The 144,179-nt window shown below is 39.1% G+C and overlaps 1 protein-coding gene across 1 annotated transcript; it reads right to left on the reverse strand.

Annotated features, from left to right (window-relative positions):
- Positions 1-67,445: 67,445 nt before the first annotated feature.
- On the reverse strand, positions 67,446-69,648 carry LOC149256962 (uncharacterized). The gene has a single exon (XM_089413323.1). The coding sequence runs from the start codon at positions 69,450-69,452 to the stop codon at positions 67,749-67,751; it is 1,704 nt and encodes a 567-aa protein (XP_089269449.1). The 5' UTR covers positions 69,453-69,648; the 3' UTR covers positions 67,446-67,748.
- Positions 69,649-144,179: the final 74,531 nt, after the last annotated feature.

Consider the following 144,179-nt stretch of genomic DNA (forward strand, 5'->3'; position numbering starts at 1 on the left):
CTATGGGCAGAAGAACGAAACACAACAATATACTTGCAGAACCAGAGTCCTCATAGAATACTTGGTATGATCACACCGGAGGAAGCTTTCTCTAGGAGGAAGCCTAATGTATCTCATTTCAGAATTTTTGGAGCTTCAATTTGAGTCATATCTTTCATAATTCGATGAGGACTTTTGTTTTGAATATATACAACTATCAATGATGCTTCTCCCCATAAGAACATTGGCAAATCTTGATCATGCATCATAGCCTTGATAGATTCTTCAATGGACCTGTTCTTTTGTTCTGCTACACTATTCTGTTGTGGATTATAGGGAACAATAAGCTCCCTCTTAATCCCAACATTCTTATAGAAAGCAACAAGTTCTTTTGAGGTGTACTCTCCTCCATTGTCAAATCTCAAAATCTTGATCTTCTTACCTGTCAAGTTCTCCACTTCAGCTTTGAATTCCTGAAATCTCATGAAGACTTCATCCTTGGTCTTCAAGAGATAGATCCATGTCTTACGAGAGAAGTCATCAATAAATGTCACATAGTACAATGAACCTCCAAGTGATCTCACAGGCATTGGACCACATACATCAGAGTGAATCAAATCTAAAACTTCTTTAGATCTATTGTCACTACTTGGAAATGGTTTCTTGATGTTCTTTCCAAGAGCAAAACCTTTACATACACCTTCATGATCTATCTGCAATTCAGGAACACCTAAAACTATTTGATTCAATTCAAGTAATGCTCTATAATGAAGGTGACCATATCTTCTATGCCATAGCTCACTTGGATTGATTTCATCATGCACTAGGACTTGAACTAGTTGACTCACAAGCCTATACAATATTTCTTCATGAATCCCAATAACCCTAGCACATCCATATTAGAGCCCTTGGACTATACAACTATTTAGCCATCCACAAAAGCTACTCTATCTCCTTTATCCTCTGAACATTAAATAGAGACTAGATTATTTTCATACCTAGTACATAGAGAACATAGTTGAGATGAACATTGTTACTAGATTCCAGCTCAATGGATGCCTTTCCAACTCCTTTGATTGCATAGTTGTGATTGTCTCCAAGCTCTACCCTTTAGGATAGCCTCTTTTCCCTCATGCTAGTAAGATTACATGATCTCTGGTTATATGTCTTGAAGCACCATTATCTACCAACCACATATCATCATCATCTGCAATAGAACCTGTTAGAGCAGAAAAGTAAAAGAAATCTTTGTCACCTTTAGGCTTCTTTGGATGTTCAAACTTCATCGTCAACATCGGCTGCAAAAGCGTGTTTTTTTCCCTTTCTCTTTTTGTTATTAGCCATCTCAGAGCAATCTCTTTTATAATGTCCAAATTTTTAACAACCATAACATTGAATCTAACATATCCTTCTTCTTTTGGGAAGGAGGTGATCTTCTTCCTGACTTCTTGTGTTGAAAGTCAAACTTCTTCTTTCCTTTGTTCTTGAAACGGGATGAAAATGCTTGAGAAGCTTCTTCCTTTTTGTCTCTTGATACAAGCCTTGATTCTTCTTGAGCACATGAAGTCCATAATTATTCAAATGAGAGAGCTTCCTTCAAGCTATTTATACTTGCTACAAATGCATCCCATGATCTAGGTATACCATTGAGTGTTGTAGTCACAAGTTCGTTCTCAGAAATAGTTTCTCCAGTTGCTTGAATTTGGTCTTTATTTATGAGATCCTTACAAAATATGAAGCCATGGTGTCATCATTCATCATCCTTACATCACGAAGCTCATTCTTCAAGGTCATGGCTTGACCAACATTCTTGATAGTAAATATATTAGTTAGGGCATCATACATCTTCTTGGAAGTATCAAGCTTTGCAATATAGAGGATTAGATGATCTCTTATGGAGCCCACAATAAGGCTCATGGCAGTGATGTCATCCTCCTTAAACTTCTCCTTTCATGCAGTATTTGTTGGTTCTACAACCGTCCATATCACAATATCCAAATCCTTGTTCTTGGCAAGAATAAGATCAATTCTAAGTTTCCAAGCTCTGAAGTTTGAGGCTCCTTCCAAATTTCTCTCAGATTTCAAAGAAGAAGCGATCAACGCAAATCAACAAGAAAGACTTCAACAATAGTTATCTCAATGTAGGGTTTCTTCAAAGATTATCTCAATGTTCCTTCCTTCACCAAAGCTCTGATTTCATGTTGATTTTCTAAGTGCAATAGACACTAGCACAATATTTCTAAAAAACTTATAATTATTTTTTATGTTGATCTTCTTTTATTAAATTATTCCAATATATCATTCAATAATTATACTTCAGAAATTCAACCATACAAGAACAGTAGAGATCATAATGCACAAAGAGAAGAAAAGATTTACCCTAGGAAAACGCACTAAGGGGAAAACCCAACAACCTTTTCAATAAAAAAAATCTTTCGTTCAACAAGAGACACACCTAGACCTATGGTCAAACCTGCTCAACCCATCCAACCCAACTCTCCCAACCTGATCTAGCACTTTGCTATGCTTGATCTGACCCAGAATTTCAGTCATCCTACAACTGCAAAAATCCCAAAATTTCAGCCCCCAGTAACTGCCCAGAAATTTTAGGCCCTGCAACAAAAACTGCCCAGAAATATGAGAACTCTGGAGAGAGAGAGAGAGAGAGAGAGAGACTATCCACACGTGCGAGCTTGAGAAAGAGAGAAAGAGATCAAATTCATCCTTCTTTTCGTCCCCCTTGTCATTTTTTTATCTTTGGTAGGATGCCCAAAAAATGTCTTCTTGAGAGAGTGCAAACTGGTCGTGAGAGAATGAGGTCAAGCTGCCTTTGTATAGTGATCTACTGGGTCGAATGGGTGTGTCCTTTGCCCAGGCCGACTTGAATTGGAGGGAGGTTTACTTGAGAAACTTGGAGCCAAATTTTCAATTTCAAAAGTCCAAATGGGGCTTGACTCAAAATATAATTTTCTTTTGACTCTAGTATTCAAAATATTGTTAAATAATGAATCCGTATAGGTGAGAATAGTTTAAATAGAGGAGGAATGACCTGTTATAGAGTTTTATGAACCCAACGTTTCGGACAACCAAGTGAGTCCATCATCAGGGGATGCGTCAATAGATATTCTAAAGATATTAATAATGTATCCATGAGCTATATTTTAGGGTATATATATATAGGTTATGAAAGAATTAACTTAAGAAATTAGGTTGGCCATTATCCAATTAGTTTGTTAATGTTCAGATTTTTATTTTTATTTATTTATTTAATTTATTAATTATTTATTATTTAATTAATTTGTTTGATTAATTAATTATTTTGATTGATTAATTAAGTTGTTTAATTAATTAATTAATTTGTTTAATTAATTAAATAATCTGTTTAATTAATTCCCTAATTAATTAATTAATTGCTTAATTGTTTAATTAATTTGTTTAATTAATTCCCTATAATTTTATATATAATTCCTATTGTTAATTTCTACTTGTTTTAATTTGAGTTATCACTGCTTAATTTAAATTCATATGTTACTATAATATTATAATTAATAAATTATGATTTAAGTTTATTTTAATATTATCAAATGATTAGTTATGAAATAACCAATTATTTATTTATATGATTATATTTGTTTTTGTTATATTGTTTAACGAGGATGTTAGATAATGTTTCCTTCTTGTTTTGATTTATATTTTATTAATTTTTTTGATTCAAAATATGCTTTACAATAATCAATATAAATACATCAAGTGGCCAAATATACATTATGAACACTGACCATAGTTACAAAATTCAACACTACCCTCAATGGTATATAGCTCTAAAGCTCTAACTGCTTGTTCGCCCTTATTTGTGTTGAAATTTGGGTACAAGAGGACAAGTGGTTCCCCAAGGCTTTGATCTTTGGCCTAGGGAAAAGTGTCCAAATTTATTTTTTACTTTTCTCCTAAAGTAACTTTATAAGTGGTAAAGCCAATTTAATTTAAAAGTGACTTTATAAGTGGTAAAGTTACATTCTAATTTAAAAGTGACTTTCTAAATGGTAAAGGTACATTCTAATTTAAAGGTGACCCTATTAAAGTGAATGAAGAATTAGAAAGTGAAAAAGGGACTATGGAAATAAAAGGCTAAGTGGGTCTTTATTTAAGTGGGTGAGTTAAAAAATAGAAAATGAGAATTAAATGCACATTTATCCTCATCCCTAGATCTAAATGAATCTCAACCATTAGATCTTAAGATAACCCAAAAGGTCATTTAGAGAATAAAAGGAGAAGAGAAAAGGAAAAGATCAATTCATTCTTTCATGAGCATTTGAGAGAAAGAGAAAAGAGAGCAATGAGAAAATTTCTGAGCAGTGAGGAAGTGAAGGAAAGCAACAAGAAAACATTTCAGCAAATTTGGGCAGCAGCATTTATTGGCACGCATCCCAAGGAAAATCGTACAATAGGAGAAAGGCACAAAAATCGAGGAAGAGGGACAGCAAGTTCTAGGCACATTTTTCGAGGCTGGCCATACAGCATTTAATGTTGTTTTATTGCTGTAAAAATTTCTATTTTGGCTATTTGCTGATTGGCATGATTTTCAAGGTGGAGTTCAAGCACGAACATCGAGATAAGTTGTAATTTGTGGTTGCTGGAATTTTTACTGTGTATTTCAGTTTCTCTGTAAAAGCATTTTCAGAAATAAAGAAGAGCTCTCAAACTGGTTTTCCCCAAGAGTTGTAGGGGGTTTTTCGAGGGTCACATTGACTAAAAATCACTGTGTTATTTTCTGTGTGGTTGTCATAATTTTGCTGTGTTTTATTTCTGCAATTTCAGCTGTTGTGAAATCTCTAAATTTGTGTTTTCAGAAAAATATTACCATTTCCAAATTTTAGAATTTTTATCATGCTTGGATTTAAAACCAAATGCATGGAGTGATAAGGAAAGCTGATAACCAGAGTGGGGATTGAAATTTCTTCATGGTATCAGAGCTTGGTTGGCTGAGAAATGCAGTTTGGGACAGCAAAGTGAAAATTACAGCAAGCTGATTTTTACACAGAAAACAGAAACCTTTACCACAGATTTGAAAATTTCAGTTTGATAAGACAGTGAAACATGTCTTTGGGTTTGAGAGTTGAAGACAAGTTGGATGGGCAGAACAACTACAGTGCATGGAAGGAGAGAATCTAGAGCATCTTTGAGGAAGTAGAAGTCTGGGGCATTATGGTAAATACCACACAGAACCCAGTAGCAGTACCTGCTTACCCTGTACAGTTGGCAGAGTTAAAAAAAAAGAATATTAAGGCAAAAGATTGATTCTGGAACGAATCAAAGACCATGGCATTCCTCATGTGAGAGGAAAGACTTATGCACATGAGATGTGGACAGCCTTGACCAGTCTTTACCAGAGCTCAAATGAAAACATAAAAATGGTCCTAAAGGAGAAACTAAAGGCCATTAAAATGGCTACGATTGACAGTGCTACAACATACCTCACAAAGATCACTTCAGTGAGAGATGAGTTGGCAGCCGTAGGTGAGATCATTGCATCCACTGAGTTGGTGAGAATTGTTTCGAATGGTCTTCCCAAAACTTGGGAGAATTTTGTGGATGGCATTGTTGCACGGGAAAACCTTCCCGATTGGGAGAGGTTGTGGGATGATTGCATTCAAAATGAGATAAGAAATAACCATCTTGGGGCAGCCAAACAAGTGGAGGAGGATGACAATGTGGCATTGTTAGCAAGAGGCAAGAAGAGTAAAGCAAAGAAGCAAGCTTCCAACAGTGGAGGCAAAAGAAAAGGTAAAGGCAAGCAGCAAAATAAGGAGAATGACTATTCCAAAGTCAAATGTTGGAATTGTCAAAAGTTGGGACACTATGTTGTTGTGTGGCTGGAGAAGAAGAACAAGAAAGGGAAATACAAACCCATGGCAGCTTCTGCAGAGATAGACAGCTTCTCAGAGAGATTTGATCGGGAGTTTGGGTTCATAGCTTGTGAGGCCACTAGTGCAGGATCACCTGCCATACAGGTTCAGAGGGAGTGTGCCTTCCCCGCTACTAGAAAAGCATCTTCTAGCATTTGGTATGTTGACAGTGGTGCTTCCCGCCACATGACAAAAATCACTGATCCAAATTTAAACAAGAACACAACAAAATACAGAGATAACCATATACACAAAGATGCAGTGGATATAATACTTCACTTCATTAATGTAAAATAATGAAATATGCTTACAAACAGAAATGGAAAGAAACCGGCGAGGGCGGTGGTAGCTTATCTCTGAGAAGAGATGTGGCGGCTACATGCCTCTGAACTATGTTACAATGAGGCTCGAAGGCCTTATTCATTGTTGAGAAACAATGAAAAACCCTAAACATCCAAAAACCTAACCCTAGAAGATGAAACGCCAAATTGTGGGCCCCGTTTGGGTAAATTGGTACATCAACTTCCCGGGGTCATAACTTTGGCATACGATCTTCATTTGATGCGCACAGTATCTCATTAGGAAGATCTATCTGAGAACTACAACTTTGGGAAGAGCTGGACCCATGTTGCTCCCCGTTTTCCCAAAAAATGTCGCTTAGGGCCTCAAAACGGCTCTGGAAGTTCAGAACCCGAAAAACTGCTAAAAATAGTAAAATGTGCTACAATTAAGGAAACTTAAAAGCCGAAAGAAACAATGGTGGGGGTCCAAGTGGACTTGGCAGGTGGCCACCAATATCCACCTAGATCATTCCTTCCCCCTTAGGAAGCAATGGTCCCCATTGCGTTGAGTTCCTCCATGAGATGAGGAAACTTCTGCTGAACTTGGTCCCTAGTGAGCCACTTGCCCTGGTGAAGGAGTTGGTCTGCTTTGACAACTCGATACAATTGGATATTCTGTTGTCGAGTGTGCTTGATCTGTGTGTCCATGATCCGATCAATTGCAACTTGTTCCATGCAATCCGGATTTAACTCTGTGGGTGTGAGTTGTTCTGCAATGTCGGGTGTGTCTAGTAATGGTGGAAAGTATGGCCGAAGGCCGTCCACATTGAACATTGGGTGCAGGCCAAGGAATAGGGGAATGTTGAGCTCAAATGCATTGTCTCCCACAGCCTTGGTAATGGTGTAAGGACCATATCAGAGTCGTCTGAGTTTCCGATAGGCTCCGGTAAGGTGTTCCTTTTGCAAATGCAACCACACTTTGTCGCCCACCTGAAACTTGTGTGGCACCCGATGTTGATCATGTCACTGCTTGTACTTGGCATTTGATTTCTCCAGAATTCCATGCACCTGTTGGCGAATATGTTGGATGTGCTCAATGAATTTGATTGCCTTATCTGTTTTAGACTGGGTATGAGCCAAATCAGCGTGAGTAGCTGCAACTGGCATGGCCACATCAATGGGACATAGTGGCTAGAATCCCAAGCCCACCTGAAAAGGGTTGTGTCCAGTTGAGCTGTGGAGAGCCCGGTTGTAGCTGTGTTGAACATAGGGGAGGCTCTCGTCCCATGTGTGTGGATGCTTTGAGTTGTACATGCGCAGAATGTGTACGATCATCTTGTTGACAACCTCTGTCTGGCCATCAGTTTGAGGATGGAAGGCTGTCGACTTAGTGAGTTTGGTGTCGAGCATCGACCAGAGACTGGACCAAAATGTACTGAGGAAACTGTTGTCCCGATCTGAGATGATAAACTGTGGGATCCCAAAGTGTACCCACACTCGTTCAAAGAAGAGTTTAGCAGTGACTTCTGCTGTGATATTCTTCTTACAGGCGGCCATAATGGCCATCTTCGAGAACCTGTCGATGACCACAAAAACACAATCATTTCCATGCTTAATGGAAGGAAGACCTAACATGTAATCTATGGAAATGGATTCCCAAGGTCGACTAGGGATAGGAAGCGGGGTATAGAGGCCTTGCTTCTTGATGGTCGGTTTGGCAATGGTGCAGGCAGTGCATGATCTGATGTACTTCTCGACATCATGTCAAAGATTAGGCCAATAGAAATACTTCTGCAGTACTACCACCGTTTTCTCGACCCCGAAATGTCCAGCAGCCTGACTGTAGTGTGCTTCTCAAATCATCTTGGCATGCTCGCTTGAAGGAACACAAAGGTGACCCAGGTGGCATAACAGGGAATCCTGGAGGTGAAAGTCTAGAACATGCTGACCCTCCAAGAGTGTCTGGTATGTGTGGCCAAATCCTGGGTCGCTTTTGTAGAGAAGTGGCCAATCAGAAGTCTCATGCCCACAAGCGTTGATCACAGTGGTTAACGCCATGATCGGTGGTCGACTGAGGCAATATGCAACATTATTGGTGCTACCCTTCTTATACTTGATATTCAAATGGAATTGTTGCAGGTATGTGGACCACTTCTGATGGCGATCATTCTACAATTTCCCTTGGGTCTGTATGAACTGCAGGGGTCGGTGGTCTGTGTGGATGACCGTTTCCTTCCCCAAAATGTAATGCTTCCATTATTGGCAGGCCTACAGAATGGAATACATCTCTTTGTCATAAGTGGGATACTTCCAGACTATGTCTGAAAGTGTCTCACTGTGATATGCCACTGGATACCCGTGTTGAGTAAGGACTGCCCCAATAGCATAGTCAGAGGCATCTGTCTCGACCTCAAATGGTTGTTGCAAGTCTGGTAATGCGAGCATGGGTGTCGTGCAGAGGTGATCTTTCAACTCTGTGAATGCCCTCTGTTGAGATTCAGACCAAAATAATTTTTCTTTCACTCCTCCCTTGGTGACTTGACTCAAGGGCCAAGTGATATGAGAAAACCCCAACATGAACCTACGGTAGAAGTTGGCAAGACCTAGAAAGTTGTGGAGCTCTGTCAGAGTGGTTGGGGATGGCCAATCTCAAATGACTTGGATCTTGGATGGATCCACATGCACCCCCTGTTCATCAATAATGTATCCCAGATACTGAACCTGGTTCATGCCAAAAGTGCATTTCTTCAAATTGGAACATAACTTGTGTTGCCGCAGTGTTTGGAGAACCTGTCGAATGTGGTGGAGGTGCTCTTCCCATCTCTGGCTAAAGATCAGGATGTCATCCAAGTATACTAGTACAAATGAGTTGGTGAATGGCCGCAAGATGCCATCCATTAGCCTCATGAAGGTTGTAGGAGCATCTGTCAATCCGAAAGGCATCACCAACCATTTGAACAAGCCCTCCTTGGCTTTGAAGGCAATCTTCCACACATCGGAGGGTTCAATTGGTACCTGGTGATATTCTGACTTCAAATCGATCTTGCTGAAATATTTTGTCCCCTTTAGTTGGTCCAAGAAGTCATCAATCCGTGGGATCGGGTACCTATTACAGACAGTGATCTTGTTCAGTCCCCGATAGTCAATACAGTCTCTAAGTCCCATCCTTCTTCTGTACCAACATGATCGGGCTCCCACAGGGCGATGAACTTGGATGAATGTGACCTTTCTGCAGCAGTTCCTGAATCTGCCTCTTGATTTCATCATTCTCCAGAACGGAGCGCTGATAGATTGGTCCATTGGGCAGCGGCGCACCTGGGGTCAAATCGATGGAGTGCTTGACCTGATAGTGCAGAGGAACCCCTGTGGGGGAGGTGAAGATGTCCTCGTACTCCTCCACGACCTTGTCCATATATAGTTGTCGTGCGGAGGGGCCCTGTCTGGAGGTCGTGGCCACTGTCTTCTTCTTTTCTTGAGGGCGTATCATCAGGAAAACAAATTTCTCGGTTTTGGAAACGAGCTTACTTCCTTGTTTTGCAGTAATTAAAGAGATGGCGGTAGGCGGTGCTACCTCCGATAACCTGTACAACTTAGTTCCCAAAGTAACAATAACAGCACGGGGCCTTGATTCATACACAACATGTCACTTCCATAAGTATGGTTGTCCTAGTAATACATCACAAACTTCAAGGGGAGCAATGTCACACAATACCTCATCCATGAAGGGCTTGATGTTGTATGGAAGGCGACACTGCTAGCTCACGTGAAGATCCCGTCCTTGGTGAAGCCACCCGATGGTGTACAGTTGTGGATGTGCTATGGTTGGTAAGCCCAACCACTTCGCGACCTCTGCTGAAATGAGGCTATTTTGGCTCCCGTTGTCGATAATGAACTGTAGCAGGGAGCCCTTTACCCACATCTTGGAGTGGAAGAGATGCTCCTCCTCCTCTGGATCTTCGGGTTCCTCCTTCTGGATCTTCGTGGTGGCAACGGTGGCGTTGGGCTCCGCATCAATAATTTGCTTCCCTTTATCATTCCCCTTGTCGGGTTCTATCTCAGAGTCGGAACCTGCATCTGATTCTGAAACCTTTAGCTCATCAACCAGTGATTGCTTGGCCCGACACTCACTTGTGTTGTGAGTGGAGCTCTTATGGAACTCACACCACTTTCCCGTGTCCTTTTTCGTGTAGCGCTGTTCTTTGCTTGCAACTTTGGCGAGTTGTCTTGGGTTGCCCTGCCTTGGCTTTGTCCTTTGTTCTATGGTTTGGGGGCACCTTTCCCTTGCTTCGGATTCATAAACCAAAGTCTCGCTTCTTCTGTTTAAACTTTTGCTCGACCCTGACGGCATATCGGTATGCAATGCCGAGCGAGGAGATGTTTAGGAATTTTATTTCTTCCTGGATGTACTTGTGCAGGCAACCACGGTATTTGAGTACCAAATGCTGCTCCGAATACTTGATACCCAACTTTGTGCGAAGGGTATAGAAAATATTGGTGAACTCTGGCACGTCTTGGTCCCTTCCCTGCTGCAACGTGGTCCACTTTATGTATTGATCCTCATAGCTTCCGACAGGGTAGTACTACTCCTTGATGGCATCCCGGAATGAATTCCAAGTGGGTACGACCGAAAATAGTGAGCTTGTACTTTCATCCTTATGCTCGTAGTAGGTTTCCCACCAGTCCTTGACGTGGGAGGCTGCTTTGAGAAGAGCGAAAATAATCTTTTCCCCGCTGGAAAAATCATGAACAGAAAAATAACCCTCTAGCAGATTTAACCATTTATTGACGGCATCTATGTCTATCTGACCCTCAAAAATGGGGATTTCAAAATTAACTTGTACCTTAAACGGTGTGGCGTTTCTAGAGTAGCTGTTGGAAGGCGATGCATCGGCCCTAGGTAGCTGCTGAAGGATTTGGGCAAAGTTGTCCATCATCGCATTCCTTTGTCGCTCGAGGGCTTATTCAAGCAAGATTTTGATAGGATCTCCTACCACCTCGTCTTTCTTTTCATCCGTCATGGGAGGCCGTCGGGATTTGCGAGGCTGGTCTTGCAAAGGTTCGACCAGTTCAAGCCCTAACTCCTTATATTCCAACCTCATTGGGTACATGCAAATAAAAACAGAGAAAAAAAAGTAGACCGCTTTGATACCACTAATCCATATTTAAACAAGAACGCAAAAAAATACAGAGATAACCATATACACAAAGATGCAGTGGAAATAATACTTCATTTCATTAATGTAAAATATTGAAATATGCTTACAAACAGAAATGTAAAGAAACCAGCTAGGGCGATGGTAGCTTATCTCTGAGAAGAGATGTGGCGGCTACATGCCTCTGAACTGTGTTACAATGAGGCTCGAAGGCCTATTTATTGTTGAGAAACAATGGAAAACCCTAAACATCCAAAAACCTAACCCTAGAAGATGAAACGCCAAACCATGGGCCCCGTTTGGGTAAATTGGTACATCAACTTCCCGGTGTCGTAACTTTGGCATACGATCTTCGTTTAACACACACAGTATCTCGTTAGAAATACCTATCTGAGAACTACAACTTTGGGAAGGGAAACATCAGTTTATGGACCCATGTTGCTCCCCGTTTTCCCAAAAAACGTCGTTTAGGGCCTCAAAATGGCTCCGGAAGTTCAGGACCTGAAAAACTGCTAAAAATAGTAAACTCTACTACAATTAAGGAAACTAGAAAGCTGAAAGAAACAATGGTGGGGGTCCAAGTGGACTTGGTAGGTGGCCACCAATATCCACCTGGATCAGTCAGAGAGTACTTCTGAGAGCTTTCAAAGGGTGATACTGATATGGAGGTAGTACTTGGTGATGACAGCATTGTTAGAGCAGTCGGTGTGGGGACATTGACATTTGATAGGGGACCCAAACCTCCCTTGAAAGTGTCAGATGTTCTATATGTGCCTGGAATGAAGAAGAACCTGATATCCGTCTCAGCACTTGAGGATAGAGGGTGTGATGTGTTGTTCAGGAGAGGGCAAGTGCTTATATATCCTAGGGGAACTCCAGCTTCTTTAGCTAAAGTGATTGGTGTGTGCCATGCCAAGGTGTACAAGTTCTCATTCCAGCCCCTAATGGCATTGAGTAGCAGCACCTGAGACAACACTGACAGCAGATCTAGCAGTTCAGAGTTGTGTGAGATTTGGCACCGCAGGATGGGGCATATGTATCATGGGGCCTTGAGTACATTGTGGGATATCACCACTGGTGTGCCAGATTTCAGTTCTGGTCACCTTGATGTATGCAGAGGATGTGCTATGGGGAAGTTTGCCAGATCCCCTTTTCCTAGCAGTGACAACAGAGCGACCGGGATCCTTGACTTGATTCATACCGATGTGAGTGGTCGAATGTCTCATGTATCCTTGAGTGGCTATGAGTACTATGTTTTATTCATTGATGACCACTCCAGGAAGACCTGGATTTATTTCTTGAAGACTAAGAGTGAGATCTTCAAGTAGTTTCAAGAGTTCAAAGCTCTTGTGGAGACCTAGATAGGTAGGAAGATCAAGGTCCTCAGGTCGGACAATGGAGGGGAGTATAACCTTGGTGAGTTTGTTGATTTTTGTGCTGAGGCAGGCATTAGGAGGGAGTTCACAGTTCCATACTACCCTCAGCAGAATGGGGTTGCAGAGAGGAAGAACAGATCCATTGCAGGGGATGCCAAAGCCATGCTTCAAGATCAGGCGTTACTTTTATTTTTGTGGGTAGAGGCCTGCAACACTGTTGTGTACTTGCAGAATAGGAGTCCACATCGTGCCTTGGGGAATGTGACTCCAGAGGAGGCTTTTTCTAGGAAGAAGCCTGATGTTGGGCACTTTCATATCTTTGGGTGCCTTACATATTCCTATGTCCCCAAGGAGAACAGGACCAAGCTAGAGCCCACTGCAAACAAGGGCATCTTTGTGGGTTATAGTGATACCTCGAAAGCTTATTGGATTTATTTTCCTGCGCAGAGGAAAGTGGTTGTCAGGCGGGATGTGAAGTTCGAGGAGGAGAGAGATTTCAGGAGGTCACGGGAGTTAGAGTATCCAGACTCACTGTTGGCTAGTTGAATTGTTTATTGATTAAACAATCAAGTACCACATTAATTGTCAACCTGGGAAAGTCTTTTTATTCCAAAGGCTATCGCATAATGTATGTACTTAATCCTAAAAGCATTAAAAAGCTGTAGTATACGTAATCCTTACGCTAAGTTATCACAGTACTGATAAAATGAAAGTAATTAATTAAGATTACAAATCTGAAAAGCAAAATGATGGATGCTCTATTGGCGGAGGATCAGGACCCTATCCTCCAGGTGAGGACGTTCAGCACCTGCCCCTGTAACCAGATTGCTAACACACACTGCACTCTAATTCACTGGTGAAATATCCTTGCACAACTTCAAGCAATGAATGAAACAGAGTACTAGCAAAGCGGAAATACCAGAGGTAATGCTACAGAATCCAAACAGAGCACCAGCAGAAAGAAACTATCACACACTTACACACTTAACAGGAAAGTAAATGGGTGAATCTTGTGAGGAAGGTGGGCCCAGTCCCTCTCACAAGATTCCCCAGAACACAAAGGCTAGATTAAGTGCTCAGAACAATCTTCTATTCATCTGCCAAAAGATTCAAGTACAATAAAGTTTAGACTTGCTGATGTCTTTCAAAATCTCACTTATAGATCACACATTAACCCCCTTCTAATGTAGATGTCTCCTCTTTATAGAGGAGACATCTATTACAATAGATTATTACAGTTCATTCAGTTAACCCATTCTATCAAAAATAAGAATTACAGACCGTTGTTACAACAGTATAACAACATATTCTTTCTTAGGTTCTGGCTGTTACACAGCTGGTAACTGTCTTCGACCATCTTCTTGGGATCTTCGCATTCCTTTGCCGTTTCCCCATGCTGTTCCTGATTTAAGCAATGGTGACTGTGTTCTACCCGCTTTAGATAGCTGCAGATCGTGCCGCGTCAGCGTTCTTCAGATAGTTACCGGTTGTTATTCCCAGCTGTTGCAAAATAGCCTGCTTTAGATAGTTGTTGTTGCTGACTGTAGCAACTGCGTAGTTGCTGCTTCTGGTGTTGCAGCAACTACGTAATTGTTGTTTCTGGTGTTGCAGCAACTGCGCAGTTGCTGTTTCTGGTGTTACAAGAACTATAAATTATAATTCCTGCAGGCTTAAGACAATTACTTGGCAACTTAGTCAGCTTTTCAAAGATAAATATAAAGATACTCACGAATATGCAATGAACAATTAAACATATAGATATGCAGAAATTTACTTCGTACCTTGGGGTGATTAAGTCATTATGTAATCAAAGCTTACAACTTATGACTGAAAAGGATAATATTATGGCAAAAATATAAGGTCAAAATTGGTCAATTCTTAGTCCTAACATCCCCCCCAACTGAAGAGATTGCATGTCCCTATGCAATGCCTACTCTGAGTCTGAGTCGGAGTACTGGGATGAACAATGTAGATTACTGAGACAATAGTTATAGGAAGTGGCATCAAACTTCTTCTTGAATCCACAGGCAATCTGTATTTGCCTCCATGCTGCTGCTTCTTCCCTGTTAGATAATCCAAACTGTCCTTTGTATTGTTCACCAGATAGCCATAAAAGTGGAAATCTAAATCTGTAACCCATCCAATTTTCAGCACAGTGCTGCATGCAATTAACATAATGAGGTACCCTTGAGAGTGCTACCTGCAAATTAGGTGGATTGTAAGGATGATATTCCTGCCTCTCCTTGGGGCAGTTTTCCCAAAACAGTTTGTTTGCCTTGACAGCCAAGGATGCCTTAGTTTTTACATAATGCTGACAGTCTTTCAGGACCATTGCTTGCAGTTGCTTAACATGGTCCTTCATTTCAGGATCAGTTACCATTCTCAGGTGTTGTGCAATAAAGGTGGCTGCGTTCTGCGGTTCAGCTCTAATCCATAGAAGACAATTTTGTTCATTATGTTGAGCTGAAGCAAAGGCGTTCTGCCATGTAAGTTAATTAACTAAAAAGGAGATAAAGGCTCTTAGCTGTATGTCGCCAACTACAGGTATCATATTCATATTTCTTTCTTCGGACATGGCTTCATTATGGAGATAAAGCTCACATAACAAATTTTGATCATTTTTAGGTGCCTCTGCAAAGGTTTGCATAAACTGCTCTGATGTAACTACCTGATGAGGTCTACCTTCTTTGACAGCCTTTATCTGCAAAAATGTGAGTTTTTCCCTAAAAAATGTTGCATAATTAAAAGAGGGTTTCCTTGTAGCAAGTAGTCTTTGGAACAACTCAAACATCTGGGTCAATCTGGCTTTTAGCTCCTTGATCTCTTTGTACTGGGCTCTGCATTTCTCAAGTGCTTCCCAGTTCTTGTATGCATGACTAAACCAGATCCCTTTTTGCTGTTGGAATGCCTTGCCTTGTGACTGTTCATATTCTCTCCACCACTGTCCCTTTAATGCTTGAAAACTATCTGTTTCTGTGCATACATCACTAACAGAGGGAAGCTCTGTTTGTGTAAAGGCATCCCCAAGGATAATCTGCTCTGTAGGAGTAGGCTGGGATGATCCAACATCTTTTTCTTCGTTTCTGGCTAGTGTCTCTTGTTCCTGTTGTACTGATTCATTTTGTTCCATGGTGATTTGGGTGGGCCGGGGTGAGTCTGTGCCTTTTTCCTCATTTCCTTCTTCTTCTTCTCATTCCTTGGTAATTTGAATAGGTCTGGGTGAGTCCAATTTTTCTTCATTTCCTCCTGAAACTATTTCTTCTTCCTTCATAACAATTTGGGTAGGCCGGGGTGAGTCTATACCTTTTTCCTGATTTTCTTCTATTTCTTCCTCTCGTTCCATGACACTTTGAGTGGGTCGAGATGAGTCTGTGTTTTCTTCTGCATTTCCTGATTCTTGTGTAACTACTTCTTCCATAGCAATTTGGGTAGGCCGGGGTGAATCTGTATTCTCCTCTTTCTCATTCCTTGTTTCTTCCTGCATAGTTTCTGGGGAACTTGTTGGTTCTTGTGTGTCAGCAAGCCCTTCGGTTTGTTCTTGCGCAATCTCTGGAGAACTTACTGGTTCTTGTGTGTTAGTAAGCTCTTCTGTTCGGACCTGTGCAGTTTCTGGGGAACTTACTGGTTCTTGTGTGTCAGTAAGTTCTTCAGTTTGGTCTTGTGCAGTTTCTGGGGAACTTACTGGTTCTTTTGTGTCAGTAAGTTCTTCAGTTTGGTCTTGCATCTTCTCTGGAGAGCCTGTTGGTTCTTGTGTGACAACAGGTTCTTTTGTCTGCACTTCTTCTGGAGTACCTGTTGGTTCTTGTGTGACAACAGGTTCTTTTATTTCAGCAGAGGATTGTGGCATTTCCGTCTGTGTAACAGCAGCCTCTTTTGTTTCATCTACAACATCGGAGGCTTCCTTTATTGGTTTTGCCACTACCTTATATCCTGCCTGAGTGTATATTTCACCACAATTGGTACACACATATTCATTATCCTTACTTTTCTCTGCTGCAGACGCTACTCGTGCTAAAACATGCAGGCTGAATTCATTCTGATATGCTTCCTTAACCCTTATTATTTCCTCCTGATAGTCCTAAATCTGAGATTTCAGGAATTCAATTTCTTCCTGTAGGGCAGGTATGGTGGGCTGGTCCTGTGGAGCAGTAGATTCCAATGGAGGCAGAGGTTGTGTTTCATCATTTTGATCAGTATTCCCCACAGGTGGTTCTTGTGTGTCACCTGGGGTAGTGGTTGTTTCTTGTGTTGCAGCCACTTGGTCACTATTACCTTGGGTGTCGGCAGCTGGTTCTTGTGTGTCAGCTGCCTTAAAATATGATGTCACGAAGCTATGAACACTCTGCATCTCAGCTTCCGAGGGTGAGGGAGAGGAGTTTTGAGGACTGGTGGGAGTGCGGATCCTTATAGTGATGGGCGGTGAACTGGGGGAATTAGGAGATTTAGCTGCTACCGATGACCGAGTTCTTCGCTTTGGTAGAGAAGCAGGGAATTCAGGCATTTTTCTCTTTAGGCTAGCTTTCTTTAGGATGGGGACAGTAGCCGGAGTAGCAGGTGCCTTAGCTGAAACCCTAGTTCTCCTTCTTTTCGATGGGGTTTTCTTTTCCTGCTGCCTTTTTCGTTTAAGCAGGGTAATAGGGATATTGTCATCGGAGTCATCAGTAGAAATACCAAGTATGGGAATGGAGGGATTGGTTCTTTTGGGAGATGGGGTTGTTCTCGTGGTTATTTCTACTGCTACTTGTTCATTCTCAGCAACTTGCGGGGGTGTTTGCTGGAGTTGTTCGGGAATGTGCTCTGCTTGCTGAGGGTTTTCTAGAGGGATTTGTTCAGGCAGGTCCTCTGTTTGCTGAGGAATTTCTTCATCTTGTTGAGGTGTGTCCTCAGCTTGGTGAAGAATTTCCTCTTCTTGATGAGGAATTTCATGTTCCGGCTGTGGAATTTATGCCTCCTGATGGGGATTAATGGGGGGTGGAGGGTTATTTAGAGCGAGGGCTCTATTAATCAGCAATTGGGCTAAGCGGTGGTGTTTTAAGGAAAGAAGTGGATGCTTCGCTTTAACAGCATAACATGACATATTTTGGAGACAACCCAATAGATAATATGGCATGTTTATTAACTGACCATTTCTCAAATGATTTAACAGGACGAAGTCGTGCTGGTAAATTACCTGGTAGCGGCCTTCGCACGTCAGATATTGCTTGACAAATTTAGCGACTTTCGGCCACGGTTGAGGTAACGACCGAAGTGCTATGCCTCTGCCTTTGGGCTCTACCTGCTCGCCTGGTCGGAGAAAATCCTGCTGCGCATTAAGAATCAGGTGCTTTCTGCTGAACCACTGTGTGCCATTAGCTGGTAACCCGGTAACTTCGGCTATGATTTCCTCCATGACTGGAACTTGAACTCCCTGGACGACAGAGAATCCTTCTGTTAAATTGCATGCAAATTCAAGGACTTGCTGCTCGTCAAAGTCCGGAAGTCTCCTGAAGTACTCTATTCATCCCGCTTGCAAGAAAATTTGATAAATCTCCGGAAAGAGTTCAAGGACTTCTGTCGTGCCAGGCTCATGTGTAATGAGGGTTCCTCCCATAGCTGTTGTTTCAGTAAATTTCGTTGTTCAGAGCCGAGCTTCCAATTTCAGTTCAGAGTAAAACGTCGCAAATGGTAACATGCCGTGATAGGGTGGCTTTTACATATTACCGGGAGAGTTAAGGGTGGCGGTAGTTGGCGTAGTATGTCATTATGAGAGTTTCTTTGGTAATCCCCCCCTCCTACGTGTAAATGATATGATTGGAAGTACAATTATTTGATAGTCCTATCAACTTCTCCGCATTATCTATTATTTAATGTCCATACATAATCATGCGTACCTTCGTATTTTACCTTTTTGATTGCTGCGTCAAAAAGTCTTGTCTTGTCTTGTGCTGGATCATAATGATTACCACAGATCTAAAAGCATGGGAATACCGGTGATTTGTAATGATAATGACGGGAAGTGATAGTAGGGTGCTGTAATCATCACAAGAAGTGGTATATTTTATCAAAATTTGTTCCTTGGGGCTGAAGTGGTAAGACTGGTGTTTTCGTACGTGAGGGAATTTGCTGGGAAGGATATTCCTTGATCGGGAAGCGATGTTGTAGCACCGGGAATGGTGTTGCAGCAACAGAGAATGGTGTTGCAACAACGGGAGTGGTGTTGCAGCAACAGGGAATGGTGTTGCAGCAACGGGAGTGGTGTTGCAGCAACAGGGAAATGGTGTTGCAGCAACAAGGAAATGGTGTTGCAGCAACAGGAGTTCCGAGTCCGCAAAATAATTCCTTTGAAACTTTTGTTCTCAGCTACTTCCCAGGCTAAAATCTGCAAAATACTGAAATGTAATATCGCAATCCTTGGCAGGATTTATTAGTTTCTTAAAAAAAAGAATATCTAACCTAAAAAATTACATAAATAATAGAAACTCAAGTGCTTTGAGGGACAGCAAGTTCCCCTGGAAAAGAATATTGTTTTATTGCCATGCAAGTGGCTTTAAAATCTTCTTTGGAAACCGGCCGCTGATATAACCGAAGTCGATAGCCATTCACTAACAGTGGTGTTCTGCTTCCATCAATTGTTAAAAGTCTAACTGTTCCATTTGGAAAAACAGCATCCACTTCATACGGCCCTAACCACCTTGTTCTTAGCTTCCCTTGGAAATTCTCGAAACGGGAATCATAAAGTAAAGCCCAGTTACCTTTCTGGAACTGCTTTTGCTTGATGGTTCTGTCATGCCATCTGCTTCTTTGTTGCTGTATCATAGTTGTTTGATGGACGACATCCAGTCTTTTCTCATCCAATTCCTGAAGCTGCTGCAACCTGGCTGTCTATGCATCAGTTAAATCAAGGTTAACAGCTAAGGCAGTTCTTAAGGTTTTAATCTCAAACTCTACAGGGAAAATAACATTCTTTCCAAAAACTAATTCATAGGGTGAAAAGCCTGTTGTATTCCTCCAAGTGGTTTAATAAGCCCATAGAACCTCGGGCAACCTCTGAAACCAGTCCCTTCTATTCTCCTTTATCGTTTTTGTTAAGATGGCTTCTATGACCTTGTTGGTACTTTCCACCTGCCCATTTGCTTGGGGGTGGTACGGTGTAGTCATTTTGTGCTTGATATGATATTTTTGAAGCGTATTTTTGAAGCCATGAGAATTAAAAGGAGGTCCTCCATCAGTGACTAATTCTCTGGGTAGTCCAAATCTAACAAAGATTTCTTCAAATAAGAATGTTAGTACTGCTTCTTCATTAGCTTTAATGAGTGCTTTGGCTTCTACCCATTTAGTCATATAATCCGTGCATACTAATATGTACACTCTTTGATTAGATGGAGGATTAATGGGACCTATAAAATCTAATGCCCATTTCTCAAAAGGTTCAAGAGTTACCTGGGGATTAAGTGGCATTTCATCCCTATGGTTAGGCTGGCCCATTCTTTGACAGCTGTCACAAGCCTTCACATATTTTCTAGCATCTTTAAAAAGTGATGGCCAATAATAACCCATTCTAAGTACCTTGTGTGTTGTTCTTTTGTCTGCAAAATGTCCTCCACAAGGGCCATCGTGACAAGCTTTTAGTATATCATAAATCTCGTCTTCCCCAATGCATCTCCGGATTTCTTGATCTATTCCTACGTGGAATAGACACCCGCTTATCCAGCTGTACCTAGCACTTTGCTGAATGATCTTTCTTTTTTCCCTGTGTGATAGGTGTGATGGTAATTTTCCTGCAACTAGATAATTGGCAATGTCTGCATACCAAGGTGAGTGAGCAGATACTGCAAATAAATACTCATCAGGAAAAGAATCATCTACTGGAGCATTTTCATCAGTTTTTAAACGAGAAAGGAAATCAGCAACTACATTTTCTTTTCCTGGCCTATCTACGATTGTGATATCAAATTCTTGTAATAGTAATAACCATCTGGTGACTCGGGCATTTGTAACTGATTTATTCATTAAATACTTAATGGTCGAGTGATCAGTATGCACAAAAGTAGTGTAGCCAGTAATATAATGTCGAAATTTATTAATAGCATAAATAACTGCTAGAAATTCCTTCTCAGTGACTGTGTAATTTAGCTCAGCTGGTGTCATGTTCTTGCTAATAAAATAGATGGCATAGGGGAGACTGTTTTCTTCCTGACCCAGGACAGCTCCAATTGCTGTATCTGAGACATCAGAGGAGATATGAAAGGGTAATGCCCAATCAGGTCCTCTCAAAATGGGAGTTTCGGACAACTGATGTTTAAGTTTATTGAATGCATTTTCACAATCATCAGTCCACTTAAATTCAGCATTTTTCATTAACAACACAAATAGAGGAGAAACTATTTTGGAAAAATCCTTAATGAATCTTCTATAGTATCCGGCATGTCCTAAAAAGCTTCTTACATCAGTTTGTGTTTTGGGGATAGGAAGGTTCTGAATTACCTATATTTTAGCTGGATCAACTTGAATTCCTAAAAATGAAACAAAGTGACCCAATACAATACCTTGATTCATCATCATATGGCACTTTTCAGTGCTTAAAGCAAGGTGTGCTTCTATACACCGCTTAAGTACTTTTTCAAGATTCTGCAGTGCATCCTCAAAAGTCACTCCATAAGGGGTAAAGTCATCCATAAATATTTCTAATGAATCATTTAACATATCAGAAAAGATCCCTATCACCGCTCTTTGGAATGTTGCTGGAGCGTTACATAACCCAAATGGAAGTACTCTGTAAGCAAAGGTCCCCCATGGGCTAGTAAATGTGGTCTTGTCCTGGTCCTGGGGTGCAATCTTAATCTGATTATATCCACTAAACCCATCCAAGAATGAAAAGAATTTCTTACCTGCTAAATTATCCAATACCTGATCAATAAATGGTAAAGGGAAATGGTCTTTTTGGGTGGCTTTATTCAATGCTCTGTAATCCACACATACTCTCCATTTCCCATTTTTCTTGGGTACAATTACAAGTGGGGAAACCCACTCACTATCAGATATAGGGTATATAAATCCTGCATTCAAGAGTTTTTGAAGTTCCTCCTTCACAATTTCTCTTAGGTTGGGGTTCATTCTCCGCTGGGGTTGACAGACTGGCCGGGATCCCTCTTTAATATAGATACGGTGAGTGCATAATTCAGGGGAGATCCCTTTCATGTCTGTGTAGTCCCATGCAAATGCCTCTTTATTTTCTTGGACTAACTTTATTAATTGTTGTTTTTCATTATCAGTCAAGTCAGGATTTATATTTAATGTTTTGCCAGGCTCAATTTCAATTGTTGTACTTTTGAAAGGGTTGCCTACTGCTGTCTGAAATAAGTTTTCATCTTTCATGTTCTGCTGGGATTCAGATTCTAAGATTGCAGTGAAGTGATTATATGTTTCAGGGCTGACCGAAGAGGGTTCAGAAATAAAGCTGCTGATTAATTCATCTTCGGTGGAGTAACCCCCTAGAATCAACGGATGACCCCCCAACTTTGTTTTAGTTTGTAACACCACAAAGTCAACCGGGTAATTCCAGGATTCTACAGAGATTATAAGATCTTCAATGACCCCTTCAGGTTTAATCGTAGAACGGTCAGCCAACTCCAAGATAGTTGGAGTTTCCTTGATAAAGTTTTTTAACTGGAGCAATTGCGCTGTTTCGAGTGTCATAATATTTATTGCAGCTCCTAAATCTACTAGGACTTTAGAGATAAAGGTTTTTCCAACCTGGACTGTTACTGTACAGTGACCAGGGTCACCATACTTTACAGGATAATCTTTTTCGGTCATTAAAGCAGTTAATTCTCCCATCACATGAACTGTGAGGGGATCCTTAGCCTTCCTTCCTGGTTTTTTTATACAAATGTCTCTAATAGTTCTAGCATAAATAGGAACATCCCTTAATGCTTGCAATAATGGGATTTTAACATACAAATTCTGTAGCTCTCCTAAAAGGTTAAAGGTAGGTTGCTCAGGTGTTTTAGTGAGAGCCAGCCGTTCAGGGAATGGCGGATCTATTGTTTGATCATTATTATTAGGTGTTGATTCTGCTGTTTCAGCATTATTGTTAGCTGGTTTCTCTTTTCTAATTTCTTCTTTGTCAGAGTCAGTAATATCATCTATAATGGGTTCAACAATTCTCCCTGAGCGAAGATGAATATCATTACATTGCAGGGGAGAGACAGGCTGATTTTGAATGTCAATAACTTGCAGGGCTTTATTATTATTTGGATTGGGGTTAGGTTGCATAGGCAGCTGTGGTCTCATTGCCTGGTTATTTGGAGGAGTATTGGATGGTAAGGAAAGAGACTGTTGTTGTTGAGGAAATGGTATCTGTTGGGCTGCCCAGTTTGGATTCCATTGATTAAAATACAGTTGCTGGGGAGCCCAAGGATTCCATATAGTAGGATCAGGAAAAGGAAGATTTGGTTGCTGCATAAGTGGAAAATTCATTGTATTAAAGGGTGGGTACTGCATTTTGTTCATGGGTGGGTAGTTTGTTTGAAAAGGAGAGTTATTATTCCAACGACTGAATGTTGTGTTAGAGTTCATACCTTGTCTTTGTGGCCATTGCCTCCTCTGTGTCATCAAGTACACTGCTTCAGCCTCTTCTTCAGTTGACTGCAATGTTGCTTTGATTCTGGGCAGAGAGGGGCATTGCTGGGTTTCATGGTCCTTCTCGCATATTGTGCAGATAGGTATCTTATCCAGTGGGCATTCCCTGAGTGGGTGTTTTTCTCTGCATTTGGAACAGAAAATAGCTAGAGCAGCTTCTACTTCCGCATGTTTCTTCTTAACCTGCAGAGCATCAATTTGTGAAGCAAAAGAGCTTAACATCTCAGTTTTAAATTTTTCTAATAAATTACCTATTTCAGCCCTCGTTGCTCCTCCGCTTGCTGACTTCTGAACTCTTGAATATACATTATCTCTGCTTTTTGATCTGCCTACTGCTCCCCTTGAACATCTCATGCAGAGATTGATAATTTCATCAAAGGGTTCTTTGGAAATGTCCCCTTTTCCCAGCATGTTTAACATGTCCAGACAGTCATCTCGTACTCCTTTCAGCAATATAGTCTTCAGAATATCTTTACTCATATTAGGATGATCAGACTTCTGCAGATTATACTGTAGTCTTTCCACAAAATCTTCCAAATTCTCGTCCTCTTTCTGAACCATTTTAAACAATTCTTCCTTCCTTTCTCTCGTCCGACAGTAGTCTTGATACTTAGCCAGAAAGCTCTCTTTCATCTGATCCCAGGTAGTGATTGCCTGAGCTCCTAGGCTCATAAACCATCTTAACGCATTCCCTTTCAGTGTTGCTGGAAATAGTTTTAGTTTCTGATTAGCGCTCACATAATCATAACTCCTACATAGTATGTCGAATTCGAAGAGGAATTCATCCGGGTCTTCAGAGGATAACCCATGAAAGTTGGGTAATGTTGAGAGTGGAATGTTTTTCATGGGGGTTGTTCCTCTCGGAAGCTCTCCAATAGGGATTCCAAGGTAGAGAGCGAATTTTTCCCTCTTCCTTCTGTTCTGTTATCCTCCATTGGTCTTTTTCCTGAATCACTTGCTTTATCTTCTGTGTCTTCTGTTTCTTCAGGTTCTTCTACCAGTTCCTCGGTGTATTCTGGTACTTCCAGCTTCCTTTCAGGTCCTATTACTTCCTCCGTCTGTCGGTCTGTTTGTGAGGAATACTGGATCTGAGGTCTCCGGGAACTTGTCCTCTGTGATGTTTAAGCCTTCGAGATGATTTCGTCAATATAAGTTTTTCTTCCTCCTTTGCCGCCTGTGAAATTAGGTTTCTTGCGTCCTCTCATGCATCTGTTATTTTCACAAAGAAATCATTAATGCTTTCAGAAATCTTTAGTTGCCTTCCCCGGCAACGGCGCCAAAATGTTGGCTAGTTGAATTGTTTATTGATTAAACAATCAAGTACCACATTAATTGTCAACCTAGGAAAGTCTTTTTATTCCAAAGGCTACCGCGTACTGTATGTACTTAATACTAAAAGCATTAAAAAGTTGTAGTATACGTAATCCTTACGCTAAGTTATCACAGTACTGATAAAATGAAAGTAATTAATTAAGATTACAAATCTGAAAAGCAAAATGATGGATGTTCTGTTGGCAGAGGATCAGGACCCTATCCTCCAGGTGAGGACGTTCAACACCTGCCGCTGTAACCAGATTGCTGACACACACTGCACTCTAATTCACCGGTGAAATATCCTTGCACAACTTCAAGCAATGAATGAAACAGAGTACTAGCAAAGTGGAAATACCAGAGGTAATGCTACAGAATCCAAACAGAGTACCAGCAGAAAGAAACTATCACACACTTACACACTTAACAGGAAAGTAAATGGGTGAATCTTGTGAGGAAGGTGGGCCCAGTCCCTCTCACAAGATTCCCCAGAACACAAAGGCTAGATTAAGTGCTCAGAACAATCTTCTATTCATCTGCCAAAAGATTCAAGTACAATAAAGTTCAGACTTGCTGATGTCTTTCAAAATCTCACTTACAGATCACACATTAACCCCCCTTCTAATGTAGATGTCTCCTCTTTATAGAGGAGACATCTATTACAATAGATTATTACAGTTCATTCAGTTAACCCATTCTATCAAAAATAAGAATTACAGACCGCTATTACAACAGTATAACAACATATTCTTTCTTAGGTTCTGGTTGTTACACAGCTGGTAACTGTCTTCGACCGTCTTCTTGGGATCTTCGCATTCCTTTGCCGTTTCCCCATGCTGTTCCTGATTTAAGCAATGGTAACTGTGTTCTACCCGCTTTAGATAGCTGCAGATCATGCCGCGTCAGCGTTCTTCAGATAGTTGCCGGTTGTTATTCCCAGCTGTTGCAAAATAGCCTGCTTTAGATAGTTGTTGTTGCTGACTGTAGCAACTGCGTAGTCGCTGCTTCTGGTGTTGCAGCAACTGCGTAGTTGTTGTTTCTGGTGTTGCAGCAACTGCGTAGTTGTTGTTTCTGGTGTTACAGCAACTATAAAATATAATTCCTGCAGGCTTAAGACAATTACTTGAGAACTTAGTCAGCTTTTCAAAGATGAATATAAAGACTCACGAATATGCAATGAACAATTAAACATATAGATATGCGGAAAGTTACTTCGTACCTTGGGGTGATTAAGTCATTATGTAATCAAAGCTTACAACTTATGACTAAAAAGGATAATATTATGGCAAAAATATAAGGTCAAAATTGGTCAATTCTGAGTCCTAAAACTCACCTGACCCTCGGGACCAGTTGAGTCAGTCACAGGGATCCAGTGGTTAGGGATCAGGAGGTCACGGGAGTTAGAGTATCCAGACTCACCTGACCCTCGAGACCAGTTGAGTCAATCACAAGGATCCAGTGGTCAGGGATAAGGAGGTACATCGTTTACAGTGTCAGGTCCATCAATGAGCAGTGGATCTCAGAGTCAGGTGGGTGGTTCTTCGAGCAGCATGTAGGGCAGTCCACATAGCAGTTCACAGGGTAGTCCACTAATGGACAGTTTCGCACGGTACTTCAGCATCTATAGGCACAGATTCAGGCATGAGGTCAGTTGGCAGGCCTTTAGGAGTTCAGGCTTCTGATGATGATGAGGATTCTTTCACTCTGGTGGGAGAAATATGCTCAAGGAAGAGGAAGCCCAAGTGGCTTCAAGATACCTTGCATGAGGCCACATCAGTTGTTGGGCCAAAGAGACAGGTTAGAGAGAGTAAACCACCTGAGCAGTTTTGTAGTTACATGGCATTGGTAACAAGCATTGTTGACTCTGAGCCTTCTAGTTATGAGGAGGCAGCCAGCCAGCAGGTCTGGAGAGAGGCCATGATGGAGGAGTATTCTTCTATTATGAAGAACGATGTTTGGGAGGTAGTGCCGAGGCCTAAAGGTAAATCGGTTGTTACTTCCAGATGGCTCTACAAGATAAAGCATGTTGTAGATGGTAGCATCGAGAAGTTCAAGGCTCGATTTGTGGCGAGAGGGTTCTCACAGGTAGAGGGAGTTGATTATGAGGAGATCTTCACTCTTGTAGCTCAATATACATCTATTCGCTCCATTATATTGATTGCAGCAAAGATGGGTTGGAAGATCCACCAGATGGATGTGAAGATCGCATTCCTCAATGGCTTCATTCAGGAGGAGGTTTATATTGAGCAACCGCAGGGCTTTGAGGTGCATGGGAAGGAGTCCCATGTATGCAGATTGAAAAAGGCACTTTATGGCCTGAAGTAAGATCCTAGAGCTTGGTACTCGAGGATTGATACATACTTGCAGCAGTTGAGTTTCACAAAGAGTGAGGTTGATCCGAACCTATACTTCATTATGGTGGGTGAGGAGCCTCTCATTCTGGTGTTGTATGTTGATGACTTGATCATCACTGGTGCAGAGAAACTCATTGAGGGTTGCAAGAGAGATCTTGCTTCAGAGTTTGAAATGAAGGATATTGGCTTGATGCATTATTTTCTGGGATTGGAGGTGTGGCAGGAGGAGGGGCATTTCTTCCTGGGACAAGGGAAGTACATTGTGGATATTCTTAGCAGATTTCACATGGAGGATTGCAAACCCATGTCTACACCTATGATCACTAACTAGAAGAAGCTTCATGCTTCCGATTCCGAGTTGGTGGATCCTACTCTATATAGATAGTTGATTTGTTGTTTGATGTATTTGGTCAACACTCGACCAGATATATATTTTGCAGTTAAAATTATGAGTCAGTTCATGTGTGAGCCCAGGAGAATGCATTGGGTGGCTGCAAAACACATTCTTCGTTACTTGCAGGGGACAATAGATTTTGGTCTGGATTATAGACAGGGTGATGGAGTGAGACTGGCAGGGTACACAGATTCAGAATGGGTAGGTTGTGCTTCAGATAGGAAGAGTACTTCCGGGTGTTGTTTTGGGTTGGGTTTGGCAGTTGTGTCGTGGATCAGCGAGAAACAACAGTCAGTTGCATTGAGTTCACCTGAGGCAGAGTATATCGCTGCTAGTTGGGCTAGTTGTGAGGCCATATGGCTTCGCAAGATGTTGTTTGGTCTATTTGGCCAGGCACTAAGACCATCAGTAATTTATTGTGATAATCAAAGTTGCATAAAACTCACAGAGAATCCAGTTTTCATGACAGGTCAAAGCATAGAGATCAAGTATCACTTCATTAGAGACTATGTCCAAAAGGGAGTTGTCAAGCATGAGTACATTTCAACAAATGAGCAGGTAGCAAACATTTTCACCAAAGCCTTACCACGGGGCAAGCATGTATACTTCAGAGACAAGATGGGAGTGGTGAGGAACGCTTTCCTCGGTAAGAGGGAGTGTTAAAATTTGGGTACTAGAGGACAAGTCATTCCCTAAGGATTTGATCTTTGGCCTAGGGAAAAGTGTCCAAATTTATTTTTTACTTTTCTCCTAAAGTGACTTTATAAGTGGTAAAGTCAATTTATAGCTTCCTCCCCTCCCTCTTTTTATAGCTTGTTCTATCTTTCTTATAGGTTAGTTTCCCCTTGTTATCCCCTCTCTCCTTTGCCTTTGTTTTTTGATAAGTTGTTTATATAAATATTTTAATAGCATTTAGTTTATGCTATATACTAATAATTCAACTTAATTAATATAAGGAAAATAATTTCTTCAATATTGAAATCGTTCTATGAGAATATGTTTTTATTGATTTATTATTAAAATAATTAAACATTTTAACAATTAAATAAACAATTTAACAATTAAATATATTTAAAATTTAGATTATTAAAGATTTATTCTTACTATATAATACATAAATTAATTTATTTTAATATTTATATTTATATTTATAATAAAAATTAAAATAAATATAGAATATTTAATACCCCTTATGTATATTCATAGTTCCCATTTACTTTTAATTTAATATTAGTATAACTAATTATTAATTTAATAATTATTGAAATCCATAACTTTAACTTAATTTAGAATATAGTTTTGCCCCCTTTTCCCTAGGTCCATTTCAACTAGTCATTTCCTATTCTAATATAGCAGTTAGTTAATCAATATAGTCGTTGCCTGGTAAAAAATTATAGCTGTTGGATGTTCTGCTCTGACTATTTAACATGCAATCTAGATCTGATTCTTCAATTTGTCCTGACAATAAACCACATTGGTTGGTTCGAAACGTGTCGACAAATGAAATATCATGTTATTTACGCCGAAAAATCTCTCATAAAAGCAATTTAATTTAAAAGTGACTTTATAAGTGGTAAAGTTACATCCTAATTTAAAAGTGGCTTTATAAGTGGTAAAGTTACATTCTAATTTAAAGGTGACTTTATTAAAGTGAATGAAGAATTAGAAAGTGAAAAAGTGACTGTGGAAATAAAATGCTAAGTGGGTCTTTATTTAAGTGGGTGAGTTAAAAAATAGAAAGTGAGAATTAAATGCACATTTATTCTCATCCCTAGATCTAAATGAATCTCAGCCATTAGATCTTAGGGTAACCCAAAAGGTCATTTAGAGAATACAAGGAGAAGAGAAGAGAAAAAGATCAATTCATTCTTTCATGAGCATTTGAGAGAAAGAGAAGAGAGAGCAAGGAGAAAATTTATGAGCAATGAGGAAGTGAAGGAGAGCAGCAAGAAGACATTTCAGCAAATCTAGGCAGTAGCATTTATTGGCACGCATCCTAAGGAAAAACCGTACAGCAGGAGAAAAGCACAGAAATCGAGGAAGAGGGATAGCAAGTTCTGGGCACATTTTTCGAGGCTAGCCATACAACATTTAATGTTGTTTTATTGCTGTAAAAATTTCTGTTTTGGTTGTTTTTTTATTGGCACGATTTTCAAGGTTGGGTTCAAGCACGAAAATCGAGATAAGTTGTAATTTGTGGTTACTGGAATTTTTACTATGTATTTCAGTTTCTTTGTAAAAGCATTTTCAGAAATAAAGAAGAGCTCTCAAACTAGTTTTCCCCAAGAGTTGTAGAGAGTTTTTCCAGGGTTACATTGACCAAAATCACTGTGTTATTTTCTGTGTGTGGCTATCATAATTTTATTGTGTTTTATATCTGCAATTTCAGCAGTTGTGAAATCTCTAAATTTGTGTTTTTAGAAAAATATTATCATTTCCATATTTCAGAATTTTTATCATGCTTGGATTTAAAACTAAATGCATGGAGTGATAAGGAAAACTGATAACCGGAGTGGGGGTTGAAATTTCTTTAATTTGTAGCTACCTCTGCTTTCTTTATTTCAGTTGCATTAATTGCATCATGCATGTGAAAATTCAAGAAGCCCTGAATCACTAATGCAGCAATTGATTATATTTCTCCTACTGAATCAAGTTATTTATAGTATTATACAGTAAACATTGAAATAAATACCACGGCAGCCTTCACAACTTAAATAATATGCGGAAACAAGAATCTGAGCAAGAAAGAAATAACACACATAAGTGACACCGTTGTTTTTGGACCAATGTCCCTGGAAAAAACCCAATGTGGGAAACTGATGTAGCAGCTGAGGGTTTGTATTATTAAGAAATAATTTATGAGTACAATTCTTCGAATTCCCAAACTGGCAATCCTATACAAAGATCTAACTAGACAAAAAGTAGTGAGATGATCTCACCCTATCACTGGGAAATTTGGCACTGATCTGTGCTGGAGATGAGCCTCTGCGCTACCTCTACGCAGTACTGCTTCATACCCATGCAACCACTGCAAATAGCACTGTATTGCACCTCCTCTGATCCTTTGTTGACTGGAAAATTCGTCGTTTTGTCCTCCCGGTCTCACACCCCGGCTCCGCCACTTGATCCCAATTGTTCCTCAACAGAATTTCGAACTCCCAATGAAGCTTTTCACTACCACAGTGTAGCTATGCATGGCCCTGCATCAGCCTCCCTGGACGAGTCTCTGCACTCTCTACCTTGTACTCTTCGGGTAAGGAAAATTTCCTCCAGAAACTATCCCTTCCCCTCACTATAAGAAATCACCTCGATCACTTCTCCGGCAACTGTTGCGTTGCTCTCTTCAAAAATCGAACTCTTGATCTCTCACTCGATGTGTCTCCCAAATGCCCATCAAGCCTCTTCTTCTAATCTTCTCGTTGAGTAACCAATGGCCCAAATTAGATTTTGATCAATGGATCATATCATTTTGGCTTGATCCTCATCTTTTTCTAGAAGTTTCACCCTAAGTTTAATTAATAGCCTTGAATTATTTTAATTTCCTAAGTTTAGACTTAGGCATCCATTAAAAATAATTAATTATTTTAATAAAACCTTCTCAAGGTGGAATTTCCGAAAACGATTTCTGGGTCTTCTAAAATACATGTGTCCTAGCCTCCCTGCAAATGTTGAGGCTTAGAGCACATTTGATGCTACCAGAAATGAACACTCCCTCTTAGCGAGGAATGTGCTCTAGTAATGCAACCTGCTGAAGCATCACCCTTCTCTGTAACATCTCCCTCTGCTTTGTTGATGTCTGACATCACTGCTCACCAACTACTGCGCAACTGTTGCATTCATGTTGTTGTTGGCCCTACCACTACCAACACTCCATCTATACTGCAACCCTCTCCTATTGTTGTTGTTGTTGCAACAGCAACGGAAAAGCATCCAAAATACTAAACCAAAGGTGTTTAGTGTGATGCATCTGTTGCTGGAGTTTTAACTGCTGCTAGTCTCTGCGTTGTCATTGAAGCCACTACGTTGTTGCTGACTCTGCTTTGTACCAACAGCACTGTTGTCAATACTAGCTCTGCGCTGCTCAGGTTCTGGTGCTCCTAGCCACTATAACTATCACTCTGATACTCCTCTGCACCAACTGACCATGGTCCATCCTGCTACTTCTGATATGGGCTCCCATAGCAAGTTATTGATCCAAGAGGTGGACTCCTCAAGGATCCTGCCCATCTGTAGTTCTTTTGAACTACAGTACTAGATCACCCCACCTCTCCCCTGGAGGTATCTGGGCAATCATGGTGAACTCCTCTTCCTCTATCTTTGTGGTTGCAGCCTGCAGATCATGTTTCTCGTCCTTGTCCTTCTTCTTGAGAGAACACTGCAAAGCATAGTGACCAAATTCACCACACCGGAAACATTTGATCTTTGAGACATCTTTCTTCTTATTTTGTTGCTCCTACTGCCCCTTTAATGCAAGGGCTACATTCTCCTCCTCCTCCTTGGGCTTCGTCCCACTGTTGCTATTGCCATCAAGTTTTCACTTGACTAAGTCTCACCTCATCTCTTCCTGCTGAAGAGCGACCCACATTCCCTCCCAATCCGACAATCTCTCTCTGCCCGGAATACTCTGGAAAAATAATTATCATTCTTCTTATAGACTGAATTCAGGGCCAACCTCGCCATTTCTGTAGATTGAGGTGTTGATCCTATAGTTGCTAACTGATCTCGAACTTCCCGAAGCTTTGATAGGAACGAATCAATGTGTTTCTCTTTCTCCATCCTTGTTGATCTTAGCTTCTCCTCCAAGTACATATTATGTTGCTCGAAATATCCTTGATATAGTGTAGCCAAGACATCCCCCATCTCTTTGGTCGTCCCTTTGCCAACATTGTGACATACAACGTGATCCCTCACTCCATCGAGGATCAACACTTGGCCTTCGCCATCTCAACCTTGTACTTCTTGTGTGGATCTGCATCACCAAGTACAACTACCACACTATACACATACATCTTGAGATCATGCTCATCCAGAAGGCATGAGATTCTAGCCTTCCAAATCACATAGTTGGATGCTCCATCCAACCGATCTTGATCTCTCAGCCCGTTAGTTGCCATGTCTATCAACAAAATGTTGAACTACCTCCTTTCTCCTTTGTGTTGTTGCTAAGCTGGCCTACGTACTCCCTGTTGGAGTTAGTACATCTTCTCCTCCCTACTGCTACTCAGTAAATGAGAAATCAAATTCCCTGGCTGGGAATTCTCTGAGGAGAAAATTCCCTCAAGTTGTGTTTTTGTCCCTCTTCTAACGTTTTTTTGCCCCAGCAACTGCTACAAAAAATTGTGTCTCACTAGAAAACTGCTCTGTGCTGAATCTGTTGCTACGTTGCTCCCTCTATTGCTGACAAATCTCAATCTGGAAATCTTACCTCTCTGTCAACTCACGCAAAGAGAGATTTTCCTTGAGAATTTTTCCCTCCTGGCTTGGACTACGCAATCCCTCTAGGGATTCGATCTATTGCCTACGCAGCACTTCGATCTCCCTCCTCTTCAATGTTGGACTCTTCTGATCTGCTCTCTTGCTTCACCTGTGCTCTGATACCATGTGAAAATTCGAGAATCCTAAAATCACTACTGCAGCAACTGATTATATTTCTCCTATTGAATCAAGTTATTTACAGTGTTATACAGTAAACATCAAAATAAATACAAATGCAGCCTTCACAACTTAAATAATATGCGGAAACAAGATATGAACAAGAAAGAAATAACACACAAGTGACACCGTTGTTTTTGGACCAATGTCCCCGGAAAAACCCAACGTAGGAAAATCGATGCAACAACTGATGGTTTGTATTATTAAGCAGTAATTTCTGAGTACAATTATTCGGATGCCCAAACTAGTAATCCTATACAAAGATCTAACTAGACAAAAAGTAGTGAGATGATCTCACCCTGTCACTGGAAAATTCAGCGTTGATCTGCGTTGGAGATGAGCATTTGCGCAATACTGCGTCACACCCACACAGTCACTACATCACTGCCATTGGGATTGCACTTCACCTCCTCTGATCCTCTGTTGACTGGAAACTTCAGCGTTCTGTCCTCCCGGTCTCACACACCGGCTTCGGCACTTGATCCGGTTGTTCCTCAGCAAAATTTCGGACTCCCTCTTAATCTCTACACTACCGCAGCGTAGCTTTGTGTGGCCCTGCGTCATCCTCTTTGGACGTCTATCTGCCCTCTCTGCTTTGTACTCTCCAGATCAAGAATACTTCCTCTGGAAACTATCCTTGCCCCTCGTTGCAAGAAATCACCTCAATCAGTTCTCTGACAACTGTTGCATTGATCTCTTCAGAAATCAATCTCTTATCTCTCACTCGATGTGTCTTCCAAATGCCCATCAAGCCTCTTCTTATGATCTTCTCGCTGAGTAACCAACAGCCCAGATTAGATTATAACTAATGGCTCAATTCATTTTGGCATGATCCTCATCTTCTTCTAGAAGTTTCACCCTCAATTTAATTAATACCCTTTAATTATTTTAATTTCCTAAGTTTAGACTTAGGCATCCATTAAAAATAATTAATTATTTTAATAAAACCTTCTCCATGTGGAATTTCCCAAAACGATTTCTTGGTATTCTGGAATACATGTGCCCTAGCCTCCCTACAAATTTTTAGGTTTAGAGCACATCCGATGCTACCAGAAATCAACAATGCGTAGCTCTCATAATCTTTGGGCTAGATTCTTTACAAATCCTTGTTAGAATATTCCGACACATAGGAAATAGTTAAGTATAACTTGGTCTAGTGTAGAGTTAGGTAAAGTGTGTTTCTTTACTATGTACTTTTGTAACTTAAAAATCTGACGGTCACGATATGTAGTGATCTAACCGTTCATTCTCTCCTTCGTATTACCGACACTTGATCTATGGCTTAACACCCAATTGGTCCATGATCTCTATTTAAAGAGCATGGAGGGTCATTTGTAGGGTAACCGTTCATAAGAGAAGCTGATGTAAATTTTCGTTCTTTTATTAATAAATTGTCTGAAGTGGCCGCGTTGGCTCAAGCCGTGGACTGTTTTCCTCTTTGAGGGTTTTAACCATGTCAAGAATACTGGTGTATTGATCTGTGATCTATTTGTGAGCAGTGTACTTTGGTTTTCTGTCTGAGGAACTTACCCTGTAAATTCCTACATGGTATCAGAGCTATTTGAGGGCCGCATCTGTTGGTGATCCAAATCTGAATCTGGTAGAACTGCATCTCGCTGTCGTTTCCTATACCTACTATTTCTAACTGCTTTCGGGTCGAGATGACTGCTCTATTGTGTTAGGAGCATCTGTTCCAGTGAGGAACCCCTTTCGTTTCACGCAAAAAGGTTTTCGGTAGCCCTAGCTATGTCATTTTTAAGATTTGGAGGTATACAATGTTTATTTGCAGTTTTTAGTTATTTTCTCTCTGTTTATTTCAGTTTATTTAGCTCTCTGTTTTTTATTACCAAATCTATACTTTTCATATGCTCTTTGCCCCGTGACTCTGTGTGATCTGGACAAATCAAAAACAGAAAGGAAGGATTTTTCTCATGCGTATGCTCTTTTCTACTGCGCCTTAGTGTGATCTCGGACAATCAGAAACATTGAGGAAAATATTTAGTTTCCGGCTAAAGTTAACTTCAAGTTATAAGGTTTTTTTTTGTATGTCCATGTTGGGTTTTGTGTTTTTTGTTTTGTACGGAAAAAAGAGCTTTCTCAAGTAAGCACGCACCCCAAAGCTTCAGTGACTAAAAAAAAACCCCTTCCTCTTTTCCAAAAATTACTAACCTTTTAAACTAGCTCACTTGGTCCAAAGTTACTTTATGAGAATAGAGGTCTTAGGTTCAAGTCTTTCTTTTTGTTGAGTTACTTTTTCAAAAAGCACATGTAGCTTATGTTTTAAAGTTACTTTATGTAAAAGTGTTCTCACCCATTATAAAAAGTGAGTCACTTATAATTCTAAAGTCTCTTTATCTTTTATTTAAGTTACAATTTAATGGATAGCTCATAAAGTACAATTGTAAAAGTGACTTTCACTTATTTATAAAAGTGAGTCACATAATTTTGTTTTTAAAACTGAGCTAATTAGATTTATGTTTGGAAAGGGGGGAGATTTTTTTTAAATATAACATTATCATTTATTTTCGCATATTCACGCACTTCGTCAGCATCTTCAACAACTTTTATTCAAAAAACCATAACTTCTTCATCTGGAAGTCGTTTTCAGAGCCGTTTTTTTAATCAACCTAATTTTTCGAGATATTTCCATTGGAACACTTAGTTTCAACATCTATAGCTTCAGTTTCTGTTAAAATGGAAATTCCATGCCAAGTTATTCTTGACAGCACCAACTACTTCCAATGGTGGTCCTACATTGTGGATTTACTTAGAAGTAAATGTTTTTACAAAATAGCCTCAGGCCAAGAAACCAAACCTCAAGATGAAGATAAGGCAGCCAAATGGGAAAATACACAAGATCAAGCACGTGGGTTGATAGGGATGTCTATTTCTCTAGACCTTAGATTCCATATCGCAGAACTTGATACTCCTAATGAAGCAATGAAACAACTCACTAAAATTTTTGGAATTAAAAATGAAATTAGAGCCCATCAACTCGAAAATGAACTACTTACATTGGACCCCAATAATTTTTCTTCCATTGAAGATTCTTTGTCCAAGTTCAAGACCTTTAGACTTCTCTTGGAAGGTGTTAAGGTTAAGAAAGAAAATGGTAGCATTATCTATTCCATTCTTACTAAGTTGGGACCAGCCTACTCTGTGTTTGTTTCCACCTTCCATTCTATAATAGAAGCCGTCATTTTTCAAGGACAAGACTGCAAGTCCCCTTCCTTTGATGCCTTTTGTGATTATTTGATAAGAGAACAAGAAAAACTCCTACATCTTGGTCTTCTTAATCTTGGAAACTCTTCTAAGAAAGCCTCAACCGCTCAATAGCAACAAAATTCAAAGAATCCTAAGAAGTCGTATCCTAAAAAGAATGGTCCTAAACCAAACAAGGGTCCTAAGCAATTTCTATCTCAAAATGAAAAATCATTTCAAGAAAATCATAAGGTAAATAAAAACAAAGGGAAGAAGACTGATAGACATTGCCACTTTTGTAATCGAGATGGCCACTCAGAATCCAAATGCTTTAAGAAGATGGAAGCCTTGGAAGCATCAATGAAGAAGCATAACATCCATTTGGAGCACTCTTCAACTTCAACTTCATCTTCAGGAATAGCACTTTCTGCATGTGGTTGTCAAGCATCTCGGTCTGGTTATGCACTAAATGTATCTTCTTCTTCTCATTCTCATGAGTGGCTCATTGATTCTGGAGCTTCTTATCACATGGAAAAAAACAAAGCCATGTTTTATTCTTTAAATGATTGTAACACCAAAAATATATATTTGGTGATGATAGATCTCTTAGTGTTGTAGGGAATAGAACTGTTCATATCGACAATGGTAAATTTAATGATTTATTATGTGTTCCAATCTTATCCTGCAACCTTCTATCTGTATATCAGATAACTCATTCAGGTGAAGGTAAAATCGTTGAATTTTCACCTCACGATGTTGTAATTAAGGACCTAAGAGATCCTAGACAGATTTTAGCTACTGGCATTGTTGATTATTCTACAAGGTTGTATAAGTTTAACAACTTTGGGTCATCAAATCTTCCCTCGGTATTTGTTGCTCATAATGATAAATTGAACAAACTTTGGCATGAGCGATTTGGTCACTTAAACTATCGCTCCCTTCAGAATCTATGTAAAGAAAATATGGTGACAGGTCTTCTAATGGTATCTTGCAAGGATGGTGTTTGTTCTGGATGTGTACTCAGAAAACATCGGGATAGTTTTGAAAAATGTGCCTCTTGGCACGCCTCAACCCTTTTACAGCTTGTGCATAGTGATTTATGTGGTCCACTTCCAGTTGTTTCATTCTCTGGCTACAAGTATTTCTTAACTTTCATTGATGATTTCTCTAGACGCACTTGGGTATTCTTCTTTAAACTCGAGAGTGAAGTATTTAAAATGTTCTTGGCCTTTAATGCCTTTGTTGAAAAACAATCTGGACATCAAATTCTTAAGCTAAGATCTGATAATGGCGGAGAATATGTTAACAACAAATTCATCAACTTTTGCACTAAGAATGGAATTCAAATGCAACATATTGTTCCATATACTCCACAACAAAATGGTGTAGCTGAAAGGAAGAATTGCACCTTAAAGGAAATGGCTAATTGTATGGCTTCAATCTAAAGGACTTAGTCAAAAATTTTGGGCAGAAGCAATTAACTGTGCAAATTACATAATAAATCGCACTCCTACTAAGATTTTCAAGCTTATCACTCCAGAAGAAGCATGGAGCTCAATTAAACTAAATGTAAGTCACTTTCATGTTTTTGGAAGTGAAGCATGGGCCCATATTCCAGATGAGAAACATAAAGCTTTAGAACCTAAGAGTGGAAAAAGTATTTTTGTTGGATATTCTGAAAATGTCAAAGGATTAGATTTATTCCACTTAAGTCCAAAAATGTTATCATTAGAAGAGATGTAAAGTTTGCTGAAAATATATTGGCCTACGAGCCTAGTTCGGCGGATGTGCCACCTCTCTCTATCCCTTATACTTCTGAAAATATTTCTTCTTTATATGATAACAGCGAGGATGACAATCCTCCCCCACCTTCTCAGGATCCTCCTTCAGCTCCTCAGCTTCCAAAATGAGTCTGTGCTACTCAGGATGCAACAGGTGCTCTTGCTGGTGATCCTACAGATCAGCGACATACACGTTCTCAGTTCAATAGAGCCTCTTCTTTACGGGCTCAAGCTTCAATGAATTATGGACCTGACACCTTTGCAGAAGCTTCAGGCCATCCAGATTGGGACGCAGCTATGAATGAAGAATATCATTCATTATTGGCAAATGATACATGTGATCTTGTTCCTCTACCAAAGGGACAAAAACTTGTTAGATGCAAATGGGTTTACAGAACCAAGTATGGATTAGATGGAAAAGTTGATAAACATAAAGCTCGTCTTGTTGCTAAGGGTTTTTCACAAGTAGAAGGCATTGACTACAGTGAAGCCTTCTCCCCTGTTGCCAAAATGAACTCTATCCACCTTGTTCTTTCCCTTCCTACCTCTTTCAAATGGGAAGTCCATCATATGAATGTTAAATCTGCCTTCTTGCATGGGGACTTGCATGAAAAAATCTATATGGAACAACCTATTGGCTTTATACAAACAAACTCCAGCCTTGTATGTCGGCTTAAGAAATCCCTTTATGATCTCAAGCAAGCCCCTCGGGCTTGGTATGCCAAAATGGATAGCTTTCTTTTAGAAACTGGGTTTTCTAGGTGTCATTCTGACAATATTGTCTACACCAAGAAAGTGGGCAAGTCTCTTATCATTCTTGTTCTTTATGTTAATGATCTTATCCTTCTTGGTAGTGATCCCAACCTTATAAACCATGTGAAGTCCAGCCTTGAAAAGAAGTTTGAAATGACAGACTTAGGACACTTGCATTATTCTCTTGGTCTTCAAGTCTTGCAATCCAAGGAAGGTATTTCCCTTTCCAAATCCAAGTATGCCTGTGATCTTCTACGCCATTTTCACATGGAAGACTGTAAGCCAACTATTTCTCCCTTTCAGTCTGGAGCCAAACTTTCAGTCACTTGTACTTCCCGTGAAGTTGATGCTACCTTATACCGTCAACTTGTAGGAAAACTTTTGTATCTGACCCATACTCATCCTGACCTTTCCTTTGTTATTGGCCTTATTGCTCGGTTTATGCAAAACCCACATGAAAGTCATTGGAAAGCAACTAAAAGAATACTTCGTTATGTTCGAGGTACAGTTCAGTTTGGGATTCATTACAGTGCAGAAGGATCTCTTCTATTGGTTGGTTTCACTGATTCTGATTGGGCTGGTGACCCTGGTGATCGAAAGTCTACTGCAGGTTATGTTTTCACTCTTGGTTCAGGACCTATTACATGGGCTTGCAAGAAATAAAGTGTCATTTCTCTTTCTTCAGCAGAAGTAGAGTATCATGGTACCGTAGAAGCTAGTAAGGAAGCCATGTGGCTTCGTCAGATCCTATCAGAGTTTGGCTTTCAGCAGCAGCAACTGACTACAATTGGGTGTGATAATCAAAGTGCCATTCAACTATGCAAAGATTTAGTCCAACATCAGAGCAAAAAACACATTGAACTGCACATGCACTTCATCAGAAAGCTCATTCATGACCATGTTCTTGAAGTGAAATATTGTTCAACAGATGATCAAGTTGCAGACATCTTACATAGGCTCTCATAGAGGCGAAGTTTACTAAACTTCGATTTATGGTTGGAGTTCAGGAAGTTGTCACTAAGGGGGCAAAGGCTCTAACACCTCCTTCCTTCTCCTATTGTGTCATATTTGTACATCCTTCAATCCTATCTCAAGTTGTTCTTAAGGGTGGATGTTAGGATATTCCGACACATAGTTAATAGTTAAGTATAACTTGGTCTAGTGTAGAGTTAAATAAAGTGTGCTTCTATACTATGTACTTTTGTAACTTAAAAATTTGACGGTCACGATATGTAGTGATCCGACGGTTCATTCTCTCATCGGTATTACTGACACTTGATCCGTGGCTTAACACCCGATTGGTCCATGATCTCTATTTAAAGAGCATGGAGGGTCATTTGTAAGGTAACCGTTCATGAGAGAAGCTGATGTAAATTTTCATTATTTTATTAATAAATTTCCTAAAGTGGTCGTGTTGGCTCAGGTCGTGGACTGTTTCCCTCTTTGAGGGTTTTAACCACGTCAAGAATACTAGTGTATTGATCTGTGACCTGTTTGTCAACTGTGTCCTTTGGTGTTCTGTCTGAGGAACTTAATTTGCAATGTAGTTTTTGCTAGCTATCACCTATAGGTTCCCCATACTACCAAATTGGTCCAAAGCCTTTGGCATGTTTGCAATGGAAGTGAACAACTTCAAAATTCAGATGTAAGGCACAACAAACACAAGAAAATGACATTAAACCCCCACTAAAAAGAAATAACAGCCAACTGATTTAATAAATCAATTATCAATATTGGATCATTAGCAACTAAAAATGACAATAGGAGGGTCGAAAACAAATTGATTCAAATTGGCTGTCTCATTGCTTGGAAAAAAATAAAATCACTTACATTGTTTTATGGGCATGAAATTAGAGGCAAAATGTAGGCAACAAAATAGGCGAGCAAAGAGGCAAGCAAGCAAACAAAAACTATGAAAAATAAAACATTAAGAAAGTGGGGTTTAGATACATAACTGTCAATAGAAACTTCACCACAGTTTTGGCAAATGAAACTCACCCCTTGCAAAAAATCTTGATGGTGGATTGGTGATGGCTGCTTAGGGTGCCCACAAACCTTTTTCCAACAACTTGGAAAAAAAAATGAGAAAAAAGACAAATTAGACTATTTAATCCACCCTTCACACCAGGCTGACGATTTTTTCTATTTTTTCGGAGGAGGTCTTATTGGACGAGGGTCAAAAACTAACCTTCCTAGTAAAGTGAGAGAACAGATTTACACTCAAGGTCAGTGAATCATCCAGATCACCCCTTAACCCATATTGGAATGCCAACACATTAAGTAAAAGCATATGATTGCAAGATGGCTAAAGTACTTTCCTTGAAGAGGAATGTTGGATGGTGAGAGGAGTTGTCTGATGCAAATGGTGAAATATAGCATATCAACATGTATTAATCAATGTAGTGTTGCTGATTGGCTAGTTGTCCAAAGAAAGAGAAAATTTTCTCCTATGGGGTTACCCACTTTTTGGTGGGTGACATGCACTATTAATCTTTGGGAACAATATCCATGTTGACCACTACGTGTCAACGACCCATAGCAGTACACCCCCTTTTTTCGCAAAAGGGATAGCACTTGATCAACGTGTCCATGTCGTTCGACTATCATCATCAGTCTGATCATGTTATATTGTAAACCCTTTCTGCATGTGCAAATTGTAAATAATCTCAGCAAATCCATGTCATGTATATAATTGCCTAGGTAAACCTAATTTTCTAATAATGATCTACATTTCGGAATGTTTTTTGTCTCATCGATCCATGATCGACATACTTTTCCTTCAGCTTACCCCAAAGCCAGAATGGATTTTGTCGCCAGAATGTTAGGGGAGTCCTAGTGTGCTAGATCGACTCTATGTAAAAGTGATTTGGGAATAATCCTAACTATTTGGTTAGGTTATTTTATTACAAATTGCTTGATTTGCTAGATTATATTTGTGTCGCAAAACTGGGTAGTTTGTGAGGGTCTTGTTCAAATGGGTTTTCCCCCTTTAGATGTAAAAAATGTAAAAAATCATTATGTAAAATGTCTTGAAGGTTAGAAAAATAATTTATCCCCTCATAAGTCCTAGGTCTTAGGTAAATTTAAATTTTCCAGAGGTAAAATTCGGGGATCCTTTAAAAAATTAAATCTTAACTGGTCCAAGGACTAAGATTAGTTTATTATTTTGCTAAATTTTATGTCTGAGGTCCCTGGGTTAAGTCAAAGTCAAAGTTTTGAGGAAATAAATGCAAAATTTTAATTTTTGAATTTATTAAAATGCATTTAATTGAAAAATTCAAAATTTCCTCAATATTTAAAATTTCGATGGATGAGATTAAAAGAAATTTTGATCCTCATCAACAGTCAAGATCACTTTGACAAGGATCACTCGAACTAGCCATTGGGAAATTTATCTTTAAATAGAGGGTCAATTGTCAGTTGAGATCATTCGATCTTTGAGTCGTGTGTTAAGTGAAAGCTCTTTTGTAAACTTTTTTTTTTATGAGCAATAAAGAAAGACTTTGGGGTTAATTTCCACTGGTGTTACTCTTTGTGGAAATGTTGTAAGATGTGTTATTTTCATGAACAGATTTCATTTCAGCCATAGATGATAGCTTTATGAAGAGCGATTTAAGCACAGGTATCTTGTTTAATCACTGGGGTTTGAATGGTAATTTAGGTTCTGAATATAATGGCAGGTATTTCTATTAAATCTGAATTTTATTATCGTTTTCTTGCTCTATGTTAATAGTTGAATTGAGTTGTGCAGGAAATTTTGATTTTTTGGATCATCAGGGGTTCGGGGAAGTTTTCAGTTGGACCAGCCAGCTCCCGACTAGTATTTTCTAAAGAGCCCAGTTTGATTGAATTCCAGGTTTATCATAAGAAGTTTCATTTTTTATGCATGAAGGGTTTTTGGGCGAAGCATCTCTGTTTCAATTTAAAATTTACAAAAAAAATAATAAAAAAAAATGTGCTAAATTGATAGATCTAGCTTTTTAGACCCTCAGATTATCAGATCTGGGAGCGGAGTTGGACTCATACTCGCCAGAACTGGTAGATCTGCTACTCTTGTGCATAGATTTGTAATTTTTTTTATTTTTTTGACTTACGGTTTCTAGGGTTTCATCTTTTTTTTGGCATATATGGATTCTGGGTGTTTATGTTTCCAAGAACAGGTTTCAAATCTGAAGGTGAAATTCAATTTTGAAGCTAGATTTAGGCCCTTGAGGGTAAGATCTGGCCTCAGAACCAGCTCTTGCAGAGGCGTTATCTCTGTGGTTCAAGGATTTTAAAATATTTTAAGTTTGAAAACAATTTTACAGGGGTTTCAAGTAACAAATCTGAAGCATAAATGTGACATTTTGATCAATGTTTTCTGGAAAAAAAAAAATTGGGTTCTCTCTGTCTGCATTTTTTTTCAACAGAAAAAATTTGGAAGTATTTTCACTGCTTGTCCAAATCCTCATCGTTCCATCGTTGACCTGCAACTCTCTCAGCTCTCATCCCTCACGACTCTTTCAACCTGCAGCATACAACTGCTTTCAAACCCTCGCCTTTCGCTGCTGTTGTATACCCATTCCTGCATTTTTTTCCCTTGTTGTCCAGGCATGGCCCCTCATATCTGTTTTCTATCATTCCCGTAGCCCCCTCAATTTTCCGTCAACACAGCCATCCCTACAACTCTCCCATCAAACCATCTCCCTGCTGCCATACTTGCTCCATATGCAGCCCCGTCTCCTGCGATAAACCCTCACTCAGTCGAGTCCTCTAACCCGCAGCCACGATCCTCCCCATCGCACTCCCCACGCTGGCCATCTGCGTGCAGCTCTCCACTCCTCCTTCCTTACCCACAGATCTGCCCTCTCTTTGCACCTTTTCCCTTCCTCACTGTTGTCTATCCTCTAGCCATCCGCGTCCCCCTCTACTCCATATGCAGTCTTCTCTCGTGAGATGCTCTCCTTCGCTATCCAAGCCATCGTCTAACCTGCAGCTGCCCAAAAAAAAAGGCAAATACATTCAAATTTAATTTTTTATGCCGATAGTCTATTTATTTTGGTCTGTATGTTAGTTTAGGGTTTAGGTTTAGTTATAATTTTTTATTTAATTTAGCTTATGTATAAATGTTTTAGCTTTTATTTAAACTTAAGTTAGGATTCATTTAGTTTTAAAAAATCTTAAGAAATCTATAATATATATATATATAAGGCTTCATTTTCATTTTTAATGTGACTTTGAAATATCCTAAAGTTTTAAAATCGAAACAAATTTCACATTTAAAGGTTTTAAATTTTTATGTGGCCTCTGGCCCATTAAAAAATTTAAAAAATTATTAAATCTTTTTCGATTTATTTCGGTTACATTTAGTCTTGCTTAGCCCATCGAAATTTTCTCCTAAGGAGTAATTAAATTGTCAATTAAAAATTCCTTCATGGTGTCTTTTTGGGCTAAGGGTAAAATCTAAAGGAGAATTTTTTATGGTATCAGCAAGTTTTTTTTCTCTATAGTTAAAGGTGCTTAAATTTTTTATATCCTAAGTTTAACTATAGGAAGGTGGTTAATTTCCTAGATTTGGGTCACTAAGCATAATCATTTAAATTCGAGGATCTAAATTGGTTAGCATTTAAATTTTGTGGTTGTTTAAAGTATTTGAATCTCTTAAAATTTAATTGCTAAGACATTGTACATCTATCGAATATCTTTCATCTACCTATCATCATTGTTTGGATTATTTAATGTTCATTACATGTTAGACATTTTGTAAATATTTTCGAGCGATTGTTAAAAAAAATTATCGTGGAATTATACCTCTGTTTCTTAAGCAACAACAGCTAATCAATTTCTTGGTTTTCATTTTATCTAGCAAGATCATTGACTCCATAAGGCACTGGTATTAATCATTTAAAATCTAATCAAATTCTAAATCTTGCTAAGCCTTAGTCAAATATTTGATTGCCTCGTTGTGTCTCCCAAACCGGTTGATTCCTAACTGGTTCTCATTCATCCCATTTATCCATAGGGTCTACCGGCCTTAGCTTGTTGTAGGAAGAAAGCTTAAACGGAGAGATCGGGGATCAGGGTGACAGCCTCCGATCTGAGCGTTGTCGTGGTGCCAAGACACTCTGTGCGACAACATTTTTCGGCGCTGCTGCCGGGGATAGAGTTGTTATGTCCTTGGTTTCTTCGATGTTCATCCCATTTCTTTCCTCTCATCCCTCTCGCCTCTCACCAGGATAAGTTCCTTGTCCTTGGCTCCTTGATTTCAGGTTATTCCGTGTTAGACTTTTTGTCCGGGTGGCGACTCCACTTCATCTATCTTTTGCAATAGTGTATACTAGAAGACATCCAAGCAGTTTGGTTAATCCTGCTCCTGATCCTGAAAGGGCTCTCAGAGTACGATTACACAAACTCTCTTCTCGTACCCTTCTTGTTAATCTCGGACAAGAAGCCCTCTCTGATATCCATTTGCTTTTTACTAACCCGGTCGAGCACGATACCATGGACATATTCGCCCCGTGTGATTTTGCTAATGTTCAAGGTTATCTCAATGATATTCCAAAGCATGGGATGGATAAATTGCCTATCTTTTAGGCTCTTATCTCCATATTTTTCCTTAAAGGCATTAACAGTCGATTGCAAAGAATCAAATGAATTTTGAGGCTTTTCCGTAAACCAATCTAAAGCATCCCCCTCCAAGGTAAGAACAAAAAGGGTCATTTTTACATCTTCATGATTAAAATCAACAGCCCTTGCATACTTACCCAGCCATGAACTAAAAGATTTTAGATGAGAGTTAACAAGAGATTCAATGTTATCATTAAGGAATTACCTCAAGATTATAAACCTACTGATAAATCTCTTCGGGACTTTTATATTGATGCCTTTATCCCTAAGCCTTCTTATGAGTTAAGACGTGCTAAACTTCCTGATTATAGGGATTGTCAAGGTTTAGCAGTAGAGCTTGAAAAATATAAGGCAACATCTGGGAAGTCTGAAATCCTAGGTTTTGATAGGGCTTCAATGAAATTGAAAGAACCTAAAGGAAAAGAGGTTCAAGAACCTAGTAACGATCTTGTTCAAAAATTACTGCAAAAAATTGAAAGCATGGAGATTAACCAAGCGAAATTAACCTCTAACCATGCTAAGGAAATAACTACTTTGCAAAATAGGTTGGTCCAAATGGAAAGAGCTCAAACGCAAAATTTCCAGCGTGGAAATAATAATAATAATTGAAATAATAATTCGCAGAAGAAAGGTCAATCTAGTGAGCAGAGACCACCTAATCCGCTTGAACATACTAATTTGGTCGATGATGCTCCGCCTTATTGTCGGGCTTGCGATGCTCTTCATGAGGAGGCAACTTGCCCCATAGTTAGAAGGATTTTGGATAATGGAATGTTTGGGGCAGGTAATCAAATAAATTGTGTGGGTAAAGAGTTTTCTTTGTCTATGAAACACTTGATGGAAATTAAGGAAAACAGTCGAGATGTTATGCCTTCCACATCAGCATTTAGTACAAACAATTTTGAGAATGAAGATGATATGATGGTTAACTTTATGTTGAGAAGCCTTCTCCAGTGTGAATCATGGAAATTGCTAAAGATAAGGGTTTAATTTATCAAAGGGGGGATAAATATCAAAGTGGGAATCAAATTCCCCCTCGAATTTTTAACCCGAGTTCAAACTCTGGATTAGATGTCGATCTGGGAAGTTGGTTTAATAATGCAAAAATCTGGGTTCCTGTCTCCGAGATTGTGAAAATTCCTTCCCAAAGGGCTAAGTTACTAAAAGCTATTGAAGCTCCTCAAGTGAATATTTCTCAATAGAAGGCACCGGAGGTTGATTATCAGGATGCTCCTATATATTTGCAAAGTTTAGATTCCGATAACAAGGATCATCAGCCATTCTTTATTACTTTGATGGTTAATGGATATAAATTGAATAATTGCATGCTGGATTCTGGTGCGTCAGCTTGTGTCATGACCAAGAGGGTCATGGAACAACTTAATTTAAGAGTTTCTAGGCCTTACTACAATATATGTGCCATGGATTCTAAGAAGATTGAAGTTTACGGTTTGATCAAGGATTTATAGGTTCATTTATCAGTTTACCCTGACATTATGATTGTTATGGACATTGTCGTTGTTGATGTGCCTGATGCTTGGAGTATGCTTTCATCAAGAAAATGGGCCTCTGATCTAGAAGGGAGTATTCAAATGAATTGGTCATATGCTATGATTCCTTCTCCTAGAGGTGATGGTTTTGTGAGACTTAATAAAGAGCCTGAGAGAAGATTCCATGTTGACGATCCTAGGAGACCTCATAATGAAATAATTAAAGAACAATCTGACAAGGGGAATTATGCTATCCTATCTAATTCCATAGTTCTTCCTGATGATAAGGTTGATAAAAAGATTGGGGATCTCAATGATAAAGTTTGGTACATGTATTTTGATGGTGCATCATCTAGACATGGTAAAGGTGCAGGAATCGTATTAAAATCTCCCCTTGGTCATATTTTCAAGTTTGCCTATCGATTGGAATTTGAAGCAACCAACAATGTCACTGAATATGAAGCTTTGTTGTTAGGTCTTGAGTTGAAAAAGGCTTTAAGAGTTAAGTTGCTTAGCATCAAAGGGGATTCTAACTTAATTATCATGCAAATTAAAAATAAAATTACATGCAAAAATCAAAGGTTAAAGAACTATTGAAATGTTGTATGGGATACTATGGAATATTTTGATGCCCTTGACTTTGAGGCTATCCCAAGAGAGCATAATAGTTCGACAGATGAACTTGTTGTAGTAGCTTCTACTTTGTTGTTGTCTGATAAGCTGATTAAGGATAAGATAAAAATGGAAGTTATATTTAGGCCTTCTGTTCCAGATAACTCAGAGCATTGGCAAGTCTTTGATGACGAGAAACAAGTGATTTGTTTTCTTGATAATTTGGATGAGTTTGAAAATTTTCGGATAGATTCTAAGGAGTTTGGATATGATGATCATGAAGATATCATAAATCCTACTCCCAGGAATGTGGTTTTTTTAGAGCAACACTTTGATCGGCATGATGCCACAAAGATGAAAGAGGAAAATAAAATGGATCCAGGTGAATACATCGAGGTAAACATTGGTACTTCTATAAATCCAAAGATTATCAAAATTGGCAAGGGTACTAACGTTGAAGAAAGAAAAAAATTAACCAATTTACTTCGTGAATATCGAGATGTTTTAGCATTTTCTCATGATGAATTAAAAAGTTATAGGGAAGATGTCATGGAGCACACTATCCCTTTGAAAGATGAAAATGCTAAACCCTTTCGTTAAAAGCTTAGGCAGATAAATCCTAAATTAGCCCCTTTGGTTCAAAATGAGCTTTCAAAGATGCTTGCAGCAAGAATTATTGCTCAAACGAGGCATTCAACATGGTGTTCCAACCTGGTGATTGTTAGGAAAAAGAATGGTACAATAAGACTTTGTGTCGATTTTCAAAACCTTAGTCTAGCATGTAAGAAAGATAATTACCCTTTGCCAAACATGGAAACTATGTTGCAAAAAGTAACTGGTTCTGGAATGATGTCATTGCTAGATGGTTTTTCTGGATATAATCAGGTATGGGTTAAAAAAAAGGATCGTCACAAAACTACATTCACCACACCATGGGGTACTTTCGAATATATTAGAATTCCGTTTGGATTACTAATGTTAGAGCTACGTTTCAAAGGGCTATGGATTATGCCTTCAAAGGTTTAATTGGGAAATTTATCAGGGTGATCTTACTGTTTTTCTAAGGATGGTATTAGTCATATAAGTCATCTTAGGCAAGTTTTTGATAGATGTAGAGAGTACGGGATTTATTTAAATCCGGCTAAGTCTATTTTTGGAGTAACTGAAGGGAAATTACTTAGTCACATCATTTGTAAAGATGGAATCAAGATTGATCTTGAAAGGGTTGAGGCAATCCAAAAGATTCCTCTTCCTCATAAACTTAAGTCCCTTCAGTCTTTTCTTGGAAAAACAAATTTTCTTAGAAAATTTATTCCAAATTACGCGGAAGTAGCTAAGCTTATTCAAAGTCTTTTGAAAAAGATATAAAATTTGTTTGGCAAGAACATGGCAAAAAGGCTTTTCAGGAAATCAAAGGTGCTATTGCAAAAGCCCTTGTTTTAGTCAGTCCTGATTATTCTAAGGATTTCATGATTTTCTCTTTCGCTTCTGAAGATACCATCGCTGGTGTCCTATTGCAAAAAAATAAGGATGGTCACGAGCAGCCTATTGCTTTCATTAGTAGAGTGCTTCAAAATTCTGAATTAAAATACAATACCATGGAAAAGCAAGCCTATGTCTTAGTCAAATCTCTTAAGCATTTCAAGACTTATGTGGGTTATTCGAAAAGCATTGCTTTGGTCCCACATTCTGCGGTTAAAGATATATTAACTCAAACTGATTGCTTAGGGACTCGTGCTAGTGGGTTACTAAAACACAAGAATATGATTTAGAGATTAGACCCACCAAGTTAGTCAAAGGCCAAGGCTTGGCTCAAATGATGACCGAAGGTAATGAAAAAGCTTTTGGTTTGATTTGTCATAACAATCTATCTTCGCCTAAGCTACAAAGATTAGGAGAGCATGAGTGGTATAGGGACATTATTTATTAATTGGTAAATCTTACATGTCCTAACCATTTAGTCACTCATAAGAGAAGGGATCTTAGATTAAAAGCCACTAAGTATTGCCTCATGAAGGATGTGCCTTGGATGGAGAAATCCTGAGGGCATAGTACTTAGGTGTGTTGATGAGATTGAGTCCAAGAAATTAGTTTCTGAGTTTCATTCAGGGTTTTGTGGTGGTCATTATGCTGCTAGAACTACTGCCCACAAAATTCTGAGCGTTGATTATTATTGGCCTTTGAATTTTTCTGATGTGCGTAAGTTTGTTAGAAGTTATCAAGCCTGCTAACTATTCACTGGGAAACAAAAGCTTCTTGCCTTGCCTTTACAACCTGTCGTTGTGGAGGCACCTTTTCAGCATTCAGGTCTAGACTTCATCAGGAAGTTTCATGAAAATTCTAGTTAAGGCTACTCATGGATTTTGACGGCTACCGACTATTTCACTAAATGGGTTGAAGTCATCTCTGCTAAGAATGCCACTGAAAAGGTTATTATGGATTTCATTGAAAATAATATCATTACTAGATTCGGTGTCCCTGCTAAGATCACTACTGATAATGCCAAGGCTTTTAGTTCTTCAGAATTTTCATCCTTTTGTTTCAAGTATGGCATTGTTTTATCTCATTCATCAAATTACTATCCTCGGGGTAATGGACTTGTTGAATCAAGTAATAAAAATCTCAGAACCATTATCAAGAAGATAGTATGAAATAATAAGCGATCTTGGGATAGCAAAATCAAGTATGCTTTATGGGCAAATAGGATTACTAAAAAGAAAGCCACTGGTAAAAGTCCCTTTGAATTAGTTTATGGCTTGGATGTAACCTTACCTGTGCACCTGAAATTGCCAACTTATCAACTCCTTCAGCATTTTTCCACTAATAAAGATGTTGTTCAACATAAAATTGATTAGATTGTGGAGTTGGATGAAACTCGTAGGACAGCTTTTGATAATATATGTAAAAGTCAATCTAACATTAAGAAAAGTTTTGATAAATCATCTCGATCTAAATCTTTGCAAGTTGGGGATATGGTTCTCCTTTGGGATCACAAAAATGAAAAACCAGGAAAACATAAGAAATTTAACATTTTGTGGATGGAACCATACATTATCCGAGACATTGTTGAGCCAAATTCATTCCACTTAAGCAGATTGGATGGCGAACCACTTTACTTACTTGCAAATGGCCAAATGCTCAAGCTATTCTTCAAAGATAACATCTGATGCCATGGGGCATCCTCTGTATTATATTTCTAACCCTATACACCTTGTCATTTCAGTGTTTCATTTCTGTTTTAGGATTAGATTTACTTTTCATATTACTAGATAGTTAATAAATGAAAAGCTAATATCTTTCATGTGATTAATGTTATATGATGATTTTTGGATGGAGGCTACTTATGTTTTGTTGTGTGTTGCATGGATGCAGATTCTGGATTCTCACATTCCTACAGTGCAGCAACGTGTCTCCAAGTAGAGCCAGATGTTGATTACTACGTGTCAACAACCCATAGCAATACACCCCATTTTTTTGCAAAAGAGATAGCGTTTGATCAACGTGTCCATGTCATTCGACTATCATCATCAGCTTGATAATGTTATATTGTAAACTCTTTCTGCATGTGTAAATTGTAAATAATCTCAGCAGATCCATGTCATGTATATAATTGCCTAGGTAAACCTAATTTTCTGATGACGGTCTACATTCCAAAAGGTTTTTTGTCTCACCAATCCATGATCAGCAGAGTTTTCCTTCAGCCTTACACCAAAGCCGGAATGGATTTTGTCACCATAATGTTAGGAGAGTCCTAGTGTGCTAGATCGACTCTATGTAAAAGTGATTTAGGAATAATCCTAACTATTTGGTTAGGTTATTTTATTACAAATTGCTTGATCTGCTAAATTATATTTGTGTCGCAGAACTGGGTAGTCTGTGAGGGTCTTGTTTAAATGGGTTTCCCCCTTGAAATGTAAAAAATGTAAAAAATCATAATGTAAAATGTCTTGAATGTTAGAAAAATAATTTATCTCCTCATAGGTCCTAGGTTCTAGGTAAATTTAAATTTTCCAGAGGTAAAATTTGGGGATCCTTTAAAAAATTAAATCTTAACTGGTCCAGGGACTAAGGATAGTTGATTATTTTGCTAAATTTTATGTCTTAAGTCCCTGGGGTTAAGTCAAAGTCAAAGTTTTGAGGAAATAAATGCAAAATTTAAATTTTTAAATTTATTAAAATGCATTTAATTGAAAAATTCAAAATTTCAACAATATTTAAGATTCGACGAATGAGATTAAAAGAAATTTTGATCTTCATCAACGGTCGAGATCACTTTGACAAGGATCACTTGAACTAGCCGTTGGGAAATTTATCTTTAAATAGGGGGTCAGTTGTCAGTTGAGATCATTCGATCTTTGAGACGTGTGTTAATTGAAAGCTCTCTTGTAAACCTTTTCTTTTTTTATGAGCAATAAAGAAAGACTTTGGAGTTAATTTCTGTTGGTCTTACTCTTCATGGAAATGCTATAAGATGTGTTATTTTCATGTATAGATTTCCTTTCAACCATTGATGATAGTTTTATGAAGAGTGGTTTAAGCACAGGTATCTTGTTTGATCGTTGGGGTTTGAATGGTAATTTAAGTTCTGAATATAATGGCAAGTATCTCTATTAAATCTGAATTTTATTATCGTTTTCTCGCTCTACATTAATGGTTGAATTGAGTTGTGCATGGAATTTTGATTTTTTGGATCATCGGGTGTTCAGGAAAATTTTCAGTTGGACCAGCCAACTCCCGACTAGTATTTTCTGAAGAGCCTAGTTTGATTGAATCTCGGGATTATCTTAAAAAGTTTCAGTTTTGATGCATGAAGGGTTTTTTGATGAAGCACCTCCGTTTCAATTTAAAAAAAAAAAAAACAAAAACAAAAAAAAAAAAACAAAACAAAACTGTGCTAAATTGATAAATTTGGGTTTTCAGAGCCTCAGATTATCAGATCTGGGAGCAGAGTTGGACTCATACTCGCTAGATCTAGTAGATCTGCTACTCTTGTGCATAGATTTGTAATTTTTTTATTTTTCTAACTTGGGGTTTCTAGGGTTTCATCTTTTCTTGGTATATCGGGATTCTGGGTATTTGTGTTTCCAGGAACGGGTTTCAGATCTGAAGGTGAAGTTCAATTTTGAAGCTAGATTTAAGCCCCGGAGGGTAAGATCTAGCCTCAAAACCAGCTCTTGCAGAGACATTATTTCTGTGGTTCAAGGGTTTTAAAATATTTTAAATTGGAAAACAATTTTACAGGGGTTTCAAGTAACAAATCTGAAGCATAAATGTGACATTTTGATAAATGTTTTCTGAAAAAAAATTGGGTTCTCTCTATCTGCATTTTTTTCAACTGAAAAAATTTGGAAGTATTTTCACTGCTTGTCCAAATTCTCATCATTCCATCGTTGACCTACAACTCTCTCAGCTCTCATCCCTCACGACTCTTTCAACCTGCATCATACAACTACTTTCAAACCCTTGCCTTTCACTGTAGTTGTATACCCATTCAAGCGTTTTTTCCCTTGTTGTCCAGGCGTGGCCCCTCATATCTATTTTTCTGTCATTTCCGCAGCCTCCTCAATTTTCCGTCAACGCAACCATCCCTGTGACTCTCCCATCAAACCATCTCCCTACTACCATACCCGCTCCATACGCAGCCCCGCCTCCTGCCATAAACCCTCACTCAGTCGAGTCCTCTAACCCGCAGCCACGGTCCTCCCCATCGCACTCCCCACGCTGGCCATTTGCGTGCAACTCTTCGCTCCTCCTTCCTTACCCGCAGATCTGCCCTCTCTTCGCAGCTTTTCCCTTCCTCACTGTTGTCTATCCTCCAGCCATCCGCGTCCCCGTCTACTCCATACGCAGTCTTCTCCCGTGAGCTGCTCTCCTTCGTTGTCCAAGCCATCGTCTAACCTGCAACTGCCCAACAAAAAAAACAAATACATTCGTTTTTTTTTAATGTTGGTAGTCTATTTCTTTTGGTTTGTATGTTAGTTTAGGGTTTAGGTTTAGTTATAATTTTTTATTTAGTTTAGCTTATGTATAAATGTTTTAGCTTTTATTTAAACTTAAGTTAGAATTCATTTAGTTTTAAAAAATCCTAAAAAATCTAAAAATTAAAAAAAAAAAAAAAAAAAAAACTTCATTTTCATTTTTAATGTGACTTTGAGATATCCTAGAGTTTTAAAAAGAGTTGTATTTAGTGCGACTTTTTGGAGATTCCGGTGACGGAATCCGGCGGAAAAAATTGAGGTTAAATCTTGATTTGTATTATTTAAAATGGTTTTTTAACTGCATATTTGGATTCAGCACCCTGAAAAACCCCTGGGACGCTTTGATTGTGCAGAAATTAGCTATCAAACTTGCGATTTCAATAAATTGCTGCCGGATTTTGACCGGAAAAACCCACCGGAAAAGCTTCCAAAAAGTCTCTTTAAAGACAACTCCGTTATAAAATCGAAACAAATTTCACATTTAAAGATTTTAAATTTTTATGTGGCCTCTAGCCCATTAAAAAATTTAAAAAATTATTAAATCTTTTTCGATTTATTTCGGACAAATCAAACCAAAATTCCTTCATGGTGTCTTTTCCAGCTAACGGTAAAATCTAAAGGAGAATTTTTTGTGGTATCAGCGTTTTTTTTCTCTATAGTTAAATGTGCTTAATTTTTTTATATCCTAAGTTTAACTATAGGAAGGTGGTTAATTTCCTAGATTTGGGTCACTAAGCATAATCATTTAAATTCTAGGAACTAAATTGATTAGCATTTAAATTTTGTGGTTGTTTAAAATATTTGAATCTCTTAAAATTTAATTGCTAAAACACTGTGCATCTGTCGAATATCTTGCATCTACCTATCGTCATTGTTTGGATTATTTAATGCTCATTACATGTTAGACATTTTGCAAATATTTTCGAGTGATTCTTAAAAAGTTTTATCGTGGAATTATACCTTTGTTTCTTAAGTAGCAGCGGCTAATCAATTTTTTGGTTTTCATTTTATCTAGCAAGATCATTGACTCCGTAAGGCACTGGTATTAATCATTTAAAATCTAATCAAATTCTAAATCTTGCTAAGCCTTAGTCAAGTATTTGATTGCCTCGCTATGTCTCCTGAACCGGTTGATTCCCAGCTGGTTCTCATTCATCCCATTTATCCATAGGGTCTACCCCCCTTAGCTTGCTATAGGGAGACAGCTTAAATGGAGAGATCGGGGATCTGGGTGATAGCGCCTGATCTGAATGTTGTCGCGGTGCCAAGGCACTCTGTGCGACAACAATCCCTAAATAAAATAGCCATGATATTAAAATTTCCTGCAATCATACCATTGTTATCTTGTTGGAGTTGCCATGGTGAGATCTTCAAGTGCCTCAAATACCATTGCCTGCTCAAACTAAAATAATAATAATAATAATAATAATATGTTAATTTTAAGGTCACTGTGAAGCCAAACACCAAATTGGTATATGAAAACCCATTGTTTGTAGAACAAGGGACCCACCTCCACATAGTGATTTCACTGCTAAATTCTATGTGTACATGCTCTACCCCCTTCTAGATTTGAACTTATGGAAACACATGTTCTTAACTATTAGGCCCACTCGAACCTTTTATCATAAAAGAAATAGGTTTCATTACTTAGTGTTGTCATATGAACAATGAGATCTGCAACAAGATCATGTTCAAAAATGTGTTGTAGCATCAACTACCAATTCTCCAAGAATTGGACTTTGCTCCCAACTGTTAACATCAAAGTTATCAGAACCAGTTGAATCAGCTAGTTGGACTGATTCCAAGGACATTCCAGGTGGAACTGGCCATTCAAACTAGAAATTACCAGTTCCCTACGAAACCAGCCAATTCCAAGACTGAACCAAACTGTTGCATATTTCAGTACAAAAATGGTCTTTCCAAGCTGAACCTGATGATACCATACAGTGGAGTGCACATGGGCAATGGGAAACAAAATCAAAAACCAAAATCGAAATACGTAAACATAATTTTGAACTTTTTCCCTATCTAAAATCCAAATTTTGCATATTTTTGTCTAATGGTTGGTTTGGATTTGCATGAATGTTCATCAAAATAATTTTTATAGAAAAATTGAATATTTTTATATATAGTTTTGGTCAACCAGTTTGTTTGTGTCCATTTTTTTATCGGTTCCAATCCAATTCTGATTTTTGGCATTGACTGGTCTGCTTTGATAATATTGGTTCCACTCAAAATAGCATTTTTAAATTCCATGTCCCTGAAATCAACAAATACACCTGCAGGGCACCTTAGGAGTGCTACCCACTATCACCACAGCACCCAACTCCTCTCACTTCTGACAATTCTAGCACAAGGGGGCCTTCACTAAACCAACTTCAATGAGGCTCTGATTTCTCAGGTGTTCAACATGATTCATGAAAATACAACACAATACAAGATTTGGCGGTGGAAACTATCATGACCAGGGCCTATTGTCTAGGCTATTATATCAAAAGGCATTTCAACAAGGGTCCGAATGGACGTGAAGAAATCCAAAGGTGTATCCCACTTTGAACAAATCCCGAAGGATGTGGCACTGAATACCAGTGTGGACCAATGAATCCTGAAATCACAGAGGACAGCTTGACACACAAACTTGTTTGCCAAAACCAAGTCAACTAATATGAACAGCAGATCAGTACATCAAATCAGAGTTGCAAACACAGCAATATTCTAATAAATGGTAGCAGTCGACATGAACCCTGTTGCAATGAACATCTAGGAATCTTCCATCACAACTCCAATCCATAAATGCCTCATGGAACAAAGGACGATCCATCCACACTAGCCTATGATAACAAATAAACCCAACAAAGCATAAAGATAAAACAATTAATACAGAGTATCTATATACAGAAACAAAGATGAAATGGAGACAACACTACTCATTTCATTATTGTCCAAAGCTTCAACAGTAGTTACAAGCAGCTGGGAAGAAACCCATAATTCCACTTCCTTTGGAAGCAATCCATCTCCCTATTTATAGATTCTCAATACAATCAAATTTTGATCATCTATAACATAGTCAAAGATAATCATTTTGTAACATAATTATTTTCGTTCTTTAAAATGTGCCACTGTATCAAACTTGATCTTCCTCGAGCTCAAAGCACTCCATAAAATTAGACCTATACACAGCCAAGTGCTGGGTTATTTCTCCACTCAAACACCATCATCACAAACACATTCCTTCAATATGAAATTATTTTTTTCTACGAACCTTTTGAAACAGTCAACAGTGATCTCTTTACCATGGTTGTAGCATTAAAAGCTATTAATCATCCCATTAAAATAAGGCTCACTAAACCAATCCCTTTGATGCCCATATATTATGGATCTGTCCTTAAATTATGGCATTCTTCATGGTTCAAGATTCCTCTAGGTGATTAGTCCCTGGTGGGACGATGGGGTGGTCGGTTCATTAGAATGCTATCCCCTCCACCCGGTTTCAAATCCCACGAGGGAAACCTTTGGCCCATTATGATTTCAGCTCAAGGAGAAGGCTCCCCTTATCTATGAGTCCCAGCTCTTGCTAAATCATAAGTTTTGGTGTATCTGGCTTGCGGGCTGTTGGATATACTCCTGGGGTGATAGTGGCAGCCGAGAGGTTTGATCCTAGGCCTCACCCAGATTAGTCCAACGAGTTACCGATTCACCATGGCTAAAAAAAAGTTTCCTTTAGGTGATTATTATATGCAAATGTGTCTCCCCTCTTCCATCCTAGTGCCATGTGCAAATTCCTACCCCCACGCATAGCAATCAATGCCCCTCCAAAATGCATGCTTGGTCAATTTTGAAATATAGACTGCTGCCCTGCTATTTGTATGATCCTTCGAGCTATTTGCAAATAATGCATGCAAGTCATAGAAGAAAGAAGGCACAAATATCCCACCTTATGGATTATACCCATTTCCTAAAACACCCCCATTGAATGATATGTGGTGATGCAAGCATGCAAAGCTCCTTGGTTACATTACTCACTTCATCTAACAATTGTTATCATCCAATCTCCATTTGTTGAGGAAAGACATTAACCAATTCACGTGCCTCTTATTGGAACATAATCGTTAAAGGTTATGTAAATTTGGCATATTCATTTGTGTGGAAGGCAAAAAGCCACTAGTGAATGTGAAGAGTCATGAGGAGTCCAAGAGACCTTTTGGAGAATGAAACCAAAGATCATTAAAGAATGTATTTATGTGTATCATCTCAATAAGAAATGTATCTCACACTTATCATAGCTTGTGTATTTTTTGTGTGTATGCTAACAATGGCATCAGAGCGGGCTTAAGTCCTAACATGCCCTCACAGAAGCGCATCTTTGCCATTTTGTGGAGTACAGTAACGCCTCCCACCTTTGACATGGTCTATCTTGTTGGATGAATGTTGTCATTGATGTCAAAGGGTGAATGGACCATTGATAAGTTGGAAGTAACCAGAAGATGCCCCTACATTTGTGTGTCGATATACATGCAAAAAGTGTGCCATTGGTTGCCTTCATCATGCCATTTCATTTGTTAGGTTGTTACCTTATGGGTCCTCTTGGTTGGAGAGAGATTCAAATTTGTTCAAAATCTGCCCCAAATTTGAATGAGTTTGACCCCATAAAATGCATGATAAAACAAGCTTAATAACTCATTCATGGAATCTTAGAAAGGGTAAAAACTCATGGTTTAAGTAGAAGTCTTTCAAAGCATGTGATAATAGTTCAAGAAGCTCTAAAGAGCAAAAGGGTTTAAGCCCTAAAATGCAAAATTGACTTTCAAAAGAAAATCAAGGAAAAGGTGGTCAAAGCCAAAACAAATTCATTTCAGAGAGAGTCATGGTGAAATCACGATGCTTGCACTCTTAACTAGTATCGGCTACTCTAATCGGTTTTCTATTTTCGCTTAACCCTTGTCAACTCAGTGAAGTAGAGTAAGGAGAGGGGGAAATCTTTAATAAGTATGTCAGAGGTATATATAAACATCCTTCTCTGAAGGGACAACCTCTTATGCTCTCAATAAGTCGGGATCCCTCTTCCGCCTCATGAAATAAATAAGTGTTTATGCACAGTTCTCTGAAAAATGAAAAAATGGAAAAATAAAATAAGGTCAAAAGAAGAAAAAGGCTTCCTGCGTAGAGAGGTGAAGCAAATAACTTCGTCAAGGCACTGTCCAGGCTCGCTGGTAGTGAAGCAATGTTTTGTTCCTAAAGTGACTTTGTCTGGGTACTGTGGAGGCCTGCTGGCAGTGGAGCAACACCAGAGATGAAACTAAAACTCTAACAATCTATATTACTTGTGCATTTATATACCCCTCATCCCCAATTGAAACAACTTAGTTTGACTTAGCTTGGTATGTGTGTTGTTGATAAAGAGAATGGTAGGGACTACATCTTTAACTCAAGCTAAGTAAAGAAGCTATGATGATCGGAGAATTGAACAATATTTCTTGTCAAATCAAACCCTTAATCATATTGTGCTTCAAGGAGATGCAATTCACTGTAGCTAACTCCCTGTCATTCTAGGAAAATGTGTTGCTTATGTATTGCATCCTTATAAATTTGCTGAAATATTTTCAAAATCTCAAAGGTGCAATAGATGAAGGAAAGTACCATGAAAGTTTTCCAACTAACTTGTCTATATAATATCACATGATAGACACCTATAATAACTTCAGGGTAAAAAAAGTTGCTAAAAATATAAACAAATACTTATTTGTACTACTCATCATATACAAAACTTCATTCCTACAATTGCAATGTATGTACGCCATGTGCATGCCTCATTTAGACAAGTATGTATGCCACTAGATCTACTCCATTAATTCCCTTAACATTATCTTCAACATAAAGATGTTTCATATGTTGATTAATAAGATTAGATAGTTTAATCAATGTCCAACAAGATGACCACAAATAGGCCAAAAGCATTGTTAAGTACAATGTAGAATATAAGGTAGTGCAGATGTCACTCCTAGAAAATTATAAAAAAAACAGTGGTAAATACATAAATTGTTGGGTCATAGACCAAAAACGAAAGAATGAGAGTGAATTTTTTTTTCATTAATAAGTTACCTATATATATACAATGTTCTAACCATTGGATTCATCTTCCAAGGTCCTTTGAACTCTGCGTGATGGTTCATATTCCACACCATAAGCCTTATCGATTAAGTGTCTAGCATTCCCACCTTAATCCAAAGGGGTGTATGTGAGTCCAAGGAAAGAGATAAGGACAGTTGCTAATGGCTAAATGTGATTTTTGAATCTAGTGGTTTAAGGAAGACCACAAACCAAATAAGTAACAGAGGCTGAAGTCTTCTACTGAATGGTGGTTTAAGGTCGACCACCAACTCCAAAACTCAGCTTAATGCTCAACAGTTCACAAAGATTTTCAAATTTGGCAAGGAGTTGATGACTCCAATTGATTGGAAGTGCTCACCAATGGCAATTTAAAGATGACTGCAAACTATTGGAACTTGGCTCTAATGCTCAGCAATTCCAAAACATTTTCTCATTTTTCAAGAAGTTGACATTTTCTACTAACTAGAATTGATCACAAGTGACGATTTGAAGATGAGTGCAAACTAAATCACACTCATGGCTTTGACTTTGAGTACAACTCCAGCTCAAGATTTGAGGCTCTAGTTCTGGATGTGGCTCAAGCTCGCTTCTATATGCTTGATTGGTAGGGCTTCAAAACTAGAAGCCTCACTATCAATCACTTGTATCATTCCCCCATCATATACAAAATGAGAGGACAAATATATGTCCACAATGCCCACATGGATCAAAAACTATGATCCTCTATGTGTCAAACTCAATGAGGGTGTTGTACATCATTATTTCCACACAACAATGGTGCAGCCACATCAAGCGCAGATTCTCAAGCATCTTCACCACAAAACTTTGGCTACAAACCATCAAGGACCAGTAAACTCCAAAACTAAGAAAAATATCAACATCAGTGCTGCCATACATGCAAATGACCAACTCACAGTATTGTTATTGCTCTTTGTGACAAGAATCACGATGACTAGAGCTCCCAAGCATACAACCCATGCTCCTTTGATCTCTACATGTATGTAGATTCTTTAAAATATGAAATACGTGAAAATATAAAAGGTAGAGAAAGGAGACTTATGTCATCTCGTCAGAGAGTAGAGTGACTTCTCCCTTGTCAAGATCATTGTGGCATGTTATATCAACCATCTTGTTCCACATTCAAGGATTCAAAGGGATGGTTATCCTTGAGATGGCAACAAATATATAGACTCTCAAATAGATGGCGATCCTTGTTGAACATGAATACAATATATAGACTCTCAAATAGGAAAAACCTATTCAAATTAGGTTGAGCTTTCTAGTGCATGCACTCAATTAACCAGAAAAGCACTTTCCCTACTTAGCCAGTGAGTCAAAAATAGAGTGGGAGACCCTAAACTAGTAAAATATCTAATGATAGAGTTAACTAGAAATAAATGGAGTTAGAAATAAGTTTGAACTGATGCAATAACTCTCACATGCAATAACAACCAAGCAAAACCCTAGAAATAGAATTGAAAATCAACTAATAGGTGGTAGGTGACTGGAGTTAAGTGCCAGCTGCAAAATTTAAGAAAAGAAGTGCATACTCTAGGAATGCCTATGCATGAGGTAATGCAAATTGATGGAGTGTATTCTAAATTATATCTTGTTTTGTAAACCCATTTGCAGTCAATGGTTTCTTACTTGGAGGTGGCTCTTCAAACATCCATGTTTTGTTAATCTTTAGTGCTTCTTATTCAGCATTAATGACTCTTTCCTATGCATATCTCCCTTTAGCTTGTTCATAATTTTGAGGTTCAGACAGGTTTTGAAGAGCTGACATCAAGGCAAAATTAACATGTTTGGAATGCAAACCTCCTCACAGGTTTTTCACTTTTGGCCTTTCCTCCCTTGGTTGATGAACCTCCTCCAACTACACATCAAAAGTGTTGGCATAACATTTAGGTATTTTTTTTCTCTAATCTTTCCAGTGACTATCCCTCACCCTGAACATTCATGCCATGCAGCTTGGCTAACTATTCAGCCTCGAAACAGTGACCATCAACAAATTTCAGATCAGATTTCAAATCTGAATCATGCTGAAAAATCTCCAGCATTTTCATTTAGGATTTAAATCAACAGTGATTGTCACCTTGTTAGTAGCAATCAATAAGCATTACGTAGGTCAGCATAACTAGAAAACATCAATGTCACTATTATCATGCAAGAAAACCAAAACGCTCCAGATAATTACAAATTTACCATATGGCTTCTTGCATAACCAAAGCTCCACTGAGGTAATGTTGTTAAAAGTGGCAAATAAGGCCAAACTCCATGTGGGTCATCTTATTAATGGCAGCTGATATTTTTCTTGGAACCCTCTCATCGAGAGGTGTAGAATTGATCTAAAAATCATTCGATTCCAATAAGTATTCATGGAGATATGAACTTATTTGTGTTATGGGACAATTCGTCAAGGTCGGCCAGCAACCAAATAAACCCCACTTGTGCTCCACGTTTTAGTATAAATAGAGATGCCTTGAAAGTCATTTGTACACACATTCTCTTGGTGATCTCTTCCTCTCCACTTGTTTTTGGGTTTTGGTGGGAGGAGAGATCTAAAGAGGATATGCTGCCCTAGAGGATGCCCTAGATCCTAACGCTATCATGGAGGAGATTTTAATGCAGTAAAGGAAGCTTACATAACACAGCAAGGAGAGATCTAATTGCTGGTCTAAAAGAAAAGCCCTACGTTGTCCTATACACAGCCCTATGGAGAAGCCCTAACACTGCCCTATGGAGAAGCCCTAACGCTACCCTGAAGCCCTAACATAACCTATGAAGAGGTATACACAGTCAAGAAGGGCAGCAATGTAAGCCCTCAACGCAGCCTAAATAAGGGTCTCTACCCTAAATGGATGCCCTAGAACCTTAACGCAGTCTATGGATTGCCCTAACCGCAGCAAGAGAGGGAGGCTCTAAGACAGCGTGGAGGAGGCCTGAGTTCCTCAATGGAGGTTGAGTTAATTGCTGGGGCAATAGCTTGTTTTGGGGACAACAGTGATATAGTGCTGCAATATTCAAGGGACAGCTGCAAGATGATGGGACAGCAATGACATAATGCTGCAATGATCAAAGGGACAGCAATGATATAGTGTTCCAATATTCAAGGGAGCGCTGCAAGATGATGGGACAGCAATGATATAATGTTGCAATGATCAAAGGGACAGCTACAAGATGATGGGACGGCAATGATATAGTGCTGCAATATTCAAGGGACAACTGCAAGATGATGGGACAGCAATGATATAGCGCTGCAATATTCAAGGGACAGCTGCAAGATGATGGGACAGCAATGATATAATGCTGCAATGATCAAAGGGACAGCTGCAAGATGATGGGACAGCAATGATATAATGTTGCAATGATCAAAGGGACAGCTGCAAGATGATGGGACAGCAATGATATAATGCTGCAATAATCAAAGGGACAGCTGTAAGATGTTGGGACAACCATATGATGAGACAAAACAATAATGGGACAGCAGTATGGTACTTGGTGCAGCAAGTACACGATGCATGATGAGATGTAGCGTAGTGATGATGGGTGCAGCATGATGACGAGATGCAGCACAATGATAAGTGGAGGGATCACCTTGGAGAATCAGTTGAAGCAACATGTTTTCAACTGATCTCATGTATCATCTTCTTAGAGATGATCTATTTAAATAAGTCAAAAGCGTTGACTTCTATTGTGAATGTACTATCTATCTCTCTCTCTGCTGAATATTGAAGATCATATAAGAAAAATTGGCAAAGGGTGCCCCACATTGGGGTTTGTCCCTCGCTAGCGCCACATCTTGTGTCCTCTTGTCTTGGCTTGTCTTCTGCGATTTATATTTATGTTCTATCTGCAGTTTACTTTAATGTTGATGTGATTGCTAATCTGAAAAAGATATTGAGCTAGCTGTGAAAATTGAAATAAATTGCTCTAGCATAGAACATACCTAAACTTAACAAACATCCCATGCTGCATTTGGAGCACATTTATTCAATGAAGAAACAACATTACATTTAGCATCCATCTTTGATTGTCACCTTGTTAGTAGCAATCAATAAGCATTACTAGCAAATTCACTTAACGAAATTGAAAAAAGAAAATCATAAGTATAACAATTATATATATAAACACAGTGCACGCACAATTAACTCCAATGTTAAATCTATAAGACTCAAGATGTTGAGGCTTCATTCCAAGCTGGAAAATTATTTACGATGACTTTAGGCAAGATGGGAAATCGCCTTTGGAGCCTAAGAAGGCCATGTTGTTTGATCGTTGTTGCATTGTCATTCAGAGTCCAGACACAGGTAATGTTAGCACCACTGGGATCTAGCTTGGCCTAGTTATGCCTTTTGTGGTAATTATGAAACTCTCAAGTGCATGGTCAAGCTGTTGCGGAATGGATAGAAACCCAGTGTAGACATTACATTTGATTGCAGTTGTCCTGTAAGGCTGCACTATAGCCTAACCAACCTGTTTGAAATGTTGATTTTGTTGCAACAAAATGTTTTTAGGATGGATTTATTTCATCTATAGAAGATTCAATAATTTTGTTTAAGAATGAACATGACATTTACTTATATGCTCTATAAAGGTTTCTCCCATGGATAATCTTTCATTGCATATCCACATGCAAGTTCCTTGGATTTTGAGCATTCAACTATACCACCCGCACTGGAAATGCCTAAATTTCAATTATTGATTCATTTCCAGATGTCACAACAGGGATCTAGCCACCAGCATCCCCACCATCATGTTCACACACAAGTTCATGAGAGAATGAAGAGCAAGAAAGCTGGCCACGTGATCAGCATTGTTAACCCTTCAATTAGTCAGTAGAATCCGGGGTTCAAATCAGTTAACTTTGTGATTGCACTGTTTTGATCAACAAGCATTCTAGTTTCAGGTTGATTTCAGAGATTATAATGGTGAAGATTTTGATACATGATATAGCAGAGGTTGGATGTGATACCAGCCATCTTTTTCAAGGGAATTTTGCAGCCTTGTGATTGTTTTTGACCTTAGGAACAACATCCCTCTTGCGGGTTATACTTGCTATTTGCAGGAGAGTGGGCCCATACTTCCAAGTCCACACCAGCATTTGTTTGAACAATATTTTTGAATCTAAAGAACAAAAATTGATATAATGAATGATTGATGCCAGTTTCAGAAATGCCTTCTCGATCATGTAATATTATTTATGGCCACCAAATGTCCTAAAGAAGGTGTCTGAAGGTGCCCTTGTGTTAGCAGCTCTTTCTTTGCTTTTTGAAAGATCTTCTATTCTATTTTGAGGAAGAGTTGGCGTATTTTGTCACCTCATTTGAGATGCTTTTGAGGAGGATTGGGTGCACTTATTAATGGGATTTCTGGGTTATTTTTTCCAAATAACTTTGCAAGGAGGGTACATTCCTCAGTTCGTTTGAGAATTTATTTGTGTCCCAACCCAAAGAACGACAACCCAAATTCTCCTGCAATAGTGTGTGCTTAAATTTATGTTGATTTTGTGCACCCCACGCTGCAATATTTCTTGCTAGCCATGTATCTAGTACTGAGCCATGCGCCATTAAATTTTTAGATTAGATCAGTTTGGTGATTTTATTTCGATAGTTGAACAAAGATTGTCTATAAGCACTCAGAGGGAAGACACCTAATTCATAGATAAAAAAACCAAGTAGGTGGAATGGTTGCAACTAGTAGAATATTATTACAACACTACTCACCATTAGAGTCACCATAGAAGAAATCGGATTTGATACCCTTCAGAAAAATATATATTGAAATCTAATTCTAGAAAATAGTAAATACAATATATATATATATATATATATATATATCTCGCTAATATGGAAAAATATGTACAACATTCAAAAAAGTTTTTAATCAATATCAGGAATTGCATATCGTAGCAAACAAAACCGAAAAGCATTTATCCGGTATGTTGAATGAACCTATTGTGTATTGAGATGAATATCCAGAAAAAATGAATTTTAACTAAAATTCAGTACAATAGAGGACTAATCACTTTCTATACATATCAACAAAGTTGTATGCATGGTCAAGCTGTTGCGGAATGGATAGAAACCCTGTGTAGACATTACACTTGATTGCACTTGCACTTGCTATAGTAATTGCACTTGCTATACTATCAACAAAGTTGTATGCATGGTCAAGCTGTTGCGGAATGGTTAGAAACCCTGTGTAGACATTACACTTGATTGCAGTTGTCCTATAAGGATGTACTATAGCCTAACCAACCAGTTTGAAATGTTGATTTTGTTGCAACATAAAATGTTCAGGATGGATTTACTTCATCTCTAGAAGACTCAATAATTTTGTTTAAGAATGAACATGACATTACTTATATGCTCTATAAAGGTTTCTCCCATGGATAATCTTTCATTGCAGAACCACATGCAAGTTCCTTGGATTTTGAGCATTCAATAGAGCTATTAAGAGAACAAGGTTCGGGAATCGGACCTTTCAACTATACCACCCACACTGGAAGATTTTCAAGGATGATACTAAAAAAGCTTTGCATGGTTCACATGTTCAATGACAATATCAAAGGCAACAATTAGAAGATCAATTCAGCTCTCCAATAAATTAAACACTGATAGCTAGTCAATGTTGCACGGCATATTTCTTACCTACCAAAAACTGTAACAAATTGAATGCCAAGAAGAAACTTGCTAATAACATGGTTTCCAAACCAGTAATGCCTGCTACGAGAATATCAAACATGCAGCAGCTACAATCAAGGCATTGTGTCAACTAATGATGCAATAGGGGATTAATTTCAGACAGAGAATAGATGTCAATCCTATTCAGTGGAAATGGGTGAAGTTCATTCGAGGATCTTGTTTGAATTTAATCAAAAAGATATAAGCAATGAACCCTTCAATTTTAAGTTCAAATTGCTAACTACATTCCTCTGCAAATTCCCAAATCAGAAAATGGAAAGAATATAACATCTCTAGCAATTTACCTCCACTCTAAAGTATACAATATTAAGTTTGGAAAAAGCATGCATCTTTTTGACCTTCTACATCTTATGTTTTACATTTCCCACAACTCCCTAGTGGGTTGTAATTACAGAGTGAGACTTCCATTTATGGATAGCGGCCAAGAGAACAATTTATTTTCAAGGTATACAGCCGTAGCACAAGACAGAAAGAACTTGCCCATTAATCACCTACCTGATTTAGCTTTTAGATTTCATTCAACATTTATGGACACAATTTCAGACAACTGGATCTTTACCTCCAAAAACTTCAAAGATTCTATATACACCTCTATTCAAACGAGGAATGGATGGAATCCAAGGCAGATGCTAAGATAGAAGTAGAAGAAAAAAAATAAGTATGCTTTCCCAAACGAATCCCTCTATTCCCAATTTGGGAGCCATGAGTCATGACAGTGCATGTTATACTTGACACAGATAAAATACAGCACTGCATTCAACTACCCAAACTCTTCAGCGTGATGTGCCAACAACTTCTGAACATCATCCCAATTCTACTTCAAATTCACTAACTCACAACGCAAATGCATACCAGGAAACCAGCTGCAAAGCAGTTACCCTTTCATAGAATCAAATAAATCAAGAAAGGCATTGAAAAAAATAACTTATTTCATGCAACATATGTAAGGTAGTGAGAAATTTTGAAAAAATAATCCAAAACAACGAGGATAGACAATATCCCAATTCTACTTCAAATTCACTAACTCACAACGCAAATACATACCAGGAAACCAGCTGCAAAGCAGCTGCCCTTTCATAGAATCAAATAAATCAAGAAAGGCATTGAAAAAAATAACTTATTTTTCATGCAACATATGTAAGGTAGTGAGAAATTTTGAAAAAATAATCCAAAACAACGAGGATAGACCATAGAAGAACAATCCCTAAATAGTAGGCATGTAGAATGACAAGTTACGAGGCAAACACCGAATAATTGAAATCAACAGTTACAAGTTAATAAAAAATGTTAAGCCGGAACATAAGCCTGATCTAAAAACAAAGAACAAAGAGCCAAAAGTCTGTGACAATATATTATGGAAAAGCAGTTCACTCGGAAAACATACAGCCTTCCATTACAAACATAATGAACTCTGTCTAAAGAAGAGTGCCTCTTTAATCAAGTTATCTAAAATTTGAATAACTATTCCATTGCCGGCCTTCCCTCGTCAGTGACGTTCCTTCCTCTTCTTTGAAGATCGTTCAGCTGTATCCTTCTTGTCTGATTCAGATAACTTTACCCTCTTCAAGATTTCCTCTGACACTTTAATTCCTTGATCCCTCATTTCTTCCACATACTTCAGTGCTTCTGCTCGCTTGCCACCGTCACAGAGGGTATTTATAAAGGTGTTGACAGACTCCATGCTAGGGAAAACACCCTTGCTGCTCATGTGTTTCCAAACCATTGAGGCTATATTTAGATCTTTCACGACTAAGGCCATTGTAAAACTATCGCTATCTGGATCATGCTCATTTCTAGTCATCTCGCGAAATATGCTGGCAGCTTCCTCCATTTGTCGTGCCTTCATAAGGGTTTGGAAAATAGTATTGTAAGTCACAGAATCAGGAAACGCACCATTAAACACCATTCCATCGAAAATACGGTAGCAATCGTCCATTCTACCAGCATAGCAGTATGCACTTATCATTGAATTGTAAGTGGTGGTGCTGGGAATATGCCCACACCGCATCATGGTTTCAAAAACCATGCCCGCTTCATCTGCTCTGTTCTGGAGACAAAGGGCATGAACCGCAGTGCTAAAAAAGCTCTTATCTGGAAAGCAATTTCTGCTCCTCATGACATGCAGAAACTTCAATGCCTCATCGACTTGGCCTAACTTGCAGAGGGTGCCCAAGAAGGCATTATATGCAGCCGTATTGAGGGGATCCCACCCAAGCCGCGCGATCATCTCGCCAAAAGTCTTCTTAGCTTTGGCCGCATTGCCTTCCTTCTCCCAGCCCTCCAACAGAATTGCGTAGGTATCAGCATCTGGAGGGAATTTATCTCCCATCTTCTTGCAAAACTCCAATGCCTTGGTTGTCTGCTTGCACCTGCACAGAGCACAGAGAAGGCAATTGAAAGCGCCAACATCCTGCGGGCAGCCGTAATGTTCCATCACCTCAAAAGTCATCATCGCCTCGTTCGCCTTCTCTGCCATTGCATAGGAAGTAAAAATAGTAGCAAATGTCTGGCGGGAGAGAATCCCATCGGCCTTCATGGACTTCGCTGCATCCCACATCGCATCGAACATCTTGTTATTGCCAAGAACATCAACAAGCAGATTCCAGGCATAAGGGCTGTGCTTGCCCCCAAGCAGATTAACAGACCATTGGAAAAACTTGAGGGCCGCTTCACCCGCCTTGTACGAGTTCTTCAACACTTCCTCCACCAGTTCAGTCGTAACCTTAATGCCCAGCATATTGAGCTCAGGTCCAAGTTGATCCACGTCGGAAGTTTCAGAGAGCAATCGGCAGATTGCATCCACCTTCTCCTCTAAGGTCTTGGGTTTTGGGGGTCGTTGGGACTTGGGAGGTTGTTGAGACTTTTGCTGAGCTGCAGGTCCAGGTCCCAGTAAAGACGTTGACGTCGAAGGAGCAGAAGAAGCTGCCCCTGCTCCCGCTCCTCCTCCTACCGGTTTCTCGGACGATGAGGGTTTCGGCTTTTCAGAAGGCGTAGTGTCCTTCTGTTCTTTGGAGCTTTTTTCTTTCTCGGGGTTCTTTTCCTGGGCTGGAATCGAACCCTTCTGTTCTTTGTCATTTTTCTCTTTTTCAGAGTTCTCTTCCTTCTCGCCTGGAGTCGTACCCTTCTCCTGCATTTTCTTAAGCCATTCTTTCTTTTCTTTGTTTTTATTTTTCTTACTATTCTTACCCATGAAAACAAAGGTTAAGGGCTTTCCTTACCTGAAACAGTTGAAATGGAGTCGACTGGAATGGAATTAATCCCTACTGCAGATTCGCCACTCCTTCGCTACTGCTATGCTGTCGATGATTTCAACCCTAGAGCTTCTGATAACACCTTTCCTCGCGCTTCGCCCCTTAAATAAGGTGCTACTAGGTTCAGGCCTTTAATTGCTCTTCAAAAATGAGGACACTCACGGCATTAATCTTCGTTTGTTTATTGATTTAAATTGTAAGTTTTTTTATATGGCTTATCTTATTACAATAACCTTTCTGCCACTAAGTGCCCGCACATTAAGCACCTTTCAGGAGCCGACGTTAACCCCTGCATACTTACCCTTGCAGTGACGTGTGTTACTAAACGTGGGGTTCTTAGGCATTATTTTTCCCCAATCACTTCTAATTTGTTATTTAATAATAATTTTTATATTAATTTTATAATTGAATTAGGTAATTAGCCATTGTCCGTAGAGTTGTAAAGGAAAGTCTATAGGAGTAGGGAAATGTGGAAGGAAATAATCAAACCAAATATATAAATAATTAAATACAATCCAAAGTTAATTTATATTAATTTTATAATTGAATTAGGTAATTAGCCATTGTCGGTAGAGTTGTAAAGGAAAGGAAAGTCTATAGGAGTAGGGAAATGTGGAAGGAAATAATCAAACCAAATATATAAATAATTAAATACAATCCAAAGTTAAGTACGATAAATACAATCAAAAATTGTGTTTTTCAGTAGTAGGAGATTAAATTTAAGAAAAAAGTTATATTAATATAAATGTCCTAAAACAATGGCATAGTAATGATGGCATCCTTCTCCCTCCGCATCATACGCTTTACTATATGACATTTGAGAAATGGAGGAAGTACCAAGGTGTGATAGGAATCAATGAATGGCAAATATGAAGAGAAAAAATGAAGGAAAGGAAATCCTTTGCACTCAATAAGCATAGAAAATGCATTCATGAACTCCCTCATACACTAGATCAAATAAAAAAATCATCAAGCTCCTTGCCAATAATGAAAAAAAAAAAGGAAAAAAAAGAAACTTGAGAAAGAGATGCTCATTTGAATATAACACTAGGCTCACAAGCATCTCTAGCCATATACGGTTACTATGTGAAGTTCCTTTGAAATTTAGGTATCTTTTTTCATTGTATAAAGAAAAATTTTCAAATAATGCTCAAGTCATAAACAAGAAGCTCATAAAAGTAATATTCTTTGAGCACCCAATGATATTTTTATTTGTATACCATGATTATATCTATAGAGGGGGGTCACATTAATATTTACAGAGTAATGAAAAGGCACAAAAAGTAGATTGCACATAGTTCAGTTGTTTGTAAGCAATTACCATGATTAAAGTTCTACATAATATCAAGTTTTCAATCATCCAACTAATTGCTCAGTAGTAAAAAAAATTCATATACAATATGTGGCACTCTTTTATTATCAATAGGTTGCATTCCAAGTGAGCACTTGGAACATCTAGAAATTAAGTTTAAAACATCTCTAGAATGAGTAAATAATAGTGAAGGCTAGTTTGTGTACAAGCTACGCAATTTAGAGATTGAAGGGCCCAAGTTATCCATGACAGTAAAAACCTGTAAAACAAAATCCCAAATGTACATTTCATTACAAACTACAGAGTTATATCACTTCAGAAGGTTGGCATCACAATCTCATTTTTCCAAGCTTACCATAGACAAATTACAACCGAACCATAATAGGTAAAACATAGGCTTATTGTTCATCAACAAATTTCTATCTATAATAAAAATAAAAAGTCATTGGATAAACAATTAGTTGATCCTCACAACAGGTGCCTACAATTTATGTTTTTAACCAGTGAAATGAATATCATACAACAAATCTCCCAACAGATCTGCAAAGAATTGCCTTGCTTATAAGACAAGGAGTTGTTAAACACAAAGATGAAATGATTTTGAGATAAAATGAATTTATTGTTCAAAATATCTACAAAGCCAAAAGTAAATACAAGAATCCATTTTCATTGTCTTAAATGTGTTAATCAAGGTTGTCATTGATGTCAATATGGCAGCATTTGTGATAGCAAATTCTTGTGACATGTGATGTTGCTCATTGATGCCCATTAATCATAATATTGCTCATGGATGACCCATGGGTTGTATGTAGATGTATATGTATATATATATATATATATATAAAAGAAGCGTCCCAAGGAGGAAAGCGATCGGAAGAGCAAAGAGGAACACATCATTGGAAGAGTAGCTATCGGAAGTCATAAGAGCGAAGAAAAGCCATAGGAATGACAAGCCAAGAAAAAGCATATGCCCAAGAATAAGAGTCATATCGAAGGAACTAAGGAGAAATATCGAAGGACGGAATAAACCATGTAAACCCTTTAAAATTTCACAGCGCATTAGAGAAATCAATGTCGGTGGCTTTATCGCTTTATTACGTGTCACGTTGAATCCCCTGACTGCGATATATATTATGGACCCAATGATTCCATAACAATATGCTCTATTGTTATATTGCATCCACCATACCGGTACTGTTGCATCAAAATTTATGTATCATAAAGGAATGTCACACTTGAAATCTGCGATTGCGTTTTGAGTTACGGACCCGACTGGTCAAATAGAACAAGATCTAATGTAATACCACGTCTGCCACTATCATAAGTTATGTATCACAAGTACTACAAAGGTCATGCTAAAAACACTGATTGCAATATGTATTGTGGACTCGATGGTTCCATTATAATACACCTTATACTATAACATATCCGCAGTATCGCTAGTTTCTAAGGGATGTCAAACCGTCGATTGCGATAAAAATTGTGGACCCTACAGACCTCTGATTGCGATAGAGCTATGGACTTGAAGATTTATTAAAACATATTATTGAATATCGCATCTGCTCCATCGGCAGTAGGGGTATTGAGAATGTTATATTGTGAAACCAAAGGGTTGCGATTGCGGGATTTTCATGATGTTACGATTGCAGGAGTTCAGAAAGTTGCGTTTGCGATTAATAACGTGGCATGTGAGACCTCCATGTGGGCCTTGGATGAATATTCAAAAGGGCATCTCTGATCTATTGTGTAATAAGCGACCTCATACAATAGGTCGACTACTCCTCCCAATGAAAGTGTATTTACGGTCATTAGTGAAACCCATATAAATATAAGTTAAGATGCCTCATTTATGATCATCGATCTCAAGTATTGAACATAGAAAGGAAGTAACAATTCATAACTCATGAACTCAAAGAACCCGAAGGACGAGCGAAAAAAGAAGAAATAGAGGAAAGGAAGTCGAAGGTCAATCATAAGAGAAATACACAGGAGCATTAAGATTTGAAGAACAAAGAAAGCCGAGACTAACTGTGCATAGGGTCATTCATACAGCTCGGACCTGTGTTTGATAGTAATTCAGATAATAGTTCAAAAAGGATGTTTTGTGGATCTAAGAAGATTATCTGAGTGTGAATAGGGTTGTCTCTAATTGAACGCATAACCTGAAGTCACGACAGTCACTCCTCTGAAGCAGTTACTCCTGAAGCGTCACTCCTGAAGCAGTTACTAGAACAGAGGATTGAAACAGAGAGTTGTTTTTGTGCAGAGCTCAATGCAGTTCATTCTAGACACATTAAAGTTGTGTGAAGACTATTGAGGACCATGATGTATTAGTCATCATGATGTGACTTGGAAATTTTGTTTGGGTAAATATGAAGAGCATGGTGACACCTTCTATGAGACAAGGATGCCATTAATGATGTAGCATGGAGACTACAGTGAAGTTGTAGATTGATAGAACACAATGAAGAAGATATTGAGAGCAGTGTAATACAATAAAAACATTTCTTAACAATATAGGGTCAGAGCCCGTGGGGTTGATGCCTCATAATTGGAAGGATTGGTGTCCTTGGAGTTAGTGCTCCTAAATCCAATGTTGGTGCCTTGACAAGATAGGGTCAGAGCCCTTGGGGTTGGTGCCTTGTAATTGGAAGGATTGGTGTCCTTGGAGTTGGTGCTCCTAAATCCAAGGTTGGTGCCTTGACAAGATAGGGTCAGAACCCTGGAGGTTGGAGCCTCACAAAATACCAAGTTGGTGCTTCGCAACAGATTGGAGCCTAGGGAATTAAAGATCGGTTTCTTCATCAAGGGTTGGAACCCTATATATTGTACTTGATTCATTATAAATATTATATTAATAAAAGCATTTATTCCTATTGCTTATTTTGTGTTATAAATATAATTGATTTAACTGGTATAAGTAACAATTGAAAAGGAATTCTCTCAGTATTTCCAACAATTGGTTTCAGAGCCAGTACCTTCACTAAAAGCCTAATAGTTTGAAGGTTGATCAATTAGAACACAAATGGCAAAGCGAAGAAAGAAAGTCTCCAATCCTCCTAAAGATGTGTCTCCCTCAACCACCGAAGTTGAAATCAATCAATTTGTAAAGGCTCTGTGGTTCAATGGAAACTTTGATATATGGGAAGCAAGAATGAAGAATTTCTTAAAGACTCAAGGCATTGAAGTCTGGAAATCAGTGATTGTTGATAGCATGATGGATGGAGAATCTAAGGAGTACAATGCAAAAGCAATGAAGGAAATCTTGAAAGGGCTACCAGATTCTATAAATAACAATTTAGAAAAATGTTCGTCAGCAAAGGGTATATGGGACAAACATCATGACCTTCACTCAAAAGGAGCATTGACCATGACCACTAGTCAAGAAGATGATGAAAACCAACAAGGAAATCCAGAACTCATCATGGAAGCTGAAAATAAGAATGATGACATCGAGGCTAAAGAAGACCTAGAGGATTAAGAGAATGAAAAAGATTTTGAAGAAGATCTCCTCACTAAACTTATGGCTGCCATGGAAGAGATTATCAATATGAAAAAGGAAAACAAGGAACTTAAGAAGAAAGCACTAGCTAGTGACCAAGACCAAACAAGGAAGGAAGTTTACCTTGTCAAGCTTCAAGTACAAGGAAGGGATGAAGAGCTTGCCAAGCTTAAGGAGGAATTTCATCAAAATAAAAGAAAGCATCGTGCAGAATTCATATCTATGACAAATCAATTGGATAAGGAAAAGAAATAGGAAGATACATTGTCAAGCCACCTTGAACAAAGACACAAAAACTTGAAAAAACTTGAAGCAGAGGTTGGTCAATACAAGGAAGAGGTCTCCTCTCTTAAATCTCAACTAGAAGAAGCAAGGAAACAAGCACAAGGCACTGAGAAGACAATGGAAGCACTGGCAATCACAGAAGGACAGGTTGACGAAGCAAAAAAGGAAAGAAACACCATGATATGTCAACTAAAAGCAAAGGATGAAGAAATCTTGAAACTAAAATCTGACATCAACCTTCTCAAGGCTGAAACATGTGAAGCTACTAGAATCAAGGAAGAAATGGAGAGCAGACAAGCAAAAGAAAATGAAGAATTCTTCAAAATGAAGTCAGATATCATCTCCCTTAAAATAGAAGCAAATGAAGCAATACGTATCAATGAAGACTTTGAGAAACAACTTGCTAAGAAGAATAATTATTGCGAAAGATTGGAAGAAAGGATTGTCTCCCTCAGGAAAAAGGTTGAAGGAATGGACAAAATCTTAAAGAGCTCTCAAGCCTTGGATGACGTGCTTAGCCATCAAAGATATCCATTTGATAAATCAGGTCTTGGCTATGAAGGTGGATCCTCAAGCAAGAATGACAATGCTTCAAACAACAAAGATGTGAGGAAGTCAGAAAGAAATGCTGATGCTCCCAGTTTCAGCAAAGGTAAGGAGAAGAGTCAAGACAACTATGGAAGAAATGTTACTCCAAGAAGACTTGCAGAAGGTGTCAAGAATACAAAAGACAATGAATATCATCAAGGAATCTCAAGGCAGAAAGACTTCAGAAGTACATCAAGGAAATCTCCATCTCCTAGGTGCCAATGTATATTTCTTGGTTATTTCTATTCTTGTACAAACTTTGGGCACCTGGCAAAATATTGTAGGGAATATCACGAAGATAATTATAATTATCCTCATCAATCTCTCAATTTTGCAAGAAATCACGAATTCTTATTCATGAACAACATAGAATGCTTCAAGTGTCATAACATTGATCATATGGCACGTGATTGTAACTTGTCTTGGGCTCCTACACAAGCTAGAACCATGCAAAAGAATAAAGTTACACAAGTATGGAGAAGGAAGCAAATACAATCTGAAAATCTCCTAAACTCTCTAGCCAACAACACATGTTGTTGACTTGATGAAGATATCCTTGATATTCCGAGTATTTGATGATGGGATTCTACCAAAAGGAGACCATGCATACAATTAGGGGGAGCTTGTTATTCTTGATCATTATTGCAGAAGCTATCCGTGAAAGGGTCCTTATGCAATCCTTGATGAGATATATTAATAAACATTCTTTGATAAAGATCATTTCTCAGGAGCACTCCATTGAAGAACGTGATCTCTTTACTATTCTTTGGACTGTTGTTCAAGATGTTTTCCACTTGATCACTAAGCAGAAACTGGAGCAGCAGAGAAGGCCATATAATGCTAGAAAAATAGGGCAAATAACTATGTTGTTGTTATTACAAAAGTTGAATGTCTCGACTCAAGGATATGATGTGAGAACAGGTAAATCAAGGACAGAAATAGAGGCAACCTTCAAACAAAACAGAGACATATGGGAATGGAATTTGAGTGCTTTTGTTTACTACACAAGAAAGAGCAGTTGGCAACTTCTAACATAATTAAGCATTGCAAAAAGTTGTCAATCAATAGAAAGAATTTAAAAGACAGTCATAGACTAGATATCAAAATCTTCTAGTGGAGATAACATGCAGAGATTTTTTTACAAGAACACAAGAAAAAGAATGGCTCATCAAAAGGACTATAGAAAGAAGAATGTTGCACAGTTGAATATAGCCCAGTTTGATGTTGGTCACTTAGAAAAATAGCAATAGTGAGGCACAACCTCTCACCATTTCATCCAAATGCAATGATGTTGAAATATTGGATGGTAGTGACTTAAGGAGAAGCACGAAGATATAGAGGAACTCAGATTTGAAGAAAGATAGCGAGAAAGTGGCATCTTCTCTTGATTCGGACTATGAAGACCTCTTAATTCTGACTATGGAGATAATAGAATACGGATTGTAGAAACATAAAAATTTGGACTTGAACATTTGGTGTGTGGCTATTTGGAATCTGTTTTGGAAGCATTGAAGTGAAGCATCTTTAAGCATTGTTGAAGTCATGATAAAGTAGTTTTTGAGACATGAAGAAGGGATAATGTGCTAGCTGATGATAAGGCAACAATCCTTCTATCTTGAGTAAAAAGAAGAGCACCATGACAGGGGGAGTAACATACCCATGAAGAAGAGAAGCAACTCGACAGGGGGAGTACTTGGGCACCCCATTTTCCATTGATGTCAAAGGGGGAGAGAATGTTGAAAGGGAGAGAAGAAGAATATTTCCATCAATGACAAAGGGGGAGATTGTTAATCAAGGTTGTCATTGATGTCAATATGGCAGTGTTTGTGATGGAAAATTCTTGTGACATGTGATGTTGCTCATTGATGCCCATTAATCATAATATTTCTCATAGAGGACCCATGGGTTGAATATATATATACAGATATAGTAGAAGCAGTGGACCCAAGAAGCGTCCCAAGGAGGAAAGCGATCGGAGGAGCAAAGAGGAACACATCATCAGAAGAGTAGCTATCGGAAGTCATAAGAGTGAAGAAAATCCATAGGAGCGACAAGCCAAGAAAAAGCATATGCCCAAGAATAAGAGCCATATCGAAGGAACTAAGGAGAAATATCGAAGGAAGGAATAAATCGTGTAAACCTTTTAAAAGTTCACAGTGCATTGGAGAAATCAATATCGATGACTTTATCGCTTTATTATGTGTCACGTTGAATCCCACGACTGCGATATGTATTACAGATCCAATGGTTCCATAACAATATGCTCTATTGTTATATCGCATCTGCCATACCGGAAATGTCACATCGGAAGTTATGTATCGCAAAGGAATGTCACACTTGAAATCTGCGATTGCGTTTTGAGCTGCGGACTTGACTGTTCAAATAGAACAAGCTCTAATGTAATACCGTGTCCGCCACTATCGGAAGTTACGTATCACAAGTATTAAAAAGGTGATGCTAAAAACGTCGATTGTGATATGTTTTGTGCACTTGATGGTTCCATTATAATACACCTTATACTATATCACATATGTTGTATTGCTAGTTTCTAAGGGATGTCAAACCGTTGATTGCAATAAGACTTGTGGACCTAATAGACCGCTGATTGTGATAGAGGTATGGACCCGAAGATTTATTAAAAATAACTAATTGAATATCGCATCCGCTTTGTCAGTAGTAGGGGTATCAGGAATGTTATATCGTGAAACCAAAAGGTTGCGATTGCGGGATTTTCACGATGTTGTGATTGTGGGAGTTCGGAAAGTTGTGATTGCAATTAATAATGTGGCATCTGGGACCTCCATGTGGGCATTGGATGAATATTAAAAAGGGCCTCTCCAATATATTGTGTAATAAGCGACCTCATACAATAAGTCGGCTACTCCTCCCAATGAACGTGTCTTTACGGTCATTAGTGAAACCCATATAAATATAAGTTAAGACGCCTCATTTCTAATCATTGATCTCAGGCATTGAACATAGAAAGGAAGTAACAATTCACAACTCATGAACTCAAAGAACCTGAAGGACAAGCGAAAAGAAGAAACAGAGGAAAGGAAACCAAAGGTTTATCATAAGAGAAACACATAGGAGCATTAAGAGTTGAAGAACGAAGAAAGTCGAGATTGACTGCGCATAGTGTCATTCATACAACTCAGACCTGTGTTTGACAATAATTTAGATAACAGTTCAAAAAGGACGTTTTGCGGAGAAGATTATTTGAGTGTGAACAGGGTTGTCTCTAATTGAACACACAACCTGAAGTTGCGATAGTCACTCCTCTGAAGTAGTTACTCCTGAAGCGTAACTCCTAAAGCAGTTACTAGAATAGAGGATTGAAACAGAGAGTTGTTTTTGTGCAGAGCTCATTGCAGTTATTTCTAGACACATTAAAGTTGTGTGAAGACTACTGAGGACCATGATCTATTAGTCATCATGATGTGACTTGGAAATTTTGTTTTGGTAAATATGAAGAGCAATGGTGACACCTTCTATGAGACAAGGTTGTCATTGATGATGTAGCATGGAGACTACAGTGAAGCTGTAGATTGACGGAATACAGTGAAGAAGATTTTGAGAGTAGTGTAATACAATAAAAACATTTCTTGACAATATAGGGTCGGAGCCCTTGGGGTTGGTGCCTCAAAATTGGAAGGATTGGTGTCCTTGGAGTTGGTTCTCCTAAATCCAACGTTGGTGCCTTGACAATATAGGGTTAGAGACCTTATGGTTGGCACCTCATAATTGGAAGGATTGGTGTCCTTGGAGTTGGTGCCTTGATAAGATAGGGTCGGAGCCCTAGAGGTTGGAACCTCACAAAAGACGAAGTTGGTGCTTGGCAACAGGTTGGAGCCTGGGGAATTGAAGATCAACGTCTTCATCAAGGGTTGGAGCCCTATATATTGTACTTGATTCATTATAAAGATTATATTAATAAAAACATTTATTCCTATTGCTTATTTTGTGTTCTATATATAATTGATTTAACTGGTATAAGTAACAATTGAAAAGGAATACTGATTCACCCCCCCCCCTCTTAGTATTTCCAACAAAATGGTTGTGCCATAACTCATTCCCTATAGGTCACCTTTACAACTTGTGTAGGAAGGCCATTGATGGCCGCAATGACATACAGAACTACAGATGTAAGCTTTATACAAATTTTTCAAAGAAAATCTTACCATATCATTAGAAACGGATAGCCAAAGTAAATCTAATATTGATTGCAACTGTAGAGCAGCTTTCGAGCAAAACTCTCCCCCAAAAATGTGCAATCAATCTATCGACATTTTATAGAGTACAAAGACCTAGCTAGGATCTAATGAATTAAAGAGCAAACGGTCTACACAATGACAAGCATGGAAAAAGTGGTAGACAGTTAGATCAAAGAAGAAATTGGGATGAGAGAGAAATATTAAAGAGCTAATTTGTAGTAATGATGCCCAATCTTGGCTAGATAATTGGTGGGTAAAGGAGGAGATCATCTTGGAGAATAAGGATAATCTTAAAAATATTGTTACTTCCACATTTAAGGATAAGTTGTGGGATGATAAGGAGTTAGAGGTGCAAAGGAAGCTAAGGTATTATAAGGAGGTGTCAACTCTAATCTTGATAGCCATAATTATCTTTTTATCTTGATCAGTGTTGGGAAAAAAATGAACATTGCTAAGACAAGAACTAATTCTCATGGGCTTCAACCTGAAATTAGTTGTTGGTCAATTGCCAAAACACCTTGGGATGAAAGAAGTTGTCACCTTTGATACTAAGAGGCTTGAAGACGAAAAGCACTTTCACTTGGATTACCCTACTCTTCCCCACAACCATTCTAGTTTTCAAAATCTTTTCCAAGCAACCAACCTTCTTGATTTATTAAGTCAGTAAAACTATGGTGATCAAGGAACACTTCTCTCGCTTCTCTTCAACCATAGAAATAAAATATTAAAGAAAGTCAATTAATTTCTTGGCAAATGTTATGTAACATATTTCACACTTTTGATCATGAGTGTGAAAGTTCTATCAAGGGTGCTAATGCACATGTAAATTGTCATGTCTCAAACCATAGCCTCCACCTACAATGTCATTGACTTAGCTTCCAAAGACCCCCATGTCATGTGATCTTAAGCATTAAATGATAATATCATTTTGTGAATTTTAGTACTTATTTTCACATTCATATATGTAATTTATTTGGAGTTTAACCTTGAGTTAAGAAATGACATTTAAAAAAATAAAGAAAAAATAATATTTGCCTTCCAAAATTAAATGACAATGTTGATTTTTTAAGTTTTAATAGTTTTTAAGCACAGATGCATGATTTATTCAAAGTTTAATGTGAATTTGAGAAGTGATAAGTAAACAAATGTGGGTAACAAAAAGTAATTCAATGTTGACCATAAATTATATATATATTGAATGTAAATATTTTTTTTATTGTGTTAAGAGGTGTGTTGTTTATATCATCTTCTTCTCTTTTTGTTTTATTCACATTTTCATATGATTAAAAATGTGTAATTCTTCACCTTCTAAAATAGAGTTAACGTGCGGGATTTCTAAAAATATCAATGATAAAATTATTTCATTATGAGCCATAAATAAAATATTTTGATGGCTCAATTTTCACATCATCCTAACACATTAAAGATATTACTTTGATCACTTTATTTAATGCTTAACTGACCAATACTATTTATTTACTTTGAATAGTTTATTTAATATTGAATTAATAAATAATATTTAAATAAATATTATTAAAAAGTATTTAATGTAAATCATAAATAAAATTTATAAATTTTAAGTATATTAATTTATAAAAAAAAAAATATAAATATATTAATTTATAAATATTCTTATAAATTTCAAATTAGCACCTCATTACATCACATTCCACTTCGCTATGGACTAATCAAGATCCTTTTGAAAGACTACAAATTTATGGATGATAGTAAGAATGCATAAGAAACATTTTTTACTCCTAGTCTATGGACAATAATAAGGATGCATGAGATGAGAGCGCGCTTGCTGAAGGAGATGCGCAACCCTAGCCAATGATCACAACAAGAAGCACGCAACTGCACGCAGCTGCCCCCCAGCGACCTCCTGCTGCTAGGGCTTGAGCTCCATGGATGCATTAGAGGACAGAGAGCTTCCTTCAGATCAACAGCAAGAAAATGAAGGAACAACAAAAGCTTTTGCCTCTCTCATTTCTGCAATGGGTCTGGCAAAGAATAGACTAGCAGTCACCAAGTTTGTTAAACGACTGGAAGATATTCTTGAAATCTCACTCCCTCCTGCCCTTCCCCGTAGAGCAGCACTTTCTCTGGCGGAGCGTGGATTAGTGGGGTAGTTCACTAGGTTATGGCCATCACCCAAAACTATGCAAAAATGGGTAGAAAGGAACTGGACTGCGTCAATAAATGGGAAAATCTCAATCAGGTTTTGTGGAAGAGGGTACTTCACCTTCCACTTTGAAACCAAGGAGGATCAAGATCTGATATTTAGGAATGGACCTTATTTTATGGATATTAGGGGTTTGTATCTAAACAGATGGACGCCAAATTTCGATCCAGAAATGGATGTTCCCAATGTCATCCCCATTTGGGTCAGACTGCCACACCTTCCCCTTCACTGCTAGGGGGAGGATTTAGTCAAAGCAATAGGAAACACAATTTGGAAATATATAGACAGGTGCGAGCCAAAGGAAAATATGCATGCATGCGCCAGAATATATGTAGAAGTGTATCTTGGGAAAAGGCTACCAGAAGCCATCAAAATCAAAATGGACCAGTGGACGCACATACAACAGCTGGATTATGAACAAATCCCCTTCAAATGCAAGGTATGTCACAAATACGGTCATTTTTCAAATAGATGTACAAAAAAAAAAAACAAAAATGAAAAGAGTGAAGATCTAGAAAACAAATGGGAACAGGTTGTTGAGATTGCAACAAGATGATGGAGCTTAGTGAAAATAGTCGCCTTCACTAAGTGAGCCCGCAGGCAAATTATGGCGCAAGTTCTATTTTTGATCCCAGCAGGGATGATCACAGTGTGGGTGACCACAGTATGAGTGATCACAGTGTGGGTGATCACAGTGTGGGTGACCACAGTATGAGTGATCACAGTGTGGGTGACCACAGTGTGAGTGATCACAGTGTGAGTGATCAAAGTCTATTTTTAGACTGGCTGTCAAAAATAGAAAAGTCAAATATTATTGTCTCATAATAATATTTGGACTATAAACTTGATCTTATTCTCTTGGAGCACTTCAGGATGAGCTACGGATGTGGTACATGCAGATCCCAGAGGGAAATACGTGGTTACCTATGGGATGACTAATATTTGCATGCAGGACTTCAGTTAGAACTCAAGTGAGTTGAGTTTAGTGGACTGGAGGTGCAGTTGATGGAGTTGTGTTCAGTTTAGCTTTGTTAAACTGGTTGTATTTAGTCTAACTGGCAAATAGACTAGAGATGAGTTGGGTGAATTAGTTATTAATTAATTCACAAGTTATTAACTCATAATGCAACTATAGAATACATCAGTTAACTCAGTTGCATGTCAGTGCATGTTCAGTTCAGCAGGGACAAGTGTTAGAGGATCAGATTGCTATTAGTTGTGACTATAGTTGTGCATGATGATTTGCACAATTAGAGGGATTGAGTATGCCAATGAATTGGCCAATACCAAGAATTGTAGCCTGTGCTCACGTCCAACAGAGTGTGAGTGATTCTTTGCAGGTGAAATACGAGTTTGGTAAACCATTCTCATCAGTTCTTGAGCAAGTATTGAGCTGGAGAGGCAGGTAAGCAGTGGAATAGATTTGGAGATCAGATCTGAGCTGTATTGTGTGTAACAAGTGGAGCTAGTACTGGATTGCTTGTGATAAGCATTGTACTTTGTAATGTTACATGTTCTCAATCATTAATATACAGATAGTGTGGGGTTTTTTGCGAGATGCTTTCCCCTGGTTACATACTGTGTTAATGTGTGAATGCTCTTGATGTTTTATTGTTATTGATGCTGCTATATTGATGATCAATGTAGAGGAGCTTATGTATTGTGTATGTATTCCGCAATAGTACCTGATCAGGATAATCTCTGTTGAATATGTGTTAAATTATTCAAAATTTCTACATGGTATCAGAGCTGTTGATCATCAGATCTACTATTCAGGAAGTGTTTACATTCTATTTCTTTAGGCAGAGTCTGTAATCGGGCCAGGTAGCCTCTGGATTCATCCTTCCTTTGGAAGGTGAGATATCCGGTGAATGCCCATACAGTCAATCTCTGTACGAGAAATATTGTGTTCTCACGAATTTTAGATCAGAAGCAGTTGAGTTGGAGCTGGTGGAAAATCAAATTTGCAGTAGTGCTGTTGAAATGTCTTTCAACGGATTGCAAATGTTATTCCAAAGCAAGAGCGACCTGGCGCTCAAGGATAAACTCAGAAACAATAAAGGTGAGAATGGATCTTCATCAAAGGTATCTGATGAAGAGAATTGTGCTTTGGCTGCCAAAGCAAAGAAAGGGAAGAGCAAGAAAGCTTCTCAGTCTGGTGCGAAAGGCAAGAAGCAGGATATGTCTAAGGTGAAGTGTTTTCACTGTCACCAGCACGGACACTATGCCACTAATTGTCCGCAGAAGAAGAAGAACAAGCAGGTTGCTGGATCTTCAACAGGTGAGGCTCTAGCCTCACAGTTTGAGCTTGATTTTTCATTGATTGCATGCTTGGTTTCAAGTGTGATGGGATCAGTGTGGTTCTTAGACAGTGGTGCGTCTTTTCACATGACGGGAGATAGAGATTTGTTCTCTGATCTGGAGGACAAAGATCTTGGAGTGCACATCGAGATGGGCGATGATGGTAGATGCAGTGCGACCGGTATCGGTACCATTTCCTTTGAGAGGGAGTCTGGTAAACCCTTCGTATTGAAGGAAGTCATGCATGTTCCAGGATTGACAAAGAATCTCATCTCAGTGGTGATGTTAGAAGACAAGGGGTATGATGTTGTTTTCAGCGAGGGAAAGGCTTTCCTGCGCAGCAAGACAACTGGTGAGACCCGGAAGATAGGGGTTCGAGTGAGGAACCTTTATCAGTTGCATGTAGATGGATGCGCAGCAATGGCGGGCAAGGCAGAAGGATTGGTGAGCCAGGATGATGGCGAGTTGTGGCACAGGAGATTGGGTCACCTTCACCATGGAGCCTTGAGGATACTATAGCAGATCACTACAGGGCTTCCTAAAGGCACACTTGCGCAGTCAGATCAGTGCAAGGGGTGTACTTTGGGGAAGTTTGTGAAAGCCACCTTTCACGAGAAGGATAGTCGCACCATGACGATCCTTGAGAGAATTCACACAGACGTGTGTGGACCTTTCTCAGTTGCTTCGACAACAAAACACAGGTATTATGTGATTTTTGTTGATGATTTCTCTCGTAAGTGCTGGATCTTCTTCATGCAGAAGAAGAGCAAGACATATTCAAAGTTCTGTGAATTTAAAGCACTAGTCGAGAAGGAGTCGGGAAGAAGGTGAAGGCTCTTAGGAGCGATAATGGTGGTGAATACATCTCGGATGAGTTCAAGGATTTCTGCAAGGCAGAAGGGATTTGAAGAGAGCTCATAGCTCCCCATAACCCACAACAGAATAGGGTAGCTGAGCGGAAGAACAAAACGATTGTGGGTGTTGCACGGGCAATGTTGCATGATCAGGGCCTACCCCTTCACTTGTGGGCGGAAGCATGCAATACAACAGTTTATGTGCAGAACCATTGTCCTCATAGGATACTTGGCATGAGTACACCCGAGGAGGCTTATTCTGGTAAGAAGCTTGATCTTTCTCATTTGAGGATTTTTGGTGCTAACGTTTACATACATGTGACGAAGGATGCCAAGAAGTTGGAGCCGACCGCAGAGGTTGGGATATTTGTGGGGTACACTGATACGCCCCAAAACTATCGTGTGTATTTGCTAGACAGTGGTAAAACTGTTGTGCGACGGGATATAAAATTTCAGGAGGAGAAAGCCATGAAGTGTTCGCTTGAGAGGGAGCTACACTTGCATGCAGATGAGGAGCTATTAGTTCCTAAGGATGAGCTTCAGGACGTGGATCAGCCATAGGACGAGGTTCATGGAGTGGAAGAGACCACTCATGCAGCGCCAACCATCAGAGGGCGAAAGCGCTTGACAGAAGCTGAGCGACTGGCTCAAGATGCAGAGAAAGTTGTAGGACCACCTACAGCCCAACGCAGGCAGAGACAGTCACCTGATCGGTACATTGGATACATGGCTCTTATGAGCAAGTGTGTTATGACTGAGCCATCCTCTTTCGAGGAAGCTGTGGAGGAACCCGCATGGGTAGACGCCATGGTGGAAGAGTATGATTCTATTGTCAGAAACAGTGCATGGGAGATTGTTCCTAGACTGGAAGGGAAATCAATGGTGGGTTCGAGATGGATCTACAAAGTTAAGCAGGCAGCTGACGGGAGTGTGGAGAAGTATAAGGCAAGATTTGTTGCCCGAGGTTTTTCACAGATAGAGGGGATCGATTATGAGGAGACCTTTGCACTTGTCGCAAGGTATTCTTCTATACGGACAATTCTTGCTCTCTCAGCGCAGATGGGATGGCACATTCATCAGATGGGTGTGAAGACTGCGTTCCTCAACGAAGTCATTGAGGAGGAGGTGTACATTGAGCATCCCGAAGGCTTTGAGGTCTTCAGCAGCGAGTCACATGTGTGCAGGCTCAAGAGAGCGCTGTATGGGTTGAAGCAAGCACCACGTGCTTGGTACACATGGATAGATAGCTATTTCACAGGACTTGGATTCTCCAAGAGCGAGGCGGATCCTAACCTATACCAGATTGTGGTGGAGGGTAAGTTGCTTATCATTGAACTGTATGTTGATGATTTGATTCTAACGGGTGATGAGTTGTTGATACTGTCATGCAAGAAGGATCTTGCTACAGAGTTTGAGATGAAGGATTTGGGCCTCCTTCACTATTTCCTAGGATTGGAAATATGGCAGCGCAGTGGTGGACCGTTTGTTTCTCAGGGCAAGTATGCTCGGGAGATACTGGAGAAGTTCAACATGCATGGCTGCAAGCCTGTTGATACTCCTCTTCCTAGAGGTTGGAGGAAGGAGGATGCCACTTCGGGAGAAGAAGTGGATGCCACTGTTTATCGACAGTTGGTGGGGTCGTTGATGTATATTTGGTCAATACATGACCTGATATATGCTATGCAGTTAACCAACTTTCACAAGCTATGGTTAAGCCTACCAAGCTCTTCTGGAAGGCGGGCAAGCATGTATTGCGCTACTTGAGAGGCACATCGGGATATGGTTTATGGTACAGACAGGAGGATGAGGTGAAGCTATGTGGCTTCACGGATGCAGATTGGGGAGGGAGCCCAACGGACAGAAAGAGCACATCAGAAGGGGTCTTTAGTATTGGATCGACAGCAATTTCTTGGTACAACAGGAAGCAGAGATCCGTGGCACTCAGTTCAGTGGAGGCCGAGTATATGGCAGCAAGTTTGGCTACATGCGAGGCTATATGGATGAGGAAGATCCTGGTTGGTTTGTTCGGTTCTCATTTGGATCCTACTGTGATTTACTGTGATAACCAGAGTTGCATTAAACTCTCGGCTAATCGTGTATTTCATGATAGATCTAAGCATATTGACATTAGGTACCATCATATCAGAGATTGTGTGCAGCGGAGGATCATGTTGCTTTCATGCATTCCAACGGAGGATCAGGATGCTGATATTCTGACGAAGGCTCTCACCAGGAGCAAATTTGAGTACCACCGAGGCAAGATAGGGGTTGCTGATAATCCATATCTTGTCGAGAGGGAGTGTTGAGATTGCAACAAGATGATGGAGCTTAGTGAAAAGAGTCGCCTTCACTAAGTGGGCCCGCAGGCAAATTATGGCGCAAGTTCTATTTTTGATCCCAGCAGGGATGATCACAGTGTGGGTGACCACAGTATGAGTGATCACAGTGTGGGTGATCACAGTGTGGGTGACCACAGTATGAGTGATCACAGTGTGGGTGACCACAGTGTGAGTGATCACAGTGTGAGTGATCAAAGTCTATTTTTAGACTGGCTGTCAAAAATAGAAAAGTCAAATATTATTGTCTCATAATAATATTTGGACTATAAACTTGATCTTATTCTCTTAGAGCACTTCAGGATGAGCTACGGATGTGGTACATGCAGATCCCAGAGGGAAATACGTGGTTACCTATGGGATGACTAATATTTGCATACAGGACTTCAGTTAGAACTCAAGTGAGTTGAGTTTAGTGGACTGGAGGTGCAGTTGATGGAGTTGTGTTCAATTTAGCTTTGTTAAACTGGTTGTATTTAGTCTAACTGGCAAATAGACTAGAGATGAGTTGGGTGAATTAGTTATTAATTAATTCACAAGTTATTAACTCATAATGCAACTATAGAATACATCAGTTAACTCAGTTGCATGTCAGTGCATGTTTAGTTTAGCAGGGACAGGTGTTAGAGGATCAGATTGATATTAGTTGTTGCTATAGTTGTGCATGATGATTTGCACAATCAGAGGGATTGAATATGCCAATGAATTGGCCAATACCAAGAATTGTAGCCTGTGCTAACGTCCAACAGAGTGTGAGTGATTCTTTGTAGGTGAAATACGAGTTTGGTAAACCATTCTCATCAGTTCTTGAGCAGGTATTGAGCTGGAGAGGCAGGCAAGCAGTTGAATAGATTTGGAGATCAGATCTGAGCTGTATTGTGTGTAACAGGTGGAGCTGGTACTGGATTGCTTGTGATAAGCATTGTACTTTGTAATGTTACATGTTCTCAATCATTAATATACAAATAGTGTGGGGTTTTTAGCGAGATGCTTTCCCCGGGTTACATACTGTGTTAATGTGTGAATGCTCTTGATGTTTTATTGTTATTGATGCTGCTATATTGATGATCAACGTAGAGGAGCTTATGTATTGTGTATGTATTCCGCAATAGTACATGATCAGGATAATATCTGTTGAATATGTGTTAAATTATTCAAAATTTCTACACAGGTAAAAAGAAAGAAGACAATCTACAAACAACCAAATCTCTCTTTCTCGTAGCCCTCCACATCCTCTGACCTCCATCCTCCATCACCAAAAGTTAATAACCTTCTTGATAGCCCTAACCATTTTGATCCTCTGGATCCTTCAGCACCCCCATCCCCTAGACCAAGATCCAGATCCCCACAACATACCCCCAATCCCCCCTCATCCCCTCTAGTTTCAAACACTCATACCCCTCCCCCCCTCAATAGATAGAATCCTAACCAGAAAGCAGTCAAAGGAAGTACCCCCAAATGTAGAATACCAAAAAAAATCAGGAAGAAAGACAAACAAAGAAATCAGGGATGAAGCAGCAGCAAAGGAAATGGCATTAGGAACACAACAACCTATGGAAACCTTCTTAGGAAGGAATTCAGGAAACAACGAAAAAAGTCAGCCAAGAGGGAAAGGAGCCATGCACCACCCAACAAGTAAATAATGATAGTGGTCTCCTGGAATTGTAGAGGAATGGGATCGCCCATCAAGGAAAATGCCACAAGAGACATTCTGGCAAAAGAAAACCCAGACATCCTTATGATTTAGGAGACAAAAACAAATAGCCAAGAAACTAAAAATATAAAAAAAATTCAAAAATTATGAAGGGGAAGCAATACAGGCAACAGGAGCATCAGGAGGCATATGCACAATATGGAAAAAAGGAACTTGGGAATTAATAAAATACAAAAAAGATCAGCACTGGATCCAAACGGATCTAATGAAAATTAGTACAAAAGAGAAGTACAATGTCATAAATATATATGCCCCAAATCATTACAAGGAAAAAGAGCAATGCTGGGACACCTTAAAAGAAGCACTAAAAGAAGTGCAAGATGGGAAAATAATACTAGGAGGAGATTTAAATTTGATAAGAAGCATAGAAAAAAGGTTTGGAGGAACATATCACACAGACCCATCTAGGGATACTCTAGAAGAATTAATGGAACAACACAACTTGATAGATATCCCGCCAAACAATGGGAAATACACTTGGAGCAATAAAAGAGTGGGCAAAAGTAACATAAAAGAAAGGCTGGATAGAATTCTGATACAAGAAAATATAGCAGCAATGCACAACTCCATAAAATAAAAAAATTTACATACCACAACATCTGATCATAAACCAATGATAATAGTCATGGGCAAAATGGAAAATCAGAGTCCGCTCCCATTTAGATAAAGCTCAATTTGGGACAACAACAGAGAAATCAAAAACTTAGTCAAGGAAGCATGGGAGACAAGAGTAACAGGATCACCACAGTGTATTTGGGAAACAAAATTAAAAACTACAAGAAACAAATTAAAGGAATGGGCAAGAGCAAATGAATTTTAAAAAAAAGGAAAAGAGAAAAGAGTTACAACAAAAAATGGACAGCATGCAAGCTGAAAAAGAAAACAAAGAAGAAAGCAAGCAAGATTATCTAAGAGAGAAGGAAATCTTTTGGGAAATATATAGGGAAAATAGGAAAGAAGAAGAGGAGACAAGATTGAAATCAAGAAGTTTGTGGCTCAAGGCAGGGGACAAAAACACATCATTTTTCCATAACACAATGAAGATAAGAAGAGCAAGAAACCAAATAGAAAAAATTCAAGTTGAAAGCCAAGAGGTCAAAGGAGCGGAGGAACTAAAAAAAGCAACCTATAAGCACTTTAAAAACTTACTTTCAGCCAACGAAGAAACAGTTGAAAGTGAAGACTACTTAAAGCACACAAAAAAAAAAGTTAAAAAAAGAACAAAATGCAACAATGTGCAAGGATCCCACAGAAGAAGAGGTAGTGACGAACATATGGAGCCTGCAACCGGACAAAGCCCAAGGCCAGATGGCTTCACAATAGCATTCTACAAATTTCATTGGTATACCATCAAAAAGGATTTCTTAAGAATGGTGAAGAATGTTTTCAAAAAAAAAGAAAAGGAGGCAACACCAAATCCTCCTATCTTGCTCTTATCCCAAAAGAAGCAAACCCCTCAACTTTCAACAGGTTTCGCCCTATCTCTCTCTGTAATTCATCGTATAAGATAATAGCAAAAATAATTTCAAATAGAATCAAGGACATACTTCCAATAATCATATCTGAAAATCAAGGAGGATTCGTGCCTAACAAGCAAATCATAGATAATGTAATTATTGTACAGGAAGCAGTTCACTCCAGTATACTAAAACAAGAAAAAGGCCTCATAATCAAACTAGATATGGCAAATGCATTTGACAGGGTCAGTCATCCATATCTAATGGTTGTCCTCCAGAAACTTGGATTCTCTAGAGAAATAGTGGAAGTCATACAGGCATGCATCTCTACTCCATGGATTGTCCCCCTCATAAATGGAAGGCCCACTGACTTCTTTCAAAGCACAAGAGGCCTTAGGCAAGGTTGTCCTCTCTTCCCCTTCCTATACATTATAATGGCAAAAACATTAAGCAGGGCTCTGGAAAATCAAAGAAAGGAAAGAAATATCATAGGGATCATAATAGAAAAAGGAATAAAAACAATAAACCACTCACTCTTTGTTGATGACACACTGTTGTTGGGAGGGGCATCAACAATAATAGCAAGGAGGTTCAAAAAAGTTCTAGATGACTTTTTATAGGTTTCAGGTGGGCTATTAAACAATACAAAATGCAGGATATATGGATGGAACACCCCTCCCAGAATTATGCAAAGGATCTCACAAATCTTAGACATCTCTGTACAGGATAAATGGACACACTTCTTTTACCTGTGACTTCCAATTTCAAAAGAGAACATGAAGACAGAAATATGGACTAAATGAATTGAAAAAATGAAAAACAAAATACAAAGTTGGGGTATGATGTGGTTGAATATGGCAGGAAGGGTAATTCTAATAAAAGCACTCCTTGCTGTAAAAATTTCTCATTTCCCACCCCGGTTTTTAGTTTCACCTTATTTCTTCAAAGTATTTAAATGCCCTTTCCCATATCCATACATTCAACAACTGAAAAATAAATTTTGCTGAAAACACAAATTCTGGAAAAATTACAAAATGCTGGAAAATGCAGAAATAAAAATCAGCACATACAAACAGCCATCCAACACATTTAAACACAGTGATTTTTGGTCAAGGTGACCCTGGAAAAACCCCCTACAACTCTTGGGGAAAACCAGTTCGAAAGCTCCTTCTTATTTCTGGAAAATGTTTTTTTTACAGTGAGAGAAAATATTCAGCAAAAAATCAGCAAGCAAACTTTTACAACTTATCTCGTTTTCCATGCCTCACAACCAACTGGAAAAATTTGCAAACAGCAAAACTGAACAGCAATAAATGTTGTACGGCCTCCTCGATTTTTGTGCCAAATTTCAGCTTTAAATGCTGTTGTACGACCTACCTAGAAAAGCGTGCAAGCTGCCATAAATACGCTGTACGGATTTCCTCGATTTGCATGCAGAAAAACCAGCAGTACAACTGTACAGATTTGCCTCGATTTGCGTGCCAAGGTACAACCACTTGCTGTACGGATTTCTGCTCCTCGATTTCTGTGCACTTGCTGTACGGATTTCTAGAAAATCTTGCCCAATATCTGCCTTTCACTGTGTGCTAACTTAGTTGTACGGATTTGCTAAAATGCTGCCTTGGAATGAGTGCCAAGCTGCTGCCTCCTTCTCCTCCCTGTCCAGAAATCTCCCTTGCTTTGTTGCTCTCCTTCTCTCAATCTGCTCATGAAAGAATGAATGACCTTTTCCTCCTTTCCCTCATTTAATCTAACCCTAAGTGACTTTTGGGGAATCCCTAAATCCAATGGCTGAAATAGATTGAGATTTAGGGCTGAGATTAAATGCTCATTTAAATCTCACTTTCTATTTTTTAATTCACCCCACTTTAATAAAGACCCACTTAGTAATTTATTTCCAAAGTCACTTTTCCTTTCTAATTTTACATTGACTTTATTAAAGTCACTTTAAAATTAGACTTTAGTAACTTTATCACTTAAAGTCACTTTTAAATTAGATTTGACTTTATAAAAATTATAAAGTCACTTTAGGAGAAAAATTAAATTCTTTTGGACACTTTTCCCTAGGCCAAGGATCAAAGCCTTAGGGAACCATCTGTCCTCCGGTACCAAATTTCAACTCTTGCAGCACTACCTATCTATCAATATACCATAATCATGGCCCCAACAAGTGCCCACAAACAAATGGAGCTTATTTTAAGAAGCTTTTTGTGGCAAGGGGGGAAGCAAGAAAACAAAAAAATTAGCCTGGTCAGGTGGGAGCAAGTAGTACTACCTTATGAAAAAGGAGGCCTATTGAAACCTGGGCTCATGAATGCAGCACTGGGAATGAAAATAGTATGGAGACTAATTACAGGAAAAGAGAGCTGGTGGAAAAAGACTCTTATAACAAAATATATGGATGGCACCGAGAAAAGACTGCTCAACGGAAATATCCCAATAAGACCATGTATCCAAGTATGGAAGTTGGTTAAAAAAACAATTCCATTAATGAGTAGATATATTTCTACAATCCCAGGCAATGGAAAAACAACTTCAATTTGGGAGGACAGAATCATGGGAAAAGAACCATTACAGACTCATCCAGAAACTGAAGACATATAAGAGTAGATGAAAGATAAAGGTTTCAACACCTTACACTCTATATCTCTTTGGGATCAAAAGGAGTGGCAAGATTAGAAAAGCTTAGCAATCTCGACAGATCTGGAAGGGAAATGGAGCAAAATCAGGTAGCTCTTAAAAGGGGCAACGCCAATCCACTTTGATGAGGAAGATGCTTATCTTTGGGACCCAAGCAGTGGACACTACACAGTTAGGACTGGATATAAAATCCTTCAGGAACAACCAAATCAACAAGACTGGGATTCTTGGAAAATAGCTTGGAAATCAAAAAGTCTGCCTAAGATCAAAATGTTCATCTAGACTCTACTAAAAGGGAGAATATTGACCAGTGACAACCTAAGAAAAAAGGGCTTTCAAGGCCCAACACGATGCCCATTATGCATGCAAGCTGAAGAAAATATTCAGCACTTATTCTAAGAATGCACCTTTGCCAAAGAATGTTGGCAGTAGCTAATAAGTCCTTTGGAAATAAGAATAAATTTTGAACAGCCCTTGTTGGACTTTCTTCAGACCCTCGAGAAGGCCTATCCATACACAACAAAGAAGAAAGTCATAATTCAGAGGATATGGAAGTGCATCCCAGTTGTTCTATGTTGGCAAATTTGGTTGACTCGAAATAAGTGCATTTTCAAAAATCAAATTCCAAGGATAGGGAATACCCTCTCAAAAACATGGGGTTTAACTTCTAAAATCCTCAATGTCAAAGGAACAACACCAACAGATCATAGCACTCTTCAGCAGGGAGAGCGAGATTGGCTCAGCAATAATAAACAATAATGGACAAAATGGAAACAGGAAGATAAACTAAGGAAATATTTGGAAAATAAGAATGAGTGAAGAGGAACTGACAAATTGGAGGAAAAATCAGAACAGGTACTATCTATACTTTGATGGGGCCTCAAAGCATAACCCGGGACAGGCAGGGGCAGGGGGAATAATCCTAGATCCTAATGGGAAAGAAAATATCACGTATGAATGGGGATTGGGACAAATCTCAAATAATAAGGCAGAAGCATACAACTTGCTGATGGGAACAAGAATTATCAAAAAGGGAGAAATTCAAAATCCTATCATAATAGGCAATTCAACCATAATAATAGAGGCAATGGCAATAAACAAAAACCCAAGCAATGAGTTCATGAACATAATTCTTAGAAGAATAAGGAAGAACTTGGAAGGCTCTGGCAATATAATCTTCAGACATGTCTTGAGAATTCACAATCAACAGGCGAACTATTTTGCAAACCAAGCAGTGGAAAGAAATGAAGGGCATGTTCATGAAAACCAGGAAGAATACCATAACTTTGTTCCTTAATGAGTAACAAAAAGCACAAGTACAAAGATCACCAAAATCAAGGAAAAATCACAAGGATAAAAACAATAAATCAAAAAACAACAGTCAAAAAGCAACCAAGGACTCATCATTGTAGTAACAACCAGGAAGTCACGGAAATGCATAAGAAAATCCATGAAACTTTAGACTCTAGCATGAGAAACAGCAGGAAGGAAGATCACAATGGCCATAAGAACCATGTTGCAAACTATTTCATCAAAGGCAGGGATCGGGTGGCGTTAAAGCACTATAAGAATAGAGGGTGCAATCATCGCAGAAGTAATATCAGTGAAGAAATCTTCACCTTCCAGGTCAGTATAGTGCTTCTTTGGCTTCAAAGCCCCTTCCTGCCTTATATAATAGCCCTCAGCATTACCTCTACTAAGCGAGCAGACTTCACATTAAGCCCTCTCCCCTCTTCTTACCTAGCTCGTTCACCCCATATCCCCCCATCCCCTCCGCTCCCTCCACCCAGCGCCCCATTGCAGCATAAAGCCTCTGTTATGTCTAGATTTCGGTCCTCTCTCTGGGACCTCATTATTACTGAAATACAATGGAAAATCAGGACTAAGAGCTTAATTCGGACTTCAAATAAGCTTTCATTTGCACCTAAATATATCGTCGGGTCTGCCCCCCCAAGCCTTCATCGCACTGCTTCTCCCTCCTCTCTCCGATCTCCGATCAAAGCTGGATCGTTGATTTGGCACCTAATCTGACGGTTGGCGATCAGCCCACCTTCCAAACTTGTGCGACTTTCTCCCACCATCGATCTGTCCCCATCGGATCTGACGGTTCTTATCGATTTCGGGCCGACAACATGCTCGGAGATTACCCGCCCGAAAAGCGGTTTTCTCTCTCTCCTCTACTGCTATGTGTCGCCCGGTCAATGGAATCGGGCATCCTCCCCTTTTTACCACTCATGGTTTCTTATCTGCCTAAAATACCACCTTCGCCTTTAATCCCGCCTTTCTCATTGATTATCTTTTGAACCTTTTCACACCTGATGACCATTGATTTGATTCATTGACGACAGCGATGGTTCCTCCAAACTGCAACACCTTTGGATAATCTCTACCATCCTTCCCATGATTCCGATCTTTGCGACTTAATCTGGGCAGTTATTAAACTGAAAACCCCGTTCGTCGATTCCAATGGCTCGACAAAAGGAAAGCGGTCAACACCAGAAGAAGAAAAAGCACCTCAGACATTACAAATCCAAGGAAGCACAACAAACAAGGAGCAGAATGCAAAGCCAAATGAAGAACAGGAAATCAACTCAAATGGAACCACAGTGGCACATTACAAAATCAGCAGCACAAGTAATGAAGGAGAGAACTCGGTCAAATACGAAAAGAAGAAACAACCAACTCAGGAGCAAACAGTCTATAAGCCTTGAAAAACTATCAAAGAACCCATGACATGTAAATTTCTCTTTCTAATAGGTCAGTTTGTTAGGCAGTACACTAGAATACCCATAAAAATACATGAAGTCTTGAACACTAGCCTAGGAGAAGAGACTACGTTCCTATCTCCTGGCTTAGATGTCTTTTTTTTTTGCAGTCGTTTGTAATAGGAGCTTGCTCCAACAAAGATTTTGATAATATATCAACTACCTGACCTTGTTAAAAAAAAATAAGGATGCATGAGACACACAAAACAATTGGTTAACAATTTTTGGTATAAATTAAGTTTCCATATTTCATAAAGATGAGTGAAAGATTAAAAAACTTGGTTCACAACTTTAGGTATTTTTTAGAATTATAAATTGTTTTTATCATATTTAATTTCAATATTTAAAATATATGTTTGGTGACAATATTTTGTAAAAAAAGAAAAAAAAATGATTTGTAATGCTTAAACACAATCGAGGTTTTAAAAAGACAAAAATCATAAATTACAAGACTTACAAATAACAAATTGCAAATTTATTCATTTAATAGTAGTTGAATTTTATATCCGATGAAATATATAGTCATGAATGAAATGACAACTTGAGTGACGAACTATATTTTAGTGATGTCGACTTTTTGGTCAAACATTTTCTGATATGCTCCTCCCTCATCATATTCTTGATTCGATCTCGTGCAATTCCTAAACAATTGAATCTGATTCAACCTCTCTTGCACATTCTAATAAGTTATATTAGTAAAGCAGAACTTAAACCACCATGAAAGCTCACTACAGTGGGAAGAAGAACCCCATTATCTTTGAATATTATTTTCCACAGTCCAATCTCTTCTTGTTGTTTAACGGGCTGCAGAGGATGTTTGAGATCCACCTGATGTTGACAGAACAAATAGGTGTTTCTTTTTAGGCAATTAATGCCAGCCATAAGCACGCAGAGACACATATAAACTATTATCTTATTTATTTTAATTATTTATCTTAGAATGCGCAAGTCACAATTTTTATTTCGCAATAGGTGGATTGTCTTCTTGGCCAAGTCGCCGCTGATTTGAAACAACTGATGCGTATTAAATTTATCTCATCGACCATTTCCAGCTTCTCCTCACTGCAAGGTGTCACATTCATCAACTAGTTGTACTTCAACTTCTGGTTTTTCCTAGGCAGTAGAAACAATTCATTTTTTGGGATCCTCAAGTTCTTTTGGTGAAGGTTCAGATGGTAGAGATTGGATAGTAAGCCAAGTCGAGGAGGAACAAATCTAGTAAGGTAGTTATACAGGAAGTCAAGATACAAAACAATAGTGGAATTGAAAAGGCTTGTAGGAAGGGTGCCAGTGATATGGTTACATGCAAGCAAGAGAGTTAACAGTGAGGAATTAGGTCCTCCAAAGAAGGAAAAAGGAATGGAACCCTATCACCTATTGTAGGAAAGGTTGAGTGATGCCAAGAGGTGGAAGTTGCCCAATTCTGGTAGGATTGGACTAGAGAGGTTTTTGTTTTGCACATTCAAAGGCACTACGTTTTGTTAATTCTCCTAGTGGCAACCAACAATAGTCCAATTGTGGAAGCTATTGATGGAGGGTTCAACCCAGTCATCCAATGGTAGGTAACTGTAACTTGTAATTTTTTTTGGTTGTTAAGAGGAGTTGAGCATCACATGCAACGTTTGTACAATTTACTGTCATTGAACATATCGATATACATGGATACTTATATTTTATGTTTTGCTAGTTCTTGCAAACCAGATGCCTAAAATTCTCTTCCTTTTAATTAGCTTATTATTTATTCTCAATTTTCCTTTGGTTATCAAATTTGCAATTATATAAATGCAACAGTGCTTCTACTTACACTTATGGAAGTATCCAACAATTGAATATGGTAATGGGTGATCTGGTAAAGAATGCGCTTCAAATAGGGTACAACACTATGAATGGACAAATTACCAATAGAATCTATGGCCTCCTCCATTACACTGATAACATATCTCAGCAAGATTGCTAAATCTATTCAAAGCAAGAAAATGGTAACATTCTCCAACTTTGTTGAAGCTGCATAAGTGGTCGAGTATGGCTATATAAGTGAAATAATCAGTTGAGTGAAAATGTGAAATAATAATGTTGTCCCAACCATGGCCAAGGGAGTTTAGCAACTCAAACATGATTTAGGCTAGAGAATACGTTTGAATGACCTGCTGGAAATTCATTAGTTCTTAGATGATTACTAATGGGCAACACAAATGAGGGAATGGCAGTGATGATAAGGTGTCCATCATTTGCCTCCTATCCCATCTCAGATCCTCCTGCTCTGTCACGCCAACATTGGAGACAAGATATACTTGATCTCCAGGACATGATCATCAGCATGCATCGCAGAGGTTGAATAACAACAAATGCTTAGTTCAATACATATGTTATTATAATAGGCTCGTAATTATACAAACAATTTTTTTGGTCGTGGTGATGACCCTGCTACTACAATTAGAGAAGAACGACAAGTTTTCCAAAAGCAACAGAGCCCTTCGAAGGTTGACATCCAAACTTCGGTGTGAAAAAACGAGGATGGGGACCGGGTCGAGGCAGAAGTAAGGTTCTGTGATAAATCCAGGACTTTGAGCTTCGCCAGATGCTAGAGGTCTGCAGGAACGGTGTCAACCAACCAGTTGAAGTGGTAGCATAACTCTTCCAAGTTGTCGATATCTCCCAAACCTATAGGTATTGGGCCTTCCAAATAGAGGGACATGAGGTGCAGAATGTGAAGGGAGTTGAGTGCTGAGTTGGCAAAGTATCAACACAAGCAGAACCTGTAATAAGAGGCAGTGTATGTCGGACAGGGCTCGACGGACCAATAGGAAGGAGAAAAGTACAACAACCGGTAAGGCCATGTGACGGAGATGGTTCCAGACAGGAGTAGAAGGCGAAAAGTGGAAGGGATGGAAATGTTTTCAAACAAGTATGGCAGAGGATGTCGTGACATTAGAGAGTTGCAGAAACAGACACATAGGGAAAAATGTGGGCCGAAAGCAATCTAGACAGATGGAAAATGTCCATTGCTTGGAGGGACGAACACATGGAAAATTTTGATTGGTTAGAAGGGCGAAAATCAAGCTCTCCCATTGGTTAGGGTGAACAATGTTTGCCCACCCCAATTTGGCAAAGGAAATGCCTATCAGCGTAAATATGGATTTAGAGATATAAGATAGTTAATATTTAAGATTACATGTATTGATCTAAACGAGATGACGAAAATATGCTAGCATCTTTAATTTACAACCATGGGATAAAGATTTAGATTAAAAGAAAAAATAATCTATCAATGTTAAATAGGAGGAACAACTATCAACATAATAAAATTCCATTGTCTCAAACATATGTGAACCAAATGTGCAATTTAACCCTACTTAGTAATTAAAGGGGGAACTTTTGGACCATGATGACAATCCATTCAATTTGACAAAAGGTTTTATCTTCATTAGAAACTAGTGTACCAATGCGTTTATGAAGACCCTACCAAGGACTCATGACAAGGTATACAAGTGCCCTAAATAATCTCTGCCAAAATTTTCAATTGTTTATTAACTTAGAAGAGTAGAACGTCATGACAAATGTTATCATCGGTGTTAGTGATGTCAAAGGTAAGGTAGGTGTGGAGTTATTCTAAGATCCAAAAGTTGGGGTTTGGAGCATGGAGGGAGGGCACATTCATCATGGACCCCCTTTGTGTAAATGTACATTTCCTTGTTTTATTTGAGTGAAAATCTAATGTATGATTCAAATTGTTAATTTATGATCATAATATAAAGATTTAGATTAAAATAATAATTAATTTGTCAATGTTAAATGTGGGGATGAATATCAACATAATAAATGTCTCTTTCCTCAAACATATGTGAATCAAAGTGCAGTCTCACCCTACTTAGTGATCAAATGGGGGAACTTTTGGACTATGATGACAATTCATTCAATTTGACAAAATGTTTTAATTTCATTAGAGACTAGCATACCGATTTAGCTATGGAGACCCTACCAAGGGTTCATGACAAGGTATACAAGTGCCCTAAATAATCCCTATTAAAATTTTCAATTGTTTCTTAACTTAGAGGAGGAGAACATCAGGGCAAATGTTGTCATTGTTGTTAGTGATGTCATAGGTTAGGTAGGTGTAGAGTTATTATAAGATCGAGAAGGTGGTTTTGGAGCATGGGAGGGAGGGCACATTCGCCATGGACCCTCTTTATCTAAATGTGCATTTCCTTGTTCTACTGAAACAAAAATATAATGTGTGATACAAATTATTAATTTATGACTATAAGATAAAGATTTAAATTAACAGAAAATTAGTAGGTCTTGAAGATGAACCTCATTAGTAGGTTTGAAACGTCGACCATCAAACATTATCGATGTGATTTATCCAAAAGCTAACTACAAAAATAAATATGGATCACAAAATTATGAGATCAAATAGAAAATTAATTTGTCAATGTTAAATATGAGGGACGACTATCAAGATAATAAAAGTTCCTTGCCTCAAACATATGTGAATTGAATGTGCAGTTTAAACATACTTAGTGATCAAAGGGGGCAACTTCTGGACCATGATGACAATCCATTCAATTTGACAAGAGCTTATATCTTCATTAGAGACTAATGTATCAATGCATCTATGGAGACGTTACTAAGGGTTCATGATAAGGTATCCAAGTGTCATAAATATTCCCTAACAAAATTTTAAAATGTTTCTTAAGTTAAAGAGAAGAACACGAGGAAAAATGTTGTTGTTGTTAATGATGTTAAAGGTAATGTAGGTGTGGAGTTATTCTAAGATCCAGAAGGTGGGTTTGGAGCATGGGAGAGAGGGCATTTTCTCCGTGGAACATCTTAATCTAAATGTAAATTCCCTTGTTCTATTGGAATGAAAATCCAATATATGTTTCAAATTATAAAGTTTTACATTTTGTTCATGAGGAAAATCGTGTGAATAGCCTTTGTCTAGAGGTTCAAAAGTTGGAAGCTTCCTTCGTTAAGGGTGATAGAAAGGGCTTAAAATCAAAGGAATTGGTGGGGATTTGAGGGCCTAACGTGAGAAGTAGCTTACAAAGATCCATGCTATGAGAATATTTTGTCTATTAAATAGATCTAAAAATAGAATATACCCATTAACTTGAAAATAACAAATCCACATAATAGAAAACAAAATAACGAACACACAAGAATTGTACAAATACAGCCCCGAGGTTTAGCTCAAATGGTCGAGTCACCATCGTTAAAGCACCTTTACTATCGAGAGCTCACTCGTTCAATTCTCTTGACACTCTAAGGGTTAGGCTTTGTGGTTGAGACGATAGGAAATGAGCCCTTGGGCGAATCTTCCTGGTAGAAATATTCCATAGAATAGCTATCATCGAACTTTCGGGTCTATGAACCACACAGGGAAAAAAATTATACAAAAATCCTTTAAGGTAGGGTAACACTATTACTTATTTTGTATGGAAGGGATCACTCCATAAGTCATTGTTTACTATAATTACAATATTATTCGTAACACATCTCATTGCATTGCTCCTATTATTTTATATAGTTTTATCAAACCTCCTAAGAACGTCCTAGAGAAAGAATCTTATAGTGAGCTTTGTTGAAAAATGCAACAAGAAAGTCTCAATTTGATTTTACCTTGGCCAAATTGAGAAAATTCGAATTTCCACGTCAACGGACTACTTGGATGCAGTTAATGTGTGTGACATGGCTTGGGTGACTCAGTTTACTCAGTAAATTCAAGTTAGAGGGCTTGGAGTTCAGTTAAGCATGTGTGATTGCTAATTTGTAGCAATCAAGGTCAACTATTTCAAGTTGTTTTTAGTTAAATTAGTTTTGACTATTGAAGGAACTAGTGGAAGGTCAGTTGTGCAGTGGCACTTCAGTCTAGCTCAATGATCATCTAATTAACTGGTCAATCAGTCCAAAATTGTAGAAATTTCACCTGTAGAACAAATTGATATATGCAATGTCCTAAAGCATAATACTTGTTCTACTTCTACAAAACATTAAGCGGAAGCATAATCGAATTCATGAGCAACATCAAGTAGAAACATGCATAACTGATCAAGAGAAATCAATCACACATAACACAGAATATATCACTGGGGAAAGCACCAACATAAAACCCCAACACTGTATTATCAATCAAGTGGAAATCCTCTTCAACATACAAAAAGAATCAGCTCAATAGCTATCCTGCTCTCTCTGTACTCTGATGATCTTCAATCAGAAGATCAAAATCATGAAAATCATGGACTTCCTAGGCCTCAATATATAGGCCACAAGTCCTCCAATCTCCTATAATAGATCCTTCTCCATGCAAGGAATACTTACTAGAAATATCCCAGCATCTGATAGTACAATGTCTCACAGCTGATCTCAACTGGGTCTCTGACAGAACTGACATGCAACAGTTATCCATGAGTGAATCCTCAGTTATCTAAAATAATAGTTGTCACATGCATGCAAGCATTAACAAACTATATTTTATTATTTTAACAACTTGTTAAAATAATCTAACTAGACTTGACTAGTTAGAACTAAGTCAACTGATTCTCTCATTATAGAACTCATACTTATTCCCTCAATCAGTGGAGGAAATTAAGGATAAATTCCTAAATAAGTGGGACAACTCATGTGCATGCTCACAAAGACTTCAAATTCGAATTTCCTTAACTAATTAACTCAACTGAATTAATTAATTAATATTTCAACTGCTGTTAAGACAAAATTTAATTTTACTTCCTATAGATAGACTAGGGACTGCTATAAATAGGAAGGGACCCATAAATGCTATTTTTAGAGCTTTCTATTTTTAGCAGTCTCACCCAATGTGGCCAATGACCTCACTGGCCAAACTGCTATTTTTAGACATGCTATTTTTAGCAGGTATATTTTTAGCACATTCTAAATTTAACATTTCTTGTTGCACATTTTTCAACAAAAATAGCTAGTGCATGCAAAGAATTCGAGTTCCCCAGTTGTGGTGGAGATTCCAAGGCAATGTAACATCAATTGTAAACTAGTCTTGAATGTACAGGTGTTGCATGCATTCAAATGATCAACCTTGGGAATTGGCAAGCATTTTGGAGGAAATTCCTAAAGAATAGGAGCCTAATTTCCTCGGGAATTGTGCAAGGAAATAGGGGCTCAAGTAGAGGCAAAATTGACTTAGTCTGGGTTAGACCTTCTCAATGAGGAAAGAGATAGGTCATTCACTTGCAAGTTGTGCTCAGTTGAGCAAATCAATTGTAATACATCTCTATTCATCATATTAATGCAAGCATGCATGGAATTGTGAATTGAATTTCGTAGAGTAATAGAGTAGGTTTGTGTCTTGTGATTTTGTTTAAAATTTGATGTGCAGTTGCAAATATACACCATAATTTCTGCATGGTATCAGAGCAGGATTCACATTAGAACAATAATTTCGAAGTTGTTTCTCAGGAGGATTGTATTTGTAGTTCAGTGTAGCAGGATCTCTTTAGATTTGGGAAGATGACCTTCAACAGATTGAGACTTGATTATTCCTTGGAATGAAACTTGAATTTCATTGCATGGAAGGATCAAATGGAGGCGGTATTGGATGATAATGGATTGCTATAATACATTAAGACGTATGTTGCAAAACCATAGGCATCTGATGCACAAAACCTAGCCTAATAGAAGAAATATGTAGCCAAGGTGAGGAGAATAATCTTGGAAGGAGTATGAGATCACATTGTCTCAAATATCCATGGGAAAGAAACTTCATTCGCAATGTGGAAAGCACTAACAAAATTGTTCGAGAATAGTAGTGACCATGGGAAGTTGGCGCTCAAGGATAAACCTTGAAATATTAAGATGCAGAAAAATGACATTATCCCACAATATCTGAGCATATTTACACAATTTCATGATGAACTCAGTGGGGTTGGTGTTAATGTTGTAGAAGATGACTTGGTAAGCATAGCCCTTCTAGGCCTTCCCAAAAGTTGGCATAACTACCAAGATTCAGTGAACGAGACAAAGAAAATACCGAATTGGGAATTCTTATGGTCTAATTCGGTATAGGAGGAAATAAGGAGGAATAACAGAGATGGGACTTCATCTAAGGGCGAGGATGAAGAAAACTTTGTGTTGCTTGGAAAGGGAAAGAAGGGAAAAGGGAAGAAATCTCAAACCATACCAGAATCCAACCAAGGGGGCAAGAATTCAGGCACTATGCCACGAAGTGTCCACACAAAAAGTCAAGCAAGAAGACCTCAGGAGGAGTAGCAAGTGAATCTTTGGCTTCACAGTTCAAGCTTGACTTCACCCTTATCGCATGCATGGCCAACACAGTGATGGGGAGCGTGTGGTACTTGGACTCAGGTGCATCGTTCCACATGACAAGGTGTAGAGAGTTTTTTAGTGACCTAGAGGAGAAAGATATCTAGATGCACATCGAGCTAGGGGACAACGGAAGGTACAACATGATTAGGATTGATATAGTCACCTTTAAGAGGGAGTTGGGCTCCCCTCTTAGACTCAACGACGTCATTTTTGTTCTAGACCTAAAGAAAAATATCATCTCTGTTGCAGTTTTGGAAGACCATGGTTATGATGTGATCTTCAACAAAGGGAAAGCATTCCTGAGACACATAGCCATGGGACAGGTGAAGCATATTGGGGTTCGTGTGAAGAACATGTATAAGCTAGATGTGGAAGATTGTGCTCGATTAAGCAGTAAGGCAAAGAAAGTGCATGGCCATGATATTGGTGAACTTTGGCACAAAAGCCTTGGCCATTTGCATCATGGCGCCTTAAAGATTATGCAGCAAATAATCCCTGGACTCCCATTTGCATTCCATGATCGAGACAACAAAGGACATGTAGTCTTGGAAAGGATCCACCCTTATGTTTGTGGACCTTTCTCGATAGCTTCCATTGCCAAACACAAATATTTTGTCATTTTTATTGATGAATTCTCAAGTGTTGGATCTTCTTCAGGCAGAAGAAAGATGAGACATTCTCCAAGTTTGTAGAATTCAAGGCACTTATTGAGAAATAAACCCACAAGAAGGTGAAGGATCTCAAAAGCGATAATGGAGGTGAGTACGCTTCGAATGAATTAAAAAAAAAATGTGCAAAAGAAGGCATTCGAAGCTAGTTGACAACACCCCACAAGCCACAAAAAATGGGGTGGCTAAGAGAAAGAACCATAGCATTGTGGGAGTTGTTAGGCCTATGTTGCATGACCAAGGCCTACCTATGCATTTATGGGTTGAGGCATGCAACACAACAGTCTATTTACAGAACCAAAGTCTCCATTAGATTCTTGGTATGATTACATTGGAGGAGGATTTCTTGGGGAGGAAGCTGGATGTGTCACACTTCAGGATTTTTGAAGCCTCTATTTACTACCATATCTCCAAAGAATCAAGGAAGAAGCTTGAGGCGATAACAGAGTTGGGGGTTTTTGTGGGTTACATAGAAACTCCTCACTACTATCATGTGTACTTACCTTCCCTTAGAATGACAATTGTGCGAAGGGATCTAAAGTTTGATGAGGAGAAAGTGATGTAGTGCTCTCTTGAGAGGGAGCTTCATATCCCACCAGAAGAGGAGATTTTAGCTCCAAAGTAGGAGCCTTAGGAAAAGAACTAGGGAAGCTAATAGACTTGTGCAGGATGTGAGGCATAGAAAATTTTAGGGGTGAATGTTCGCCCTTTGGCGAAATTAAGGGGTTTTAAATTTTTAGTGGGCGAATATTTTGTATCATAGTACATTTTTACAAATCACCTCAAATAGCCCACCTTATTTTAAGGGAGAGGGTAAAAAAGGTAAATTTAGCCCTTAAAATTAGGAGTTACAACCTTCCATTCGCCCATTTTCAAGAATAGGTTTCATTTAAGTGAATCCATTCGCCCATTTTCAAGAATAGGTTTTATTTAAGTGAATCCTATGGGCCAAAGACCCAAATACCATATTTATAAAAGAGGTATGGTAAATTAATAAAAATATAAATAAATGAGAGGTATGGTAAATAAATAAAACATTTTTTATATTTACTCCATCAGTCACCTTATATACATGCAAGGGTGTAAACAAATAAAAATATAAGTAAAGTGGAGGTATGGTAAATAAATAAAACGTCTTTTTATACTTACTCAAAAGGTATGGTAAATAAATAAAAATATAAATAAACTAGATGCATGGTAAATAAATAATTTTTTTTTTTATTTTTAGTCCATAACCCTCGTTCTATTTATGAAGGCACAAGAAAGAGGTTTTATTTAAGTGAATCCTATGGGCCAAATATCATATTTGTAAAAGAGGTATGGTAAACTAATAAAAATATAAATAAATGAGAGGTATGGTAAACAAATAAAACATTTTTTTATATTTACTCCATAAGTCACCTTATATTTACAAACACTAAAAAAATGTGTTATATTTAGGTGAAACTTATGGGCAAAATACTATGGGACAAATACCATGGACTAGATTATTATTAATACCATGCAAAAAAACATTATTAACCCTAATATTAGTATTAATAAAAATAAAAATGGCACATGGTATTGACCCATGGTATTCACCAAAATGGCACATGGTATTGACCCATGGTATTCACGTGTAATGTAGCCTATTTAAATGGGGGAATTAAACCAGCGTAGATCCATCTTTACTCTGGATCTACTAACCCCTGAGAGGTATCAAATATCATGATATGCAAACTAGCATAGAGTGAAAAAATATTTGATCCGATCAAGAGTAAAAATGGATGTTGTAATTTAATGTATGTTAAACATTTTAGCTTGGTTGAAATAAAAAATAAAATAAAAATCAACTATTAATTTTATTAATTTTATAAATTACTAATAGTAATTTTTAAGCTCCAGGTTTATGATAACCCATGGTATTGACCCATGGTAATACCATGGTATTCATGTGAGCATAGACTATTTAAAGGGGAAATTCTATCATCTTAGATCCATCTTAATTCTGGGTCTACCAAGAGCTCAGAGGGATAAATAGATTTCATCCCCTTAAGAGTGGTAGATGTGGAGTTAAGATGGATATAGGTTGGTTTTTATGATAATGAAGATATTAAATAGACTTAGGAAATTATATTGTAAAAACATGTGAATGGTTAAAGCATAAACATTTGACAAGTATATTTGTATACTTTTGTTTTAAATTGAAACAAATCCAGGGCTAAAAGGAATGGATTGATTGCACTAGTCATCCTTCTATAACTTTCCAACATATGCTGGAGTAAACAGATTGTAATTTAGGTAATTTTTCTAATTGCAAACAGGAACATACTTGTGTATTGGCAGGGTGGTTACGAGGTCCCTAGAAGTGATGAATTTGATTTTTTCTTGGTTTTATATATAGTATTAGGTTTTTTCTCATGCTTTCTGTGAATGGCATGGGTGAATTTTATCCTACACCCACTAGGTTATCGATATGTAATTTTGGTAATTTTGATTTCAAAAGATATTTTAAAGAAATGCAATGATTTCATTTGTGTATTCAATAAACACAAGATTTTATAATTGAGTAAAATATTCGCCATGCTTGGTCAGAGATTTGCAAAAAAATTATATATACATATCATATTATTGATAAAATCGTCTTCCATTTTTCCTATATACCATGGAGATTCGCCCATTTATTATACATGTAAATTTAGGGGGGGTTCTTAAAATTTTCCCTGATGTGAGGGAGAATGTGGGAACTCCTTCAAATTTGCGCACACATAGCAGGTCACCTAATCAGTACAATAGATACATGGCTCTAATGATTTGTAGAGACAGAGCCATCCTCTTTCGAGGAAGAAGTAGAGAAACCTATATGGTTTGATGCAATAGTGGAGGAATACGAATCCATTGTTTGGGAAGTGGTCCCAAGATTGGCAAATAAATCAATTATGGACTCAAGATGGATCTTCAAGGTTAAGCATGCAACATATGGAAGCATAGAGAATTATAACGCCAAATTTATGGCCAAGGGGTACTCTGAAGTTGAGGGAATTGACTATGAGGAGACATTTTCTCATGTAGCAAGGTACTCATCCATTAGATCAATTATTGCACTGGTTGTGCAGATGGGGTGAAAGATCCACCAGATGGATGTAAAAACATCATTTCTAAATGGAGTTATTGAGTAGGAGGTTTGCATCGATCAACCAGACGGTTTTGAGACATTTGATCGAGATTCTCATGTGTGCAGACTCAAGCGAGCGTTGTATGGTCTCGAACAAGCACCATGTGCTTGGTACACCAAGATCAACAATTATCTCACTAGTTTTGGATTCACCTAAAGTGAAGTGGATGCAAATCTCTATCACATCTTGGTAGAAGGTAAATTGATTATTATTGTCTTATATTTTGATGATTTAATTTTAACTGGTGATGAGCAGCTGATCAGATCTTGGAAGGAGGAACTTGCAAGGAAATTTGAAATGAAGGACATGGGTCTCATGCACTACTTCCTTGGGTTGGAAGTATGGTAAGGCAATGGGGAATTGTTTGTGTCTCAAGGCAAGTATGCCAACAAGATACTACAAAGATTTTGCATGGAGAGTTGTAAACCCATTGCGACATCTCTAGCGACCAACTGGGGGAAGGAGGATGCCACTTCAGGTGAGGAAGTGGATGCTACCATTTATCAACAGCTAGTGGGTTCATTGATGTATCTTGTGAACGCATGACCAAATATGGGTTATGCAATCAACCAAGTAAGCCAAGCTATGGTTAGGTCAACCAAATTGTTTTGGAAGGCAGTTAAGCATGTTTTATGGTACCTCAGGGGCACTACTGATCCGGATTTAAACAGGAACGCAACAAATTACAGAGATAACCATATACACAAAGATGCAGTGGAAATAATACTTCATTTCATTAATGGAAAATACTGAAATATGCTTACAACCAGAAATGGAAATAAACCAGCTAGGGCGATGGTAGCTTATCTCTGAGAAGAGATGTGGTGGCTAGATGCCTCTGAACTGTGTTACAATGAGGCTCGAAGGCCTATTTATTGTTGAGAAACAATGGAAAACCCTTAACATTCCAAAACCTAACCCTAGGAGATGAAACGCCAAACTGTGGGCCCCGTTTGGGTAAATTGGTACATCAACTTCCCGGGGTCGTAACTTTGGCATACGATCTCCGTTTGACGCGTACAATAGCTCGTTAGAAAGATCTATCCGAGCACTACCACTTTGGGAAGGGCAACATCGGTCCATGGACCCATGTTGCCCCCAAATTTCCCCAAAAAACGTCGTTTAGGGCCTCAAAACGGCTCCAGAAGTTCAGGACCCGAAAAACTGCTAAAAATAGTAAGTTGTGCTACAATTAAGGAAACTGAAAATGCTGAGAGAAACAATGGTGGGGGTCCAGGTGGACTTGGCAGGTGGCCACCAATATCCACCTGGATCATTCCTCCCCCCTTAGGAAGCATTGGTCCCCATTGCGTTGAGTTCTTCCATGAGATGAGGAAACTTTTGCTGAACTTGTTCCTTGGTGAGCCACTTGCCCTGCTGAAGGAGTTGGCCTGCTTTGACAACTCGATACAGTTGGATATTCTGTTGGCGAGTGTTCTTGATCTGTGTGTCCATGATCCGATCAGTTGCAGCTTGTTCCATGCAATCTGGATTTAATTCTGTGGGTTTGAGCTGTTCTGCAATGTCGGATGTGTCTAGCAATGGTGGAAAGTATGGCCGAAGGCGGTCCACATTGAACACTGGGTGCAGGCCAAGGAATGGGGGAATGCTGAGCTCAAATGCATTGTCTCCCATAGCCTTAGTAATGGTGTAAGGACCATATCGAAGTGGTCTTAATTTCCGATAGGCTCCAGTAAGGCGTTCCTTTCGCAAATGCAACCAGACTTTGTCGCCCACCTGAAACTTGTGTGGCACCCGATGTTGATCATGTCGCTGCTTGTACTTGGCATTTGATTTCTCAAGAATGTCATGGACCTGCTGGCGAATAAGTTGGATGTGCTCAATGAAGCTGGTGGCCTTATCTGTTTCGGACTGGACATGAGCTGAATTTATGTGAGTAGTTGCAAGTGGCATGGCCACATCAATGGGGCATAGTGGCTGGAATCCCAAACCCACCTGAAAAGGGCTATGGCCAGTGGAGCTGTGAAGAGGTCGGTTGTAGCTGTGTTGAACATAGGGGAGGCTCTCGTCCCATGTGCATGGATGCTTTGAGTTATACATGCGCAGAATGTGCACAATCATCCTATTGACAACCTCTGTCTGGCCATCAGTTTGAGGATGGAAGGCTGTGGACTTCGTGAGTTTGGTGTCCAGCATTGACCAGAGACTGGACCAAAATGTGCTGAGAAACCGACTGTCCCGATCTGAGATGACAGACTGTGGGATCCCAAAGTGCACCCACACTCGTTCAAAGAAGAGTTTAGCAGTGGCTGGATCGACATGCACCCCCTGTTCATCAATGATGTATCCCAGATACTGAACCTGGGTCATGCCAAAAGTGCATTTCTCCAAATTGGCACATAGCTTGTGTTGCCGCAGTGTTTGGAGAACCTGTCGGATATGGTGGAGGTGCTCTTCCCAACTTTGGCTGAAGATCAGAATGTCATCCAAGTATACTACTACAAAGGACTTGGATCTTGGCTGGATCGACATGCACCCCCTGTTCATCAATGATGTATCCCAGATACTGAACCTGGGTCATGCCAAAAGTGCATTTCTCCAAATTGGCACATAGCTTGTGTTGCCGCAGTGTTTGGAGAACCTGTCGGATGTGGTGGAGGTGCTCTTCCCAACTTTGGCTGAAGATCAGAATGTCATCCAATAGCCTCATGAATGTTGCAGGAGCATTCGTCAATCCGAAAGGCATAACCAACCATTCGAAAAGGCCCTCCTTGGATTTGAAGGCAGTCTTCCACACATCAGAGGGTTCGATTGGTACCTGGTGATATCCTGACTTCAGATCGATCTTGCTGAAATATTTCGCCCCCTTTAGTTGGTCCAGGAGGTCATCAATCCGTGGGATCGGGTACCTATTACGGACAATGATCTTGTTCAGTGCCCGATAGTCAATACAGAGTCTCCACGTCCCATCCTTCTTTTGTACCAACACGATCGGGCTCCCACAAGGCGATGAACTCGGATGGATGTGACCTTTCTGCAGGAGCTCCTGAATCTGCCTCTTGATTTCATTGTTCTCCAGAACGGAGCGCCAATAAATTGGTCCACTGGGTAGCGGCCCACCTGGGGTCAGATCGATGGAGTGCTTGACCTGACAGTGCAGAGGAACCCCTGCAGGGGAGGTGAAGATGTCCTCGTACTCCTCCACAACCTTGTCCATCTGTAGTTGTCGTGCAGAGGGACCCCGTCTGGAGGCCGCCACCACCATCTTCTTCTTTCCTTGAGGGCGTATCATCAGGAAAACAAATTTCCTGGTTTTGGAAATGATCTTACTGCATTGTTTTGTAGTAATCAAAGAGATGGCGGTAGGTGATGCTACCTCTGGTATCCTGTACAACTTATTTCCTAATGTAATAATAACAACATGGGGCCTTGATTCATACACAGCATGTCACTTCCACAAGTATAGTTGTCCTAATAATACATCACAAACTTCAAGGGGAGCAATGTCACACAATAACTCATCCGTGAAGGGCTTGATGTTGTATGGAAGGCGACATTGCTGGCTCACACGAAGATCTCGTCCTTGGTGAAGCGACCCAATGGTGTATGGTTGTGGATGTGCTGTGGTCGGTAAGCCCAACTGCTTCACGACCTCTGCCGAAATGAGGTTCTTTTGACTCCTGCTATCAACAATGAACTGTATTGGGGAGCCCTTTACCCACATCTGGGAGTGGAAGAGATGCTCCTCCTCCTCTGGATCTTCGGGTTCATTTTTCTGGATCTTGGCGGTAGCAACAGTGGCGTTGGGATCCGCATCAATGATCTGCTTCCCTTTTTCATTCCCCTTATCGGGTTCTGACTCAGAGTCGGAACATGCATCTGATTCTGAAATCTTTAGCTCAGCCACCAGCGACTGCTTGGCCCGACACTCACTCGTGTTGTGAGTGGAGCTCTTATGGAACTCACACCATTTTCCAGTGTCCTTTTTTGGCTTAGCGGCGATGTTATTTGCTTGCAGCTTCGGTGGGTTGTCTTGGGCTGTCCCACCTTGGCTTTGTCCTTTGTTCTGTGGTTTAGGGGCACCTTTCCCCTACTTTGGATTCGCAGATCCAAAGTCTTGCTTCTTTTGTTTAAACTTCTGCTCGACCTTGACAACATATCGGTATGCTGCGCCGAGCGAGGAGATGTTCAGGAATTGTATTTCTTCCTGGATGTACTTGTGCAGGCAGCCACGGTATTTGAGTATCAAATGTTGCTCCGAATCCTTGATACCCAACTTTGTGCGAAGGGTATGGAAAAGATTGGTGAACTCCGGCACATCTTGGTCCCTTCCCTGCCGCAGCGTGGTCCACTTTATGTATTCATCCTCATAGCTTCCGACAGGGTAGTACTGCTCCTTGATGGCATCCCGGAATGAATTCCAGGCGGGTGCGGCTAAAAATAGTGAGCCAGTACTTTCATCCTTCTGCTCGCAGTAGGTTTTCCACCAGTCCTTGACGTGGGGGGCTGCTTTGAGAAGAGCGAAAACAATCTTTTCCCGACTCGAAAATTCATGAACAGAAAAATAACCCTCTAGCAGATTTAACCATTTATCTACAGCATCTGCGTCTATCTGACCCTCGAACATGGGGATTTCAAAATTAACTTGTACCTTAAAGGGCGTGGAGTTTCCAGAGTAGCTGCTGGAAGCTGATGCGTTGCTTCTGGGTAGCCGCTGAAGGATCTGGGCAAAGCTGTCCATCATCGCGTTCCGTTGTCGCTCGAGGGCTTCTTCGAGCAAGATTTTGATGGGATCTCCTGCCCCCTCGTCTTTCTTCTCATCCGCCATGGGAGGCCGTCGGGATTTGCGAGGCTGGTCTTGCAAAGATTCAACCAGTTCAAGCCCTAACTCCTTATATCCCGACCTTGTTGGGGACATGCAAAGAAAAACAGAGAAAAAGCAGACCGCTCTGATACCACTGATCCGGATTTAAACAGGAACGCAACAAATTACAGAGATAACCATATACACAAAGATGCAGCGGAAATAATACTTCATTTCATTAATGGAAAATACTGAAATATGCTTACAACCAGAAATGGAAATAAACCAGCTAGGGCGATGGTAGCTTATCTCTGAGAAGAGATGTGGTGGCTACATGCCTCTGAACTATGTTACAATGAGGCTCGAAGGCCTATTTATTGTTGAGAAACAATGGAAAACCCTTAACATTCCAAAACCTAACCCTAGGAGATGAAACGCCAAACTGTGGGCCCCGTTTGGGTAAATTGGTACATCAACTTCCCGGGGTCGTAACTTTGGCATACGATCTCCGTTTGACACGTACAATAGCTCGTTAGAAAGATCTATCCAAGCACTACCACTTTGGGAAGGGAAACATTAGTCCATGGACCCATGTTACCCCCAGATTTCCCAAAAAACGTCGTTTAGGGCCTCAAAACGGCTCCAGAAGTTCAGGACCCGAAAAACTGCTAAAAATAGTAAGTTGTGCTACAATTAAGGAAACTGAAAATGCTGAGAGAAACAATGGTGGGGGTCCAGGTGGACTTGGTAGGTGGCCACCAATATCCACCTGGATCAACTACCTAGTTTGGACTATGGTACAGACGGACAAAGGGAGTGAAGCTATGTGGATTTAGAAATGCAAATTGGGTAGGGAGTCCATCTGAACAAGAGAGTACATCAGGTGGAATTTTCAGTGTTGGGTCCGCAACAGTTTCCTGGTACAGCAGGAAGCAAAGATCTGTGGCGCTCAATTCGGCATAAGCAGAATACATGGTTGCAAGTCAAGCAGCATGTGAGGAGATTTGGGTTAGAAAGATACTTGTGGGACTACTTGGTCAGATAATGGATCCAACTGTGATCTATTTCACGATCTATCCAAGCATATAGATATCTAGTATCACCATTTATTGGACTGTGTGTAGAGGTGGATAATGTTGCTACAAAACATTCCGATAGAGGAACAAGATGATGACATTTTGACAAACACCTTATCAAGAGGGAAGTTAGAGTTCCACAGGTGTAGGATATGGGTGGTTGATAATCCCTTTCTTATTGAGAGGGAGTGTTAAAAAATGCAAAAAGAAAGTCTTAATTTTATTTTTCCTTGGTCAAAATGAGAAAATTCGAATTTCCAAATCAACAGACAACTTAGATGTAGTTAACTTGTGTGACATGGCTTATGTCACTTAGTTTACTCAGTAAATTTGAGTTAGAGGCCTTGGAGTTCAGTTAAGCATGTATGATTGCTACTTTGTAGCAATTAAGGTAAGTTATTTCAAGTTGTTTTCAGTTAAACTAGTTCTAACTATTGGAGGAACTAGTGGAAGGTCAATTGTGCAGTGGGACTTCAGTCTAACTCAATGATCATCTAGTTAACTAATCAATCAACCCAAAATAGCTAGTGCATGCAGAGAATTCAAGTTCCTCAGCTGTGGTGGAGATTCCAAGGCAATGTAACATCAGTTGTAGACTAGTCTTGAGTGTACAGGTGTTGCATGTAGTCAAATGATCAACCTTGGGAATTATGCAAGCATTTTGGAGGAAATTCCTAAATAATAGGGGCCTAATTTCCTCAAGAATTGCGTAAGGAAATAGGGGCTCAAGAAGAGGCAGAAATTGACTAATTTTGGGTCAGAGCTTCTCAGTGAGCAAATAGATAGGTTATTCACTTACAAATTGTGCTCAGTTGAGCAAAACAATTGTAATGCATCTCTATTCATCAGATTAATGCAAGCAAGCAACGGGTTTTTTAGCAGATTGCTTTCCCCTAGAAAAATAACTATATGTATGTGTGTTATTTCTCATTACATGTTTGTGATTGAAGTTCTAAATTGTGAATTTAATTTTGCAGAGTAGTAGAGTAGGTTTGTGTCTTGTGACCTTGATTAAAATTTCATGAGCAGTTGCAAATCTATACCATAATTTCTACGAGATTCCCTACAATTATTACTCTCACATTATGTGGTCACTTGTATATCATTACCCCCCTTGGGTTACATCCCTTTGTATCTCATATTATCCTTCCTATGTACACAATAATTTGTTACCCTATAGTATGTTTTGTCCTTAAAACATTCGAGGAACCCATACAAATTATCTAGTAAGTAATACAATAGCTAATTGGTACCAAGCATAAGCATTAATCCATCTAGCAAAATGTGAACATGGGATCCAATTGCTTTCTGACCACTCTTAGTCTAGATTTGTATTACTCAGTGTTTTCCTACTATGATATCTCCATACATTGTTGTTAGTTATCCATGTTCCTCTTGGCTGGTTGCCTTTTTAGTTCCATGATGGTCAATAGTAAGTTTGTTTATGTTCATGCCCTTGCCTTGGTTGACCTGGGATCTTTGCTTCATTGAATTTTTTAGAATTGCATTAAAGAGCATGTAAAAACCATATGTGCAAACACTTAAAGAAGAAGCAACATAAAGGGGACCATAAAGATAATGCACACAATAATTGATAATAGAGTTCATCCAATGGGGACTATGTCTCTAAGACCTGCTTTAATAGTGGGGAGGCATCTTCATTCATCTTAGCAAAAATGAAAATGAATACATGGAAAAATACATCGTTATACCTCTAATCCTGGGAGTGACCTGAAAATGGGCTTCTCAGATCCGAAAACAGAATGCACTAGTGGAATCCTCTTAAAATTCTGAGTAATTTGAGTCTAAACTTGATTATATTTTGTCACCTGCAACTATGGCCCCTAAGAGAATCTTTAGATTCCATATCAGATTTCCTACAGGAATATGCCTAGAGTATTCTAAGGAATATTCCCCTAAAATATACCCTTCCTCAAAACTCGCACTACCCAGTTTCGCAATGAAGTTTTTTCTCTACGTTGTTCTAAACTCATGGTTTCACTTGTCTCTGCCTGTCAATCCTCCCCTCATTGCCCAATAACAAGGGTTTAAATGTTATTAGGTTGACAATGATTACAAACGGCTAGCTAGGTGGACCAGTTAGTGCATGTAGTGAAGTGGTTTGGGGAGCAAGGGTCACAAGTTCAAACCCCACGGACCCCAAACAACATTATTTTATTTAAATAAAAGAAAATGGTTTGAAAACCATCAACCCTCCTCCATTAACCATTGGCTATTAAACTTTTATTACCGATATAATATGCCAAACTGTTTGCCCTTAGTCAATGCCGCCAATTGTTAACAACCTGTCAATTGTTTTATTTGGCAGTGTTGTCGATGTTTGGCAGTTATGCAAACTCTGGCCTCTGCTAATGGTCTCCAACTTGCCTGCTAACATTAGTCACTGTTCGCCAATATTTAACTGATTGCTAATTTGATTATCAACCAATTCTGTCGATAACTAGGTTTAGGTGCTCCGCCAAAGTTGGCCCTGGTCAAGGTTTGAGTGACCATCCATGGGGCGCCACATGGTGCTTATGGATTGGGACACTTTAACCATTGCTTTGTCATATGGCTTAACCTGATCCCAACACGTGGCATTATTCGATTGTCTCATGTGGTTTGTACCACTGATTAGGCTGCCATGTGGCAACATGTGGGTGATCCATATTGGACCATTGTATTTTTTTTCATCCATTTCGATGCATTTAGAGTGGAAAAAGTTGAGGAATAAACTCACAAGACCATTTTTACGGACAAGATCCTATTTGGAAAAATAAAGTCTGAAACCTTCTAGGAGCATTTTTACACATCAAATGATGTTTTTTGGGGGTAAAAATTTGTTGCTTTTGTGACACCTTTTTATGCTATTCTACACACAAAGACCTGTCCAACGATGTAAGAAGTGTGTCAATTGGAGTCCATATGTGAAAGTTATGCCACTCAGAAGTTGACCTTCCTATTTTCGCACCCATAATTTAGGAGGATGTTGTGTTAGCCCCCATTATTCATGGAAAAAAGACTAGCCACGTGATTATGATGTAAAATACTTTAGAAGAGTCTATATTGTAACTTTGGTTAAGAGTTAAGGTAGTCAAACTTAACCATTAGTAGGCTATCAGGTTGTGTTATAACTGAGCCACTAGGAGGAAGTGGCATTCCATTGTTTCGAGTGCATTTGTTCCATAGCTGAGCAAAAATAGCCAAGAGGGATAGGAAGTAGAGCATATAAAGAGGATCTGTGCACTGTAGTAGCCTATGGGTCAGAGGCCATACTTCTTGGTACTGGTAGCCATATTTCCAAATAGAGAAAGAGAGCAAACTGACCTCACCTTCCAACTGGTTTTTTCTCCTAAACAATTTTTCCAGGGAAAATCTTGTGTCGAGTGTGTGCGTGAGATTTTATTTTGTCTTTCACTATTTTCTGCATAATTTTCATTCGCATGCATGCAATATTAACAAAAAATCTACAGATCTAGAAATATAAAAAAACTATAATAGTGTAAAATTTCATATTTTAAATATAATTTTTTCAGATATGTTGTGACAAAATATCCAGTCGAATATCCACAACAACTTATGGATCGGTGGGAATACCATGTGGCCTCATGTGTACCACCTGCAAAAAAAAAAAATAGTTTTCTTTTGAATTAGAAGCCGGAGAACCCACAGTAAATATAAACCACAGAGGTCTTAAATACTGTGGGTTCTCCGGCGTCTAATTCAAAAGATATAAACCACAAAGGTCTTAAATACTGTGGGTTCTCCGGCTTCTAATTCAAAAGATATAAACCACAGAGGTCTTAAATGTTGTGGGTTCTCCGGCTTCTAATTCAAAAGATATAAACCACAGAGGTCTTAAATGTTGTGGGTTCTCCGGCTTCTAATTCAAAAGATATAAACCACAAAGGTCTTAAATGCTGTGGGTTCTCCGGCTTCTAGTTCAAAAGATATAAACCACAGAGGTCTTAAATGCTATGGGTTCTCCGACTTCTAATTCAAAAGATATAAACCACAAAGGTCTTAAATGCTGTGGGTTCTCCGACTTCTAATTCAAAAGATATAAACCACAGAGGTCTTAAATGCTGTGGGTTCTCTGGCTTCTAATTCAAAAGATATAAACCACAGAGGTATTAAATGCTGTGGGTTCTCCGGCTTCTAATTCAAAAGATATAAACCACAGAGGTCTTAAATCCAGAAAAAATTAGTTGTTTGCCAAAAGCTTCATATGGGCATAACTTTCACATACAGAGTGAGATTGAGATGTCATTCACATTGTTAGAAATCTCTCACCAAGCTCTAAGACTTGATTTTGGTTTAGCTGATATTTGAGGATTTCAAGTTTTTGGTCTTTTGGGATCCTTCTAGATCGTTCCTCCCCATCAATCAACAGGCAGGTGAGGAAATTGCTCCCTCACTTTATCCTTTTCAATCCATCATGCCTTACTTGGGTGCATTCCTTTGAAACCCACTAGTAGGTACTCCATGTCTCCCCGTCACGAAGTCTTGGTCCTCTTATCTAGGATGATGTCTTCAGGTATCTTGTCCAAGTACTCTAGTGCAAAATCATCCATGGATGGAACTTGGCCACTCCAAGATCCATGATCATGTGGTTCATACAATTTCAATTTCAACATTAACCATGGAATACATATGCATATATGTTGGAAGATCAAGCCAATAATAATTGTTCCCAATCTTCTCCAGGATGGTGAAAGGACCATATCTGATTGGTCTCAATTTCTCATCCTATCCTTGCTAATATGGAGCCATACTTTTTCTCCAACCTAGAACTGGTGATCAACTCTATTTTTGTCTTGTCGAGCTTTGTATTGTGTTTAACTATTCTCCAAGTGTTCCTGCACTACTTGATGAATCATTTGGATTCTCCAAATGAACTTGCATGCTTTGTCTTCACCACTTCATTCGTTGGAATCCTCATACTTCCCAAAGACCAAATCTAAGGGATATTTTGACAAGTACCCAAAGCATGTTTCAAATGGCAAACTTTGAGTAGAAGACTGCAAAGCTCTGTTGTATGAATGTTATACATAATGGATATGTTCAACCCATAACTTAGGATGCTTTCCACAATATCCACGAAGCAAATGAACCACTGTTATGTTTGTCCGTATGTTTATGGATGGATGTTGTACTCCTCTTTAGCCTTGTGTCCATCATCTTCCACGAGCTTATCTAAAACTCTCTAAGGAATCAAGAGTCTCGTTTAGAAACAATGGATGTGGGCAGCATAAAATGGACCCATACATGCTGAAAGAAAAGTTAAGCAGTTTTCTCAGTAGTAATCTATTTCTTACATGGCATTAATACACACATCTTACTAAATCTATCCACCATGACATACAAATAATCATGACCCTTTCTTGAGATAGGAAATCCTCCCACAAAATCCATGGAGACACTTTCCCAAGGACGAGAAGGAAGAGGGAGTGTTGTGAACAACCCCAATTTTCTATTAGCAGGCTTACAAACAAAGCACATCGCACACCCCTTTACATATTTAGTTACAATTTATTTCATACGAGGACAATAACAAAACCTCTACAAGTGAGACAAAGTCTTTCCTACACCAAAAAGACCAAATACAAGAGAAGTGTGAGCTTCTCATATTACATGGACTCTTTCACTTGTAGCAACACATAGCTTGCTAAGTTGGTAAAATAATTTTCCCTACAAATGGTAGTGTTCCACTTATGATCCATGGGTTAGCTTCTCATAAACTTCTTTAAATATTCATCAATAACATATTGTTCAACATAGCTTTCATGAGATAAAGAAGATTTTTTCAAAGCAATCAATGCAAAGATAGGAGTTCTAGAGATCATATCTGCCACTTTGTTACTTGTACCCTCTTTGTACTTGATTACCAAGTGGAACTATTGAAAATATTCCATCCACCTGAAATGACGAACCTGCTACAACTTGGTTTGTGACTGGAGGTACTGTAAAGGCTAGTGGTCTGTATGAATGATAGTCTCCTTCCCAATCAAGTAATGTTTCCATTTCTTGACGCTTTATACCAAAGCATACAATTCCTTCTCATAAGTGGGATAGTTCACAACAACTTGAGAGAAAGTCTTTGAATCATAACAAATCTATTTCCGATGTTGCATCAACACTGTACCCATGGTGTAACCACTGGCATCTGTCTCAATCTCGAATAGTTGATGAAGATTAGGCAAGGCTAGTACTGGTGCAATACTAATATTTTCCTTTAGGATGTCAAAATCCTTCTACAGATTTCCTCCCCGTTGAAAAGTTTGCTTCATACTGGCTAAGGCATGAAAAGGAGATACTATGATGGAGAGGTTGGCGAACTTCCTTCAATATTATATTGTGCCAAAAAATATTCTTACTTCTATTACATTGATAGGCTTAGGCCACTTAACAATTACATCAACTTTTGAAGGATCAATTTTTAGTTGACCTCCTCCAACAATATGACCCAAATACACTAAAGAAGTTTTACCAAATTCACATTTGGACATTTTTACATACAATTTCTCCTTTTGCAAAATATCGAGCACTTGTTTAGCATGTTTTACATGATCATCCTAGGTTTTCCTAAAAACAAGTATATCATCTAGATACACAAGCACAAAATCATCTAGAAAAGGTCTAAATACACCATTCATCACCCTCATGAATGTAGTTGTGGCATTGCAAAGACTAAATGGCATTACCAACCATTCAAACAACCCTTGCTTGGTCTTTAAGATAGTTTTCCACATATCATGCTATGCAATCTTGATTTGATGGTAGCTGCTACGCAAATCCAACTTAGTAAAATAAACAACATCCTTTAATTGATCAAGTAAATCATCTATGCGAGGGAGAGGGTAGCGGTTTTTCACCGTGATCTTGTTGAGAGCCAGATAATCCATGCCAATCCTCCATGTGTCATATTTCTTAAGCACCAACATGATGGGTGAACCACACGGAGAAGAGGTGGGTCTGATGACTCCTTGGTTCAACAAGTCCTGCACCTACTTCTTGATCTCTTCCATTTCAGCAGTTGACAACCTATACATGCCCACATTTGGAAAAGGGGAATCTTATTGGAGATGAATTTCATGTTGGATCTCCCTTTTAGGAGGCAACCCACTTGGTTCCTGAAAAATATCATCATAGTTAGAGACAATATCATACAACTCTTTCCTGTGAGAGGGATCACAACCTTTGAAAGCATCAGATGCTTCAACATATTTTTCCCTCACAACCATGAGCATACAAATTTTGTTGGAGTTGATGAGCCTTTTCATTTATCCTGCGTTGACAAGTGTTGGTTTGATCTTCATGCAATGAGCTCTAACAATATACTCCACCCCATTCTTGGTGAGATGGTATTTTTTCTCATGCCAGAAAAAAGACTACTTTCCTGTCATACAAATATGAGCTTCCCAAGACTATGCCACAAATATCCAATGGGACAACATCTAGATCAACCTCATCTATCAGTTTTGAAGCAATGGAAAACCTAACCCTACATTGCTTGGTTACATGGAGTTTTGCATTGTCACATACCCAACCAAGAGGGTAGGGTTTTGGATGAGGTTTGGTTTCCATTCCCAACTTCTTAACAATTTATTCTAAAATTAGATTAACTTGAGAACCTGAGTCAAACAATGTATCTATTTTGGTATGCTTAGATACAACCCTAATATGGAACAATTCACTTCTTTTTTGTTCATCAACATGAGATTCATTTGTATAAATTGAACTAGCATGATTTTCAGAGCTTAAATTAACATGAAGATAATTGTTACCTTGTATTCCCATAGCTATAATATGCATCTCATCACTCGAATCGAATCCAAGGTCTTGTTGCACTGTAGCAATTGCCTTTTTCTTCCCTTTTCCACCGTACTTATTTGGCTTCAACTCTGGATGTAACTTCTAACAATGCTCTTCATCATGCCCTTCTTTCTTGAAATTAGTGCAAGATGGCTTTTCTTCCCTTTTTGTCATTGTTGTCTTTTTTTCCTTTCCCTTTGAATTTTTTGTTATGACACTTGGATGATGTCTTCTTTGGATGATCTTCTTGTTCATGTTTTCCCCTGCTTTCAAGGTGAATGACTTTCACACTAGCCACATCAAGAGTAGTGGGTTGAAACGAAAACAATGAATGTTGAAGATAACTATGTAAAGCAAAAATATATTTCATCAAAGTATCAGGTAAATCTAAAGGAATGCCCAATGTCAATGCTTGCTTCCTAAATTCCTTTGTGAAACTTTGAACTTTTTGACTTTTGCCTTGTCTTAATATTGTCATTCCATCATGGATTTTTGTCGATAGCCCAAAGGATATAATTTCCCTCTCAATACATAAATAAATTCAAACCAAGAAGAAAGGAGTTTACCGATATGCTTACTACATTTCTTAAGTTTTTTCTCTCACTATATAAGAATTGTGCCACCTAGTCGAAGAGATGCTAACTGGATCTTTGCCTCATCTTCTTTGACCTATTGTATTTGGCAATATAATTCAATCTGTCTAATCCATTTGTTTAGCTTTTATGCATTAGATTCTCCATTAAACATGGGCAAATAAAATTTTACTTCAAAATTAAAAAAATGGCTTTTTAGAAGCATTTATATGTTGATTATTAGAATGATGAGAAGAAGATGAAGAAGTAGAACATTCGCTAGAATATGGAGATGGAAGCTCTCCTCCATTTCCCTGATTCACCGAAGCATCTTCCTTTGCTCTCTCTTTCGTCTTCTTTTCCTTCTTTAACAATTTCCTCTCATAATTTGCAAACTTCTACCTTATTTTCTATGGTGTATAAAGCTTTACGGAAAGCTTTCTCATTCTCGGTATGGGCATCGTCATTTTCCATTTGCCTTCTTCATGTCGCAAATCCAATCTCTAGGTCAAAAGACTTAAGTTTTCCTTCACCCTTTTTGAGCTTGACCTCGATTATCATTCACAACTCACAGTTCACAGTTCACATGATATGGGATATTTTCTTCATTGATGTTTTCGTAATTGTATGAAAGAGCATGTAAAAACCATATGTGAAAACACTTAAAGAAAAAGCAACATAAAGGATACCATAAATACAATGCAGATAATGTTTGATAACATAGTTCATCCAATGGGGACTATGTCTCCAAGCCCTACTTTAATATTGGGGAGGCCTCTTCATTCATCTCAGAAAAATGAAAATGATTATATGGAAAAATACATCATTATACCTCCAATCCTATGAATGACCTGAAAATGGGCTGCTCAGATCTAGATACACACTACTCCAGTGTAATCCTCTCTAAATTCTGAGTAATTTGAGTATAAACTTGTTAAAATTGGAAACTAGGGACAAATTACACTTTGGACAACTCATTTTATGGAGATTATTATTGCATTGAATTCCTCTTTTCAATAGGGCCAAAATCGACCTAAAGATCATCAAATTCAGACAAGGGGAAATATGTTTTTGAGGTCAAGCCCACACATGTTCAAATTGTCAAGGTCAACCACATCATCATGTAGGCTCATGAAGCCCAATGGACACCTCATTTGACCCCCAATGACTTGTATAAATAAGAGAGACCTCCAACCTCATTTGTCACCTCACTCACTCACTCAGATATTCTCTCTCCTCATCTGATTGGTTCGTACAACTATAGGGTAGTTGAATTCTCTCACACGTGTGGCAAAAAGGAGGACAAATTGCAGGGCCAAAATTTAATAGTTTGTTGCAGGGTTGACAGGCATTGGCCAAGGGTGTTTTGACCACATTTGATTGTGATTTTCTGCCTGAATTTCAATATTTGGAGGCCGCACCTGTCGGCGCAAAAAATGAGGTATTCTGGGCATGTTGACTGGGGTTGGCCACAGACTTCAAGTGCAAACTTTGACCACCTTTGATTATTGATTTTTGGATTGTTTTGGGTTGAATTTGACTACCTAAGAAGGTTGATTTTCACTGAGCTTCATTGTGGACTGTTTGCTGCTACTTTGACCAATGTTGACTTTTTTGCTTCGGGTTGTTGACTACTACTATGTGGAAGTAGGAAAATTACGGATTTGACAGGGTTGCTTTTATCATCATTTGGCAAGTCAATTTTGACTTTATTGTACTCTCTCTCTGCCGCACATTTGATATAATAATAAGAAGACTTGATCAAACGGTTTTCCCCATCTTGGTATTTTTCCTTGACATTCGCCAATCTGGTGTTCTCTTGTCTTATGAATTTTATTATTCATATTCTATCTACATCTACTATCAATGTGATTTATGGTTAATGTGATTGCTATTGGAAAACTAAATTGGAAATTTCCATTGGGTTGCTAAAGGATCATTGAAGTAATTGTGCAAAGCATAGAACATACCATTGTTAACTAAAATTAATAAAATTAACTATATTCTATCACTTGCAACTTTGGTCTCTCAGAGAATCTTTAGGTTCCACAATAGATTCCCTACAAGAATATTACTGGAACTTGCGCCACACAATTCCGTTGCGGGGTTTTGCCTTTGCATTTTTCCAAAATTAAGGTTTTGCTTACCTCTACCCACTAGTCCTTCCCCTGTCACTCAAATGGTAAGGGTTTAAATGTTACTAGGTCAGTCGTGATTACAAAGTCGCCAGTTGGGCAAAACAATTAACGTGTGTAGTGAAGTGATTTGGGGAGTGGGGTTGCAAGTTCAAACACTGTCAACCCCCAACAACATTGTTTTATTTAAATAAAAAAATGGTTTGAAAACCATTGGCCCTCCTTCGTTAACCATCAACTATTAGACTTTGACCATCGATATAATATGCCAAATTGTTTTCCCTTAGCTCATATTGCCAACTACTAACAACTTGTTAATCATCGTATTTGGCGATGTTAGTGTGTTTTCCGGTTGTGCCAACTATGGCCTTTGCCAAATGGTCTCCAAATCGCCTGCTAACTATTGGGCGCGGGATCCCCTAAGGGTAGTTTTGGGGCTTAGAGCCCAGATTTTGGTCCAATTTTGTAATTCCAATGTAAAGACTCCGCATTTTGTGGGCGCGGAGCGCATAGTTGTTAAAGAGTCATAGGGTTGTCTGCCCTTATTTTAATAATGTAATGTCGGTTGTAGAAGATCTACCCATGGTCCGCGGACCATGGGATTGTATAAATAGAGTGAAGCTCTAAGTAGTCAAAGGCATCTAATCTAATACAATATGGAAAATCAATGAAGATGTATGCGAGATAGCTTTGAAGTGTAAGTCTAAGTTTTGGGTCATAGCGTAGGTAGAGGCTCTGCAGCTGAGTGCGTAGAGGCCTAGTAGTCCACAGCTAAGTGCACGGACCCCTACAGCTGAGTGCGCAGGGTGAGTCGAGTCTGTAATCATCTGTTATATTAGGTATAAATTTCACTTCTAAGGCTTATATGATGTGCGAATGTGTATAATTCTATTGGTTAAGTGAATGCAAGTAATAACCTCTATTTAGACGAAGCTAACTAAGATCTAATAATAAGATAAGTAATATACTTAGCCTAGTTTGAGAGACAACGTAGATCGCTGCTCTATCAGCGCGAAAGGTCTTCAGCCCCTGGTTAGGGCTGCGCAAAATCCGATTGCAACACTTCATGAAGGTACTCAAGGATAAAACAGAGCGGGAAGCAACTTGCGCGAAGGCAGGAATAGTTGGAAATAACCGACATCATACCATCTCAAGGGTGTGGAAACTTGGTTCCAACATCCCCCCATACTGCTTCGGGTGAGACTTCAGTCCGCGCTCCGCGGACTGATGTCGAAAGGGCCAGTAGTGTAGGGATTTGTTTGGCTAACTAATGTTGAACCTGGGTCAGGCCTCCACAAGCCAACAAATGTTTCCGTTGCCGGGACCAGAATCTGCATAGAGATGTGCGATGTCATATCATTGGAATCCAACTAAGAAATAAATCGAAGGCTGGTTGGACAAAAGAATTCACGAGTTCGCGGTGCAGGAAAATAGAAACCCATGACTGTCAAAAGAACAGTGGCTAGATAGCTACCTGTATACGGAGATCCATGAAATATTTTTCGTGTCCTTCCCTACTGAGCTATACGAGTGGATCACGAAGCTAGCAGATAGCCAAGGAAGGTGGAAACTTGACGATCCTATTGTGTGGACCCCAGAGCTAGTGCGAAGGTTGGAAGCATCGGAGGATAAGATTGCGTGCGCTGTTGATCATTGGCTCGATCGCATTATAGGAGGATTTGTTACTGAGTTCACGGTTGACACCTCAGTCAGCTACAGAAAGGCATAGTGATGCTTTCTCAAAGGACCACGAGGTAAGTACGTAAAGACTTTAAATACTTTGATTAAAATGTTGTACGAAAAGCAGGTTATGGAGCTACCTTAATGTTCGAGACTATGCGAAGTGAAAAGGTTTATAGGAATGAAGGAAATAAGAATCCAGAAAATAGCCCCTTGATTTCACCTCCGCGAGGAGACGAGGAAGAGCTTGTGAAGTTCTATTCATCTGATAAGACAAAGAATTCCACCAATCCCACCTCTGCCCACACCACCACCGACTTCACCTCCATCACCTTCATCTTCACCCTTACCACTTCCACCACCACCGCGATTCAGTATGGTGAGCACAGTGAAGTTTCCTTTGTTCAAAGGCATGGGCAATGAGGTTCCAGACAAATTCTATCTCATAGTGAAGGCTGTATGGGAAGCTAAAGGTGTCACAGATGAGCATATAAAGAAAGAAACACTGGTTAGCACCTTGCAGGATCGCACGCTAACTTAGTATATTAAGTACTCCAATGATAACCTGAATGTGAGAGTAGCAAACATCGAAGCAACACTAAAAAGGGAATTGATCAAGCCTAAATCTGAAGCGTAGTCGATTATTGGATTCAAAGAAACCACGATGCTACTAGGTGATATGCCCTGGGAACTAGATCAGAGGCTGAAATGTACGATTCGTGAAGCAAATATGAATTTGACAGATGGACATCATCCCGAGTGGTTTGTAGCTTTGCTACTACCATACCTAAGGAGTGCGCTTTCGCAACAGAAGATAACAAATCAGGCAGAGGCCCTAGAGATTTCCATGAGACTACATGAGACCTCGATGCAAGATCCTAATCTAGGAGTTCAACAGATTCATGCGCAGCTGAAGAATTTGTGCCTTGAGATGCAAAGATTGAAGTAGGATAGGACGATTTGACCAGAAGTGCGTGAAGAAGTATGGTGCGTGAAATGCAAGAGTCAGGGTCATGACAAAGACCATTGCCCGATCTTCACAAATTACCTTGGAGGAGGAGGACTGATGCCTCTAAGGCCAGAAGCTCAAGCAGGACCTAGCGCGGTGCCTACTTTGCGGTGCGCTATCTTTCAAGTAGCCGAAAAGCATGCCACTTGTTACAGAAGTATATGCAAAACTCTGCAACAGTTGTTCTGTAACTTTTGTAGGTCGGTGGGATACGACGAGCGTACTTGTAGGAGCTATGAATTGATGATGGATAGAACTCCTGCCTACAAGGTTCAGGCCGAAACGCGGCCCCTTGATCAGAATGCAGGGATGGCGCGGACAGGATTTCAGGGGCACGGAGGAGGCCAAGGTGGAGGAGGACCTGGTAGAGGTCGTGGACAATTGATTTGCTATAATTGCGGAGGGCTAGGACACTATGCCTATCACTGCACTAATCCAACGCACCCATCATGCAAGTATTACACATTGTTTGATCATGAGATAGAAGATTGTCCTACGCTGATAGCTAGGATCCATGACAAAGGAGTGCTACCCCCTCCCCGACTCAGAACCTGCAGATGATGAGGTCTAAGCTACGCGAGGAATATCCAAACGTAAATATTGTGCTCCGAAGTGGAATCGCAATAGGAGATGACAAGGGGAAACAACTGGAAGACAGTACCTGGGTTTGCAAAGCCCTGGCAAAATAAGCCGAGTTTGATTTGGAGCATGCTCAGGAAACCTTCATGGAAGCTAAGAAGAGCTTCACTGAGGCCTCCACTTCAAGAAGCAAAGATCAGCCTGAGCCGGAAATGGATCCCTCCATGCTCACAACTTTCTTGGAAACCTGTATGAAGTTACTGCGTGACAGTAAGGTTGTGAAAGCATTACAGGAACTTATCAACAGATGTGCTGGGACCATGCCATGAGAACCGCGCATTGTCTGGAAGATCGGAAAACATAAAATAAGGACGAGGTGTGAAATGAGACTCACTGTGCAGATCGGAGAATATGAGATGGATCAAGTCATTCTAGATTTGGGATCAGATGCAAATGTTCTACCGAAGCAGACATGGGATCTAATGGGAAGACCCGCACTGCAATGGTCTCCAATTTAGCTGAGAATGACGAACCAACAAAAAATAATACCCATGGGGTGATTGCAGGGAATAATTGTGGATATTGAGGGAGCAAGCGCGTTGGCAGATTTTGAAGTAATAGAGATTGTTGACGACAACAATACCTACCTCATGCTCTTCGGAATTGACTGGGCCACTCATATGAATGGGGTAATTAATCAGAAGAAGTGGAAGATGATCTTTGAGAATAAGTCACTGCACGTAATAATACCCTGGATCCTGTTGAGGGATATCGCTATACAGAACCAGTCCGCGACTATGAGAGTGATGATGATTTGGACTGCATCTACAAGATAATAACGCGAGATGAAGACTGGGTGAATCCCACTGCGGATGGACGGATTACATGGGAACACAAGAGTTCCTGCACTTCAGATTCTAATCAAGAAGTAGAACGATGGCAAAATCGGTTACACGAAGTAACTACGTTGAATTGTAACATGATGACCTGGTCGCTGCACTGTGTGTCAACATAAGTAAGAGATTTGCCTACTTACAATGGTCTAAATGAGGTAGATACCTTCTTGGATGCATTCGAAAGGGAGGTGCTGGAAAAGCAACGCTTCCCGGCCTTGGAATGGGTATTGCACGCTACGCCCGCAAGATGGTGGAGTACGCACAAAGGAAGCTTTGATGATTGGCACAAATGTAGGAGAATGATGCGAGTATGATTTGGGAAACCTAAGGTGTGGCTGACAGACAAGTATGATGGGCAGGATGATCCACGTCCGGATCTGGCCAAGTGGACGCAGGCCTATGGCTAAAAGCCACAACTTGAGTGGTGCACTTGTTTTGTCATAGCCTAGATGTTATAGCAATGAACTGGTATATAGAAACAAAGCTTTTCCATGGGATAGGTGAATGGGATATCCTGCGCGAAGGATTCATGATGACCTTTAGTTTTGAGGATGGGTGGGACAGTATTGATGAAGCGCTACAAGAGGTGAAAGCAGCCATATTTAGGATACTGCAGGAGCCTTTAGACCTGATTTAACCTGAATGGGCTACTTAGATGAGTTGCGCACTGGAATATTATAATGTAACTAATTAAAGAGAGGATGAGGATCCGTGGAATATTAACATTCCAAAAATAGAAGGCCAGCGCGAGGTTCAAGGACCACAGATTGAGAATCTTGATATAGCCGCGTTGGTGAAAACTAAGCAGGTAAACATTGGTACGGAGCTAGAACCCAAATTCGCTAAGATCGGAGATTACTGGGATGACGCGACGGTGGATAAGGTCGCTGAATGACTACGTGAATATTAGGACTTATTCCCGACCAAGTTTATCGATTTAAAAGGAATAATCGGAGATCTAGGAGTAATGAAGATCATGTTAAAACCCGACGTGAAGCCAGTTAAGCAGAGGCCTTATTGCTTAAATCCGAAATACAAGGAGAAGATCCACGTAGAACTAGACAAATTGCTCGCAGCAGGCATCATTGAGCCTGTGGAAGAATCCGATTGGGTAAGCCCAATGGTGGTGCAAGAGAAGAAGTAGAAGGACGAGATAAGGATATGAGTGGATCTTAGAAAATTTAATGACGCTTGCGTGCATGATCCATTCCCAACTTCGTTCACAGATGAAGTGTTGGACAATGTAGGAGGTCAGGAAGCATATTCTTTCACTAATGGGTTCTCGGGGTAACACTAGATCAAAATCGCATCAGAGGATAGGAGAAAGACAACCTTCGCGATTGAGTGGGGTTGCTTTCAATATATTGTCATGCCATTTGGATTGAAGAATGCCCCTGCTATCTTTTCACGCGTGGTTGTTACGACATTCAAGGAGTATATTCATAAGTTCTTGGAGGTCTATTTTGATGACTAGACTGTATTTAGGCTGGTTAAGTGCCATGTAGTGAGCTTGCACTTGATGCTGAATACCTGTCTAAGATACCAAATCGCGCTCAACCTCAAGGAGTATTTATTTCTCGTTCCTTTTGGGAACCTGTTGTGGTCACCAACAACCCCCCTCTTTGTTTGGTATTAGCAATAACATCAAGCAAAGGGGGACCCTTAACAAAAAATCCCAAAAATATTTTTGTCAAAATTTTTGTATTTAACTCCCTAAAAGCTATGTCGCGTCGCAAAGAGAGAGTGAAGCGTTTTCCTATGCGCATAAATAAGCTGCAAAGAAGCGATGCGAAATTCATAGCATCGCATATTTTGAAAGCACCCTTAAAAGAAAACCTAAGGAATCGCCGATGGCCGATATGCGACGTCGCATAAGCAGCGCACAGTGATCAAATGAAAACTGCGATCTTGCGATTTGCGATCTGCGATCTTGCGATTTGCGATCTGCGATCTTGCGATCTGCGATGGATGAGACTATCAATTGCTGCGATGACATTTCTCGACATCGCAATCCTCGATGCTGCGATGCAAATCGCAGAAACCACTCATCGCAAAGTTTCCTCGGCATGATCTGTAAACCCAAAATTGAGCGCACACCTTAAGGGAAATTAATGATTGCACGCCTGAGTATCCAAGGATGATCTTGTTGCGTTTTTTGAAGAGTCAAGTCATTATGAGTGTCATGATTATGCATTCATTAGAACTTAAAGCTTTCATGTCAATCTTTTCGTCAATTCTCTTTTCCTTTGCGTGAACTGTAAGGCAGCAACTAATATAAATCTATATGCAGGAAACATCTAAGGAAAAGGGGAAAGCGCCAATACTAGAAGAACAGAGAGGAGATGCCTTCGCAAATGGATGCCGCATGCAGCAGGGCCACGGATTCCAGAGTATCACTCAACAGACACTGATGAAAATAGACTATCCAAGACTCAGAGTCAAAGGCGCTCAAAAGCAGCATGTTTGCAAAAGATCCTGAAGCTCAGACTGGGTAAAGCAAAAAGAAAGACGCTGAAGAGGGAGGACGCTCCAGAAAAGCTTGGAACAAAGAACGGAAGTAATTTTCAACACGGAAGATTTTTCAGGCGACGAAATCCCTAACTCATTGAGTCATTCGCATGGCCAGAAACCGAAATAGCAACAGCACAATCAGTTTGAAAGAAATCTGGGTTATACTAAGTATACACACATCGAATACACCCAGCCAGAGGAAGATTTTCGAAAATATCTTCTAGTTTGTCAGAAAGAGGTGCCAACTTTTGTTATTTCTACTTTTATCACTTGAACAAAAGGAAAAGAAAACCAACCGACTCTTTCCAGGCGAACCTTGCATTGCTTACAACACTAAGGAGCAGATACAGAAACAGTTAGAAATTAGATTCAATTTTTAGAAATAAATTTGTTTTAGTAAAAGGGCGTTCATTTGAAGCCGTTTCCTAAATTTGTGTAATTAAGATTAGTTAGTTAGTAGTATTTAACCCTTCTCATGGCATTTGGAGAAGGGTCTGGAAATTTGTCAAAAAACTTGTCCTCAGAACATGCACTTTTGCACTCTCGGAGGGGGTTTTTGATGAATGGAAGGATTGAGATTTATTTATGTTTGCATTCTAATGTCTGCTACTGATGTTGCACTTCTGTACTCTTAGTAGATGTTAGAAGTAAGTAGAGATAAATCGTTATTGCTTGAAGTTTGTGAGTGAAATCAGTCATAAATGGTACTTTTATCTCTTGATTAATTTCTGCTCATATTCTTAGAGTGATATATAACTGAGTTGTTTATATGTTAATGTATGAATGTGTGGGTTACCATTTGGCACTTTTGTACGGTGGAGTCATTTGTTTGTGCTTGACATATGAATAACTGATTATGCGATATGCTGTTCACAACTGTTTTGCCTAACTTCTTATGCATAATGGTTTATCTTAATTGATTTATATTCTTATGATAGCTGAATGATCTTTATTACCAGTTATTGTATGAAATCTTTTTAGATTGCATAATAGAAGAATTCTACCCCGGGTTAGTATAGATTAGATGTGCTATTTTTGTTAGATTACAGTAGCATAGAGTCAGTTTAGAGTCTAGAATTAAATTAGCTTAAAATTACCTCTATATTAGCATCGTCAAAATCTACACACACACACACATCCTTTAGATTGGGAAGCTGGTCCCATTATCCCCAGTCGGACCCGCTACATCAAACGGGCAAGGAGCCGCCAACCAGGTTCCGGACCAGGTGGGTATCCCCCTTGTTGTTGACCCGATTTTAGGGCCCTCAACATATTTGGCGCTAGAAGGAGGGCCCGAACTATGAATGGCAAATAAGTCAAAATCCAAATGCCATACTGAGAGTAAATCACCCTCATCAACTCCCCCGACTTCTCCAGTACGGTTAAACCGGAGTTAGAAGTCGCTCGAGTATCCACCGCTGCTACTTACCCTAATATATCAGACCAACTCATCATTGAACCCCCTGAAATTCAAAATTTGATTCGTAAACTCCAGGGATTCTCTATTTTTTCTCAGAGGTCTGATAAATCTCACAGCAGTGTGACTTCGCGGTACAATCCTGCTCATCCCCTGACCAGATTGAAGAGTAAAAAATTTGGTATTCAACCAAGTGAACTCCCTCTCCCTACTAGGAAAAGAGCAAGAAAAACACCATCAGAGTTTGACCGTGAGACTCTTTCATCTACTTCGTCCATTTCAACCCCCTCACCGCGAAGTCAACCACCCACATCCTCACCCCAAATCACTCATCCATCTTCCACAACCCTTCCTCTTCAATCATCAAAGATCATAATATCTTCATCTTCTCAGCATCAGGGATCATCTTCTGCACTTTCATTAACTAGTGGCTCAACGATGGCCCAGTCTCCATGGAACAATCCTGGGGCGGTTTTCATGCCTCCACCCCTGAGCCCAATACCGGCCCATCCTGAGAAATGGCTACCTAAATTCAATCCAGAAATAGGCATGCTAGCTGAAGAGCATATCAATAATTTCATGCTTTCTGTTAATCTCAACGGAGTTACCAACGAGGATGCTGTCGTCCAGCTTTTTCCTTATACAATGCAAGGAACAGCCGGGTCATGGTACTTTTCGTTACCTTCCGGGTCCATCACAAGTTGGGACATTTTTTAAAGTCAATTCCTCACCAAGTTTGGCGACGACAGATCAACAATGACATTGATCAATGACCTATCTAATCTTAAAGCTGAGGCTAGAGAACCCATTAAAGATTTTAATTTATGGTTCAATAAGATCCTCAACAAAATTCCCGTTGCTTCTCAACCCAGCGAGGAAGTAAGATGTGAATGGTACATCACAGCCTTACCATCAAACTTGGCTATCTTTGTAGATAGGGCAAACAAGACGACCTTAGTTGAAAACTTGACAGAGGTGTTAGCAGTAGAGAAGCGCATAGTTGCCCTAGAAAAGAGATCTGCAATAGAAGAACGCAAATCTAAGAAAATCTCTTTCAAAGAAGACACCAAGAAAAAGCAAACGAGAGATCCTTTCGATATGGAAGGATTACAAAAAGTGTTAAAGGCCATGTCCAATGAGATGATTGACATAAGAAAACAAGTAGCAGAAACTTCTTCAAAAAAACCCTACAGATCTTTTAAAAGAAATCCTCCCATGGAGGTGAAACCACCCAATGCTGTCTCAAACATCGAATCTGAAGAAGAAGAAGAAGAAGAGAATGCCACTGAAGGGCAGACCGATGATGAAGAAGTTGTAGAACTGCAAGGAATGTGGGATTTCATCCTCCCACAAGAAGAAGATCAAGAAGCATTTCCGGTTAGCACACGCAACAAAAATCAACTTGATCCTCCCCAAACTACCCCTAAACAGAAGGGCGCAAGCCCTGCAACAAGAGACAAGGTCGCAACAAAGAAAACAACCACTAGAGCGACCTAATTTAGCCCAGTCCAATCAGATCAAGCACCTCCATCAAGAACACTGATAGTGTCAGATGAAATGGAGTATAACATTATCGATGACATGAAAAAGACTAGGGCTAATATCACTCTTTACGAATTGAGCAAATTGAAACATCAACAGAAAATAATGATGAAAGAATTACATGCCGTGCCTACTACATCTTTACCTACAGCTGTAGCTTCCCACAACATGGGAAGACCTCCAACCAACATGATCAATAAGATTGATCCAAATGACATTGCCTTGATTGGAGGAAGATCAAGATCCCATACTCCTCCTTTTCTTCTCACTTATGAAATTTTCAATAAGAACGTGCACAATTGCTTGGTTGATTTTGGTGCTTCAACGAATATTTTACCCAGATCAATATGTGCCAAATTGAATGTTCAGCCACAAAAATCCCCAGTGCGCATAGTTCAACTTGATCGATCTCAAGTCGAAGTGATTGGTGAACTTAACCAAGTGACCATAAGATTGTCGTCTAACCCGAAAGTATGCCAGGTTATCGACATTCTAGTAGCTGATATCCATGAATTCTATGGTTTAATTCTTAGCAGGGATTGGTCCGAAAAACTCCACGGATATTTCTCAACCGACTGGTCGCACATGTGGTTACCCTACAACGGTAAACCGAATCAAATAAAGGTTGAACGAGAGTTGCACCAAAAGTACATAGTGACAGAATTGGAAGGAGAGAATGAAGCAATAGCATACAACAACAGTATCATAGGCAATTACTCGGTAGATTCTTTCCTCGGCAATTTCAATGCTCACACCTCACCTTACTTAGAAAATTCAGTTTTGTCCCAAGTTGAAATTTTTTCCCAAACTGATGATTCAAAATGTTTTAAATTTTTAGATAACTCTGTAAATACATCTTTATTTTGGAAATTATATTTTGATGGCTCTAAATCTAACGAGGGAGCAGGAGCAGGATGCGTTCTGATTAGCCCAGACGGAAACAAGGTCATGCTTACATGCAGACTTGAGTTCGATTGCACAAACAATACAGCGGAGTACGAAGCCTTGGTGCAAGGCCTATACAAAGCAATCGGGTTGAATGTTAAGTATCTTCAAGTCTTTGGAGATTCTGAAATTGTCGTCAAACAGGTACGTAACACCATACATTGCCTGTCATGTCATTTAAAGCACTATCAATCTTTAGTACAAGATCTGACTTCACATTTCATAGCATTCAATATTTCGTCAATCCCAAGACTCCAAAATGCGAGCGCAGACCTGTTAGCTAACGTAGCCTCTAGACTTATTCCCTTTGAAGATTTTAGTCCGGATAGGTTCTCAATAGAATTAATCTTTAGACCATCCATCCCTGACAACATCACCAACTGGAGAGTATTCAATGACGATACTGACATTGTAAATTTCCTCACTTCTAAAAGATCCTACTCAAATCAAATAATTGACGAAGACCACCATGATCACCAAATACAACAAAATAGCACTGATAATGCTATACCTAAATCGGTGGTTAAGTTAGAAGATTTGTATGATTTAAAAAGTCGGTTTAAAAGGTCTGCCAATTCTAAACTCTACAGTTCAACTCTGAATTATGAATTAGTGAACCTAGGAACCGATCAGAAGCCGCAAAACGTTAATCTAGGCCACGACCTAGCCCCTGAAGAAAAATCAGCATATATCCGTCTTCTGAGACAATACAAAAACGTTTTTGCATGGAATTACGATGAGCTGAAGACATACAACACTTCTATCATTCAACACACTATCCCTATGATTGACAATGAAAAACCTGTCCAGCAGAAGCTCAGAAAAATCCACCCCAACATAGAAAACCAGATAAAGACTGAGCTAAATAAGTTGTTGAGAGCCAGAATAATTTTCCCCGTCAGACATTCCAAATGGGTATCCAATATGGTGCCCGTTAGAAAGAAAAACGGAGATATTAGAATCTGTATTGATTTCCGGAATCTCAACAAAGCCTGTCAGAAAGACAATTTTCCCCTCCCACCTATGGAGCAAATACTACAGGCAGTAGCGGGCTCAGAATTAATGTCTTTCCTGGATGGATTTTCAGGATACAATCAAGTGCTGGTACATCCCGATGATCAGTTGAAATCCACATTCCGAACCAAATGGGGCACATACGCATATCGGAAGATGCCATTTGGTCTGATCAATGTCGGCGCTACCTTTCAGAGAGCCATGGACATCGCGTTTAAAGGTTTAGTCAATAAATTGGTAGTGATTTACCTGGATGATATAACAGTGTACTCCAAGAAGCGAAGCGACCATCTCAAAGACTTGAAACAAATCTTTCAAAGATGTTTGAGGTATGGGATTTCACTTAACCCAAAGAAATCTTTTTTCGCATTAAGTGAAGGGAAATTACTAGGATTCATAGCGTCGAAATCTGGTATTCACATTGAACCTGACAGAATCAAAGAAATTTCCGAAATATCCATGCCCCATAACAAAAATGCCATGCAATCTTCCTTGGACAAATCAATTTTGTAAAAAGGTTTGTCCCGGATTTTTCACGTATTATCTCTCCTTTACAAAATATGATAAAAAAGAATTCAAATTTTAAATGGGGTCAAGATGAGCACGAAGCATTCAACTTGATCAAACAAGCTATCATCAACGCTCCATCTTTAGCTACCCCAAACTTTTCAGAATCTTTTATCTTATACACTTTTGCCTCAGAGAAATCTTATGCCGCGATTTTAACTCAAACAAATCAAGAGAAGGCGGAAGCTCCAATCGCATTCTTTAGCTCGAACTTACAAGGTGCTGAGCTCAATTATTCAGACGTGGAGAAACAGGCATATGCTGTTTTCAAAGCGATCAAATATTTCAGACCTTTCTTACTTAAAGCCCACACCAAAGTCGTAGTGCCGTTTCCAGCGGTAAGAAACCTTCTGGTACAGAAGGATGTGGGCGAAAAGAGAGCAAATTGGATTACCGCTTTACAAGAATACGATCTTGAGATCAAGCCGGCGAACATCGTAAGAGGTCAAGGCTTCTGCAAGATGTTAGCTGGAGCATCGCAAATTCCTGAGAACTCATCTGAAGAGGTACATACATATGAGGTAAGCCTAAACGACGCAGAATCATTATATGCGGACACCATTTATTATCTTAAGAACGGGTATGCTCCATCACACCTAGATCACACCAAGAAAAGAGCTCTGAGATTGAAAGCTAAACAATACCAGCTCATAAATGATGTTCTGTTTAAAAGGAATTACGATTCTGTACTTCTTAGGTGTCTTGAGAAAACTGAAGCCGAAAAGGTTTTGCAGGAACTCCACGATGGACCAGCAGGTGGACACTATGCTGGAGAAGCTACTGCGCATAAGATCTTACGTGCAGGATATTATTGGCCCGCGCTGTTTAAAGACTCATACAATTACGTAAGGAAATGCCAAATCTGCCAGACTGCTGTAGGGAAACAAAAGAAATCGTCCATGCCACTACAGCTGGTTAACATCGAGCAACCATTCAGCCAATGGGGCTTGGACATAATAGGTGAGATCGTTCCTCACTCTTCTAAGCAGCATAGGTATATCCTCACGGCAACAGATTATTTTACTAAATGGGTAGAAGCAGTTCCTCTCAAGACAGTTAATTCTGAAAACATCATTGAATTCATAGATCAATTTATCATCACTAGGTTTGGATTGCCGACGGCCTTAATGTTTGATAATGCATCATACTTTTCTGGAAATGCAATGACTGAATTTGCACTCAAAAGAGGGTTCAAATTGAAATATTCTGCCAATTACTATCCGTAAGGTAATGGGTTGGCTGAATCAACAAACAAAAACCTAATCAAGATTATTAAAAGAACAGTCGACCAAAACCAAAAAAATTGGCACAAAGTGCTGGTAAATGCTTTATGGGCAGATAGAATTACGAAGAAAGCTTCAATCGGCACTTCTCCCTTTAATTTAGTTTATGGAAAAGAAGTGGTTCTTCCAACTCACTTAGTCATTCCCTCTTTGTCTTTAGTACAACACATCGATGAAGTATCTACTTCCTCCTTGCAATTGAGACAAATGGAGATAATCAAACTAGAAGAACGACGAGAACAAGCTAAGAAAACCCATGCTCATCACCAAGCGCTAATAAAATCCTCTTTTGACTCAAACATCATAACCAGAAAGAACTTTCAGATGGGAGATTTAGTTTTGAAATGGGATAAGGCTCATGAAGAAAAGGGCAAGCATACGAAATTTTAGAAGCTGTGGCTTGGTCCTTTTCAGATTGTAGAAGTCATAGGCCCATCGACGTTTGTGTTGCAGGATTTGGCAGGTAGAAGAGATTCTTTGCCTGTGAATGGACAGATTCTTAAAATGTATTTTCCATAGAAGATCATTCTTCTATTTTTGTAGGATAGTTTTAGTTTTTTTTTATTATTTATTATTTTGTTTTTCTCTTTCTTATAAATAAAACTAGTTGTAAATGATCATTGAAAAGGATTCATGAAAGAGCACACCAACTCTCTATCAGATTTTGATTTCACTTGTACAAATAGCAAAACTTTTCGAAAAATCTGATTTTTAATATTGACAAATAGAGTTAACTTTAACCTGAATATGATATTAGTTTCAACCTCTCAAAAAACTTTGATGAAAACAACCTTTGGTAAAAAATTGTTTTATGTCAGCACAATGAAAGGTATCATCAATAATAAAATAAATATTCTCTGTAAAGCTGTTGTTTTCAAACTCTATTATTGTCGTCCAGAGCTTTCTTAAGGAAAAACAATGACTTCCTCCCTGCTAAAGGAAACCGCAGCATTCAGAGAAACAATCCGAGAAAACACTATATCTCAAAGAATAAGAGGTCTCATCACGAGCCGACTTATCATGATCACAGATATTATAACTTGCTGACTTTGCCAATACTGTCTATCAAAACAGGGCAACGACTCAAGATTGTTGCAATCAAAAGGCAAGGGGTCTCATCACGAGCCAGCTTGTTCAGCAAAAGTGTAAATCAAGTGAATGACTGTGTCATAATTTGGCCACCAAACCAAGACATTGTTCTTTAGAGAATAAAAAAAAAAAGAAGGAAAAAGTGTCGAAAAGGTTTTTTCTCTGAAATGTTGTAAATAACCTCAAGCAGGAAAAAGGATCATTGCTGGATAAAATGGTAACCCTGTCGAGGCTATGGACGCTTGCGGGCAGCAGAGGCTCTACCTACGACAAATGAGCATATTTTAAAGCCAGTACGCAGAGAAGACCTTATTTTATCTTTAAAAAAGGACCGAGTAATGTCTGGTGTGAATGCAAGAACTAAGCCTAAGGAAGCAAACAATTGGAATAAAAGAAAGGTTGAGACAAAGTATCATTGACAGGATAAGGGGTAATCTACTCTATCTGTCCATAACAAAATTTAGACTTATGAAAATTTTTCTGTTTCGGAAGTGGAAATATCAATAGAAAAGTAGAGATAACTGGTTCTTCACAGTGAATCGCCATTGTTGTGGTCACCAACAACCCCCCTCTTTGTTTGGTATTAGCAATAACATCAAGCAAAGGGGGACCCTTAACAAAAAATCCCAAAAATATTTTTGTCAAAATTTTTGTATTTAACTCCCTAAAAGCTATGTCGCGTCGCAAAGAGACAGTGAAGCGTTTTCCTATGCGCATAAATAAGCTGCAAAGAAGCGATGCGAAATTCATCGCATTGCATATTTTGAAAGCGCCCTTAAAAGAAAACCTAAGGAATCGCCGACGGCCGATATGCGACGTCGCATATCCCAACGTCGCATAAGCAGCGCACAGTGATCAAATGAAAACTACGATCTTGCGATTTGCGATCTGCGATCTTACAAACTGCGATCTTGCGATCTGCGATGGATGAGACTATCAATTGCTGCGATGACATTTCTCAAAATCGCAATCCTCGATGCTGCGATGCGAATCGCAGAAACCACTCATCGCAAAGTTTCCTCGGCATGATTTGTAAACCCAAAATTGAGCGCACACCTTAAGGGAAATTAATGATTGCACGCCTGAGTATCCAAGGATGATCTTGTTGCGTTTTTCGAAGAGTCAAGTCATTATGAGTGTCATGATTATGCATTCATTAGAACTTAAAGCTTTCATGTCAATCTTTTCGTCAATTCTCTTTTCCTTTGCGTGAACTGTAAGGCAGCAACTAATATAAATCTATATGCAGGAAATATCTAAGGAAAAGGGGAAAGCGCCAATACTAGAAGAATAGAGAGGAGATGCCTTCGCAAATGGATGCCACATGCAGCAGGGCCGCGGATTCCAGAGTATCACTCAACAGACATTGATGAAAATAGACTATCCAAGACTCAGAGTCAAAGTCGCTCAAAAGCAGCATGTTTGCAAAAGATCCTGAAGCTCAGACTGGGTAAAGCAAAAAGAAAGACGCTGAAGAGGGAGGACGCTCCAGAAAATCCTGGAACAAAGAACGAAAGCAATTTTCAACACGGAAGATTTTTTAGGCGACGAAATCCCTAACTCATTGAGTCATTCGCACGGTCGGAAACCGAAATAGCAACAACACAATCAGTTTGAAAGAAATCTGGGTTATACTAAGTATACACACAGCGAATACACCCAGCCAGAGGAAGATTTTCGAAAATATCTTCTAGTTTGTCAGAAAGAGGTGCCAGCTTTTGTTATTTCTACTTTTATCGCTCGAACAAAAGGAAAAGACAACCAGCCGACTCTTTCCAGGCGAACCTTGCATTGCTTACAGCACCAAGGAGCAGATACAGAAACGGTTAGAAATTAGATTTAATTTTTAGAAATAAATTTGTTTTAGTAAAAGGGCGGTCATTTGAATCCGTTTCCTAAATTTGTGTAATTAAGATTAGTTAGTTAGTAGTATTTAACCCTTCTCATGGCATTTGGAGAAGGGTCCGGAAATTTGTCAAAAAACTTGTCCTCAGAACATGCACTTTTGCACTCTCGGAGGGGGTTTTTGATGAATGGACGGATCGAGATTTATTTATGTTTGCATTCTAATGTCTGCTACTGATGTTGCACTTCTGTACTCTTAGTAGATGTTAGAAGTAAGTAGAGATAAATCGTTATTGCTTGAAGTTTGTGAGTGAAATCAGTCATAAATGGTACTTTTATCTCTTGATTAATTTCTGCTCATATTCTTAGAGTGATATACAGCTGAGTTGTTTATATGTTAATGTATGAATGTGTGGGTTACCATTTGGCACTTTTGTTCGGTGGAGTCATTTGTTTGTGCTTGACATATGAATAACTGATTATGAGATATGCTGTTCACAACTGTTTTGCCTAACTTCTTATGCAGAATGGTTTATCTTAATTGATTTATATTCTTATGATAGCTGAATGATCTTTATTACTAGTTATTGTATGAAATCTTTTTAGATCGCATAATAGAAGAATTCTACCCTGGGTTAGTATAGATTAGATGTGCTGTTTTTGTTAGATTACAATAGCATAGAGTCAGTTTAGAGTCTAGAATTAAATTAGCTTAAAAATACCTCTATATTAGCATCGTCAAAATCTACACACACACACACATCCTTTAGATTGGGAAGCTGGTCCCATTATCCCCAGTTGGACCCGCTACATCAAACGGGAAAGGAGCCGCCAACCAGGTTCTGGACCGGGTGGGTATCCCCCTTGTTGTTGACCCGATTTTAGGGCCCTCAACAGAACCTATTAGGGCATGTGGTTTCAAGACAAGGGCTGATGATAGACCCTTCGATGATCGTGGTGATTCTGAACTTGGAAGCGCTGAGAAGTGTGAAACAGCTGCGCACTACTCTAGGACATACGAGATATTAAAAAAAGTTTGTCAAAGGCTATGCCCAGATCATCGTACCGATGGAAAAATTGTTGAAGAAGGATGTCATGTTTTGCCGGAATGATGGTTGTAAGAAAAGCCTCGATATATTGAAAGAAAAGATGGTTATTACGCCGATTCTAGTCTTCCCGAACTAGAAGAAAGAGTTCCATGTACATGTCAACTCATCGTGCATAGCGCTGGGGGTAGTACTGACACAAGATGGAGATGAGCCTCATCATTGGGTAATTATATGGGCCTTAATTGGCCTTAATTCACCTCCTAGCTTAGTCAAACCAACTATTCTCACAACTTATTGCATACTTTTGATTTTATTTTGTTTATGAGATGAGTTAAAGTTGGATATTTTGCTTTATGGTCTAATGTGCACATAATGCAAGAATAAAGGATACAAGCAAGGAAAAATGCAGGCATAAAGGATAAAAGCAAGGAACTATGTCAAAGACCTTGGTTAAAACTCAAATGGGACAAGGGAGAGTAAGTATAGGAGGTAAATCCTCCTCATTTACTACCCCTCCATTTGAATATTCCTCCATCAGCTCGGAGTGCAAACAACCATCACTTTGAGGACTAGAAGGTAGCCGAGCAAGGAAAAGGACAGAAACCAGTTTATCAGATGTATAAGTAGAGAGGCTTAGGACCTCATTAGGATTCAAACTTCATTTTGTAAAACTCTGTTTTATTTATGAGCTGCAAAGACTTGTGACAGTTTTCTCTGTAATCCATGGTTTTTATAATAAGAATGAGTTCTGTTTAAGCCAGCTCTAAGTTAACTTCGAGGGCTGAAGCTCTTGGGTTAGGGCCCGACCCAAGCAGCCACAACTCCTCTTTACTATACATGTATGCTAGCATAGAGTTCTGTTCTGTTTATTTGCTTAAGTAGTTGCACTTTCATTACAACAATATAGCGTAGATCATGCATGGTTTTCTTGTTCATCTGCTTCAGTAGCTGCATTTGTTGTAGTTTACTTTCATTTATGCCTTCTTTCAGTTCACAGGTTAGTTAGAGGAAAAATATCACTATCAGGTTGTGCATAGGTGTCTCGGCCTCATTTCCTCCCTCTCAGACCATGAATTGAGGAGGGGACCCTTCAGCAGCCCGAAAAAAATAGGCCTCTGGTTCTCGCATGGGCTATGGAGTTCGCTGTTTAATGGAGTTATTTGTTCACCCGCACAGGTTTTCTCTGTCATTTTCATTTGAAACCACCTCCAACACTTTCCTTATGCATCTCTTCCTCACTATTTGATCACCAACAAACCTTCACAATCACCGTCCGATTCACTATTTTCTCCAACTGCTGCCTCGCATGGAGTCTTCCACTCACTTTATGAGCTTTAATCTCCACCATCGATCTGTCCCTTGATCCGACGGCTGGCGCGTCACCCGATCACTTTATGCACTTTAAGTCCCCACCATCGATTTGCCTTGCCTGATCCGATGGTTGTCGCTTCACCCGATCGCCAACTAGCTTGGCCGATCTCCACCGTTGATTAGCCTTGCTTGATCTAACGACCATCACGCAATCTAACGCGAATTAGTGAACAAACGTTATCCGTCCAAAAGCACGCGATAAAAGTGGTTTTCTCGTGCTACGTGTCTCGCAATAAGGCTAATTGCATGAAATTTTGAAATACTGCTTACAGCCTAAAGGGCACGTAAGAAACTACTTACCGCCTTAGAAACCTGGTCCCTCATTTCCACACGTTTCTTTTCCCCGCGATATGATCTCCACGATCCTTCTCTTGAATTCACCTGCACGATAAGATCTCAGCCATTCATCTCCTATCCATCCACTCACCTAATCCCTCTCGACACGATCTCCATTGTTCCCTTGTTCTTCCATCCATTCACTTAAGCCTTCACGATAAGGTATCCATTGTTCATTCTGTTAGTTAACCCTGTTCAACCATCTATCTACGTAACCTCCTGTGATCCAATCTCCGCCATTCATTTGCCTTTCACTCGACTGATCCAACAATTCTTATGCATTATTTCTACCTCACGTCCTCCTTTCACTAATTTCGTCCTCCAACTACTCTTCCGCTTGAAAGCCAATTTAGCTTAGTTTCCTTTGCTTAAACCTTAGTCTGGTTTTGATGCTCTTTACCTCTACAACTTAGATAGCAGCATTATATTAGTGTTAATTTAGCAATTCTTCATAGCATAGCTATTTGATGGTTACTTAGGTTATGGTATGGTTTAGCATTTCATGTCGTTTTCTTCAATATTACAGTAGAAGTAGATCTCCCTTAGGATAGATTTGCTCTTCTTCCATCAAAGAGTTAAGCTTCTTCTGACCCTATAGAAGTCTGGCTTGGAACCCCTGGGGTCTCTTGCCAGATGAGTAGTGACAACAGGCAGTACCTTCACTTCTACTTGTGCATATAACACTGTCACCTCCAAGTTTGTACGAACCCCGGGTTGATAAGTAAAGCTGGTAGCCCTGGGAGTTGCAACATTCTTGTTGCAATACCTAGGCTCATCACTTTTTGGCGTCATTGCTAGGGAGGTGTCTAAGTAGAAGTAATTACTGCTTTCTTCTATTTTCTAGTCTCCAACTTTCTTTTCTTCTACTTCTAGTCTTCAATTTTCTTCCATTAGTT

Source organism: Pinus tabuliformis, chromosome 6 (genome assembly GCF_031772625.1).
Source record: "Pinus tabuliformis cultivar Carrire ecotype Pingquan chromosome 6, CPIR1, whole genome shotgun sequence".
In the NCBI taxonomy this organism is placed as follows: Eukaryota; Viridiplantae; Streptophyta; class Pinopsida; order Pinales; family Pinaceae; genus Pinus; species Pinus tabuliformis.

Bases quoted from the DNA above. Each gene is read 5' to 3' on its own strand.
- LOC149256962 (XM_089413323.1), bottom strand. From the start codon at position 69,452: ATGGGTAAGAATAGTAAGAAAAATAAAAACAAAGAAAAGAAAGAATGG.